The sequence below is a fragment of the Bubalus bubalis genome, chromosome 17, assembly GCF_019923935.1.
Source record: "Bubalus bubalis isolate 160015118507 breed Murrah chromosome 17, NDDB_SH_1, whole genome shotgun sequence".
NCBI classification, from domain to species: Eukaryota; Metazoa; Chordata; class Mammalia; order Artiodactyla; family Bovidae; genus Bubalus; species Bubalus bubalis.
In genome coordinates, this window is record NC_059173.1 from 4,112,755 (window position 1) to 4,247,407 (window position 134,653).

At 51.8% G+C, this 134,653-nt stretch overlaps 3 protein-coding genes, 1 long non-coding RNA gene and 1 other non-coding gene across 18 annotated transcripts; 4 read left to right on the top strand and 1 right to left on the bottom strand.

The window, feature by feature from the left end:
* The first annotated feature begins 359 nt into the window (after nucleotides 1–359).
* On the top strand, nucleotides 360–30,746 carry THOC5 (THO complex 5). 5 transcript variants are annotated; one of them, XM_025267393.3, is made up of 22 exons: nucleotides 360–504; nucleotides 1,165–1,277; nucleotides 2,105–2,236; nucleotides 6,479–6,622; nucleotides 7,538–7,654; nucleotides 7,804–7,901; nucleotides 10,646–10,792; nucleotides 12,190–12,304; nucleotides 13,991–14,123; nucleotides 14,839–14,871; nucleotides 16,376–16,453; nucleotides 17,121–17,161; nucleotides 17,365–17,464; nucleotides 18,901–19,009; nucleotides 21,309–21,410; nucleotides 21,999–22,095; nucleotides 22,651–22,765; nucleotides 24,185–24,288; nucleotides 24,435–24,522; nucleotides 26,874–26,989; nucleotides 27,646–27,836; nucleotides 30,549–30,746. In XM_025267393.3, the coding sequence occupies exons 3-22, from the start codon at nucleotides 2,141–2,143 to the stop codon at nucleotides 30,610–30,612; spliced, it is 2,088 nt and encodes a 695-aa protein (XP_025123178.1). In that variant the 5' UTR covers nucleotides 360–504; nucleotides 1,165–1,277; nucleotides 2,105–2,140; the 3' UTR covers nucleotides 30,613–30,746. The 5 variants fall into 5 exon arrangements, with proteins under 5 accessions (XP_025123178.1, XP_025123180.1, XP_025123179.1 ...); XM_025267394.3 differs by having other exon boundaries at nucleotides 361–504; nucleotides 7,541–7,654; XM_044929982.2 differs by lacking the exon at nucleotides 360–504 and adding an exon at nucleotides 703–723.
* Nucleotides 30,747–39,296: 8,550 nt separating this feature from the next.
* On the bottom strand, nucleotides 39,297–47,151 carry NEFH (neurofilament heavy chain). Of its 3 annotated transcripts, none has more exons than XM_044929985.2 (5): nucleotides 46,169–47,151; nucleotides 44,127–44,326; nucleotides 43,071–43,195; nucleotides 41,009–41,975; nucleotides 39,297–40,942 (listed from the first exon to the last, which is right to left on the bottom strand). In XM_044929985.2, exons 1-5 carry the CDS (start codon nucleotides 47,028–47,030, stop codon nucleotides 39,899–39,901), a joined length of 3,198 nt encoding a protein of 1,065 aa, XP_044785920.1. In that variant the 5' UTR covers nucleotides 47,031–47,151; the 3' UTR covers nucleotides 39,297–39,898. The 3 variants fall into 3 exon arrangements, with proteins under 3 accessions (XP_044785920.1, XP_006069932.3, XP_006069927.3); XM_006069870.4 differs by having other exon boundaries at nucleotides 39,297–40,918; nucleotides 41,285–41,975; nucleotides 46,169–47,149; XM_006069865.4 differs by having other exon boundaries at nucleotides 39,297–41,975; nucleotides 46,169–47,150.
* A 2,028-nt stretch (nucleotides 47,152–49,179) lies between these two features.
* LOC112579899 lies at nucleotides 49,180–70,452 on the top strand. 3 transcript variants are annotated; one of them, XR_006545475.2, is made up of 5 exons: nucleotides 49,180–49,314; nucleotides 51,104–51,240; nucleotides 58,537–58,732; nucleotides 65,411–65,512; nucleotides 68,628–70,452. It is a non-coding gene; the product is annotated as an uncharacterized LOC112579899 (long non-coding RNA). The 3 variants fall into 3 exon arrangements; XR_003104173.3 differs by having other exon boundaries at nucleotides 58,537–58,619; XR_003104174.3 differs by having other exon boundaries at nucleotides 58,537–58,619; nucleotides 65,414–65,512.
* Nucleotides 70,453–85,697: 15,245 nt separating this feature from the next.
* Nucleotides 85,698–134,019, top strand: AP1B1 (adaptor related protein complex 1 subunit beta 1). Of its 6 annotated transcripts, none has more exons than XM_006069877.4 (23): nucleotides 85,698–85,857; nucleotides 103,902–103,964; nucleotides 106,958–107,063; nucleotides 109,588–109,723; nucleotides 110,688–110,933; nucleotides 112,024–112,214; nucleotides 112,968–113,189; nucleotides 115,371–115,491; nucleotides 115,845–115,940; nucleotides 116,594–116,709; nucleotides 116,981–117,146; nucleotides 121,986–122,084; nucleotides 122,436–122,695; nucleotides 123,244–123,445; nucleotides 124,194–124,214; nucleotides 124,670–124,813; nucleotides 128,509–128,654; nucleotides 130,445–130,574; nucleotides 130,853–130,937; nucleotides 131,450–131,536; nucleotides 131,633–131,787; nucleotides 132,295–132,303; nucleotides 132,998–134,019. In XM_006069877.4, exons 2-23 carry the CDS (start codon nucleotides 103,928–103,930, stop codon nucleotides 133,070–133,072), a joined length of 2,850 nt encoding a protein of 949 aa, XP_006069939.1. In that variant the 5' UTR covers nucleotides 85,698–85,857; nucleotides 103,902–103,927; the 3' UTR covers nucleotides 133,073–134,019. The 6 variants fall into 6 exon arrangements, with proteins under 6 accessions (XP_006069939.1, XP_006069943.1, XP_006069944.1 ...); XM_006069879.4 differs by lacking the exon at nucleotides 85,698–85,857 and adding an exon at nucleotides 97,248–97,510; XM_006069878.4 differs by lacking the exon at nucleotides 85,698–85,857 and adding an exon at nucleotides 101,045–101,384.
* Nucleotides 129,052–129,148, top strand: LOC112580017. The gene has a single exon (XR_003104383.1). It is a non-coding gene; the product is annotated as a small nucleolar RNA SNORD125 (small nucleolar RNA).
* Nucleotides 134,020–134,653: the final 634 nt, after the last annotated feature.

Genomic DNA, 134,653 nt, shown 5'->3' on the forward strand with positions numbered 1-134,653 from the left:
GGGGTGCCATTGCCTTCTCCGAAGAATCCAGGTTAGGGAGGCAAATTCACAAATGTTCAGATCATGGCACTACTACATTCTTGTGTTACCTTGGGCACACGACAAATTCATTTGACAAATACTTGGCAGAGCGCCTACTAGTTGCTGGGCATTACTTTAGGCGCTGGGGACAGAATGAACGAGCCCTTATTTGAACTTAAAAAGTTCAAAGTGCAAGTCTCTCCGTAGAGCCTCGGTTTCCTGGTTTCAGTGGATAACGTGAGGCGGGTAGCCGGCTGGGACCCGCCCAGACCACCCAGTTGCCGCCACCACCTTGTCCCTTACAGCCCAGCAGCCGCCTGCACCGCCCGCCGGCTGTGTAGGGCTCCTTCGCGGTCCGCTTCCGGCCTCCGCAGAAGACTTCCGGTCGGCCGCTCCTTCCTTCTGCTTCTCTATGGTGCTCAAGCCCCAGAGTCCCGACGCCGGAAGTGGCGCGCTCTCCGGGACGCGTCCGGGCGCCGTGTGGTGAGGAGGGGGCCGGGGCGGGGTGGTGCCGGGCGCGCTGGAACTGGGGAGTGGGCCGCGCGAGGACGTGCCCGGGCTCGGGTCTAAGCCCGGTTCTCCGCCGTCATTCCCAAGGGACCCGAGCCGCTGGGCGCCGCGGTCTCAGTTTCCTCCTGTGGAGAATGTTGGCCGCAGCATCGTCAGGCCCCACAGTGCAGCCTCTAGAAAACGACCCCGAAGGTGGTGGTGGCACCAACTCACTTGTATTATGCGCGTGCCTGTGCCAGGCACTCTTGACTGTGCGGTCAAAGTCAGGCTTTCCCACACTTGACGCCGTTCGGGCCCCTTCTCTGTGGAAAATTAACTTATTTTTAAATGAGTCATTGTTTAAATTTAAATTTACTTTGAAAGAAAAATTTTAATCTCTACCACAAATAGAACACTTCTTTCACTGTCCTATGCAGGATGTAATGATAAAAAAAGATTAATGTATTGAACATGAAAAAATTAGTGACTGTGACTAGATTTCAGGTATCTAAGGATCTGAGATAGAGTCCTTTCTTTAATAAAGGGACATTGGCATTTGTAGATGTTAAAGGCCAACCAAAGAAATGAGACGTTCTCTGTGAGGCAGTTTAGAAGTTTCTAAAGAGAACTGACAGGAATTAACTTTCTCCATAGGTATTCAACATTATTAACCACTCGGGTACCATCTGATGCCCAGCTCCCAGATCATCTTCATTGCCTTCCCCAGTGCAACGCCTCCTGCTTTAATGTCCACTACCACCCTGGAGGTAGGGACTGTTGTTCTCATTTGATCTATGAGGAAACAGATGCAGAGAAAAAGGAAGTGACTTGTCCCAGAACTCACAGTCATGAGATAGAGGAGTTGAGACTCAACTTGGGGCTTCTGTGACTGGACTCTCGGGAGATCTTGGCTCCCTCATTAAGTGTTGGTGACAGATTTACTGGGATTTGGGGGATAGGGCTTCCCACCTCAGGGGTCTCTGGTGACAGTCAATAGAGGTAGCAGAGTGAGGATGCTTTGTGCTAGAGCCCCATGAAATGTCCGTTCCGTTCTTTTAAATTTTCGGGCCAACCAGGGAGTTGAGGGCATCACCAGATGACACGGTGGCAAGACAACAAGACACAATAATGTAGTTACCCAGAGCACTGCTGTGGCGTGGGGTGGATCCAAGCTTTAGCATACTAGCTGTGTGATCCTGGGCAAGTCATTCACCTTCCTGACCCTCAGTGTTCTCACCTGTAAGTGAGATGCTTGTTCGTGTCTGAGAGAATCCTTGTTTTAAGAACCAAATGAGAACATACCCTTAAAGTGCTTAGCTGAAGGTCCAGAGCACAGTGATCAGTCAGTAGTACTGCGAAGAGGCTTATGTGCCTGGCTGAGGAGTTTGGTCAGTGGGGTGGTGATGAGGAAGACGAGTTCATTTTGAACAGACAGGGATGATTCCCCTTTTTACAGAGCTTTAGAGGGTTGATGACTTTTCTTGATTTACCGAGAGTATAAGCGGCCAGAACTGCTAGACAGACTTCAGTATTCTGACTCCAGGAAAATCTCCAAGTACAACTCCAGAAAAGCTTGAAAGCTTTCTCTTAACAGGTCTCTGCTGTTCCCTCCTGACTTTACCAAACAACCATGTCATCAGAATCAAGCAAAAAACGAAAGCCCAAAGTGATCCGAAGTGATGGAGCTCCAGCTGAAGGGAAGCGTACTCGTTCTGACACTGAGCAGGTGAGATCAGCCAGGGCTGCTGTACTGCTGAGAAATTTGCAGCTTGGGGCCAAGCACCTGGCTGTGGGTTTGCAGCAGCTGAGGGTCATGGGCACAGCCTCCCAGGTGGCCTCTGCTTGATCATGTGCCTGGAATTCCCTTGGCTCTTCAAGACTTAAGTATCCATGTCAGATTTGGCTGCAGTATCCCAAGAACCAACAAGCCTATATAAGACATGATTAGTGGTTGGACAGAGAATGAATATTCTAGTATAGTGTGCGTCTCCAGCTTTCCTGATGGTCAGATGAAGACAGTCCATCCACAGCATGCCCCTAGGGCTTGGGAGATGTGCAGTCCTCGTCTGTTCCTGAGATGGTACCAGAACCATGTCCCCAAAGAACCTTTTATGGCCTGAGTGCTCTTGTGGTCAGCAAGGTTCTTCTTTTGCTGTTTCTCTATCCTTGAATCTGTCAAGCTGATTTATGACTTAACTTTAAGTTTTTCTTTCCCATTATGATTTATTACAGGATGTTAAATATAGTTTCCTGCGCTATACAGTAGCACCTTGTTGTTTTATCCATTCTGTGTATAATAGTTTGTATCTGCTAATCCCAATCCATCTTTCGCCGTGGCAACACAAATCTGTACTTTGTGTCTGTGAATTGTAAGTTCTTTTGTCTCATATTTTAGATTCCATACATAAGTGATATCATATGGTACTTGTCTTTTTCTGACCTACTTCATTGGGCATGACAGTCTCTAGGTCCATCCTGGTTGCTGCCGATCTACATTCTTTCTTAAGCTAGGTACTGTTCCATTGTGTGTAAGTGTATGTATGTGTGTATATGTATGCATGCATGCTCGCGTAGTCATGGCCAACTCTTTGCAACCATAGACTATATCCCGTCAGGCTCCTCTGTCCGTCGGATTCTCCAGGCAAAAATACTGGAGTGAGTAGCCATTCCCTCTCCAAGGGATCTTCCCAGGTCTCCTGAATTGCAGGGAGATTCTTTACTGTCTGAGCCACCAGAGAAGCCAGTGTATATGTGTATGTATGTATATATGTGTGTGTATGTATATTTAGACACACACCACATCTTCTTTATCCATTCATCTGTTGAGGGACTCTTAGGTTGCCTCCATGTCTTGACTATTGTAAATAGTGCTGCTGTGAACATTGAAGTGCATGTATCTTTTCTAGTTAAGAGTTTTGTCCCAATACATGCATGCCCAGAAGTAGAGTTGCTGGATCATGTGACAACCCTATTTTTAGTTTTTGGAGGAACCTCCATACTGTTTTCCATAGTGGCTGCACTAGATTACATTCCACCAACAGTATATTTCTCCACACTCTGGCATCTCTTATTTGTAGACCTTTTAAGGATATCTGTTACGACCCATGTGAGGTCATGCCTCATTGTAGTTTTCATATGCATTTTTCTAATAATTAGCAGTGTTGAGCATCTTTTCACGTGCCTATTGACCATCTGTATGTCTTCTTTGGAGAAATATCTGTGCAAGTCTTCTGCCCATTTTTTGATTGGGTCTTTTGTTGTTGTTACTGAGTTGTATGAGCTAATATATATTTTGGAAACTAAGCCTTTGTTAATTGCAGTGTTTGCAAATATTTTCTCCCAGTCCATAGGTTGTGTGACTTAACTATATTGATTGATTGTGGGCTTTTTTTTAAACTAGAGTAAAACATACCAGCTTCAGTTTAAATAGAAGATGATGCTTTCTTCAGATTTAGGAAATTAAAATTAAGAACTTTTAGAGACACCAAGGGAACATTTCATGCAAAGATGGGCTCAATAAAGGACAGAAATGGTATGGACCTAACAAAAGCAGAAGATATTAAGAAGAGGTGGCGAGAATACACAGAAGAACTGTACAAAAAGTATCTTCACAACCAAGATAATCACAATGATGTGGTCACTCACCTAGAGCCAGACATCCTGGAATGTGAAGTCAAGTGGTCCTTAGGAAGCATCACTACGAACAAAGCTAGTGGAGGTGTTGGAATTCCAGTTGAGCTATTTCAAATCCTGAAAGATGATGCTCTGAAAGTGCTGCACTCAATATGCCAGCAAATTTGGAAGACTCAGCAGTGGCCACAGGACTGGAAAAGGTCAGTTTTCATTCCAGTCCCAAAGAAAGGCAATGCCAAAGAATGCTCAAACTACCGCACAATTGCACTCATCTCACATGCTAGTAAAGTAATGCTCAAAATTCTCCAAGCCAGGCTTCAGCAATACGTGAACCGTGAACTTCCAGATGTTCAAGCTGGTTTTAGAACAGGCAGAGGAACCAGAGATCAAATTGCCAATATCCGTCAGATCATCGAAAAAGCAAAAGAGTTCCAGAAAAACATCTATTTCTGCTTTATTGACTATGCCAAAGCCATTGACTGTGTGGATCACTATGAACTGTGGGAAATTCTGAAAGAGATGGGAATACCAGACCACCTGACCTGCCTTTTGAGAAACTTATATGCAGGTCAGGAAGCAACAGTTAGAACGGGACATGGAACAACAGACTGGTTCCAAATAGGAAAAGGAGTACGTCAAGGCTGTATATTGTCACCCTGCTTATTTAACTCCTATGCAGAGTACATCATGAGAAATGCTGGTCTGGAAGAAGCACAAGCTGGAATCAAGATTGTCGGGAGAAATATCAGTAACCTCAGATATGCAGATGACACCACCCTTATGGCAGAAAGTGAAGAGGAACTCAAAAACCCCTTGATGAAAGTGAAAGAGGAGAGTGAAAAAGTTGGCTTAAAGCTCAACATTCAGAAAACGAAGATCATGGCATCCGGTCCCATCACTTCATGGGAAATAGATGGGGAAACAGTGGAAACAGTGTCAGACTTTATTTTTTGGGGTTCCAATATCACTGCAGATGGTGATTGCAGCCATGAAATTAAAAGATGCTTACTCCTTGGAAGGAAAGTTATGACCAACCTAGATAGCATATTCAAAAGCAGAGACATTACTTTGCCAACAAAGGTCCGTCTAGTCAAGGCTATAGTTTTTCCAGTGGTCGTGTATGGATGTGAAAGTTGGACTGTGAAGAAAGCTGAGCACCAAAGAATTGATGCTTTTGAACTGTGGTGTTGGAGAAGACTCTTGAGAGTCCCTTGGACTGCAAGGAGATCCAACCAGTCCATCCTAAAGGAGATCAGTCCTGGGTGTTCTTTGGAAGGACTGATGCTAAAGCTGAAACTCCAGTACTTTGGCCACCTCATGTGAAGAGTTGACTCATTGGAAAAGACTCTGATGCTGGGAGGGAATGGGGGCAGGAGGAGAAGGGGATGACAGAGGATGAGATGGCTGGATGGCATCACCGACTTGATGGACATGAGTTTGGGTGAACTCCGGGAGTTGGTGATGGACAGGGAGGCCTGGCGTGCTGCAATTCATGGGGTTGCAAAGAGTCGGACACTAGTGAGCGAATGAACCGAACTGAACTGAAGAACTTTATCCTTTGAGAGGCATTGATTCCCATTCACTCTTTTTTTTTTTTTATAATTAAATTGAAGTATAATTGACACAACATATCAATTTCAAGTGTACAACATAATGATATTTGTATATTTTGTGAAATGATCACCAAAATGTCTAGTTAATATCCATCATGTTACATAGTTACAAATTTTTTTTTCTTGTGATGAGAACTTTTAAGATCTACTCTCAGCAACTTTGAAACACACAGATGCAATATTTTTAACTGTTAACTGACTCTCTCTGAAAGAGATGTGTTTGTTTATTCCAAAGGCTAGGAGACCAATTAGGATATTTTAGTTTCTGCCAAAGCTTGTCTCAACCATCTAAACACCCATCAGAAGGAATTTGGTTAAATGAATTCTGGTTCATCTGTGTGTAGCCATTTTACTGGAGATCTTTATTGTGATGAGAAATTGTACTAAATAGTATGAACAGTATGATCCCATTTTATTTTATTTTGATGCATTTATCCACAGTATTAACAATGAGTTATTTCAGGCTGGGAGGTGAGATTATAGGCAATTATTCACTTTCGTTTTGATAGTCTTCACTCTGAATCTCTGAATCTCTTAACACCAAGCATGCATTACTTTACAATCAGAAAGAGGAAGAAAGAAAAGCATTTGATTTGAGGACCAGATTGTTTAGAGACCTGATTTGGGGGGCTTCATAATCACTGATCTCAGCTAAGTGTCCCTTGTTCCACTGGAGAGACTTTTACTTCCCACACCACAAGGCCTGATCCTTGCCTCCACAGGAAGGTAAATACTACAGTGAGGAGGCTGAGGTGGACCTGCGAGACCCTGGCAGAGACTATGAGCTGTACAAGTACACGTGCCAGGAGCTGCAGAGGCTCATGGCCGAGATTCAGGACCTGAAGAGCAGGGGCGGCAAGGACGCGGTAAGGAGCGGGCATGGGCGGACGTGGGTCTGCATGGATGGATCTGTTTTGCACCTGTCACAGCCCTTCCTGATTTTGGTCTTGTGTCCTGCCATCATCAGGGGATTAGACCCTGAGGGCTCTAGAGATCTGCCTATTAGTTTATTGTAACATCACCGCATGGTCACCAACAACAGTCATGAAAGTATAGGATTAATCATTTTTTTTCCATAACTGTAATTTGATAATTCGTTGAAACAATATTTATTAAGTGCTGGGCATTTTCCTAGGTGTGGAGTAAATGAATAATACCATCAGTCACCCTTGCACATATAAGACCAGATGTATACAAGTAAGTCATAGAGACCAAAAACTGTTAATATTAAATTTAAAAAAAAAAACAGGTTTCAGGGCAGAGTAACAAAACAGTGTGACTGAAAACTCAATGGGTAAGAAGTTCAAAACAATCCATATTTTTTCAGGAATCTCACTTATTTGTGCTTATCCTGGCCAATATTGTTAAGATTATTACAGCCTATCTGTTTGACTGTAGTCAAGTTTTACAGCTATAGTTCTACCATTTTTGTTCAAATTAATTCTGTAGCGTTTATAGAGGTCATTTATGGAGTGCAGTGGCGCTATTTGGATCTCTGTGTACATTATGTAGAGACAGCTTTGGTTTGTGTGTTGGCTGCATTTGTTCCATCTTTGATTCCTGTTACTTTGGTCCAAGCAGAAATTTTTTTTTTTTGGCCTGGAAACTGTAAGCATTTCCCTTATACAGTTATTCTTCCATCTCCCCCTGACACTGCTCATGGTTCTGAGCTCCTTCCAGTGTCTGTTCTTAACTCTAGATGAGGTTGGGTCAGCAGTGAGGGGCTGAAGGAAGCTGAGCCAGCTCCATTTGTCAAGGTCTTTATCAGTTTTCTCGGCCAGCAGGCAGTTGAGATAGAAGATCGGAGGATCCAGAGCTGTGTGCATTTCATGACTCTAAAGAAGCTTAATCGATTAGCCCACATCAGGTTGAAGAAAGGAAGAGATCAGACCCATGAGGTAGGAGCTGAGAGATTTAACCCTGCTCCTTCCTCCCTCTCACCCCCTCCCTAATCCCCTTTCCCTTTTTCTGAGTTTGCAGCCTGCTGTGCTTTGCCCTTCCCCACCCCACCTTGTCCCATTCCCCTCTGACCTTGTCCTCCTTGCAGGCCAAGCAGAAAGTGGACGCCTATCACCTGCAGCTCCAGAACCTGTTGTATGAGGTGATGCACCTGCAGAAGGAGATCACCAAGTGTCTGGAGTTTAAGTGAGTTTTGGAGCACAGGGCTTTGGCATGGTGATCTGCTGGTAACTGCCTTTTCCTTCGTAGCTCAGTGTGAGCCAGTTTCTTTAAAAAGGAGTCAGATGCACTTGGAGACTGCAGGATCTGGGGAAAGGATGAATAAATCACTTCTGAATGGGAAAATCGGAAGCAGCAGTTCCAGGCTGCACAAAGAACCTCAGAAGCCTGTCTGACCCTTTGGAGTTTTTAGCTCTGACCGTGGTGAAAAGCAGTTGTCTCTCCCCAGCAGGGAGAGTCTTCGCATTATCAGTTTGATTCCTGAGCACTGTATGTGAGCAGCTCACTTCCAGTTACATCTTTTTAACCTTTTGGCCCAGCTTTTCCCTCTGAAGTTCCAGCAGTTCATTTTTGCAAATGGATTTCATTCTTTGGAACCTGAACCCCTTGTTGCCTGGCTTCCTCTAGGTGAACAAACCACAGTTTGTCAGTGTCCTTCTTAAACTGTGATGCCTCTTGGTAAGTCCAAGGTGAAAGATCAGAAAGAGGAAGGAATAGACAGAATAAGAGAGGGCAGCATGTTCTTGCTTGGTCAGACCTATTTGTGTAAACTGAAAGGAGTCAGGTTTTATTTGTAATAAACTTGAGATGAGGGAGACCACGTTAGACATTGTTGTTGTTGTTCAGTTGCTAAGTTGTGTCTGATCTCTCCAAACCTTTGGACTGCAGCACACCAGGCTTCCCTGTTTGCTCAAACTCATGTCCATTGAGTCAGTGATGTCATCCAGCCATCTCACGTTAGACATTGGGTCTGGTGTGTGCTGATTTTTGAGAGGCGTCTTTCTCTGCTCCACAAATTTATCCCATAATTATGCTGAAATACAGAAGTAAAATCCACATCAGGTAACTGAGTTAACAGTGTTGTAAAGTTGACAGTTTCCTGGTTTTGACTATCATGCTTAGATATTAAGCTAACCTGGGAGAAGGGTACATGGAGGAAATAAACTCTTTAGTTTAAGATTCACAAGAAGTTTTTAAAATATTGCTATTTAAAAATAAGAAAGGTATAAAAACACCAAGGGTATGATGCTCCACCTGTTACTCTTGTTCAGATGAAAGCCAACAAACACAGAATGCAGCCGAATGCAATCTTGTGGCGAAGCAGTGGCCATGTGGAAGGACCAGGGACCCTGGACAGCCTGGGTTCAGCTCCCAGCTCTGCCCCTCCTTAGTTCTGTGGCCTTGGGCAAGCTGCTTACTGATGGTAGCCTCCGTTTCATTTGAAAAATGGAAGTAATGATCCCTGTCTCAGTTATTGTAAGAATTAAGTGAGATAAGAATGGTATTTCCAGTAGTCGTGCATGGATGTGAGAGTTGGACTATAAAGAAACCTGAGCACCGAAGAATTGATGCCTTTGAACTGTAGTGTTGGAGAAAAGTCTTGAGAGTCCCTTGAACTGCAGGGAGATCAAACCAGTACATCTTAAAGGAAATCAGTCCTGAATATTCATTGGAAGGATGCTGAAGCTGAAATTTCAATACTTTGGCCACCTGATGTGAAGAACTGACTCCTTGGGAAAGATACTGATGCTGGGAAAGATTGAAGGCAGGAAGAGAAGGGGATGACAGAGGATAAGATAGTTGGGTGGCATCACCGACTCAATGGACATGAATTTGAACAAGCTCCGGGAGTTGGTGATGGACAGGGAGGCCTGGCGTGCTGCAGTCCATGGGGTCACAAAGAGTCGGACACAACTGAGCAGTTGAACTGAACTGAAGGATGGTATACAGTGGGTACGTAATACATGGCAGCTCCTGTTATCACTGCTATACAACCTGAGCACTACTGTGTTCATGTAGCAAAAGGGATTGGATTTCTTTTATACACATGTGCCACTATACATGTAATAGTTAAAGCCTCTAGATCTTTTCACATCAGTCCTACCATGTTGAATCTTCCTCATGTTAAGCTTAGATAGTTAATAATTTAAACTTAAATGTAGACCTTTATGTTTATTCCCGCTAAATTGCATTTCTTGGTTTGAACCTGACATTCTAGGCCTAGACCATAATGGGTTGTTTTGTTTTTTTTTTTAATTCATTTTCCTTATGACCATGAATACATTGTTTGATAAGCTATTTTCTTTTTATTTATATAATTATGATTGTGCTGGGTCTTTGTTGTTGCACAGGCTTTTCTCTAGTTGCAGCAAGTGGGAGCTACTCTGTAATTGCAGTAGGGGGGTTTTCTCATTGTGGTGGCTTCTGTTGTTGCTGAGCATGGGTTCTGGGGAGCCCAGACTCAGTAATTCTTGCTCCCTGGCTCTAGAGAGCTTGGGCTTAGTTGCCCCACAGCCTGTAGGATCTTCCCAAATCAGGGATTGCACCCATGTCTCCTACATTGCCAGGTGGATTCTTTACCACTGAGCCACCAGGGAAGCCCAACTATGATGTTTTTATTTGATTCTTTAATCTCTTAGCTCTCTTGCAGAGCTTGGAGAGGTCTATACGTTTCATAAGCCTGCTTTCTAGGTCTTTAGTTAAATCATGGGTATAAAGCTTGGGCACCGTGGGTAAGGATCCTGTGGCATGTCACCAACTACCTCTCTTCACACTGAAATACCTACTAATGAGCATTTGCTGAGAAGCCTGGATTCCAGGCTCCTGAGTGGCTGTAGACCAGGCCAGAGTACACATACCTGGGGAACTGGGGGCCCGCTTGAGCCAGTGTTTCTGAGAACAGCAGCTTGACGTTGAGTTTTTGACTACAGGTCAAAGCACGAAGAAATTGATCTGGTCAGCTTAGAGGAGTTTTATAAGGAGGCTCCTCCAGATATCAGCAAGGCAGAAGTCACCATGGGAGACCCTCACCAGCAAACCCTTGCACGTCTGGACTGGGAGCTGGAGCAGCGGAAAAGGTAGCGTTTCCTCCTTCCTGACCTGTTCACCTGTACAGACATGAACCTGTATTCACCAGGGCCAGTGCTTTGTCCTGTCCCAGGGTCAATAGTAAAGCACAGTGGGACCAGCAGAATGGCCTCTAAGACCAAATTGCGTTTTTTTTAAGTCACACTTAGCATTTCACACTTGACCGGCTGTACCGTAAGTGGGGTTCGAATTGCTTAAGGCTGTTACAAGAAAGTTGAGGTAACCTTTCCTTGAAAATTTTAATGCCTAAGACTTAAATACCTTTTGTACTATAAATTCAATTTTTTTTGCCTTTTCCCCCACCCATAAGCATATTCATATGGTATTGCAAAGCTTTGCAAACATTATTTCAGAAGGCTATACAGCATTCCATTGTAAATTGTCACATAATTGTTTCTATAGTGGATTGGACTTTTAAGTTGTTTGCATTTTTTTGCTATTGTAAATAATGCATTGAGGCACCCCTTTACATATGAAACTTTTTGTACTAATAAAGAGCTTTTCTTTATTAAGTGTAAATAGAATGTCTATACTTTGTAATTTAATCAAGAGTTTTCTTAGGATATGGTATGTATATACATTTTTCACCCTAGACGTTTTATGGTTGTATCCCTTCCACCATGGTGACTTTTTCCTGTTTCCATGTGTACAGGAATTCTGGGGCTTTTGTGTGGCACATTTGCTTTGTTTTCTGTCAGAAAAGGTGGTGTTTTTAATCCCTTGCATTCTTCTGTTGTTGAGTGTATTTTGTGCCTTTGGTCTACATTATAAATTTATTAAATACAGAGTCTGGATCTTAGGGAGTTGGTTTCAGCTTTTTAGCACATGGGACTGGCCTGTCACACCCCTGTCCAGTATGTAGCCTGCCCTTGGCTAAGCCATGAGAGTTCCTTTCCTGTGGCTCTGGCCTGGAATCCATCCCCACTCAGGCCAGTCTGTGGGCCTCATTTAGGTTCTGTAACTGCTGGGTCCGTATGTTTGTGAAAGTTTTGGGTCTAGCCTCTGAGGCAAAAAATGAAGCAGGAGGTGACATGGGAGTATTCCCTAGTGGTTAAGAGCATGGCCTCTGGAGCAAACAGGCCTGGATTCAGAGCCCAACTCTGTGCTTGCTCTTAGCTGGACGACTTTGGACAAGTTACCCACCTGCCTGAGCTTTGGTTTCCTTCTTCAGGGATAAGAAAAGTCCCCATCTTCCAGCGATTTTATAAAGGATTAAATGCCATAATGTTTATAAAGGTTCTCCATAGTGCCTGGCACGTAGTAAATGCTAGGTAAACGTTAGCAGTTCATCATGACTGCGGTCATTAGGTAGAGTCTGGTGGTGAACAGGTGTGTTGGGCTGTCCCTGGAGAGCATCCCAGGACAGTGCTCTGTCCTCCCTCAACAGGCTGGCGGAGAAGTACCGAGAGTGCCTGTCCAACAAGGAGAAGATCCTCAAGGAGATTGAGGTGAAGAAGGAGTACCTGAGCAGCCTCCAGCCTCGTCTCAACAGCATCATGCAGGTGAGAGTCTCCCCACAGCCCGCCACCTCCTTGGCTTTTACTTGGCCTTCACCATCCAGTGACCTCAGGCCACCAGCAGACGCATCGCCCTGTGGGTTTTGTCGGGTCTGTGAGCCTAGAGCACAATGCGAGGATGGTCCCGTCTGCAGGCGCACAGCTGGCATAGGAAGGTTGTGTCCTTTGTGGAGGAAATGCAGGCAGGATGGGCTCAGGAACGCATATACACATCTACCTGGGTGTTTTCACCAGCGCCTCTTCCAGGTAAAACACTGTCACAGACTGTAAGCAGAGTTTACCCTCGCATGACCTCCACCAGCCTGTGGTCCGCGAGGACCCACGCTTGTGGATGCTCGGTCCCCTGACTGCACCTCAGGGGCCAGCTGCTTAGTAGAGCTCTCACTCTGAAAAGAACTTCACTAGTACTGAAAGCCATGAGGTACCTCGGGAGGGAAAGTCCCCACTTTTTACCTGTAAAATGCAATGTCTTTCTTTATGGGTGACCTTATTTTTGTTTGTGAAGTCAGATTTGATTTAAATCTTTATAGTTTTATAAAGCAGAGTATATGGCTAATATGGAGGAACTCTGTAAAAGGACCCTAGAGAAATTAAAAATTCAGTTTTGTAGGATTTGGCAAGATCTGTGTTTCCTCTCTTCAACCCTAGGTATAGAATTAACAGATACTCATATAGGACAGAAGTCAGAAACTTAAAGTTTTGGTTGTACTTAAATTTTTCCTGTTAACTGGAAGCACTCCAAATGCTCCTAAGTAGGGTGTAGGGTAAATAAATTCTTGTACGGTTCAGTCTTAACAGTTGTGATGGAAGTGTGGAACAGCCTATTACTGCCTGTAAAATTATGAAACAAATGCAAGTTGGAGAACATGTAGTATAATCTCTTGTACACGCGCCTTCATTTACAGAGTATTGAATGCATGCGTGTGTGTGTTAAGTCATCTGTGTGCTTAGAAAAGTATGTTTTCACACCAGACCATTAATGGTTACCTTTGGTGGCTGGGAACTGGGAACTTTTGCCTTATAAACTTGAATACAACCTTTTAAAAAAGAAATACTCGTATTACTTTAAAAAAATAATTTTACATAAAACCATACAGCTTGTAAATGTACATGCAGGTCAATGAATTTTCACCGTGTGCACATTTTTTAACATATCTGTGTAATCAACACTCAGAATTGAGAAGAACATTACCAGTTTTCCAGAAGTTACTTTATTCCTCTCACAGTCTGGGGAGACAGTGACTGCCACTGTGTACACGTGGCGTATATCTCCATTCATTTAGACCTTTCATTTCTCAGGTGTTTGTGTAGAAGTTTACACACTTGATGTTTAGGTACTTGATATTTTCCTGAAGCTAGTGGAATTGGTATCTTTTTTTTTTTTCCTTTAAAAAAAAATTGGAATGTAATTGTTTTATAATATTGTGTCAGTTTCTGCTGTACAACGTGAATCGGCTATAAGTATACATATATCCCTCCCTCACGAGTCTCCCTCCCACCCATCCCCCCATCCCATGCCTCTCGGTCATCACGGAGCGCTGAGCTGAGCTCCTTGGGTATCTTTGTTTAAAGTGCATTTTCTTATTGTTTGCTGTTGCTGTCACCTTGATAAGGTTCCTGTGTGAACTGCCTACCAAAGAGAAACAAAATCCCTTCTTCCGTTGCTTGTAGGCCTCCCTCCCGGTGCAGGAGTACCTGTTCATGCCCTTCGACCAGGCTCACAAGCAGTACGAGACAGCCAGACACCTGCCGCCTCCCCTCTATGTGCTCTTTGTCCAAGCCACTGCGTACGGGCAGGCCTGTGGTGAGTGTGGGGCGGGCGGGGAAGAGGGGCTGTGGGAGCAGCGGCTGAGGCCAGGGAGGCACTGGAAGCACCGCCTGCCGAGGAAAGCTCCCGGGCCCTGCCCAGAAGCCCTCAGGTGACAGACACTGCCTCCCCTCTGCACCGCCCAGCATGGCTGCTTTGACCAGCTGGCCTGAGGCTGGACTAACCTGATGGGCACTCCAGGATGGATGGCTTTGAATCTCTGATGAGCCTGGCTGGTCGACTGTTGGGTTCAGTGCCCAGGCAGCCTCTCCAGGCTCCCAAGCGCTTCCCCCATCAAGGCACGCTTGGCAGGTGGATCGGTGCCTTCAGCTCGCTTGAGGGAGAAGCTCGGTGAACACAGGTCCCAGCCAGCTCTCCCAGGCTTTCACCGCCGTGCCCTGGGACAGGCCGCATGTTGTCACAGTGAATTACCAGGGGAGAGGAGGTGTCCTTATTAAGCTTGAAGGCAGCCAGTGACTCCAGTAGAATTGGGGACATTTCTGGAGATTCTACCTCTTGCCTTCCTGCAGCTTTCCCCCAGCACCTAAACTTTTCTCCCCTCCCCACCCCACCACCTCAGACCCACGCTGCATCGGTGCATGCCTGTCCTCCCAGCCGCGGCATCCACACATTACTGTCTCTCTTCTTGTGTCTTCCCGGTCCCTTTGATCCTCTCCCTCCCCTCTGTTCTCCCTCCTGTTTTCATCATCAGCTCATAGGAAATCTTCCCAGCCCCCTAGACAGGGTGAGTAATTTTCTTTTCTTTTGTGTTTGAAATCCAACCCATTTTACTGTGGAATTCCAGGAGTAAACCAGTCAAAAGAACAGTCTGGCATTTGCCTGTGTTTGGTGGGGGTGGCCAGTTTCTTTGGAACGAGCTATGATGGTTCGTGCAGGGTTGTCAGTGATAAGCAGTGGTCAGCCACCTGGGAATACGTCAGTGGCCTGCCCCTTGGGGGAAGTCTGTCATCCTTCTTTACACTCTTGGGCAAACTCTTTTCGGCCCCCATGACTATGTGCATCTCTGTACACCGCTTTGAATGGAGCAAGAAGGGCTATAGCCTCTCTGACCTCCCAGCACCAGACGCACAGAGTTCCACAAAGGCAGATCCAGGCATCACTCGGTGAGGTGTCAGGCCTGGTGCAGGGATCAGGCTGCTTAGTTTTGTGGTAGAGGGAAGAAAATCCCATGGACGGAGGAGCCTGGTAGGGTGCAGTCCATGGGGTTGCTGAGTGTCAGACCCGACTGAGCGACTTCACTTTCACTTTTCACTTTCATGCATTGGAGAAGGAATTGGCAACCCACTCCAGTGTTCTTGCCTGGAGAACCCCAGGGATGGGGGAGCCTGGTGAGCTGCCATCTATGGGGTCACACAGAGTCGGACACGACTGAAGCAACTTAGCAGCAGCAGCAGAAGGACCAAGCTCAGGTTGAATAGACTTGATCTTGAATCCTAGTTTGTCTACTTGGCTGTTGTATCTAACATCCCTAGCCTTAATTTTCTCATCTGTAAATGGCTAGAGTAATAGTATTTCTCCTGTAGGGTTGTTGTGAGGATTCAAAGTGAATTTTTTTAAGTAATTTTAAAATTAAAGTTACAGGTATTAGCTCATTCAGTCCTCATCAGCCAGCTGGGCAGCTCCCATCTGTCAAATCCCCATTTCACAGGTGCCGAAACTGAGGCTCTGAGCAGTGACATAACTTCCCAGGTTGTGAGTTTGGGAGTTGGTTGGGTAGAGACTGAGGCCCGAGAGTAGACTGCAGGTTCCATCTTCCTCCCCACTGTCCTTCTTCCAATTAAATGTGACAGGCAGGTGCTGGGTGTTTGGTGTAGCACAGAAGAGAGAATAAGAACTGAGGGGAGAGCTGTCGTTCCTAAGATGTGGACAGTTACAGGGTCCAGATGAGAGCTTTTATGATAGTTGGCAGAATTGTGCCATGTGGCTCTGGGCCATTGGTTTGGATTTCTGTGCCTTGGTGTAAACCTGAAAAGAGAATTCACATCTAGTCTCAGGTGATGCTTGGCCAGGAATCTGCACTTTGAGTCCTTGTTTTCAGTAAATGATGGACAAAAGACTTGGGTTTCCTGCCTTGCTGCTCTGCATCTGGAGAAAGGGCGTTTGGCCTCCCAGCCCCGGTCAGTAAGTAGCTGTGGCAGGTGTGGGCAGTGCGGCCCCAGGGCGGGCCTGCTTGTGTGGTGAGCTCCTTCCCTCAGCAGCTGTCACAGGCGGTTCTTTCTTGCTCCCAGATAAGATGTTGTCTGTGGCGATTGAAGGCAGCGTGGATGAGGCCAAGGCTCTGTTCAAGCCTCCCGAGGACTCCCAGGGTAAGTGGTGCTCAGGGTCCTCCCCCACGTCCTCCTCTGCTGATTCCGGGGGCGCCAGGTCCCCACCCAGGGCCATCTCTCGTCTTGTGGAAATGAGCCGTACTGGTTCTGAGTGGCAGGGAGCTTGGATTCAGTGTCTCAGTGCTTGGGGTAAACAGGGAAAAGCCCTCCCTTTGGATTTCAGCCTTGCTTCTCACTAGCTCACTGTGCTGGGGAAACTCTTCAACATTTGGAGCCTCAGTTCACTCACCTGTCAAAGCAAGGTAGTGATAGCTTGTGTATCTAGGATTGTGATGTGGGTTAAAGGAGGTCGGGCATGTAGATCCCTCAGCGTTACCCTCAGCACATGGCATGTAATCGTCAGATGCATGAGCTGCTGCTGCTGTTTATGTTACTGTTATTGCTTCCATCACCAGCGGAGGACCTTAGGATGTCCCTAGGACAGCATTAAAAAGCACTGAAAGAACTCAGGAGTGATGGGATTATAGGTCATTATCCTTTTCCTTGCATCGCTGTACTGTACCGAGTGAGAAACAGCGATTTATTATTTATTCTAAGGAAATTCATTGACAAAAGCCTGAGCCCTTTTACATGCCATGAGGAGGTGCTCTGGGGAGAATTGGGGGAGTCCCCTCATCCCCCAGCTGCTTTCTTTCTGTCACTGCAGACGATGAGAGCGACTCGGACGCCGAGGAGGAGCAGACCACGGTGAGAGCGTGGGGCCCACTAGCTGCCAGGTGCCATCCTCCCTGGAAGCAGAAGAGAGAGATGTGAAAGAGAGGGCGGCTGGGATCCTGGCAGCCTGAGAGCTGAAGCACAGGTCCCAGTGCTGAAGCCCTGGGTGGCAGGGAGAGGGAAAGGGGGGTTCCTGTGACGTGTGCATAACCTGCTCAACTCCCTCCTTTGTCCAGAAACGCCGGCGACCCACACTGGGAGTTCAGCTAGATGACAAGCGCAAGGAGATGCTGAAGAGGCACCCGCTGTCTGTGCTGCTGGACCTGAAGTGCAAAGGTCTGGCTCCCTGTGGTCTGGGGCATCTCCTAACACCAAGGAGTGCGGCCAGCTGCAGCCACGCAGGGTCTGGCAAACCAACGCCCCCTTGGCTATGGGAAGATTCTGGTTTCATATTTCTGTTTTCCTTTATTGTTCTTCATGGAGTTTGACTTTATTTTCCCTTCCTGAATCATAACCCTAAAAACATAGCAAAACCATTAGACACATCAGGGACACTTGATGAAGCTACCATCTTCCTGAATTTGACAGGTCAGATAAACAGCAAGTCACCAAGAGTATGCAGCTTTTGACATACTCTTGACATACAACATAATCAACTTGCTTAATACATACAAGTAGAACTTTGTATTCTGCAGAGAATGTGGGTTTTGAAACTGGCTTCATATGGATACTGGAGCACGTGATAAAGCATCCTAGCATGATAAGAGTTAATGGTCAGACATAAGCTTCCTTCTCACCCCAGCCTCCCAGACCCTGGACCTAGGTCTGAGTTCCAAGGGCAGCCATTATGATGGTTTTCTGTGTATTTTCAAGAAATAGTCTATGCAATAGTCAGTTCTTGACATCAGATGGCCAAAGTATTGGAGCTTCAGCTTTAGCATCAGTCCTTCCAATGAATATTCAGGGTTGATTTCCTTTAGGATTGACTGGTTTGATCTCCTTGCTGTCCAAGGGACTCTCGAGAGTCTTCTCCAGCACCACAATTTGAAAGCATCAGTTCTTCAGTGCTCAGCCGTCTTTATGGTCCAGCTCTCACATCTGTACATGATTACTTAACTGGAGTGCAGTTTTCAAAATCAGAGTTAGTTTCATTGGTACTATACTGTTAACTATAGAACTTACTCAGATGCCCCTGGTTTTTCCCCTAATGCCCTTTTCCTGTTCCCAGATTCAATCCAGGATCTCACGTGCATTTGGTCATTGTGCCCCTTAATCTCCTCAAGTCTTTGCTTGTTTTTTGTGACCTTGACACTTTGGAAGATGAGGTTTATGTATCATGTAGAAAGACTCTCAGTTTGGCCTTGTCTGATGTTTTCTGATTAGACTGAGGTTGTGGGTTTTGGAGAAAGCACACCACAGATGGGGTGTTCACCGTCCTGTATTACTAGGGATCCATGGAATCACTGCGTCTTGGTACTAGTGATGTTAACCCAGATCACTTGCTGACCTGGTGATCACTTGATCGCTTCTTTTCCTTGTTGTTTTAGTTGGAAGCAGTCTCTATGTCCAATCCACTCTGAAGGGAGGAAAATGAAGCTCCCCCTCTTGGAGGGAGGAGTAGTAAAGAACTTGTAGAGACTTTTTTAAACTCAATATTAAGTTGCCGTTGTTTTTGTGTGAAAGATCTTAAATGTCGTTGATTTTCTCTGATTCTGTTGACTCCCTTCTAATGTCAGCTCATAAAGGATGTCTCTTTTCGTCCTCCCCTCCAGATGACAGTGTGCTGCACCTGACTTTCTACTACCTCATGAACCTCAACATCATGACAGTGAAAGCCAAAGTGACCACCGCCACGGAGCTGATCACCCCCATCAGTGCAGGGTATCGCTGCGGGGCTGCGGTGTGGGCGGGGGTGTGATGGGCACCTGCCTGCTGGGCTGTTCCCGGATCCTCTCTCACCTGACTCGGAGGGGCTTCACCACCTCACTGGCTTCTGCTGTCGCGTCCGTCCACACAGCCCAGAAGTCCTGGCTCACTGAGGGTATATTTAGAAAGCACTCACTGACTGGAATCCGTGCAGCCTTCTTGCTACACAGCCGATGACAGAAACGGCTGCAGCCTGTTGTAAATGGAGTGGGTGGGCTCCAGCTTTTACACCAGTGGAAAGAGTGTGAACGTGAGACTTGGCAGACTTTACCAGGTTGACAGATGTAAGCCTCTCTTTCTCTTGTCTTTTTCTGTCCCAAGGGCCTGGGATTTTACTCTGCAGCTCAGCTCAATCCCAGGTTGTCCTTACCTGGCAGGGGCAGTGGGAAGAAGACTGGTGGGTGGGTTTTGAGAAGGGTGAGCAGAGGCACATAGAGGCAGCCACAGGGGCAGCATCCCCAGAAAGGCCCTGACCGTGGCCGCTGGTCGTGGGAGGAAGGGAAGAGGACCAAGAGGGCCTGGGGGTGAAGGAGGCTCGCCTGGCCTGGCTCGCCTCCCAACCCTGCCCCCACTGAGTCCTCACGTCAGGTGTAGATAGACCGGGAGGCGCAGGGCTGGTGCCTGGTGGGGCAGGGCTCTTCGAGGGGCTGCCCGAGGGTGGCTGCCGTCCACCCTGTGCTTAGCGTCCGTGCCAGCTCCTGGCTGCATTCTTGTCCCTGTGCTTGAGAGATGCTGGGTCATCCCGAGCACTGTGGGTGCTGTCGTCCCGTTCCCACCTCAAGCCAGCAGGGGGAGCCGGGGCTGGCTTCTCCAGACCTCCCAGTCGCGCTGCGCAGCCAGAGGGCCGGGTGGAGCTCCTTGTGGTGAGCATTCTGCCTGCTCCCTTCTCAGATGCCCACCTGCTAAGCCCTGGGGCTGCAGGCTGGCTCCACTGAACCCTGAAGCCCTCTCCTCACCAGCCTCTGCACATGCAGTCACCTGCTCTTTAATGTCCATTGTTTTCACCAAATTCAGTTGTCCTGAGCCACATGTTGTGGGTGGAAATTTGTCAGAATTTGATCATTCCATCAGGTTTTGCCAATTTCAAGTCCTAATCTTGTGCAGTTTTACTGTTTTATTTTGGTTGATTCAGTATATTAGTATCAGTCACTGAATATTGGCTAAAAGAGTGATGGTTACTGATTTTATAGCTAGTTCTCTGTAGCAGTGAAGGGGACAGAGACCCTTGGGGGTGGGGGTGATGCAGGGAGACTCTGGCAGGACAGAGCAGTGCAGAGCCACAAACTGCCACTCTCCTGGGCCGAGTTCCCGGAGGCCTGCCGGGCTCAGAGCAGCAGGATCCGCCGTCTGCCTGAGTCGCTCCTAATGCTGTCCTGGGAAGGTGAAGGGGAGCTCCCACGGATGAAGGGAAAGATTGGGCCCTGTTGGCCTTTGTGATCAAATTACTCCATTCTGCGCCTGTGCTGTCTCTTCTCTGATCGTCACTCTCAATTACATGTTTAACCGTTGTGAGTAGGTGGCATTGGCGTCACTGTCTTTCTGCTTACAGCACTAGGTCACCTTGTCTCCGGTCTGTGTGATGTATCTTTTCTGGGAATGTTCAAGGGGAGCTCTTTCTGTGGCAGCATGAGATGAGGTGAAGTGTGAGATAGACAGAGCATCAGAGCTGCACACTGGATCTCTTTGGGGTAGAAATCTGTTCTGCTCCTATGAAAGTTCTGAGTGTTCCTATTTCTGGTGTCACAGGGTTTTGCTCCCTTGAGGAAAGGCTCTGGTCACTGTATACTTCTTGAAGGGATAGGTTTTTTTAGAAATTGGTGATTAAAGGACTACCTTGGTGGTCCAGTGGTTAAGACTCCATGCTTCCAAGGCAGGGGCCGCAGTTCCTCAACCAGAGATGGGATCTGCACCAAAAACAAACAAACAAAAATGGTGATTAATAGTATTACTGTCTTTGATGGAACAGTGTAAATCCTGGCTCCAGCGCTTACTAGCAGTGTCAGCTTGGGCTTGCTGAATCTTTCACAGCCTCAAGTTTCTCCTCCATAGAATGAAATGCTAATCCTCCCTACTTCATAGGGTTGTGAGGATCTGATGACCGCAGGCATATACAGGGTCTGGACTGCAGGAAGCATTCAGTAAAAGGTGGCGTTTCTCATCAGTGGGAGAGGGCATTACCACCCCCAGATGGCCACATCTGCATTGAGCCAAGGGCTTGGCCGGTGTTCTCATTGCAGTCTTTTCCCTCCTCCAGTGACTTGCTGTCTCCTGACTCAGTCCTGAGCTGCTTGTACCCTGGGGATCATGGAAAGAAGACTCCAAATCCAGCCAATCAGTATCAATTCGATAAAGTTGGGTGAGTCAGCAGCATTTCCTCCTCTTCCAGCCTGTCCACTTCAGAGTTTCTCCGGTGACTCAAACCCAAAGCAGGAGACCTGTTAGGACCAGAGGTCTTCTGGGGGTGGGGGTGGGGGGTGGAGAAATGGTGGAGCAAGAGGGAGTGCTCCATCCAGAGAAGGGGACACCTGTCCTTTCTTGCTCATGAGGCCCTGGAGAAGGATGGGGAAGGGTGGAAGGGTCAAAACTCTGGGAATGTGGTAAGAGGTGTGTTTAACGTTTTAGTTCTCTTGAGGACTAAAATTTAGAAAATACTTTATAAATTGCCAGACTGATGAAAAGGTAAAAGTACACTGCCTTTTCATTGAGATTTGCTAATGAGTTGAAGACTGCCAGGGAAAAGAAGAAAATTGGCTGTGGGAGAGAGAAAATTCACAGCAGGGAACTGATGAACTTCAGAGGCCTTGCTGCCGGCCTGGCCATGAGTGCACTGAGCCTGCAGGACCGTTCTGTTTAAGGGAGGTGAAAGGGTGGGATGAGGCATATGCCTTGGGACCACTGCGGAAGTGACTTCTAAACTCATTCCATTCTTTGTTCTTCTCTGCAGCATCCTGACTTTGAGGGACTACGTACTTGACCTCGGTCACCCCTACTTGTGGGTGCAGAAGCTGGGTGGCCTTCACTTCCCCAAAGAGCAGCCTCAGGTGTGTCCACTGATTGAGTCCCCTTGGCTGAGGAGCCCTGTTCCTCTCCTTCTCTGCAGACTCCAGAAGGGCTTCTGATGGCCTCTGGGACTTGAAACTAGCAGAATGCCAGCCCTCTGGGCTGTGACCTGTCCTCCCTTCACTCTAAAGTGTCCAAGGCCTCCAAGCATTTAGGTATCTTTTGCTTTCACCCTGAGCCTATTACCCACCAGGTCAAAGTAACTTGGATCCTTGCCCTGCATGTCCCATGGCTCCCGGTGCTCCTTCCCCTTGGTCTTATGTACAAAGGTGCCAGAAATGAACCCCAGGGCAACTGGCACCTCAGCAGAAGCCTTCCTTTCCCCCAGCCTCTTAAGATCCCAGCAGCTTGTATCATTCCTGCTGGGACTCGGTTTCTGGCCCCCACTTCAGGGAGACCCTGCTATCCCCAGAAGACATCTACGCCAGGACGTGGGTGGTCCTGGCCGCCACAGGCAGGCAGGCCCTGGGAGAGAGGGGTGGCAGGAGGAAGGCACAGGGAGCACTCACGTGTGTGCTGTGCTCTGTCACCCACAGCACACTGTGATCACAGACCACTCTCTGAGCGCCAGTCACATGGAGACCACCATGAAACTGCTGAAGACCAGGGTGCAGTCCCGCCTGGCCCTCCACAAGCAGTTTGCCTCCCTGGGTAAGCGGTGTTAGTCAGGGTTGTGGCCTGAGACACTCAGCACAAGGACAAAGACCACGGAGCCCCGTGCTCAGACGTCTTGAATCCTGATGACAGAGTCGGCTGGCTCCCTGGCTCTTGCTGAAGAGAGGTGTTAGCTGGGCCACTGGGGAGAACTCTAGGCCGCCAAGCAGAGGTGTGAGCTCCCCGCAGGGCTACAAGGCCGTCTCGGCCCTCCCAGAGCCTTTTGGGAGTCCATCTTATTGGATTGGTCTGGAGCACTGGTCGGGAGCACTCATGCTAGGTCAGCACATGGCAGACTTTGCTGTGCATTTTAACAGGAACCTCATTCATTTGGGGTCGCCAGTATAGTGCTGGGGAAGGAGCCACGAGCACAAGACAGAGCCCTGCTTCTGCAGAGCTTGGGCTCAGCTTACTTGAATACAGCTGTTCCGTGACCCATGCCTCCTCCCTCCACTGACTCCTGAGCTGACATCCTCCAGGCCGGGGCTGACCCCAGGGTTCACCGTAAGCTCCCAAGTGATTCTGATCCTTGACCAAGATGGTGGCCATGTGGGGGCTTCTCATTTATTCATTCTGTAAACACTTGTCACAGCCTGTCAGGTGCAAGGCTCGAGTGAAGGAGGGTTAAGATCTTTCCAATCTGAAAAAAGCCACTCAGGGCTTCCCTGGTGGTCCAGTGGTTAAGACTTTGCCTTCCATCGCAGAGGGTGCAGGTTCTATCTCTGACTGGGGAGCTAAGATCCCGCATGCCTTGCAGCCAAAAATCCAAAACAAAACAGAAGCCATATTATAACAAATTCAATAAGGACCTTAAAAGTGGTCCACGTCAAAAAAAAGAGCCACTGTCAGGAAAGGCTTTGAGTTCCCAGCACCCGTCTGGAGGCCCCACGTGGACTCTGGTTTCTCCAGGCTCCCTGTCAGCATTGTGGAGTTTGTTTTGTCCCAAGGTTGGATGATTGTCATCCTGGATAGCCTGTACCATGTTAGCATATTTGCTTATTGAAACACCAGCAGGAATTCGCCCTGGAGCAGCCCTCCTGCTCTTCTCCTCTAGAGGAACCGGCACAGAAGACTTTAGTCCTTCCTCGTACAAGGTCAGCTGCGAGAACAGCCCTCTCGGCTATTTGATCTAATTAACACTCACTGCCACGGAGGCACCTCGTTGGTTCTGGCTGCAGGGGGTTTTCGTTTGCATTAAGGATGAAGCGCTGTGAGTGCTGGGGCTGGGTCCTGCCGCAAGCACAAGCACTGGGCGAAGGTCAGGTTGACGTGCCTCCGTTCCTGGCCCATGTTAACCTGAGTACCGAGTGTAACTGGACAGCCGGCAGGGCCATCTGAGCCCTTCAGAGGGTGCCGGTTACCCAGCTGTGGCGGCCGATTTCCACCTGTGACGCCCCCTGTCCTGCTCTCTCTTAGAGCATGGCATTGTCCCGGTCACCAGCGACTGCCACTACCTCTTCCCTGCAAAGGTCGTCTCTCGCCTGGTGAAGTGGGTGACAATTGCCCATGAGGACTACACGGTAGGTGTTGGGGGGGCGACAGGCCACCGTTGCTGTCCTGGGGACAGCAGACCCGTGTCTCCTTTCTGCTGCTGCTCCTCCCGAAGGGCGGGGCAGTCTGACAGGAGGCGCCAACAGCTCCCCCCCCTGTCCTTGGTGACTTCCAGGAGCTGCATTTCACCAAAGACATCGTGGAGGCGGGACTGGCCGGGGACACCAACCTCTACTACATGGCACTCGTGGAGAGGGGCACAGGTAACCGCTCTGCTGATGGCAGTGGCTCTAGGTGAGGGGAGCCGCTGAGAAGCAAACCTTCCTGGGAGCTGGCCCACGGAAGCTAAAGACCTGAGCTCCTGCCTCGGGGACTTAGTAGTCTCGGCTACGAGAGGCAGCGTTCGGCCAGGACTTGTTCTGCAACAGTCCCACCTCAGCTAATCGTCACCACGGTCCCGGCGCTGGTGACGTTCCCGCTCTGTAGGTGATGCTGAGTCACACACCCAGTCAAATCTCTGAGCCTGAGTTCTGAGCCCCTTTGCTTCATCACCCTTTAGAATCAGAGACCTGCTCGTCCTCTCTTCAAGGTAGGGCTGTCACTCTCAGGCTGTGAAGCACAGGACTCTACTCCCTCTTTGCAGTCCCTGCACTCACTTGGGGAGGCATTGAGAGCTCTGACTCCTCACCGCTGTCCTGGCATCTGATCGGCCAAAGCTTCCAGCTGGACCCACCCTGATGGTGCCTGTGGGGCTGTCGTCCAGCCCCAGCCTCTGCGGGTCTGGCTCAGCCTGCTGGATCCCACCCCAGAGGCTCGGTGCTGAGGCTGCAGGGCGGAGGGAGTTGTCTGTAGTTTCAAGATAGTGTGAGAAATGAAAGGTTACACTCTTTGATGTTCACGTTTGTCTACCCCTGTTTCTTCACTTTGCATGTTTTTAGAAATATTCTGAGGAAATTAGATAACTTCAGATACAGTGGAGGCTCCTTGATCCCACTTCATTCTCACCCTCATGATGGGTGACTGCTGTTTGGAATTTTGCGTTTCTTTCTGTCTTCTCTCCTTTTAAAAAATACTCAAACCTCATCCCTAAACAACGCAGAGTGCTGTTTTGAAAGGGCACAGAAAACTATGCATCCAAGAAATTTCCAAAGCCCCAAGAGTGGGAAATCATTGGAAGACATCACTTTTGCTTCCTGGATGAGGGGAACAGAGCTTGGAAAAATAACAAATATCCTGTTTTCATACAAAGGATGAGTGTGATCATTTAAATTTTTATTAGATGTGTTGTAATAGAATTTGAAAACTTAAGAGTGAACTTTAAATGAATAAGTGGACAATAATTTCATAGTATGGATTAAAAACAAAAAAATTGGTGGACGAGAGATAAACCCAGAAATACATTCAAAACTATTATGACAGAAACAATAGTAAAATGTCACTTTTCAGTAAATGTTGTGACTGTCAGGGTAGAGTTATCTTAACCTACACTCTCTTGTTCTCTGTTAATTTATTTGAATTACTAGTGAATGAGAGTTCATTCCCTCCGCCCCCATAAATAATGAAAAAGGGTGACTAAGCACTTAGCTCATTGATGGAGAGGTTATCGTATTGAAAAAGACAAAGGCCGTCACCAGAGAAAAAATAAGTACGTTAAAAAATACAAGTATCTCATTTAATGATTATGAACACAGCTTTGGCACCAGGTAGCTCTGGTTAAACTCAGCACTGCTGTTTTGTGGCTGTTTGATGATTTTTAGGAAGTTTCTGTGAGAGCCTCCGTTTCTTTAACTGTGAAATGGGATGAGAATGGTTATCAGAATGAAATAAAATGTGGGCAAAAGGGCTCAGCACTGTGCTCGGAAAACGGTAGGTGCTCGGTAAATGCTGGTTATCAAAAAGCTTCACGTAACAAAATAGATAAAGAACAGAATAGAGAAAATATATTTGACTATAATGTGACGTCTGGTATACAATACTGTTGAAAAGAAAAACAGATAGGGCGCCTTCACTGGGAAAATCCTTAACCTGCTGGCAAATAAATGCCAGTTAAAACAGACTTCTGTCAAAGTAGTAAATAGAACTGGGCAAACCAGACTCAGGATTCCCCACATCTCTGTGTCCTGAGGCCCAGTCACAGGACCTCCCCTTCTGCAGCCTGACAATACCACTTTGGAGTTTCTAGGCGGAAAGTAACGGAGAAGGCAGTGGCACCCCACTCCAGTACTCTTGTCTGGAAAATCCCATGGACAGAGGAGCCTGGTAGGCTGCAGTCCATGGCGTCGCGAAGAGTCAGACACGACTGAGCGACTTCACTTTCATCTTTCACTTTCATGCATTGGAGAAGGAAATGGCAACCCACTCCAGTGTTCTTGCCTGGAGAATCCCAGGGACAGGGGAGCCTGGTGGGCTGCCGTCTACGGGGTCGCACCGAGTCGGACACGACTGAAGCGACTTAGCAGCAGCAGGCGGAAAGTAAAAGTTGGTAGCAGAGTGTGCTCTGAGCACCTGGACTAATGTGAGACACAGAGCTGGCCTCAGGGTTCCAGCAGGGAGGTGGTCATGGCTGGCAAGCCGGCTCTCAACTGCGTTTTCCTCCTCTCCCCACCTTTCCCAGCTAAGCTTCAGGCCGCTGTGGTGCTGAACCCTGGCTACTCCTCCATCCCACCCATTTTCCAGCTCTGTCTGAACTGGAAAGGGGAGAAAACCAACAACAACGATGACAATATTCGGGTAAGGTCCTCAGAGGGTGATGGGAGGAGCAGGGAGAGCCTCCTTGGGCCGGGGTGGGGGCCGGTGGGGCAGAACCAGTAGTAGCTGGGATCTTGGGCACTGGCGCAGTTCCAGGGCAGATGCTGCTGGGATTGTAGAATGTGCTAGAGGCTGCAAGGTGTAGTGAAGTGCTCAGACCCCTGTCAGCCCCTTACTAGCCTGGGATCCACAGGTTCACCCTGCTTATAAAACAGGGCTAATACAAAGACCAGCCTTGAAAGGTCATTTCAGGCTTATGTGGAAATGTAAAATGAACAAGAACGAGACTGTGAAATCGTTGCCCGTGTTAATTACTGTTATGGCCATGGATCTGACTCCATAGCCAAGGAGCACACTTTGAACCCTAACACTTTCCCATTTGGATCTGATCTTGAGATTCTTCCTCTGTCCATCTTGCTCTTTTTGGCTGTGGACATGCAAGGCAGGAAATGTTCCAGGTCAGATCAGGAAGACTCCAATGTCTTGAGGAGCGGGCGCCTCAGGACAAGCCAGCCTGGCTTGATCTGCAGAGGCCCAGGCTCGGTTCTTGTGAAACCATGAGACCCAGCTGGCCTGCAAGTGGTGCTGAGTTTCTGGCTTACCCTCCCTGCCCGCCCCCCCCGCCACCCCCGCCATAGGCCATGGAGAGCGAGGTCAACGTGTGCTACAAGGAGCTGTGCGGCCCGCGGCCCGGCCACCAGCTTCTGACCAACCAGCTGCAGCGCCTGTGCGTGCTGCTGGACGTCTACCTGGAGACAGAGAGCCATGACGACAGTGTGGAGGGGCCCAAGGAATTTCCCCAGGAGAAGATGTGTCTGCGGCTTTTCAGGTGAGGGACAGGGCCCCGGGACCTCCAGCCCTGCCTCTCACAGGGACGTGGGGCAGAGTGAGCCTGGCACAGAGGGCACACGTGTCCTCGGGTGCTCTGATGTCCTTTCACTGTGGAAATTAACATCTTGCTGCCAGATTTCCCGGAGAGAGCTCACTTCCTCCTTCCTAAAACTTGCCTGTGGCCCCTGTCCTATCAGCCCAGCCCAGTCCAGTTAGTTCATCGCGCATATACCCCAGAGGTGGGCCTCATGCTGCATGAGCAAGAGGACTTGACTACACTTCCCTTTCTCTGCTTTCTGTGGGAGCCAGTAGGTTTTTTATGATTCAAATGAACTTTGTAAACTACAGAGAACACAGGGATGTCCTCAATAGATGCAGGCTGTAGCCCTGTATACAGACTAGACATGCCTCCCCCCAGTCCCCAGAGTCTGCTGTACTCCCTGCGGTGCTCCCACATCCAGGAGGATCACAGCTATAGGCAGTGGGGCGTCACAGAGGAGCCAGCTGTGAAATCACACACACACACTGCAGACCTCCGCTGTCCCGCTCACCAGCTGGGTGACTGAAAGAGCCACTTCAGCTCAGCTCTGAGCCTTTCCCAAAGGCTGAAATGGAAGCTTTACCTTCTAACTCATGACGAAGCAGAGGTAGTTCACATAGACCTTCCAGAATGGATCTTGGCACGGACGGAGCCTCCGAAAATGCCCGCAGGCCCTGGTGGCTTGGTATTTAGTGTGTCTGCAGGCCCCGCACTTCTGGCTGCTTTTCCTTCCACTTTGGTATCGGGTCCTTTCCTTCCCTTTCATCCCTTAATTCATGGTCTTGTTCTTCGAGTCCATTTCAGAACCCCGGAGCCCACACTCCTCAGGCATCCCTTCCCTTTGGGGCAGGGGTCTGGGGAGGAATGGTGTCACAAAGGGCTATAGTCTGTATCCAATGAGGATATTGCTGTGTTCTCTGACAGTCTGGAAGGTGCCTTGCCCGCCTTCACCTTCTCACACAGCCGGCCTCTGCCCCTGGAGGCTGTCCCACGTCCTCCCGCCTCCGTCTGGCACCTCCACCTGGCCTGGCTTCTTGTGCTAGCTGATAATAGCCAGCTCCAGCGCCGCCGTGGCTGCGAGGTGGAGCTGACGGCTAGGTGGTGCTGTGTTCTGGGACTTGCTCTCCCTGGTCTGTCTATGTGAGACCTCAGCTCTTCCCCGCGCCCGCCTGCTGTAGCTCGTTTCCAAGGTGGAAATTCTCACACGGCCAGTGTCTGTTCTTTGCTGTCTGGTGGTTCCCATAGGACCCGTTTCCTGAACTGCTTTGTTCTCCAGGCTGTGCTCGTCTGTCAATGTGTTCTGGGAAGGTGCTCCTTTGGCTACCCAGATCCAGTTAATTCCATGACTGATGAGATGTGGGATGTGAGATTCTTGGTTGGAGTCTCCCTGACCCCTGGGATCAGGTCAAGGGCCTGGGCTGCAAAGGGCTGGCCTGGGCCGCAGGACACTCGAGGTCTGGCTCTGCCCGGGGCTGGCTACCTTCAGGCTGTGGGGTCTCCATCAGCTGTATGCCTCAATTTACCTGACTTGACTCTGTACCCTTCTAGTGTTGGGAAGGTTCATGACATCATTTTAAGAAAAGACTTTGGGGCCAGAAAAGCCTGGGTTGATTGCAGCTGCTGCCTGTGTGATCTGGGTCTGAAGCTCTTGAGCTTCAGATTCCTCATCAGTAAAACTGTATCCACTCAGGTGGTGTTGGTAGCATGAAATTAAACCAGGGGAGCCTGTCCAGTGCCAAGCACGGTCCAGGCAGAATAAGCCCTCCTTTAAGTCCATTCTGTGCAGTGTGGCAAAAATGATATACAATCTTCTCCCTCCGGCAAACACCCACACTACCTCTCACCCACCCTCCCTCAGACCAAGATCCAAGGTGTCACCTTCTGGTTGCCACTGAAAGTCAGTCACAGGCAGAAGAATGAAAGAGGCCCTTTAGCGGGACATTGTTCACCGTGGCGTCGTGTGGAAAAGAACCCTGCGTGAAGTTTTTGCCCAGGGGCCCAAGACTTGAGCTGAAGCACCTAAATGTCACAGGGTCCAGGCTTTGGCTGTGATTGTTAGCCTCTTGTGCCAGCAGGCTATAGCATCAGACCTGGTTTTGAATTTGGTCTGTGAGACTCTCTGACTATCTAATATCAGGTGGTTCACATCCCTAAGCCTGCATTCATTTAAAATCTTTGAAATGAAAGAAATAGCATCTCTGAAGTAGCAAGTATAAACACAAGGCCCTTGGCAGGCGCTTAGTACAGATTCTTTTCTCACGTAAACTCCTACCTGCATGGGAATCTCCCTACAAAGGAGGATTTTAAATTTATATTTTTTTAATCATAGACGTGAATAAAACATGCTTATTGTTAAACATAAAAACAGCAACAAACTTGCATAAAAACACTGAACAGTGAGGGTGCCCACGCCCCCTGCCCCCTGAAGTGCCCGTCGTCAGTGGGCACTTCCGGGCTCGTGTGGGCGCTTCATGCCTTCGGGGGCACATGAAGACGTTTTTTCACAACTGCTGTCATATCTTTCATGCTGTTCTGTGGTCTGCTTTCCTTACACCAGTCTTTTATTTTTTTCCTTCACAGCTTCATAGTAGTCCCTTGTGTGGATACATTCGTTATATCAGCCCAAAGGTTATGGTGTTAACTGGCCTCCCTTCTCCTCTATTTCTCTAGGGGTCCCAGCAGGATAAAGCCATTTAAATATAACCACCCTCAAGGATTCTTCAGCCATCGTTGACGTTGCTCTCAGCCTGTTTCGCCGCAGACCCTGAGTGCTGTGCCTCTGCTTCTGGTTCGGGCACACACGTGGCTCTTGATAGTCTCCCAGGACAGGTTTTCTATTTGTAGCCTATTAAAATGTCACCTGACCAAGTGGCCTTTGTCTGCGGCTCCTTGGGGAGAGGGGTGGCTTTGCAGTCCGAGAGGGCAGGTGGGAGCGAGGCACGGCGTGAAAGCGCACGTGTGGATAGCTTTCCCTGGCTGGCTGAGAACAGCAGAGAGAACGGTTCCAGCTCTGTAGCAGACCCTCACTGTCTTCACGTTCGTCATCCAAGTCCCCGCTGTTAGCGGGTGGCAGGGGAAGCCAAACTCAGCCTAGTAGAAAAACCAAAAGCTCTTCTTCCCCCGTCCCCTCACTCTTTGACCCTGTCAGTGTCTCCAGCGGCCAAATTCCCCTGGCTGGTGGATGTTACAAATATCTGACGAACACCTGCAACGAAAACAGACAAATACGTCCCAGAGAACAAGTGTGGATCTTGCAGGTGCCGTGGAGTTGATGCGAGTGACGCCGGAGGATCTCAGGCAGGGCTGCTGTCCAGTGATGCTCTGGCAGCGTGAGAGCAGGTGACTCCAGAGGAGGGCCTTCAGGGTGACGGCACGATAGGAACCTCAGGAAATACTGGCTTGATTCTCAGAGGATTAAGAGAAGCCCTGAGGAAATAGGTAACGCCCTCTAAAATCTCCTTTATAATTCTGCAAAAGTCAGACAGAAACAGAGGATAGCATACAGTGCTCTTAAACAGTTTTGTCAGAAAAATTATGCCCCATCCCCCCACCAAAAAATCAATACTCAACTCCTGGTTTATTTTAAGAAATAAGATACAAAGATGTAAAAAATATTGAAGCATTATTACAGAGTTGCAGGTATAAAGTTCACTAATTAGAAAATGAAATAAAGTTTTATTTTTCCAGCTTTATTGAGATATAATTGACATATAACTGTACGTTTAAGTTGTACAGAGGTATCATGATACATGATACATTGAGAAATGATTATTGCAATAAGGTTAACACATCCATCACCTTACATAGATGGGGCAGGGAGGAGATTGGTGTGGGGCTAAGAACTTTGGAGATCTATTCTCTTAGCAGTTTTCAACATACATAAATCTAACAACAACAAAATTGATATACTTAAATCTTATTTACCATGATATTACCAATCACATGGATTTTTTCCTTCCCATAACACACTTTGAAGTTTGGTGAAGTTTGGTTTCTACTATAAATGGAATTTTTTTAGATTTTTTTTTTTCCCATTATGGACCATTTTTAAAGTCTTTGTTGATTTTATTACAATCTTAACTTCTATTTTATGTTCTGGCTTTTTGGCCACAAGGCAAATGGGATCTTCGCTCCCAAACCAGGGGTTGAACCCGCACCCCCTGCATTGGAAGGTGAAGGCTTAACCACTGGACCGCCAGGAAGGGCCCCTGTAAATGGAATTTTACCGGTTACCCTTGGGTACTGTGGGCCTCTGGTATAAGAGCTGTTTGCTCCTATCTTCTCAGCTGATTTCTGAGTATCCCTGTGACAAGGATTTTCTGAGGCAGAACCTAGGAGGTTCTTGGCCTCCCCAGGGCCCTGCTTTTTACTGACAGAAGCCTGAGCCCAGTGAGGAGAGAAGGCTCCTCCGGGGCTTCTCCCTCCCCTCGGCCTGGATCATTCCTTTAAATTCCAGAGGTAGATGCTCTCCAGCCAACGGGTCCTCAAACTGTATTGTGTGTGAGAATCACCCACCCTGGGAGCGATTAGAAACACGTTCCCACGCCCCACTCTAATATTTGGACTCGGTCGACCTCAGATGGGCCAGGGAAGTGTATTTTTAACGAGCTCCCCAGGTACACTTTGTCCTAGCCTCTTTTTGGAAGTCACTGCACTTTCCGCATTTTTTCTCGTGACTCCTCCAGTAATGCAGTAATGATTCCCTGTAAGAAGCACCCCTCTTGTATCTCTTGCCTGAACCTCCGGGCACTTCTTTCTCTCCTGTACTGAGATTTCTTTGTCTTTTCCCTGACCTACTTGCCTGAGACGATTTCTGCCGGCATCCCCCTTGGTCTGGCCACCTTCAAGCCTTGCATCTCACTGCCTGTGCTGAATAAGATTGAAATGGGGCCTAAAAATAGTTCCTTTGATGGCCCCTGCATTGCAGCCTCCACTCTGTTCTTGACTGGAAGGCGGCCAGACTGACTCAGCACATAAGCTCGGCTCTTGAGAGCTGGGACAAGGTTGCAGAGACAGCCTGTGAAGGCTGGGAGGAGGCTCTGCTTCCTGAGCAGAAGATGTCAGAGCCAGTCACCCTCTAGAAGAGGTTTTCCCCTCTTCAAGGGAGCAAACTGAACAAAAGAATCCTTTGGCCTTAAGAACTAGGGTTCTAAAACTAGCGAGAAGCCCAAGACAATCCAGCTCCTTTGAGCTACTGAACCAAGCCATTTGTATCTCCAGTGGGCAGATTAGGGGGAAGGGGCCTGGCTTGGGAGGACCTCAAAGCTTCCTTCTTGGCCTTGAGCTTCGCTGGACCACATCCCATACAGCAGCCCCTTTCTGTCTTCCTTCTACACCTTGGTCTCAGCCCAGGGTCCTTGCCTTTTTAAAGCTGCTACCCATATTCTTGCTTTCTCAGTATCTCCTAGTCTCTCTTGTCCCTTTTTCCAAGCTTGTTCCCTGCCAATTATTTTCTCAGCAAATACTCCAAAGACCCCTTTTGTTTTAAGAGCATTCCTGCTGATCACAAAGCTAAAAACCTTATCCATAGAATGAAGCAGAGCTGCCTAGGCTTCCAAAGGAACTTTCCTCCCTGTCTGCGTAGCCCCAGCTCTGGCCTTTCCATGGTATTCAGCAGCCTCTCTGTTGAGATCAAAGAGGTGTCAGGCATCTACTTTGTGTCAGGCCCTGTGCTAATTATGATTTTACATTCACTGTCCTGTTTAATTACAACACATGGCCAAGGGTTCACGTTGCCTACATGTTTACAAGTGTTAGGAAACAGGCTCAGAGGGTCAAATGCTTGTCCGTTGCTCACAGGGTTCTTTAACTGCCCACCCAAGGTGCGAGCCCAGCAAGGTTTGCCTGCCTCCAAGGCTTCCCTTTCCACAAGAATAGCTTCAAGCCAGCACTCTTGCTGGGCCATTTATTCATTTCAGCAACTCAAGTACGCCAAGAGTACTGTGGTGGTCAAGAGGTATAGCTTGGTGTCAGACTGACCAGCTGGGTCCATTTTTGCCACAGATACGCTATGTGCATCTTGATTTTTTTTTCCATTTCCTTCATTTTGTTAAGGGGGTGTATTAATTGATTTTCTTATGTAGAACCATCTCACTTGACCATTGTGCATAATTTTTTAAATATGTGATTGGATTTGCCTTTTTGGCATTTGCTGAGGATTTTTATATCTACATTTTGCAAGGGATATTAGTTTGTGATTTTGCTGTGGTTCTTTGACTCTGGCATTAGGGTAACACAGACTTCCAAAGATGAGTTAGAAAGTGTTCCTTCCTCTTTTATTTTTTGGAAGGGCGAGAACGATTGGTGTTAATTCTTCTCTAAATGTTTGGTAAATTCATCAGTGAAGCCATCAGCCTTAACCTTTCCTTGTGGGTAGTTTTCAAAATACTGCTGCTGCTGCTGCTGCTAAGTCGCGTCAGTCGTGTCCAACTCTGTGCAACCCCATAGACGGCAGCCCACCAGGCTCCTTTGTCCCTGGGATTCTCCAGGCAAGAATACTGGAGTGGGTTGCTGTTTCCTTCTCCAATGCATGCATGCATGCTAAGTTGCTTCGGGCGTGTCCAACTCTGTGTGACCCCATGGACGGCAGCCCACCAGGCTCCTCTGTCCACGGAATTCTCCAGGCAAGAATACTGGAGTGGGTTGCCACTTCCCTCTCCCTTTCAAAGTGCTAATTTGTAATTAGTTATTTAATGCCTTACTCTACTTGTAAGGTGTGTCTATTCAGATTTTCTATTTCCTCTTGAGTCAGTTTTCAGTAGTTTATGTCTTTTTTAGGAATTTGCTCATTTACTCTAAATTATCTAATGAGTAGGCGTGCAGTTGCTCACAGCATTCCCTAATAATCCTTGTTGTGAAGTCAGTGTTAATGTTCTGTCTTTCAATACCGCCTTTAATAATTTGAGTCTTTTCTCTTTTTTTCTTCATTAGTCTAGCTACAGGTTTGTCAATATGGTTGATCTTTCAGAGAACAAATTTTTGGCTTCATTGATTTTTTTCCTTATTTTTCAATTCTCTGTTTCATTCGTTTCTACTCAAATTCTGGGTTCGGTTTAGTTTGATCTTCTTTTTCCATTGTCTTAAGGTAGAAAATTAGATTATTGACTTGAGATCTTTCTTCTCTTTAAATGGAGGCATTTACAACTATTAAGTTTCACTCTAAGCATTGCTTTAGCTTTGTCCAATATGTTTTCATATGTTTTATCTTCATTTTCATTCATCTCAGAGCTTTTTCTAATTTCCCTGCCAGTTTCTTCTTTGATCTTTTGGCTTTTTAGGAGTGTTTTATTTAACTTTCACATATTTGTGAGTTTCCCAAATTTCTTTCTCTTATTAATTGCTAATTTTACTCCATTGTGATTGGAAACATACTTTGTCCATTTTCAACCCTTTTAAATTTATTGAGGCTTGTTTATGGCCTGAGATACATGGTCTGTCCTGGAGAATGTTCCATGTGTACTGGAGAAGAAATGTGTATTCTGCTGTTGCATGGAGTGTTCTGTAGATAACCTGTTAGGTCTCATTGACATAAATTACTTGTTACATTTTTTTTTTATTTATATGGGTCTTCGCTGCTGCTTGGTCTTATCTCTAGTTGCACAGAGCAGGGACTACTCTATAGTTGCAGGTTTTTAAAGATGATTTCTCTTGTTGAGGAACACAGGCTCTAGGGCGCACAGGCTTCAGGGTGGTGGCTCCCGGGTTCTAGAGCGCAGCCTCAGTAGTTGTGGTGTGTGGGCTTAGTTACTCCTCAGCTTGTGAGATCTTTCCTGGACCAGGGATCAAAACCCTGTCTCCTGCATTGGCAGGCAGATTCTTTTCCACTGAGCCACCAGGGAAGCCCGATACAAATTACTGTTAAAATTTAAAAGTTATTTTCTTTTTTTCTGCCACACATTTACTAACATAGACGTAATTTATTTAGCCAATCTCCTGTTCTTGTATATTCAAATTATTTTTTCATTTTTCTAAAACATAAAGTGAATATATTTTGTATTTTTAGTATTTCTGTACCTGCTTATTTAGGATACCTTCCTGAAAGTGGCATACTTTCATTATAGTATCTAACCTTTTAAGGTTTTTGATACATCTCATTAGGTTGCCTTCCCATAAAGTTTTTTCAATTTCCTTTCCAACTGTTAGTTCCAGAAAGTTCAGGATTCTGTGCACACCCACAGACAACTGGGTATTGCTGCTTGTTTGGATCTCCTGCTACAAGCGCTCAAGCCACTGTGGACGTTTATCGTTGTTGCTGCCCAACATCCACCCCTTTTCCTTCTGGTGAAGTGAAAAAGTGGAAGGGTCAGTCTGTAGCCCTCCAGGCTCCTCTGTCCATGCGATTTCCCAGGCAAGAAGACTAGAGTGGGTAGCCATTCCCTTCTCCAGAGGATCTTCCCCACCCAGGTTTCTTCTGGTAACACTCCTCTAATTTCCTTTCAGAACACACCTCCCAAACTCTTAAGTTTCAGTTTGAGGGACCCAATAAGAACAAACCCTGGACTTTTCCTGGGATGTTGAAAATGACTTTTCCCCACCTCCAACCCTGACCTCCAGAGTTTACTAAGCAGATGGGATGTAAGCCTGAAGCTTCTAGAGATCACTTGGAGAAGTCCTGCCTGAGAATGAAGCCTCTATAGAGGAAGACAGCTGAGAGATGGAGAACAAGTAACAGCATCGTGGGGACATCACTTGAGAATCACCCTTGGATCTAGCTATATGTGAAACAAGTCAGCCTTGTTGAACTGCTTGGTTATGTAAGCTAACGTTATATGAATCATTATTAAATATCAGTAGCAAGTATTTTGCTTAAACTAGTTTGTTTTCCCCTAAAAGAATTCCCACTGTCCTCCATACTTGGTAGGATGACTCCTCCCACCCACTCTGATGTTGGATAAAAGCACGTGGATTGCTTTAGCCTATGAAATGTTGCCAGATGAGACCTGTATCACTTGTGGGTAGATGCTTGAAGAGTGAGCCCGTGCCTGGTTTGCCACATCCACTCACCCCTGCCTCAGTGAACTTGGAAGCCTGCGTCTAGATGGATCCCCTGTTAGCTGGGTCTGTGAGCGACCTACCATGATCAGAGACCCCTGCCAGCCCACCCAGGGGTGCATAGCATGAGTGAGTAAGATGCTTTCTTTTGTGTTAAGCCAGTGAGATGTAGTTGTTTATCGTTACAGACAGAACCTAACCTCTCCTTTCTGAAACAGTCTCCCTGGGGGAAAATGAAGGATGTTTTTCATCAACCCAGCTGTATCTGCAGAGCTAACAGCTAGCCAGCAGGAAGGGCACATCCTCCCAAAGCAGTCGGCTCCTTCCACATTCCACCCGCGTCCCCCAGGCCTCTAACGTCTGACAAGCAATTCCATGGCAAATTGACTCTATTGGTTTTTTCCTAAGGTTTGTTATCCTCCCAGAGGGAGGGTGATTTTGTTTGGCAGATGGTTAAAGTCGGTCTGGTTGGTGTCTGACCGGTGACTCCTGCCTACAGCACTGGGAGCATGTCCATGTAATTTCTGAGAGTAGATTACAAAAAGATGCTGGCTTCTGTTTCACTTGTTCTCCCTTGCTCTCTCACCTGGTCATTCTGCTGGAAGCCAGCTGCCATGTGGTAAGATGCTCTGAGGATAAGCCTTCAAAAGGCCAGGAGTGGAAAGAGGCCTCTGGCCAACAGCAGAAGAGAGAGGGCATCCTGGTCAGATCCTTCTGCCCTGCCTGTGCCACTTGGGGCTACCATGAGAAGGAGATCATCTAAATACCTCCAGCACCTGGTTTAGGGGTGGCCACGTAACCCGTCCTCACAGAGGATGGCAGCAGGACCGCTGAGTAAGGACAAGCCTGGGTTCTTCAAGACAGGCCAGACAGGCCCGAATTTAAATCCATGCACCACCTCTTCCTGGTTCTGGACTTTGGGCAAGGTCTGCTTCTCTAAGCCTCAGATTCCTCGACTGAGAAATGCAAGTTCAATAGCGCTTGCTCCATTGGGCTGTTTTATTAGGCAGTGGACATAAAATGTGTAGTCCAGAGCCCAGTCCTGGGGATGCCCAGTAAGTGGTGACCGAAACTAATGACCTGGATTCTAGTCTGGACAAGTCCCTTCGTGTCTTCTGTAGACATTGGCTGAGGCAATGATTCATGAGAGCCCTTGTAACTCTAATACGTATCATGTTTCCCTATGATATCAAAGCCATATTATCTATGTAACACATTTTTCCAAAACTTAGTGGCTTAAAACAGCAGACATCTATCATCCAGGTGCAATTTAGCTGGGCACGTCTTCTTTAAGGCCTCTCAGAAAGCTACAATCAGGGTGTCAGCTGGGGCTCAACAGGGGAGGATCTTTGTCCATGTTCGACAGCGTGGTTGTTGGCAGGATTCAGTTTCTTGTTGTTCTGAGGACCCTTGTTCTTCACTGGCTGTTGGCTCTTTCCACTCCTGGCCTTTTGAAGCCTTATCCTCAGAGCAGCTTACCACATGGCAGCTGGCTTCCAGCAGAATGACCAAGTAGGAAAGCAATGGAGAACAAGCAAAACAGAAACCAGAATCTGTTTGTAATCTACTCTCAGAAATGACATCCCATCACTTTGCCATATTCTAGTTACTAGAAGTAAGTCATGAGGTCAAACTTTTACACTAAAGACCCCACATAAATCCACATGAGCGCCGCAGGTTTCAAAAGCATGTCCAGAGAAGCATGTTGGAGTCCAGTTAGGCGACTGTTAACAAATTGTCCCTAACAGTGCTGACTGTAGTCTTCAGTACAGGGGGGTTAGCTACATACAGCCCCTCATTCAGAAAGTACAGGGGGGTTAGCTACATACAGCCCCTCATTCAGAAAGTACAGGGGGGTTAGCTACATACAGCCCCTCATTCAGAAAGTACAGGGGGGTTAGCTACATACAGCCCCTCATTCAGAAAGTACAGGGGGGTTAGCTACATACAGCCCCTCATTCAGAAAGCCCATCCCTCCTTACAAAACAAGGACATACGCAGAGCTCTTAGATAGATGGCCCCCGTCCCTAGGACCTCACCTGTCCCCAGACTTCAGTGTGCGTTAGAACCAAGTGGGAGTCGGTGAAGCCTGCAGCGTCCTAGGCCAACCCCTCAGATTCTAATTCAGAGGTTGGTGGAATGAAGGAGTCTGCGTGTTTATAAGGTGCCCAGATACTTATGTAGGGGCTACATGGACCTTGTGGAGAAACCACACACCAGGCCACCTGTTTATATTTCAAAGCACTGAGCACAGTGCCTGGGTTTTTGCCCAGGAAATAGCCTGAGAACAGCCTCGTAACCAGTGCCGGACGTGCACAAGATTTCCTGTTCCCTCCCAGTCCCGTGTATTCTAAAGTGTAAAATTAAGACCTCCCTTGCCCATCCCCCAGCCCGTCCAGGGGAAAAGAAGAAAAGACAACAGTCACATTTCTATTTTATAAGCACTTGGTTTTATTGCACAGAAGCAATTGAAAGTGGACTCCAGTGGAAAAGTGCGCCCTGGCGTGGTACAGTGGTCAGCGCCTAGCCCCACCTGCTGCAGCTCTTCCGGGACAGAGAGCTTTAGGCAAGGACCCGACCACCCCTTTGGAAAATAGAAGGCATTCAGGAATAGGTTAAGACATCTCAAGCATAATGTGTTTCTAACTGCTCATTCATTATTGCGGTCATCTGTCAGTTGCACATACAGGAAATAAATGCACTTATTTAGAGAGGAGGGGGCAGTCTGTATAGTCAAGTGTTTACGTGTGGCATTCGGCATATATCACATTCGGCTACATAAGCTATCATAACATAATTGCCCATCGCCTAGGGAGGGTTTGGGCCATGGAGCTGGGAGTTGGGAGGACCCTCTCTTGCTAACATATTGCTAATAGAAATTCCTGTTTGGTGAAGGAGGGCCTGTTGTCTAAGCAGAGTTTCTTCTTAAAGAAAAGAGAGAAAAAAGTGAAAATTTGTGATACTGACCCTTGAGCTCCCAGACCCCCCTGAGTTTCTTTGGCTGCTCTGAACGATCCCTTCTCCCTGCCTTACTTCTCTCCCTTGGTGGCCTTATCTTCTGCGGCCTTCTCTGCAGGTCTGCTGTCTTTCTGGTCTGTGCTGGAAGATTTCTCAGCCTTGGCTTTCCCGGGTGTGGAGGCCTCCTTGCCAGTTTCCTTGGCTTGGGCCTCTGTTTTGGGTTTCTCTTCAGGCTTCTTGGCTTCTGCGGCCTTCCCCTCCTTGGCGTCTTTTTTCTCTGGTGCTGCCGGCGTCTCTTCCTTCTTTGGCTTTTCTGCTGCTTTGCTGGGTTCTTTGGCCTTGGCATCATCTGGTTCCTTCTTGGCCACCTCAGTCTTCTCTTTAGGCATAGCCTCTTCCTTCCCCTTGGCAGGAGCCTCCTTCTCTGGGGTGGTTGCTTTTTTCTTATCTTCAGCCTCTTCCTTCTTGGCTTCAGCTTTGGGTTCTTTGGGCTTTTCCACAGCAGGCTCCTTCTTCTCCTCGGGCTTTGGAGCCTCCTTCTTGGGCACCTCATCTTTCTTGCTGTCCTTCTTCTCCTCAGCTTTGGGTATGGCTGGAGCTTTCTCTTCCTCTGCCTTCTTTGGGGGCTCTTTGGCTTTCACCTCCTGGGGTTTTTCTTCCTCCTTCACAGGGGACTTGGCCTCCTCCTTCTTTGGGACCTCCTTCCCAGGAGCCTTGGCCTCATCCTTCACAGGAGACTTGGCCTTCTCTGGGGATTTGGCCTCCTCCTTGACAGGGCTTTTGGGCTTCTCTGGGGACTTGGCCTCCTCCTTCACAGGGCTTTTGGGCTTCTCTGGGGACTTGGCCTCCTCCTTCACAGGACTTTTGGGCTTCTCTGGGGACTTGGCCTCCTCCTTCACAGGGCTTTTGGGCTTCTCTGGGGACTTGGCCTCCACTGGGGACTTGGCCTTCTCTGGGGACTTGGCCTCCTCCTTCACAGGAGACTTGGCCTTCTCTGGGGACTTGGCCTCCTCCTTCGCAGGAGACTTGGCCTTCTCTGGGGACTTGGCCTCCTCCTTCACAGGAGACTTGGCCTTCTCTGGGGACTTGGCCTTCTCTGGGGACTTGGCCTCCTCCTTCGCAGGAGACTTGGCCTTCTCTGGGGACTTGGCCTCCTCCTTCACAGGGGACTTGGCTTCCACTGGGGACTTGGCCTTCTCTGGGGACTTGGCCTCCTCCTTCACAGGGGACTTGGCCTTCTCTGGGGACTTGGCCTCCTCCTTCACAGGGGATTTGGCCTTCTCTGGGGACTTGGCCTCCTCCTTCACAGGGGACTTGGCCTTCTCTGGGGACTTGGCCTCCTCCTTCACAGGGGACTTGGCTTTCTCCGGGGACTTGGCCTCCTCCTTCACAGGGGACTTGGCCTTCTCCGGGGACTTGGCCTCCACTGGGGACTTGGCCTTCTCTGGGGACTTGGCCTCCTCCTTCACAGGGGACTTGGCCTTCTCTGGGGACTTGGCCTCCTCCTTCTCTGGGGACTTGGCCTCCACTGGGGATTTGACCTTCTCTGGGGACTTGGCCTCTTCCTTCATGGGGGACTTGGCCTTTTCTGGAGACTTGGCCTCCACTGGGGACTTGGCCTTCTCTGGGGATTTGGCTTCTTCCTTCACAGGGGACTTGGCCTTCTCTGGGGATTTGGCCTCCACAGGGGACTTGGCCTTCTCTGGGGACTTGGCCTCCACGGGGGACTTGGCCTTCTCAGGGGACTTCACCTCAGCTGGTGACTTGGCCTCTTCCTTCTGTGGGGACTTGGCCTCCTCTTTCACAGGGGACTTGGCCTTCTCTGGGGACTTGGCCTCGGCTGGTGACTTGGCCTCCTCCTTCTCTGGGGATGCGGCCTCTTCTGCTGGGGGAGACTTTACTGCTTCTCCTTCCTCCTCTTTGGCCTCTTTCTCTTCTTCTTCAGTCACTTCTTCAGTCACTTGGACCTCCTCTGTCTGTTCCTCCACAATCACAGTTTCCTTCTCTGACTTTTCTACCATCTTGATCTTCTCTTCACTTTTGACTTTGATATGAGTGGACACGGAGGGGATCTTGGGGAGTCCTTCTGGAAGGAGGAAAGGACTCGGGCCAAAGCCAATTCGACACTCTTCACCCTCCAGGAGTTTTCTGCAGAATGGATAATGAAACATGTTACTATTAACTCAAAGTCGATCACTGAGGTAGGGGGCTTCCTGAGTTACTCCAAAGACCCCCTATGGGTAGTGATACATAGTTTGGTGGAAGAAGGGATGTGAATGGTGGGCACTTAGACTGGAGGAGGTCACTAGCAGATCATCCCAAGGACTACCAGAATCTGTACCCCAATGGCATTGCTCTTGTTTTAATTCAGCTAAGGCTACCACTTATAAAACTTTTTTTCCTCTGAAAAATGGCCCTCAAGAGAGAATGCCTATATTAACAAAATTTACATGTATTGTCCCTCAAAATGTTGTTTAAGAGAAAGGGGGGAGTATGAGCAAGAAATTCCACATTTATAAACCTGGGCTTTAAAGGTATTAGAATGTCCCCATTTGAATTTCAAGGGTCTGTTGTTATATTCTCATCCTTTGAATTTTAGGAATAGAGTAGGGGCAGAGCCATTCAAACTCTTCAAGCCTCAGTCTCCTCATTGGTAAAAACAGGGTCATTAAGAGTTTCTACCTCAGAGGGTGGTTTCAATGAAATAATGAATGAAAAGAATCTCTTTAAGAGGTAGAGTTGTAAAGGTCCTTGACAACTCAAGTCCCTCCTTTCTCTCCCAAGACAGGCCTCTGGCTGGCTGAGTCTGAGAAGAGGGTGGGGAGCTTTAACCCTCTACATCACTGTCAGAGCCTCTAAGTCATGCTCAACATATTTGCTTCTCAGAAGACAGAACAATGGTGGCCAGCACTCGGGGGAAGGAGGGGAAGGGATCAGGGAGTTATTGTTTCATGAGCACTGAATTTCAGTGTGGGAAGACGAAAAGTGTTCTGGAGGTAGATGATAGTAATGACTGGACAGCAATGTAAATAGTTTTAATGCCACTGAACTGTATGCTTTAAAATGGCTAAATGGTAAATTTTATGCCTATACATTTCACAATAGTAAGAAAGAAAAAAAAATTTTTTTTTTTATTTGGTCTCTAAGACAGCAGGCTACCTCACTGCGGAGCTTAAAATCCAAGGCATCTCCTTCTGAGAACACCAGGGCTCCCACCACCCAAAGGCCCCCCGGCCCCCTCACCTGTAAGCAGCGATCTCAATGTCCAGAGCCATCTTGACATTGAGTAGATCCTGGTACTCTCGGAGCTGGGCTGCCATCTCCCACTTGGTGTTCCTCAGCTCTGCATCCAGCTGCTGGATGGCCTCCTGGGGAGGAGTAGTCACACATACATCGCCATCAGTCACCATGGAGACCTCGGCACCAGCGAGGCTGGAGTGGGTTCTGCAAACCCAAAGAGGCCCAGGCCAGCCCCCACCTTGTGAAAGCTTCGGGACCTCATTCATGGACCCGGAACAAACATCCCGCTGTGTGTATAACCTCAGCCTGTGGAGTGTTCTGGAATGGAACACGCCAGACACCGACCATGGCTACCACAGGTCATTGGGATGACAGGTGAATTTTTACAGATCTTAAGCTTAGAAAGGGCTCAGTGGGAACTTGTCTGCTTTGGCTCCCTATTGTCTGCCCAGTGCTCCAAAGCACCTACACAGTAAAGGCTCGGGAGGCAGCTGCTGTTGATGACTGAGACCATGCACAGAAGCACGCTAAACAGAGCTGAAGCCTCTCCCTGACCCAAGCCCCCTGAGCCACTGCTTAAAGGAAACCACCATGGCTGATCAAAAGGCAGCCTCTTTTTCTACAACAACCACATACTGCTTGTATAGTAAGTTCTCTAAAAGAATTTTTAGACACTTTCTTTCAATCATTGTCTTTAGTGGGAGGTATCTGCTGAGGCCTTCCCAGGCTGTCCTCACTCAGACACTGGTTACTGTTTACTGAACACCCACCACGACCAAGACTCTGCTGTCTCTCACTCATCTCATAAGAAGTTCATCTCTCTCTTTAATCTTCATAGCTCTGCAAAGGAGGCTTTTTTTTTTTAATTGCATTGAGAGAATTCAGTCACAGAGAGAGGCAGATAACTTTCTTAGAGTCACACAGCTAGAAAGACATACAGGTACCCCTGGCATGTCTGACTCTTAAGGCCTGTGCTCTCCATTCAAAGAGGGACAGTGACTTGTCCAGGGTCACTCAGCAAGGTTAGGTGGTCTGGCTTTCTGCCCCACCCCTGCCCACCTGGTAGGATGCGATGTCAGCCTGGTGACGGTCCTCCAGCTCAGAGCGCTGCCTCTCCAGCGAGTCCTTGGTGCTTTTGAGCGTCTCCAGCTCTGTGGTCCTGGCCTGCAGCTGGCGCCGGTACTCAGATATCTCCTCCTGTGCTGAGCGCATGGCATCTGTGTTCACCTTGGCTGCCTCGGACAGTCGGTCCAGCCTCACTGGGGGAGAGAGAGGCAGGGCACAGGGTTAGACAAACTGGATTTGGAAGGGGCCACACACAGGTTAAGGACCTCCTGAGTGCCAGGGGCTATTTTGGATGCTTCACTCATCCTGTCCTTTGTGACAGGCAGATGACACTGCCCAAGGCCAGCAGGCCAGTTTGAGCAGCAGGACTTGGGTTCAAATCTAGTGTGTATCTGGCTCCAAAGATCACACCCTGACTCCCCAAACGCAGGCCTCAGGTCCTGCACAGCAATAGAAGCCCCTATTTCTTCTGGCCCTTCTGGTTCACCTCCCCAACAAAGGCTGGCAGTGCTGGGGGTTATGAAACCTGGCCCATGGAGCTTAACCTCAAGCTTGGGGTTGAACAAATCAATGAGCCTATGACCTTTAGAGGCATTAGGGCTCTGGGAGCCAAGGAGCCATAGCAGAGCCCAGATCCCTGTGGAGTCTGAGGCCCGTGTGCCAGCTCCTCTGCCCCTTCCTCCCCCTGGCTGCGCGTTCTCTAGCACAGGAGCCCCTGTGCCCATGGCAGCCACACCCTGGCTCCTGTGAGCAACAGGCTGCAGGTTCCCAGAAGGCTTCAGGGGCCAGAGAGGGTCTGGAGATCTAGTGTGAACCTCCTGACTGTGAGCATCCTGAATCCTGAGATAATGATACCCAGGACCTGAGTCTTAGGAGTTGAGGAGGAAGAAGAGTGATCCAGAAGTCCTGGGATGGTCTGCCAGGGTGAAGGGCAAAGTCCAAGAGGGCAGCTTGCTCTGGGAGGAGCCTTGCTGCTGCAGAGATGGGGGAGGGGTGGTTCTGCTACCGCAGAGGAGAGGCAGGAACCAGAAAAGCCATGCACCCAAACCCCAGCTTTTCTGGTTTTCTCTCCTAGTGCTTCCAGAGACTTAGAGACCATCCAAATGGGTGAGGATTCTTACCCACTGTGTATTACAGGCTTCTCTGAAAATCACTGAAGCCTCTGTGCCCTCTCCCAAGAACAATGCAGAAGTTTTAAGGAGCGTGGAACGCCCGAGGGTAAGAAGCCCAGTTGGTCCATTCCCCTTCTAATCCCAAAAGGAATGAAAACCAGAGAGGGCAGAGTGTGGGTCAAAGTCACCCTGCGGGTGTTGGACACAGCTTCAGAGCTGCAGCAGCTGCACCCTAGCTGACTCAGGGTGGCGTGGAGGTGGGGGAGGGAGATAGATTTGGGAGGCTCCCAGCTTTCAGGAAGGGGAGAGAGGACATTCAAGGGCCCCCTGGCCCCTTCAGCCTCACACACCAATTGGTTGTAATGATGGCCTTCCTGGGGAGAGAGAATGTGAGAATGACTCACCCTCTCTGACTGTAGCAGGGAGGGGCCTGATAGGTGTCAGGAGAATGGGGTCCCCTGCAGTGTGCAGAAGAGGGGGATGGGCAGCATTGGACGGGGAAGGGATGTTACTTTGAAGGGCAATGAGGGACCTCCCCGGTCCCAACGACTAGAAGCCGGCACCGCTTTGGAGCGGTAGAGGGAACCTGTTGGAAGTGGGGCTGACTCACAGTCGGGGGGTTACCCTGACTTGGGAGAAGGAGCAGAGAGGACTGAGAATTGAAGGACAGATACAAGGACCCTGGAGAAGGCCAAAGGAGAACCTAGAGTGGGGAGGAAGAGGCGGGGAGTGCCGCACAAAAGACCCAGAGTAAAACTGATTTTTAGCTAAGGGGCGTGCCCTTTGCTGGGGGAACCTGAGCAACCGCACCATCCAACCAGCCCTCTAGGCCGACTCCACCGACGCCCTAGGTCACACCGCCCTGCCTCTCGATGTCCGACCACCAGGGGGCGCCCCTCCTCCCTGCCCCCCGCGCCTGCAAACCTCGGAACCACTCCTCGGACTGAAGCGTGCTCTGCACCGTGTGGCCTTCAAGCTGCGCGCGGATCTCGCGCAGGGCCGACGTCACGTCGCACTTGAGGGCATCGCGCGCCTCGGCCTGCGTCTGCACGGCGCTGCTGCTCTGGATCTGCCCGAGCAGCTCGCCCACCTCCTCCTGGTGGTGACGCCGCAGGTAGCCGCACTCTTCCTGCAGGGCTTGTGCCTTCTTCTGCAGCTCGACACGCGCCGCCTCGGCCTCCTGCGCAAAGCGGGCCAGTGCGCGCGTCGCTGCCTCGGCCTCCTCGCGCTGCCGGGCCTCGTCGTCCAGGCGCTGGCGCACGTGCGCGATGTCCTCCAGCAGGTGCTCCTGCTCCAGGCGCAGCTGGCCGCGAGCCGCACCCAAGCGCAGCACTGCGCCGCGCATCTCGCGCACCTCGCGTTCGTACAGCTCGCCCATGGCGGCGCGGCCCGCCTGCTGCTGCCGCAGCGCCGCCGCCTCGCCCTCCAGGCTGCGGTTATGCGCCTCGAGCTGCCGCACCTTGTCGATGTAGCCTGCGAAGCGGTCGTTCAGCGCCTGCAGCTGCTCCTTCTCGCTGCGCGCCACCACCATACAGCCCTCCGGTCCGTTGCTCAGGGTGTCTAGCGAGTCGGTGCTGGAGGTAGTCCCGGCGCCTCGGAAGCGGCTCGGGGAGGCCGACACGGAGCTCACGGAGGTCCGCGCCCATGAGTGGAATCCGCTGGAGGAGCCGGCTGCAGAGCGCGCTCCGCCTGCGCCGCCTTTGCGAGCCAGTGCGTAGTGCAAGCTGCCGCCTCCGTGAAGCGGCGCGAAGGCGCCCAGCAGCGCGTCGGCGCCGCTGAAGCTCATCGTGGCCGGAGCGGGTGCGGCCACCGGCGGAGAAGGAGCCCTGAGGCTAGGAGGAGGCGGGCGACACTGCGGCACCTCCGGACCGGCCGGCCCTTTTATAGCAGCCCGGCGGGGTCCAGCCCCTCAGCAGTTCGGGCGGGGGGGGTGCGGGGAGCGGCGGAGGAGGGCCCCGCCCTCTCCGCCTCCTCCCCCAGCGTCCTGGGCCGGCCGGCTCCGCCGCAGTGAGAGGGGCGGGGCAGGGGAACCTGGGAGTGAAGGGAATCGACAAAGCAGCGTCAGAGGAGACCCGCGCCCCCACCCCGCCGAGGGCGTCAGACGGTAGAGGACTCCCGGAGTCGACGGCCGGGGACCCCCCGGGTGCGGGTGGCGAGACCCTACTACTATGTTCGGAAAGAGAGAAGGCGTCCGAAATGGGGGAGCGAGGGCAAGGAGACCAGATGGGAATGGGACAGGACGCCCTCGGGATGGGGTGGTGGAAGGCGCAGTAGGATGAGGACCCCAAGTGATAGGGGGCACAGGATTTCCCTGATAGTTAGACCGTCAGGAGAGGGAGCTCAGAGTGTCTGCAGCCGGCCCGGAATAGGGGAGGAGAAAAGTACTCCTGAATGGAGGCATGGTGGGCGCTACAGAGAGTAGAGACAGAAGACCCTAACTGCTAGAGAGGCCACCAAGAGAGGGCTCAAGAACTCGGCAACCGGCCCGAAAAAGGGGAGGGGGCCTGGAGTTGGGGAGGGGCGGCAAGGCTGCCCTGAATTGGGGGTGTGGGAGACACTGCAGAGGCTAGAGAAGGGAAGCCCGGATTGGGGGTGGGCGCAGTGTTCTCCTCAGGATAGGAGGCAGGAGACCCCGAAACCGGCCCCAGCAAGAAGGACTCTCAGTGAAGTGGGCAGAGGGTTCCCTGTAAAGGCGGAGTGTGCAAGGGTCAAAGAACCAAGAGTGGGGGTACTGCAGGGAACAGGGCATGGCGTTGGAGAGCTGGTGTGAGTTGGGTGTGGGGTTGGGGGAGGTGGCAGGGGTGCCAGGAGTCCCTCGGGCCAGGGTCTGCACACCGAGGACAGCCCCACAGTTGCTGGCAAATGACCTTGAACACGTTGCCCCCACCCCCACTCGGTTCGCCCATCGGTACAAAGAAGAGACCTTGCTCCAGGTCAGGCTGCAACTTGAGACCCCCAGAGACTTGGGAAGTCTCCAGCATCAGTAGAGGAGAGGAATCCTACTGCCCATGGACATAGCAGCCACTTCCCCACAACTCGGAAGTCCTTTCTTCCTCTCCCCTCTGCATCTCCTCGGCTTCAACTTGTCGTTTCTCCCCACACCCACAAGAGACAAGTGGGTGTCATGGCTGGGCTCCCTTCTCACACCCGGAGAAGCGGTGAGAAGCTTTCAGGGTATCAGAGCTGCTCACCCCCACAAGCCTTAATTCAGGTAGAAAAGAGGGCCTTTGTATTTGGGGGACCTGCACTGCTGTTGATAGTTAGCTTTGACTTGGGTTTGACTCCAGTCAAGAACCCTGGGAGTGGGGGTGGTGCTGCGGCTGATGCTTCAGCACCAAGGACAGGGCCTACTCTTTGTTGGGGAGAAAGGGGTTAATTAACCTCTGCCTTCCCCTTGAGGGATGGGAAGGAGGAATTCTATCTCCCTGATGTCTGATCCCTGTGCTATGCAGATGGGGGACTGAGGAGGGGTGGATGGGTAATCCAGTGGGGTCACCCTGGCAGCTAGAGACCCAGCCCCTTAACCTTCTATTGGGGGTCCAGTTCCTCCATTCTGTGACTGTCTCCCACATACACACCTGTCTTGTCCTTCCATTGGAACTGAAGGGGCCTAGATGTCAGGTGTGGTGAGACGGGGAGCCTTGAGACCCCCTAGGGAGTCACTGAAGGCTTCCATCCCAGACCTGAGCCTCCCTCAGGCAGTTAATTCAACCTGCACTACATTTCCAGTCTGCACGGTTTTCCTTCTGTAGGCTCCCCAGGGTGGGGACAGACAAATACCCTAGGGAAGACCTCTATCTATCCTTTTCTCTCTGCACTCCACCTCACTCCCAGACCCCTGGTTCTAAGCAGGCCCTCAGAGATGGGGATGTGATTGTACTGTCCCTTTAACCAGGTTTTACTGGGAGGAGAGTGCACTGGGGAGGAGGAGGGAGGGGGAAGGGAGTTTCTGGTTTTGCATGGAGAAGCAGAACATGATGAAGCATTTTTCCCCTGTTTAAAGATCCAGCCATGCTCCACTTTGCAGGGGGCAGAAGGGCAGGTGTGCAGTTGGTGCTGGGAGGATGGAGGTGAGTGTCTGGCCTGAGGCTTCTAAGAATGGCATTTGGGGGGCTTGCAGAGGGCTCCCCATTGACTTGTCATTCTGCTTGGAATCTTGCCATTAGCTCTGTTCCTTTGGGTCTTTTCAGTCATCTGCATAATGCAGATGCATCCTCTGGGTGTGGGGAGGCTGACAGGCAGCTGACAGCAAAGCGGAGTGGCAGCAAGGGCTGGGTAAAAGAGAGGAGGGGGCCAAGATGGATTCTGTCAAGGCTGGGAGCCCACAACCATGGGATTCTAAGCAAGAAGTCCCTAATGTGATTCATGTGGCTGGAAAATGACATGAGAGTGGGAATCCTGAGGTCAGTCCTCTCAAAGGGCCCTTCAGGCTCACCTCCTGGAAGTCATTCCCTTTTACCCTAACATGTAGTCAGTTATCCCCTCCATGGTCCCCAGTGCTAATCCACCACATCACACTTACCACTCTGAGTTGTCATTGGGTGAATGAATGGATGGATGAATAAATTCCAGCCGTTCCTTACCCAAACTTGTGGTCTAAAGGGGACTAAAAATGATTCTGCCCTGAGTCCTTGAGTCTCAAATCCCTTTGATCTTGCTCCCCTCAGTTTTTACCATTTGAAACTGAGTAGAACAACAGTGTCATGTATCCATTCATTCATCCATTCTTCACATGTTTACTGAGTGCCTGCTATGTGATAGGCGTACAAAAAACACTGAGGTTCGGAACCCCAGAAACTTCTAAAATTGTCTCCCTGGGACAAGGATTCTCAAGTCCTTCCCAAATCCCAGTGCAGCATTTCTCAGGGCAACTTCTTGAGGATTATGATAAGCATTCCTCCAAAAAGGAGGCGAAACAGGAGTTTGACAGCCGAAGGAAGTTATCAGGACTCTTGATGCAACTCTTAGAGCCTGGACATGGTGATGAGCATTAGGAATCTCCCAGAGGTGCCAAGTTCCCCAAAACTTATTTGACCACAGTGGCTTCTGACCCCCCAAGTGTCACCCAAAGTGGCCCAGAATGCAGGACCCACTCAGGCATGGGCGTCAGGCCCTGTTCCCTCTGGGCTCTCCTTCATGGTTAGTGCTAGTCAGGAACAGGGCTGCAGAGGGTGAGGGTGGAACACAGTTTTCAGTGAACACTGGCCAAGCATTGCTGCCACTCCATTCATTCAGTGTCTACAGGGTTAGACCCTGTGGTAAGCCCTGGGGACTCTGAAGTATGATACCCCAGTGAGGGGAATACCCCAGTGAGGGGAATACCCCATGTTTACAGCAGACAGAACTCAGCCACCACTTTCTCCTTGGTACCTCCTCAAACATGGCAAGAATCACTAGTCAAGGATCACTGTCCCTTTTATAGATGAGTAAACAAAGGCCAGAGTAAGGAAGTGACTTGCCCAAGTTGGCCCAGTGACAGGGTCTCAAATCATCCAACCTTAAGCTAGTGCTGTATACAGAAGGTGAAAACCCATTTCTCTGGCACTGAGGGGCCCAGATGGTCTGAGGTTGGAGGAATGAGAGGCCCCCAGAGAGGGAACAAGCAGCTGGCTGGAACTGGAGTCTGGCCCCTGACAGGTCATCCAACTGAGAGTCCCTGTGACCTGTGACCCAGTGTCAGTACGTCCTTTACGTGGGGGCTCACTCCCAGCCCTGGCATCCCACAGCACTGTGTCACCTCGCTGTGACCTCTGTTTGGGGATGTATTTGCTAAGCTCATTCTCTTCCTACTTTATGTCTCTCCATAGAACTTGACCTTTTCTAATATGGACAGTTGTACTATCTTATCTCCTCCCATAGAATGTAAGCTTCATAAAATCAAGGACTTTTGCCTGTCTTATTCAGTGGTGCTTTCCTCAGCCCTTGGAACAGTGGTTGGCATACAGCAGAGCTTAACAAATAGTCGAATGGCTGAGCAAGTCCTCTTTGAGAAGCTGGTGAGTACCCGGGCGTTTCAGCACCAGGCATCTGGACAGCTCTCGGCTGGCTGAGCCCTTGGAGGGCGGCCACTGCCGGCTAAGAGCCTTCCAGCCAGCCTGAGCTGTGCGAGGTCACCTTCGCTAGGGCTCAGACCCTGCCTACTACATTGCTTGCAAACTCTCCTCAGTAATACCTTTTTTTTAATTCAGCAGTTATTTTTGTGTGTCTGTGAAGCGCAGAGCATTTCTCATTCTCCTTATCTCTCTTTGGCGTTCATCATGCCTCATATACTCTCCTTTCTTCCTCTCTCTGTTCCTTCTCCTTCTATCACACCCTTCCATCTCTCCTCCACCCCCAGTTTCTCTGTCCTCCTTTCCTTCCTCCCCTCTTCCTCCCCCCGCTCCTTAGAGGTGTCCTATTTTTGCAGGCCTTGACTTATAGTAAAGGGGAGGCGGCCTCCCTCCCCCTACTCCCTTTATGAAGCAGACAGCAAAAAACTGAACTACGTACAGTTTTGCATAAGCCTCCCCCTCCTAGTATCCTCTCGTGGTTGTAACCACAGGGGACTGGCCCAAAACTGATGAAAGCCTGCAGTAGGCCTGCCTGCCCTCCCACCCGTCTGCCACCCTGGGAGGACAGTGGGTGGGAGGCTGAATTCTGTCCAAAAGGTCAGGAGCTGGTGGGTGGATTTACAGATCCGCCCCATCTCCCCCACTCTTACAGTTCTCTTTGCGAGCAATTACAGATGAATGATTCTCCGGCTGTGGTTCCTGAGCCTGAGAGTGAGATGGTTCATTGGTCTTTCCTAAGGGACCAGTTCTAGCAATTGGGTGAGGCTGGTGGACTCACACATGCTCTAGGACTGTTATATTCTTGTTACCCAGTGCAAGAGGCTAAGCAACAAGAGGACTCAAGGCTCTGCTAAGAAGAGAAAGAGGTACCTTTGTTTTCACACCTCGCCTCTCTCATTCTAGCAACTGTATGAGATTAAATACTCTGACTATTCCCATTTCGTGGTTTGGGAAATGGAGGCTCAGAGGAGGCTGGGTAACTTGCCCCAGGTCACAGGTAGTAAATGGCGGAGCTGGGATTCAAATCCAGGTCTGCTGGTCTCTATAGCAGGTACGCTCAACTGTAAGACTGTGCTACCACCTTTCATGTTCATGGGAAGGCCCAGCTAGGTCCCCATAGGACCACTGCTTTAGAACTGGACCCAGCACTTTCCTGGTCCTGTCACACTGTCTGGAGCTTTGCTCCGGGAGTCCCCTCCAGCATCTGGTGGAAGCTAGGGAGGTGGAGAACCAGCATTGTCTTGGGGAAGGTGGCATCCTAGGCCACCTTACAGTCAGGAAGTTGAAATGACAGCTGATGGCTCTCCGGATGGCCTAGCCTGAGGCAACAGATAAATAGATGGTAGCCATGGAACCATGCTTGATGTTCACAGTGTAGATCTTGGGTCATCAAGAAAACGATTCTGGCAACCTCTGTGTGGTGCTCACTGTGCAGGCCACCTAAGTATGTGGTGTCCGCGGCAGTCGCCCTAGGTCTGCAGGGTCCTCTCCCAATACGGGCTAGGCTGTCTAGGTCAGAGAGAAAAAGTGACCTGCCAAGGTCGCAGAGCTCACAGCAGGGCCTCCTGCACTTCTCAAGATGCGCAGTCACTTTCAGAAAAATATATTTAAGCGGTGCTTCCTCTCTTTATCCTGGCTGTCCATAGTACATTTGAGAAAGATTCTATACCAATGAGTTTAAAGTGGGGTATTGAGGCTTGGGGGAAGAACTATCAGTTGGATAAAAGTTCATTTCTGTTGGCAGGTAAATGCAGCATTACTGGGCATTAAAAGAGGCCCCGGCAAACGGGCTCAGAGGATGTGAAGTTTGCTTCTCTGAGGGTCAGCCTCATCCTAGCCCCTGTCCCTCTAAGGTCAGGCGGCATGAGGACTCATAGGGCCTGGAAGCAGCCTGGCGCCAACCAGAAACAAATGCAAGCAGAGGGGAGACGTGCCAGGAAAGTTTCTGAAACCTCTTCCCTGGCCCTGAGCCAGGCGCCTGCCCTGGACAGAAGACTGTGGGAGCCCAGAGCAGACCTGGGTTGGGGACTTAGTCACACATGCAGGAAAAAACTCTGCTGGGCACCTGAACTGCCTTCTGGCTTCTGGGGAGGTTAGCAGTGAAGGAAGGAAGAGACAGAGCTGACCTTGAGGTCTTTACGGTCTTGGAGGGAGTTAGTGGAGAAAATGTGCTTTTCATTAAAATTTTAAAAAATCGTGCTTCAATGCTGGTCACCAAAGTGAATCTCTGTGCCCTCCCAGATCCTCTGAGTCAGAATCTCTCGTGGAGGGGCCTGGGGATGACATCTGAGCCAGTGTCCCTACAGCAGAACAGCCTGTATTGATCTGGCCTTGACCAACCTTCTAAGTCCGCTGATTAAGCCCCTGCTGTTAAGTCTTTTGCATACATTTTCTCAGTTAGGCATCACGTCCACTCCAAAAAGCTTTGGTGAGGAAATTGAGGCCCGGAAAGGTTAAATCACTTGCCAAGCACAAAACTTGGCTCTAGAACACAGCCACCCAGCCCCACCCCTGTGTTTGTTCAGGACATCCCTCTCTCCCAGAATCTCTTCTGCTTCCGACCCACCTCTGAGAAATTCTTGATTCTGCAATATTTTCTTGTACCCGTACCCAGAGCTTCTTGTCTGAAATCCTTTTCCCCTGCCCCCATTTTCACATAACTTCTCTTTACCCTTCACCTTCAAGGAGCCTTCCCTAATCCCCAAGGTGTGGGCTCTTAGGACCCCCTGCCTTGCCCTCATTCTAGCCTAACCCTGTATTCTAAAGGGCTGTTTGTCACCTAAACCAACTTTGGGCAAGGGCAAGAGGCATCTCTTACTTAATGTTGCTCCCTAAGACCTGGTACCAGAATGTTAGCTCAGTGTAGTTTGTGGAAAGAGTAAATGTCCGTGGTGACTCCCTATAGGCTCTTGTCCACCTTATCCATCTGTAAGTAGAAGCTGTCTTGGACTGCATTTCACAACTCAGAGTTCAAGGAAGCAGGGCTAAAGGGCCTTAGGGGCCATCAGTTACACAGATGAGAGAACTGAAGCCCACATGGTCAGTGGCAGGTCTGACCCTCAGCCAGTGGTTTCAGTACATCTGGCAGCTGCCTTGTCTCTGGCTTTGCAGCTGAAGGGGAAGCAGGAACTGACATGCGGACTTTATTTCCTGTCTTGGGGGGAGCCCTTCGCCCATTATCACAATCATTACCTTTTACTGGGTGCTTACAAGGTGCCAGGCTCTTTATTTTTTTGATTTAATCTTATTTATTTGGCTGAGCTAGGTCTTAGTTGCAGCATATGGGATCTAGTTCCCTGACCAGGGATTGAACCCTGGTCCCTTGCATTGGAACTCGGAGTCTCAGCCACTGGACCACCAAGGAGGTCCCCCAGGCCCTTCCTTATGTGTCTTACCCACAGTTTTCAATTCTCACAATTTACCCAGGGATGGAAAGTACAATGACCCCTAATTACAGATGAACAAACTGAGGCAAGTAGCATGCATATCTATCAATGTGTCTTCCAGTTCCTCTCACAAACTTATTCGGGTCCCACTGGCCTCTCACAAGACTTGTCATCAAGCCCATTTTCCAGAGGACGAAGCCGAGGCTCCAAGGTTGCAGAATCTGTTTCTGCGCCTCCTAATACGTTGGCCGACTCTCCGGCTTGACGGGCTCGCACTGGCAACAGCGCCTTCTACAGGCGGAGGCGGAGACGCCGGCATTACGGTCAGCCCCGCCCCTCGGCACCGGAAATGCCCGAGCTTTCCCTCCGGCTTCCGAAGATTGTCGAGCGCTCATCCGAGCGCTCGGGCTCGGAAACGCGGACAGCGAGCGCTACCTGCAGCTGGAACCCAGCTTTCCGGCAGCCCTGGCCGCCACAGCTCCGGGTCAGAGGCATCCCTGGAGACTGCAGAAAGGTGGCAGCGACCTCGGTTGCCATCGCTTCCTTCGTCGTAACGGCAGGGCAGACGCCGAGATGCCACCGGGAGGACTGAGCACACAGCCTTGAACCGAGGAGGCGGAACTCTGGGATGGGCGCTCTTCCTCGGGGACGGGGGCTCCTGGGAAAGGGGACCGTCCCTGGGCTACCGTGCCACAAGCGAGGGCACCTGTGCACCAAACCCTGAACCTGAGACCGGGCGTCTGTGAGTCTGTGGACAGCAACCTTCCTTTCCCAGACCTCAGTTTCTGCACCTGAAAGGGGGGCTCCTCCAGGACACTTCCACTTGCAAAAACCGGAATTTTGTCCAGCATTTTCAGAATCCCCGCCTCCAGGCAGGCGCTGAGAAAGCAGAGCCGCGTCCTTGTGCCTCCAGACAATCAACGATAACTAATGGTTCAGAATCCACCCCGAAGTCAGACCAACCCAAGAACGAATGCCTACACTCCCTCTGGGGCATCTCGGACAAGTGACCTCTGCTTTCTGGGGCTCAGTTTCCACATCTGTAGAATGGTGTGGAACAGGACCAGCTTCTTTTGAGGTTTGGTGGGAAAACAAAAGCAAAAGCCTAATACTATTTCTGGCTTAGAAAACCCTTAATAAACACAACTGTGACCGGTTGTCACAGTTCTGGGCCCTGGGAGGGTTCCTGAGCCTTGGACCCTGCCCATCTTCTGCCCTCTGTGACCAAGATGGTGTTAGGGGCAGGGGAAGAGTGGCAGAGTCTTGCTGAGTCATCTGGGGATGCAGATATGGGGTGCACGCAGTCCCTGCCCCAGAGGCAGGAGGCACAGGGCTCTGAGATCGCCTTGCCTTGCTGCGTTGGCACTCCTAACACTGGGCCAGGCGCCCTGCAGCCTGGGATGGGACAGACATGCAACATGGCCATGAAAGTGGTGAGAGTGGTGCTCAAATCCACTGAGCACTTCATTTAGGCCTGGCTTTGCATGAAGCCTATCACATGTATTATATGCATCCCCCCAAAGTCCTGTCTAGTAGGTCCGTTCCTGCCATCCCATTTTCTGATGAGACATTTGAAGCCCAGAGTCACAAACTAGTAACCAGTCTGAGGTCACCCAGCTACCAAGTGACTGAAGCAGCAGTCCACAGTCTTACCCACTGTTCTGTACCCAGAAACATTTGGCCTGGAAGGCAGGTGGCAGAGGGGAAATGACAAGGGCCTACCAGTGTTAATAATATACACTACAGATGGAGCCCTTAGTGAGTGTTGGGTGCTGGCCTAAGGGCCAGCATCATTTATATTCCTGAGAGTGAGCCTATACTATAGGTTCTGTTATTGCCACTTTTGGAGAAGGCAATGGCACCCCACTCCAGTACTCTTGCCTGGAAAAATCCCATGGACGGAGGAGCCTGCTAGGCTGCAGTCCATGGGATCACTAGGAGTCAGACACAACTGAGTGACTTCCCTTTCACTTTTCACTTTCATGCGTTGGAGAAGGAAATGGCAACCCACTCCAGTGTTCTTGCCTGGAGAATCCCAGGGATAGGGGAGCCTGGTGGGCTGCCGTCTATGGGGTCGCACCGAGTCGGACACGACTGAAGCAACTTAGCAGCAGCAGCAGCATTGCCACTTTATCAATGAAAGGTTATCTCATCCGTCCGGTCACACTGCTAGTACAAAACTCGGTCTTTGGGGACCATCAGTGGTACACTTTGCCTTAGGAAGACCCCGCTGTTCTCTGATTCTCAGTTTCCTCTTTTGTAAAATGAGAGGCTTGCACCGGAAGGCCCTGAGTGTTACTTCCTGAGCTTTCACTGTTTGATCTTAGGGAGCATTGACATGATGTCCAGAGTCCCAGATTTCTTCCTAATTATCTGTGACTTGGGGACGCCTGGGCTGAGACCATTGCACCTCTGGGCCTCAGTTTCCGCTTTCATAAAATGTGGAGACTAGACAATCCCACTGACCAGGGCACCTTCCAGCTTTAATATTTTATGAGTGCAAATGAAGAGACAAGCTGAAGTTCAGCAAACTCTGCATTCTCTGAGAAATTCTAATAAATGTGAATCTGCCACGTCACTCAGAACATTCGTTCCTAGGGCTGGGCTTCCACGGACAGACACCTGCACAGCTGAAGGCAAACCGCCACCTCCAGACAATCACCAGTAACTAATGGTTCAGGATCCACCACCCCTGAAGTCAGACCAACCCAAGAATGAATGCCTACACTCCCTCTGGGGCATCTCAGACAAGTGACCTCTGCTTTCTGGGGCTGTTTCCACATCTGTAGAACGGTGTGTAACAGGACCAGCTTCATTTGAGGTTTGGTGGAAAAACATGAGCAAAAAGCCTAACACTATTAGAAAACCCTTAATAAACACAACTGTGACCAGGTGTGTGCAGCGCCGTTCTGGGCCCTGGGAGGGTTCCTGAGCCCTGGACCCTGCCCATCCCCGGCCCTCTGTGACCAAGATGGTGTTAGGGGTGGGGGAAGAGAGGGAGGGTCCCACTGAGTCAACCGGGGACCCGGATGTGGGGTGCAGGCAGTCTCTGCCCTGGAGGCTGCGGGCGCAGGCTGCCAGGCCTGATGGCGGCTGAAGAAGCATTAACGAGCATTCCAGCACGTCCCTGGCCAGCAGCAGCCCCTGGGGAGGGGCAGAGGGCCGTGCAAGGACAGAGGAGGCGGAGGATCAGTGTCAGAACTGCCGTGTCATGTGCCAGGGTCTGCAGCTCGGTACAGGATCGTGGTTGAGAAAGCTGAAGTGCATGCGGGGCTTCAGGCTCTGGTGAAGTGCATTCACGTCTGTCGTGTCCTCAGGACAGGGCTGTGTGACTTGTACGGGGTTCTCAACCTGCAGTACAGAGACTCGACTCCTGGGGAGCCTGCAGGTGAGCTGCAGGGGGCCAGGAGTCCTCAAAACTGGGTGCAGGATTGTGTGGGTGACTCCCCAAGAGGTGTAAGACCCCCTAAAGGTCAAAAGAATTCTAGATTTAGGAGTCAGAAGAGTTGGTGTAAGACCCCGTAATTCTGGCAAATGGCATCCTGTGATTCTGAGCAGGTGGTTCAACTGCCCTTACCACCCCCACCCACCCATTCCTCCCTTTTCTTGTTTCATCATTCATTCTACAAATGTTTCCTGAGACCTGGGCTTCCTTGTTGGCTCAGACAGTAAAGAATCTTTCCCCAGTGCAGGAGACCAGGTTTGATTCCTGGGTTGAGAAGATACCCTGGAGAAGGGAATGGCAACCCACTCTAGTATTCTTGCCTGGAGAATCCCATGGACAGAGGCACACTACAGTCCATGGGGTCACAGAGTCAGACATGACTGAGCGACTAACACTTTCTGTTTTCCTTAGACCTGTTCCCGGCTGGGGTCTACACCGGGGATACACACAGCCACGAAGAAGACAGGGATCCCAGCTCCCCTGGTCACCAACAAGTAAGGAGCCCATTTCATGAAGGTGGATAGAGGGGTAAATTGAGGAGCCATGGGAGCCACAAACTGGGGCTTCTGACCCAGCGCATCAGGTTGGGGAGCCTGGGAATCAGCAGGTGAGTCTTGGCTCAGCACCTGTGGCCTTGGGCAGATCACTGGCTTTGCTGAGCCTCGGTTTCCCCCTCTTTCTTGAGGGCCTGAAGACAATGTCAGGATGGGATGGGAGTGGAGGAGATGAGGGCTTCCTGTCTAGAAATGGCCAGGAGGAGGAGCATTGGTCTGGGAGTTGGGGACCCGACCCAGGTCCCCATTCTGCCTGGTCTCACTGGGTGACCCCAGACACCTCCCCACGGCCTCAGTTTCCCAACCCCAGAGAGGGAGCCAGGCTGCCCCATATTCCACGGGCAGTGGAAGTGTCGAGAAAGGGGAGCAGTCAGGAGGAGCTTTCCAGGGGGGCGGCAGAGCTGAGGCCTGAAGCACTGAGAGCAGGGGTCATGAGAGAATCGGGTGTGGTCCCAGGGCCTGGGGCTTCCCTGGCAGAAGCCCTGGGTGTGATGGAGGAATTGGGGGCTGAAGTCCTGGGTCCAGGTAGAAGGGAGCGGAGGAGTGGGTGGCTCAGTGAGCCCCAGGCTTCCTCACTGGGGGCGTGGATGCCACAGAGCAGGCCTCTGGGAGCAGGTGGCCTGGGCCCCGACCCTGTTCATTCCTGCTTCACTGAGGGCCCTTGGTAAAGTTTCCACCTGTCCAAGCCTCAGTCACTTTCATCTGGGAAATGGGAGCAACATTAACACCCCATTCAAAAAGTTGTTGAATATTATATGATTCCATCTACATGAAATATCCACAATAGGTGTATCCATAGGAAGGAAGTAGACTGGTGGTTGCCTGGAGCTGAAGGGATGAGGGGATTGAGGGATGATACAAGGGATTAAGGGATGATGTTAAAAGAATACAGGGTTGCTTTTTGGGGTAATGAAAATTGTCTAAAATGGATTTTAGTGTGGTGATGGTTGCATAGCTCTGAATACTCTAAAAACCATTGACTCGTACAGTTTTAATGGGTGAATTGTATGGTATGTGAATTCTATCTTAATAAACTGTCACCAAAACCCCAAAATGTTTTTGAGAGAATTAGATGAGATGCTAGATACCAGGCCCATTCTAAGCTGGCATCATTTACCCCTGGCAGCAAGTCCACCCTCCCTCAGAGAGAGCTGACAGGCGCCAGGAGAAGGGAGAGGGGCTTGCCCACCGCTGCCGGCTCGGCCAGGGACCTGAGCCAGGCACACAGCCTCCCTGAGGCTCTCGTCAGTGAGTTGGAGGGGGTTTTCCAGGCCTTGGCCACCTCTTGAGAGGCTCAGCTCAGACAGTGGGTTTTGCCAAACATAGATGCAGGGTTGGACATATGTCCACTTACATGGAGAAGGTGGGGAGAGGGTGTGCCCCCTGCCCCTCACGGATCTGCGTCCACTCGTCTTGTGTCCTGAGTGCAGAGTGGGTTGAAGGGTCAGCAGGGGCCACACAGCCAGCCTCAGCCGCCTGCAGCTCAGAGGCCAGAAGGAGGGGCCCACGAGAGTCTGTGGAGCCAGGATGGAGTGAGCCAGCTGTGAAGGCATCCTGCTGGCATTCTGGGCCTCAGTTACCTCATCTGTAAAAGGGGGGAAAGTACTGTCTCCCTCACAGGGCTGTGCTCAGCCTCACGGTGACTGGTCCAGCATCTGCATTTAATATTCAGGAAGCATTGTTGCTTCCCTGGTGGCTCAGACGGTAAAGAATCTGCCTGCAGTGCCAGAGACCTGGGTTCGATCCCTGGGTCGGGAAGATGCCCTGGAGGAGGGCATGGCAACCCACTCCAGTGTGCTTGCCTGGAGAATCCCCAGGGACAGAGGAGCCTGGCGGGCTACAGTCCATGGGGTCGCAAAGAGTCGGACACGACTGAGCGACTAAGCACAGCACAGCACATTGCTAAGATTAATGTCACTATCACCCACCAACTGCTTTTTTTCATCCCACCTCGGCTATCTCATCACACGGTGAACTGTCTCAGCGTTCCATCTCCCCTGTCCCTGCCCCAGACCATCACTCAACTCCCCAGGGCAGGGCCTGGCTGTCCCCAACCCTGGCCCTGCTCTTTTAGGACCCAGCCCACTCTGGGGCCTGGAGGGGCTTCTCTGCAGTCTCGGGCCCCCTTCCTGCCACCTCTCTTCAGAACCAGCCGCTAAAGGCAGGACCCCCTGGGCCTGTAGGCCTGACCAGGCAGGGAAAGGAAGCCCCTCTCCTGGCCAGACTTCTGCACAGCTGCAGGGTAGGGTCTCCAGGCCACCCCCCAGAGGGGCTTTCGGGATATTCTGCTTTCATTGCTTCTGGAGCTGGAGCAGAGAGCCCGCTCTGCGTCTCCTCCCACATCCCTCCCTCTGCAGAGCTGCAGGCCAGGCAGGGACTGAGCCAGGACTGCAGCAGCCCCGTTGCGGTGGTGGCAGAAGGCGCAGGCTCTTGAGGGGGGCGGTGCTTGCTCTGCTGGGCACTAGTCCCGCTCTGGACCCGCAGCTGCAGCTCCAGTCTTAGGGCTCCCCCAAGCCTCTGCAACAAAACTGCCTGCAAAGCACTACCTCTCTCCCCTTCTTTTCTGGTTCCCATTTGCAGACAGTCAGGTCGTTTCAGGCCACTGTCTGCCGGGCTCCCTGTTCCAGCCCTGTGTGGATGGGCTGCTCAGCCGGATGTGGCTTGTGGCCTTTCTCTGGGCCTCAGTCTCCCCTTTTGTACAGTGTGAGTGATCCTGAAGTTGCCCTCACTGGCCTCCTGTTTCTTACTTTCCCTCACCTCCCCCGACACTGAATCTCTCCTCTTGGAACTAAGTCTCCTCTGTGTCTGAGCGGGGACCTCGGCAACCAGGCCGAGCAGACCGGAGAGAGAAAGGACGGGATGAGTGACCGGGTGGCGGGGAAGCCCAGCTTTGGGCAGGGCTCACCCTCCCTCCAGGTGAGAGCTCGTCACCCCCACCCCCACCCCCGGAGCCTCAGTGTTCCTCATACACAGCACTAGGAGAGTCAGATCTGGAGGTGGATCCCTGTGCCAGACAAGGGCCTCCTTCCCCTTTAAGGCCCAGCCCAGCCCCCTCAGCCTGGGCTGGTCAAGTCCAGGCCCCTGTAAAGGGTGGAGATGGGGGATGGGCTGGCAGTGGGCAAGTTCTTGCCAAGGTGGTTTCTGGGGGGACGAAGGGGCATCACTGAGCCTCCAGGTGATCTGTGATCCTGCTCAGTGGTCAGGAAGTGGGGTGTTGGGGACTGTCCAACAGTTTGGCAGCCTGTGTGCTCATTTGTTCGTCCACTCGGCAAATATTTAGGGACCATCCTATCCTTGAGGCCGCTGCGCGACTGGGCCTGCAGAAGACGCGGCAGAACGGGGCTGTGTGCCAGCCCCCGTCCTAAGCACCTTACACAAATCAACTCACTTTCATCCTGGCAACAACAGTGAGGGGTAAACACCGTTCCCCTAATTTGGCACAGAGAAGTTGAGGAACTTGCCCAAGGTCACACAGCTGACAGTGGTAGAGCTGGGCTCTGAAACCAGGTAGCCCTTGAAGTTCAGTGACAAAAGCCTTTCCTCTGCTGCCCCCTGCCCTCAGCACCAAGCCTTCTTCTTGCCTGTTCGGGAACAAGCCACTGGGTCATCTACCCCCAGCCCTGTTCTTTTTGCTTCTCCTGCCTGTGGTGCCTTTTCTGACCCCCTTTCTCCTTGAACTGACTGGCCAACCCTGGTCATCCTTCAGTGCTCAGCAGTGACAATCCCTCCTGCAGGAAGGCTTCCTTGTCCTTGTTCCTCCCTGGCTCCAGGCTGGGTTTGGCCCCCTGGCAGGCCTCCCTTAGTTCTGTTTCCCTCATCCACCACTTCTCTCTCTCGTGAGCATCTGTTAATGTATCCGCCTTCCTCCCCCACCAGGCTGTGAGCCCCTCCCCCTCGCCTTCACCCTGGCGCCCTGTGCCAGGCACCATGTGACGCAGCGGCCGCTGGGAAATGAGAAATTGATGGCTAGCAGTCTTGCGGAGTGTGGGCGAGTTCTAGTGTCTCTGCTTCACAGAGGAGGGAACCAGAGTACAGGGAGGCGAGATGATCTACTCAAGTCACAGAGCTCGAGGTAACAGAGCTGGTGTTGGCTGGACTGGCCTCCATACTGAGGATGAGATCCTGGAAGGTGACAGAGGACTGGAGCAGGAAGCCCTTTCCTGGGGTCTCTCGGGCAAATAGCTAATAATAATAATATTAGCAATCACATTCTAGGAGCTCTTATTTTGTGTTAGGTGTCATGTCAAACACTGCATACTTTTATTTATGCTTTACCCTTACTTTATGGTGGCTTCCCTGGTGGCTTAGACAGTAAAGAATCTGCTTGCAATGCAGGAGACTCAGGTTCAATCCCTGGGTCAGGAATATACTCTGGAGAAGGGAATGGCCACCCACTCCAGTATTCCTGCCTGGAGGGTCTCATGGACTGAGGAGCCTGGCGGTCTACAGTCCATAGGGTCTCAAAGAGTCAGACATGACTGAGTGACTAACAATTTCTCTTACCCTATGGAGTAAGCTGTATGGATGGATGAGTGGCATGCACGCTCAGACTTGTCATTTCCTACTCCAGGAGATCTTCCCGACCTGGGGATTGAACCTGAGTCTGCTGTGTCTCGTGCATTGATAAGTGGCTTCCACATGCTGCAATGATGAGTTCTCATGCTGTTACTAAGGATGCTGTGTGCTGCAAACTAAGACTGAGTACAGCCAAATAAATAAATAAAAAATTTAAAAATAAAATAAATAACTTAAATCCTGGATTGGTAAGTCACTGTGTGACCCTGAGTAAGTCACCTGACCTCTCTGAGCCTCTATTTCCCCAACTGTACAATAGCATTAATTAACAGAGTAAGTGCCTTAGTTAACACTATTTTACAGTTGGGGAAATAGAGGCTCAGCGAGGTTAGGTGGCTTACTCAGGGTCACACAGCGATTTGCCAACCCAGGATTGAAATTATTTACTCACTTGGTGGCACCGGGTCTTAGTTACAGCACACGGGATCTTCAGCTGTGCCACGTGAAACTCTCAGTTGCAGCTCGTGGGATCTAGTCCCCATTCAACCAGGGACTGAACCTGAGCCACCTGCATTGGGAGCATGGAGTCAACCACTGGATCGCCAGGGAAGTCGCTATAATTTTAAAAGTATTTACCAATGGTTCGAAAGTCCAAGGGCCCAAAGGGTGGACAGTGGAAAGTCTGCCCCCCGTGCCCCTGCCCGCCGTCTCCCAGGTCCTCCCCTGGAGGCCGTGAGGGTGATTCTCAGGGGTCCTTCAGGGCAGGAGTGTGTGTTCACAGACAAACCTGAAGTGTGTTATTCAGAGCCAGGTTTAGACCCAGGCTGGTGAGTGACTCGGCGCTTGACACAGAATGCCCACCACGCCCTGGTGGAGATGTGGGGCCCCTGGAGGCCTCTGTCCCCCGACCTGGCCCTTCTCGCCACGGTCACTGTGCCTGCCCTTCCCCGCCCCCCAGCAGTTGGCAGAGCCTCCTGCCTGGCTCTGCTCCTCTGGCTGCAGCAGCAGCTACCCGGCTGGCCACTGGGAAGGCCGCAGCAGGCCTGGGGAGACCCCTTCACCCCAGTGGGACCCCTCATGGAGGTGGCCCAGTGTTGGGGAGCCACCGGTGCAAAGAAGGGGAGGCCAAGTGAGCACAGGGAGCGTGTCAGGACAGCCTCTTATGGGTCTTTGGGGACCAAACTGACTTGGGTGTGGGTCCCGGCTGCACCCCTTCCTGCTGTGGAACCGGGTGGGCCTGCCTCCCTAGGGAACCTCTGGGTTCTCAATCCTGAGGATTAAGAGACAAAGGACCTCAGACCCTGGGAAATATAGTAGGCTCTTGATGAGAAGTAGTCGGTTTTTATGTGTTTTTTTTAAATTTTTAAATTATGAAAATATAGTAAAAAAGAGGAAAACATTTAAAATGTATTTTTAATTGGAGGATAATTGGGTAGTTTTAACTACAAAAGCTTCTGCTCTGGGCTTTTCCACCACCCCTTGCTTCTGTCTGACCCCTGAGAAACACAGATGCGAGACCCTCAGAACTTTTACTTCCTATCCACTTGCAGAAGGAATTGAGTGTGAATAAATATTCGGTGGTATTATTGTTGTTATTATTACTTTTATTTGGTGTCCGGTTTTGCAGTGTCCTTGGGTATGCAGACCCCGAGGGCCCCCATGTCCACCCAACTCTGGGATGAGACTTCAAGGGGGAAGCTCAGTGGCAGGAATTTACATCTGGTGGGCAGGGGCGGAGGTGGGGGGGTGACGGGGAAGGGGGAGCAGGGTGTGTGCACACAGGTTTGGAGAGTGGGGGGCGGGGCGCTAACAGGAAGCGGGGGTAGGGGTGGGGTGGGTACAGGACAGAGCACAGGGCTTGGAATCTGGGGTCTTGGTCAGGAGCCTTGACCTGCCTGAGCCCAGTTATTTCGTCTGTGAAATGGGGGTCGTCTACCCTCTCCAGTTAACCGCAGGGACTTTGGGATGCTTAGGTGGGAGAATTCACCAGAGGGTATTTGCCATCTGCAAAGTGAAGGTCATACCGCCTGATGTAGGCTGCAAACCAGCTTGGTTCAGCCCTCAGGGTATTAAAAAACTTTAATTTGGAAATGGATAATCAGCATGGTTGTCCAACTTTGTGAATGTAATTAAGGCCACTGAACTGTATGCTTAAAAATGATTAAAATGGTAAATTTTATGTCATGTATTTTTTTTTTACCACATTTTTGTTAAAGTAGGGGAAGAAAAGAGGATTTGAATTACCATATCAGTCTGGAAAATACAGCCCAGTTTGGAGGTTCCATAGGACCAATTTGAAAAGTTAATCAGGACATGGGGTGAGTATGGCCTGGAATCATGGAGAATGGGTTGCCAGTGGGGGTGGTGGGGGTGGGTCAGGGGAGCTTCCGAGGAGACCCCACAACTGCAGAGAGAGGGGAAACGGCCTGGCCTCGGCCCACCCCACCAGTCCCCCTTCAGTGTATCCCACTGGCTGAACCCAATGAGGGCCAGTTGGCAGAGGGACTTGGAAAACGTAGTTCACAAGGGTTTGCCCCCGAGATGCCAAGCAGAGCTGGGGAAGGGCAGGTTTGAGATCACATAGCAAAGGACCAGTCCTGTTGTCTACATTTAACAACCGGGTGATTTAGCATAAAAATCTGAATTCATAGCTTCTGAGACACCCTTGCTTGGGCCCACTTTCCCAGTAATCACCCCAAAGAAAGTGGGTGAGGAAAGGAAGATGGGCTGGGGAGTGGTGAGGCCCACGTCTGCCTAGTCGGGCTGAGGCACTGGCCTTGGGGGGTCCTGCTGAGGAGTCCCGAGAAGCCTGTGTTCTGATTTGCACCCGATGAGCCCTGAGGAGATCCCAGGTCCTCTAGAGTGGAGTAGAAGCGGGGAGAGCCTGAGGACCCTGACCCAGGGGACTAAGCGGACGGCTGGGGGCAGGGGTGGGGGCGGTGGGGCAGAATTGGCCCTAGGAAGGGCGCATCAGGTATCTTTCTTGGAGACTCTCTGGGCCATGAGGATTCTCTTTTTCAATCTGGTTGCTATTTATCTTTCTGAGGCTGTGAGGCTGTGTTCAGATCAAATCTTCCAGCAAAGCCCGACACGTAAATTCATGGCAGAGCTAATCTGGAGGAAGAGGTTGGGTGGCCTGGGGTTTTCCTCTGAAAATCCGGAGGATTTGGGGGGTGGTTACAGAAGCACCCAGAAAGGGTCTCAGACCTGCCCAAGCTTGCACAGGGTTTGAAGAGAGGTACGCGTAGCCCGGGGCTTCCCAGGTAACGCTAGTGGCAAAGAAGCCACCTGCCAATGCAGGAGACATAAGAGATGCGGGTTCAGTCCCTGGGTCGGGAAGATGCCCTGGAGGAGGGCATGGCAACCCACTCCAGTATTCTTGCCTGGAGAATCCCACGGACAGAGGAACCTGGTGGGCTACGGTCCATGGGGTTGCAAAAGAGTCAGACTCAACTGAACTGACTTAGCATGCACGCATGTGTCCTTAGGCCACGGGCCTCGTGGCTCCCAGGAAGAAGAGCCCACTGCCTTGGGAGTCAGTCAGACTCAGGGCAAACCCAGGGTGTAGCTCAGTGACTTCAGACAAGCCCCTTCACCTCTTATTTATAGTAGAGGCTCCCAGTTCCCCTTTCACATGGTGTGGGGAGGGGTAGAGGGGCTTATGCTTGTCTGGTGCCCACACGATACCCAGGGGAAGGGTTGTCATGGTTACCAAGGGGCAGTCCCAGAGCGGCCCCCTGACACCACCCCCACCCCCAGTTGGGGAGATCCCTTCCTCTGTTCTTCCTGCTCCCTCCCGGGCTGCGCAGCTGGCAGGAATTTATCCTCTGCGGGGATGTACAGGGAGAAAGTCTCCTTTTTTGATGAAACAGCGATGAGGTGATGTCTGGGTTTTTTATATCCCCATTCTGAATGGGTGCCAGACAAGAGTCCAGGCCAGTCCAGCCACATTTGTCCTCTGGGCTCCTGGGACCTTCTGGGGGTCTAGCCTGAGACCAAACACCTGGGAAGGAGTTGGGGGGGACAATGAAAGTGGTACCAAGAACTAGTACCTCCCCTGGGGACCCAGGCAAAGTCTAACAACAGCCTCGATCAAGAATCTTTTATTTAAAATATATTATTTTTAAATTATATATATATATAATGTTATATATATTAATCATGTCTGACCCTTTGTGACCATGGGCTGTGGCCCACCAGGCTCCTCTGTCCATGGGATTCTCCAGGTAAGAATACTGGAGTGGGTAGCCATTCCCTTCTCCAGGGGATCTTCTCTATCCAGGGATCAAACCCAGGTCTCCTGCATTGCAGGTGAATTCCTTACCATCTGAACCACCAGGGAAACCCATATATAATTTTTTAAATGTATATATTACTTTTCCTCCTTAGCAAAGTGAGAAACCCTTTGAGACATAAGCTGAGGGTAAACCCTGTTTTGGAGGGTAAACTGGGGCCTGGATAGGTTAATTACCTTGCCCATTGATTCTTAGTAGGAACCCAGTGTTAGGAGTCTAGTCATGGTCCTAATCCTATTGATCCCTTGCCCATCACACTTGAGAAGCCTCATTACCATCTGGATCTCTGGCTGATGCAATGAGCTCAACAAAAGAATCGATGGCCTGGTGAACTTGAGGTTGTGGGTAATACCATTGTATTATAGGATCATATTTTAGATATGCATAAAAGAAATCTCTACAAATGGCACACACTCGTTACAAAAATATTCAGTGCCAAAAATGTCTGAGGTACACAGTAAAAGCCCCTGAATCCCCACCCACTAGAGACAAGCTCTGGAACCAATCATTTCTTTTTTTTAAAAAACTATTTTTTATATATATTCCTCTGGATTTTCCAGTGCATTTACAAGCAAATGTTAATAATTGTGTTTTTATAATTTTAGTTATTCGTTTATTCTTATATTTTTGGCTGTGCTGGCCTTTGTTGCCGCACACGGGTTTTCTCTGGTTGTGGTGCGTGGGGTCTACTCTGTACTTGTCCTTCGTGGGCTTCTCCTTGCAGTTACTTCTCTTGTAGATCATGGGCTCTAGAGTGTGGGCTTCAGTGGTTGCGATGCACGGGTTTAGCGACCTCGAGACATGAGTGATCTTGGATCAGGGATCGAACCCGTGTCTCCGGCATTGGCAGGCAGATTCTTTACCACTGAGCCACCCAGGGAAACCCAGTATTTGTGCTTTTAAAAGATGACACGATACATTCTATTTTGCAGCTTGCTTGTTGGAAGTAACAGTAGCTCTGGAGACACAGAGGTTCCTAAGCAGGCAGAGTCATGTCCGATCTGGTGGGGGAGGCGGCTGCAAAGTTTGATGCGAAATTGCATGTCATGTGCATGAGCAGTTTTTAGAGATAGTGATTAGGGCTCTCACCGGGATCTTGAAAGAAAAAAGATTCAGACCCGAGCCTCTTGTTTTTCAGATGGAGAACGCGAGGCCCGAGGGGGCCTGATGAGGTGAGTGGGGAGCCCAGCCACCGCCCCCCTCCCCTGCCCTGGGGATGCCTGGAAGGATGCAGGCAAGAGAGCCGCAGTCGCCTGGCTCTGGGCATCATGCCCGGGCCCTGCAGAGCGGGGAGGAGTGGGGCGAGGAGTCAGTCCTGCCCCAGTGCCAGGCGGGAGGCGCCTCTGCAGTCCCTGCAGGGAGAAGATTTACAGCCTCCAGGAGCTGGGAGGTTACAGAGAAAAAGTGGTGCCGCACTTCCAAAGGATACTGCCTGCAGCACCCGAGGTGGGCTGGCTTCTGGGTGGGCCCGGCTCCTCCAGGCTAAAAAAAGCCCTCCAAGGGGCAGCTGTGGGGGCGGGTGAGGGGCAGGGGTCAGAGGGAGCTGTTGAGATCAGAAACACCCCCTCTTCTCCCAACACAGGCACAGAGCCGGTTCTGGGACCCAGGCCCTGGGGAGGGCTTGTTACTGCACTGTGTTATCCATGAGCTTGGGCTGCTCAGGGCTTGCCTAGCAGCCCCCCCGGGGGGTCTGATGTCACCAGTAAAGATGGCCATGATCCACTGAGCATGTCTCCTTTGCAGGCCCGTGTACTGCAGCCTTCAGCACCCCCAGTGACCCCCTCCCAGGGCAGAGTCCTGTTATTCCCCCTTACTTCACAGTAGCTCAGGGAGGCCATGGGGTCAGTGGTGGCAGATTTGAGCCTTATATGCCTAAATGAGTGCCCGAGTCCCTGCCTTCCACCAGAGCCACTTTCTCCCTGTGCGACTTGGGTTGGTTACTCAGCCTCTCTGAGCTACCATTTCTCGGCCATCAGCATTGTCTGGGGCCACTTGCCTTGTTTCAACTCCTTCCCTTGCTGTGTTTCAATCTTAGCCTCCCCACTGGATGTCAGCACCACCGCTATGATGAGCACAGCACCGGGGCCCAGCCCCAGGCCTGTGATGAGCACAGCACCAGGGCCCGCCCCAGGCCTGTGGGGGCCTGTAGGCCACCCCTACCGCCCATGTGTCTGCTGGGCCCAGGTTGGACCCAGACTGCCCTGGCCTCTGGTTCCCACCCTCACCCTACCAAGATCAGCAGCAGCAAGAGGTTTGCTAGGCAGACCCCCAAGGAGTGTTTCCAGGGAGGCCTCCTCACGTTCTCTCACTCAGTAGGCAAGCCTGGGTTCTCTAGAAGGATCTGCAAGGTGCCAGGGGGACTGGAGAACCAAATGGACATGGCGCTTGTACCCAGACGAGTGCCCGTCCCGAGGGTAAGATGGACGTCCACACACAGGGAGCAATGCTGAGAACGAGGTCCCCTAAGCGTGTCCAACAACGGAGCCCTGCTCAGACTCGAGGCTCAGAGTGGAGGCCCTGGGGACCCCCGGAGGACAGGCCTGGAGCACAGGAACACGCTCGAGCCAACCCATCACCCGGGGCCTCTTGTCACCCTGTGAGCAGGTCCCTCCTCTTTACTGCTGTGTGACCCTGTTAGTCCCCTGCCCTCTCTGAGCCTCAGTTTCCCCTCTCTAAAATGGGGGAAAATCATGGCACCCACTCTGTAGGGTTGTTGAGGGCATCAGAAGAGGCAATGTTTGCAAAGAGCTGAGCTTGGTGCCGGGCACACGTGGAGCCTCAGTGGCTGGTAGACATTAAAGGCGCAGAGCGGCAGGGGAGCCCAGTGGAGCAGCGGGGGAGCAACGTTCCTGGAAGAGACACAAATGAGCTGAGTATAGGGACTTAGGAGGTGTTATCAAGGAGCAGGACGGGCCGAGGACCGAGGGACCAGCTCAGGTGGAAGGGCACGAGGGGTTCCACAGGTGGGCTCAGGGCAGGAGGGGGTGGGGCAGAGCCACAGAGGTCACAGGGGCAGGTGCCAGGTGGTGAGCTGGGCCGGGGAAGGTTCTGAGAGGGGCTCAGGCAGGGGCAGTATTTGAAGGCTCCTTCTGACCGGAGGCTGGATCAGGGGGAGCTGGGCATGGGAGGGTGGGGAGAGGCACTGCTGGTGGCTATGTGCTGCCCCTGATGGGATGCAGACAGGACGGGGCCACAGGACGGGCCGAGGGGCTCACCCCTTTGTCCCCCGCCACGGGTCCTGAAGCCTCATCAATGAAGCCTCTTTGCCGAGGCTTCACGTCTGTACCCTGGAGAGCAGTTCAGCAACCCCCCTTCACCTGGTGGTGGTGCCCAGTTGGCCCCGGAAGGCGGGCGTTGGCCGGGTGGGTAATCACGATGGTCCCAGGCTCTGCCCGCTTCTCTCTAGTGGCCCCAGGAGGTCGGGACTGTTACTTCACCCCCCCCTCGCCCCCATTTACAGAAAGCAAACTGAAGCTCGCAGAGGTCGCGAACCTTGGTGGAGGTCCCACAGCCACCAAATGGGGGCAGGCACAGCTGGAACCCAAACCCAGGGTCCCCGTTCCACTGGGTGCCCCTCAGTCTCCCAACCCCAAAGGCCAAAGGCAGCCCTGCCTCACTGCTTGGGCCTTCATTCACTCACCCTAGCTGAGAGAGGCTGCAGGGAGGAACACGGGCAGTGCACTCCCAGGGGTTACCCTGACTCCTTGTGCAAAGGACGGCAGCTCCGGCAGCAGCCAGGTGGTGGTGCCGGGGCCGGGGTGGGGGGGCGGAGACAGCACCAGCCCCGCCCCTCGGAGGCATCCACCGCTCGCTCCTGCCAAGGGAGCCGCCAAGGACGCCCGCAGGGTCCTCTTTGCGAGCAGTGTCTGCTTGGTTACCCAGGCAGGTAGGCCAGGTCGGGACGAGAGTGGTACTTGGTGAGGAGTCAGGCAGGAGGCCAGGTCTGCGGGACACTAAAGCAGTGTCTTCCGAAGGGACGCTCCTGAGACGTTATGAGGGGCTTCCATTATCTGTGGGTTTGGGAAACTGGAAACCGAGGCTCCAGCAGACAAATGCCTTCTCACCTTAGACCCGCAACAAAGAAGTGGTGCCGTGGGCATAACCTTGCTGGCCCGAGTGCAGGGCACTCGGCCACCCTGGCGAGGCCTGGGGGGCACTCTCCTGCCCTGCCGTGCAGGCCTCTGGAGCATCCGAGGCGAGTCCCCCGTGCTGCAGGTCCACGTGCCCGCCCCCCAGCAGACCCCTTCGGGCTGGGGCTCTGCCAACAGAACCGGTGCCTGGGGGCGGAGCCCAGGGAGGCTGAGACCGGGCAGGTGCAGGAGCAGGGGCGCGTGGGGCAGGGGCTGGGCTTGGCAAACAGGACCCACCAGCACGACTTTGCCCCTTCAGAGCTACTGTCAGTGTAGACGTCTATGCAGCACGCAGCTGCCCCACACCTGGGTTTTTGTCCACATCTTCTGCAGCAGGTGGGGCGGGCCCTGTGACCATCTCCACTGTGCAGCTGAGTCAACAGAGACTCAGAGAAGGCAAGGGACTTGCCCCAAATCACACAGGCGGGCCAAGTCGTCTGGCCTCTGACATCCTGCTGCGCAGCGAGTGGCCCAGGAAAGCGCCCTCTTTCTGGCCAGCCCGCCGTGGCTTGGCAGGGGGTCGTCAACCTGGCGCTCCGCCAGCGCCACAGCGGCCGCGTCCGTTCCTGGGAGCCCGCCGAGCGAGGCGCTGTGCTGAGGCGCCACATTTGTTACAAGGCAAATCCTCTCAGCGGCTTCCAAGGGGACAGTTTGCCCTCATTTTATAGGGGGCGGAAAGGAGGCGCCCACCAGCAGTGAGACATTCACCCAAGGCCACGCGGCTGGAGCCAACACTGCAGCCCGGGTCCTATTTCTCTTCTTAGAAAATTGAGATATAGTTCGCATACCGTAACAGTTACCATTTTTTTTTTAAGTATGAAAGAAGCAATTTTATTAAATGAACTCATTTACCTGGCACGTTGAATTGGGCAAAGAAAAATATATGCACTGCATAAAAAGAATCACATCCTCCGACTTCCCTGGTGGCTCGGTGGTAAAGAATCTGCCTGCCAATGCAAGGGACGCGGGTTTGATCCCCGGGGCCGGGAAGATCGCACATGCCCCAGGGCAGCTGAGCCCGAGAGCCCTAGAGCCCGGTGCTCCTCAACGAGAGGAACCACTGCACAGCTTCAGGTCCCAACCTGACGATCCAGCACTAAACATCCTCCGTATGTCCCCCAGACTTCTTCCAGGTCCTTTTCACTCTCTAAAAACCGCAGAAGAGTGACGGGTGCCACTGCCAACCCGCGCTGGCAACCCAGGAGCAGCAGCTCTGGGTGGTGGGTCTGCTCACAGGGCTCTCCCAGGACCTGGTGGAGATGTCCGTGTGAGCTGGGTCTGGCAGGGGGACTGAGAGAGTCAGGTGAGCTCCTGGGGGCGGAGGCTGGCTAGGAGCCTGTCAGGAAGCAGTGGCCCAGGCTGCTGCCCAGGTAAGGCAATGAACTTCAACCCAAGCACGGATGACGGGGCATTCCATCTGGAACGAGGGTCGATGTCCGCCGTGTGCTCCCTGGACGCCAGGCGTTGAGCGTGGCCTCCCTTGGTCCTCCTGGCTGCCCTGTAGAGAGGGTGTCAGAAGAGACAGGCACAGAGAGGGCTTGGGACTTGCTCAGGGTCACACAGGCAGAAACGGCAGAACCTGCGTCCAAGCCCAGGCCCGTGCGATTCTGGGCTATGACAGCAATTGATTGATTGGCTATGTGATACTTGTGAAATGAACACGGTTTTTCTTAGGAAACAAACATATGGTCACCAAAGGGGAACGGTGGGTAAAGGGGATAAATTACAAGGATGGGATTAATTTGTAACTACAAATACAGGAAAAATAAACAATCAGTAAGGACCTACTTTAGCAAGGGTGGTGTACTAAATACTCTGTAATAACTGATATGTGAAAAAAAAAGAAAAAAAACCCCAAAGATGAATAGATATATGTATGGGGATAACTGAATAAGATTCTGTACACCAAACATAACAAACACAACATTGTAAGTCAACTTTACTCCTAAAAAGATAAACACTGGAGTTTCCCTGATGGCTCAGGGGTAAAGAATCTGCCTGCCAGTGCAGGAGACAGGGGTTCAGTCCCTGGTCCTGGAAGATCCCACATGCTGTGGAGCAGTTAAGCCCTGCACCACAGCTACTGAGCCTGTGCTTTAGAGCCCGGGAGCTGCAACTACTGAGCCCACGAGCCGCAACTGCTGAAGTCCAAGTGCCCTAGAGCCCGTGCTCCGCAACAGGAGAACTGCAAAATGAGAAACCCAAGACCCATCACTAGAGAGCAGCTCCTACTTACGGGAACTAGAGAAAAGCCCGGGCAGCAACGAAGACTCAGCAGAAACGAATAAATGCATTTTAAAGAATAATTCAAAAAAAGAAAAACCAAGAAGGAACGGGACACTTTCCAAATTTCCGCTCTTAATTTACAACCAGGAACTAGGAGGATTAAGCCTAAGGGTCCAGTTACCAGTTAGCCATGAGGATATCCTGCCATCTTGTGGCCATTTCCCACAATGGCACCCTTAAAAATATTCAATGAGCACCTCACATTCACAAGGACTGCTGGGGTGTAAATGATAACCTGCCCTTAGAAAATTTACGTGAGTAACTAATCATAAATAATTAGAAACTGGACAAACTATCAGGAACAAAATTTCAACAGTAAATTCTACTCACACTGTTTACAAAAAAAGGGCATGAAAAAATCACGAATTATAGATAAGCATATCAGAACCACAGTGAGGGGTCAACTCTGAATCAGTGCAAAAGGCATCATCAAAAACCAACAAGCAATAAGTGGTGGAAAAGGCATAAAGAAAAGGGAACCCTTTTATGATGCTAGTTGCCGGGAGCCGGCATATTGCATATTGAGTGCAGCACTTTCCACAGCATCATCTTTCAGGATCTGGAATAGCTCAACTGGAATTCTATCACTGCCGGGAGCCAGCGTGAGGAACTCCGCCCGTGGCAAAGGTCATGAGGGAGGAGGCTCGGCATATGCAAAGGCGGGATCGAGCCTCAGGAGTCCCCCTGGAAATTGTCGAGCATCTAACCCCAAAACCAGAGTCTGCCTACTTTCTGCTTCGTGCTTTCACCTACACCTCTGACTTTACGGGGGGCTGTCCCCCACTACCTCTCTCTGAAAAGAGTTAGCTTACAGCTCCAGTTAATAATTCCTGGGTGTGACAGTGTTTCAACCTACAAACTCCTTTGGAAGTCCTCTAGCCTGCCTGAAGAGGTTTTTCCAGCCACATGTGATTGTTCAGAGCCTCCCAACTGTGAAAGGCAAGAGATGTTTTAAACTGTCTAAACACAGATTCCTTTGAGTAGTTAAAAGATTGATTAGAAATTGTATTGGTGAAGGGATTTTCACCTGTTGGGCCAATGTTTGCTGCTAAGTCTCCATATCCCTTACCTGCTGTGTCCCTGGCAGTGTATTGATTAATATAATTGGTGTAAGTAGTAGCTTTAATGTTTGTGACCTGGGACCCTTGAGTTAATTCTTTTTCTTGTTGTAGCCCACCACACCTTTGCCCTATAGGAATGCAACTTTAATGCTTTTGGAGGGTGGCGCCTGACTAGTCACCTTTAGAGAAAAATAAGTTTTCTGAAGAAAGGGTCTTAAAATGTTAACAGGCCTCCGGGCCAGAAGATGATGCAAATCACCTAAACTTTTGCATATGATAAGTTTGCAGGAAGAAAGCCTGGCTTACTGCATGACTCTACCCCTTCCCCCATTATCCTCTATGCATAACTTAAGGTATAAAAACTACTTTGAAAAATAAAGTGCGGGCCTTGTTCACTGAAACTTGGTCTCCCCATGTCGTTCTTTCTTTCTCTTTCTGGCTGAATTTTTCCTCTGAGGTGGGGAAACTCATCAAGTCTATTAATTTTGCCTGGGCTTCTAAGATCTGACCGGGGAGGCCTTAGTGTCTCCTCTCCTTTGGGAGAACGGGAGGACGCCTGCGGCCTTCGTAGGTGACGTAAATTCCCTGCTTTGGAATTTTATTCAGCCTCTTTTCTTCACTGAATTTCTTCGCTGAGGTATCCTTATTTCACTACTCTTTATATCCTTAATTAACGTTTAATTAAGCAGTTGTTTCCTGATCCTCGCCCACGCCGTCCCCGCTTCGAATTCCCTGGATCCACTGGGGCTAGACCCCGGCAGCTAGTGGCATGTGTATGTAAAATCAGTATAGAGAGGAGTATGGAACTGTCTTTAAGAGACAAAAAGAGAGCTACTCTGAGATCCTGCAGGCCCACTCTGAAGAGTATTTGAGGAGAAAAATAGACTTTGAAAAGGCACATGAAGCCAAGCGTTCACTGGACTAGAATTTACAATAGCCAACAAATAGAAGCCAACAAAATGTTTACAGACAGATGAATGGATAAAGAAGAGACATGTGTACACAGTGCAGTGTGACTCAGGTAGGAAAAACAGGTTTAAAAATGTGATTTTCAGGAATACAGATAAAACTATCAATAATCAAACTAAGTGAAGAAAGTCAGAATCAAAAAAAGATGAATATCATATCACTTATAAGTAAAATCTAAAAATACACACCAGTGAATTAATTGAGAAAATGTAAGCAGACTCAGAGACTTCAAAAACAAACTTCTGGTTACTAAAGGAGAATGGAGGGGGCAAGGATAAATTCAAAAGTTTAGATTTAACATATATCATTCCATATAAAAGAGATAGTCAACAAGAACCTAGGTATACCAAGGGAGTTCAACACTCCTGTAATAACCTATATGGGGAAAACATTCGAATCTGAATAGATATATGTAAACGTAAAATTGAAAACATATTCTACAACCACAACCACCACCATCTTGTATATCCATGTTACTACAATGAGGAATAAAAGTTAATTTAGTTAAAAAAAGAGGGATGCACACACAAGCTTTTGGGTATTTATTGTGGCACTGCTGCGGCTAAGTCGCTTCAGTCGTGTCCGACTCTGTGCGACCCCTGAGACGGCAGCCCACCAGGCTCCCCATCCCTGCGATTCTCCAGGCAAGAACACTGGAGCGGGGTGCCATTTCCTTCTCCAATGCATGAAAGTGAAAAGCGAAAGTGAAGTCACTCAGTCGTGTGCGACTTCTAGCGACCCCATGGACTGCAGCCTACCAGGCTCCTCCATCATGGGATTTTCCAGGCAAGAGTACTGGAGTGGGGTGCCATTGCCTTCTCCGTATTGTGGCACATGCCACTCCAATTTTACAATCCCAAATCAGGACTTTAACTAAGGCTCGCGATGCTGAAATAACCGTGGTTGGGCACGGGGAAATTCTGCCACCTTGTGGCCATTCGTTGAAACAGCAACCTGAAAATTAATGCTTATGGGCACTTAGTAATCACACTGTGTGGTGTTGGAGGAGACGCGTGAGAGTCCCTAGGACTGCAAGGAGATCCAACCAGTCCATCCTAAAGGAAATCAGTCCTGAATATTCACTGGAAGGACTGATCCTGAAGTTGAAACTCCAATACTTTGGCCACCTGATGCGAAGAACTGACTCATTTGAAAAGACCCTGAGGCTGGGAAAGATTGAAGGCAGGAGGAGAAGGGGGCCACAGAGGATGAGAAGGTTGGATGCCATCACGGACTCAATAGGAGTTTGAGCAAGCTCAAGGTGTTGGTGATGGACAGGGAAGCCTGGTGTGCTGCAGTCCATGGGATCTCAAAGAGTCAGACACGACTGAGTGACTGAATTGAACTGAATATTCACAAAAACTGCTGGGCTCCAAATTATACCTGCCTTCAAACAATTTCTAGGGTTAAGCAATAAAAAATAAAATACTGAAAATCAGCACAAACTGTCAAGAATAAGATATCCATAGGTAAATACAATTCGTAACGTTTTTTAAAAGCACATACAAAGTTGCTCAATATAGACAATTATTAGAGATGTGAAAATCAAAAGTATAATGAGATATCACTTTCAAGAAGTCAAAAATGCCATTATCAAAATATCTATACGCAAGAAAAGCTAGCATGGGCTTAAGAAAAGGAACCCTTTCATGGTGCTGGTGGGATGTAATTGGTAACAGGTATAAGAGGGGCAAGAGACTCAGGTTCGATTGCTAGGTGGGGAAGTTCTCCTGGAGATGGAAATGGAAACCCACTCCAGTATTCTTGCTGGGAAATCCCATGGACAGAGAAGCCTGGCAGGCTGCAGTTCATGGGGTTGCAAAGAGTCAGACACGACTGAGCATGCACGCATTATCAGGACCAGTGAATTAATTCAGAAAACATAATCAGAGACTTAAAAAACAAGCTTCTGGTTACCAGTGAAGAAAGAAGGGGACAAAAGAGAAATAAGGAGGTCGGAATAAGCAAATGCAAACTGCTGCTGCTGCGGCTGCTAAGGCGCTTCAGTCGTGTCCGACTCTGCGACCCCATAGACGGCAGCCCACCAGGCTTCCCTGTCCCTGGGATTCTCCAGGCAAGAACACTGGACTGGGTTGCCATTTCCTTCTCCAAACTATTCCATGTTAAACAGACAAGGAACAGAGACCTACATATACCAAGGAAGGTCTATCAACACCCTGCGATATCATACCTGGGACAAAAATCTGAAGAAGAATACATGCTTGTATATGTATAACTGAAAAAAGATTCTGTACACCTACAACACACAACATTTTGTATTCTTGTTGCTACAATAAAAATTTAATATTAATTCAATAAAAGAAAGGAATAAGACAGAAGATTTTGGGTGTTGGTCCTGGCACATTCCACTCTACAACTCCAAAACAGGATTTCCAATCAGACTCCAGTTGCCAGAGTAGGGCTTCCCTTGTGGTGAAAAATCTGCCTGCAATGCAGGAGACCTGGGCTCAGTCTCTGGGTTGGGAAGAACCCCTGGAGAAGGGAACAGCTACCCACGCCAGTATTCTGCTCTGGAGAATTCCATGGACTGTATAGTCCCTGGGGTCGCAAAGAGTCGGACACAACTGAGCGACCTGGCTCCTTTACTTTTCACTTTGCCCGAGTAGCCACAGTTGGTCACAAGGAAATCCTGCCACCTTGTGGCCATCCCCCTCAATAGCAACCTGAAAACTATTGCTTATGGGCACTTAATATTGACAAAAACTGCTAAGTTCTAAATTGTACTTGCTCTCAAAAAATTTCCATGGGCAACTAGTATAGCTCCAATGCTTTGGCCACCTGATGCAAACAGCCAACTCATTGGAAAAGACCCTGATGCTGGGAAAGCAGAAGGAGAAGAGGGCGACAGAGGATGAGATGGTTGGGTGGCATCACTGACTCAATGTACATGAGTTTGAGCAAGCTCCGGGAGATGGTGAAGGACTTTAGGGAAGCCTGGTGTCCTGCAGTCCATGGGGTCGCAAAGAGTCGGACACGATTTGGTGATTGAACAACAACAACAACTAATCAAAAAAAATACTGAAGAAACAGTGTGAACTACAAAGAATAAGATATCAACAGCTAAACACAATTCATAACGTATTTTAAAAAGCACATGAAAAGTCACTCAAGATGGACATTTATCAGAGATGTGAAAATCACAAGTATAACAAGATATTACCTTCGAGAAGTCAAAAAGGCCATTATCAAAATACCTACACACAAGAAAAGCTACAGTGAGCTTAAGAAAAAAGGAACCCTTTTCTGGTGCTGGTGGATGCTATGATCAGGTCTCCCAGTTAGCCTCCCATTGTTGCCTTGTGAAGTTGGGGAAGTTTCCCTCAGCCTCTCAGGGTCTCAGCGGGCTCATCTGTAAAGTGGGGGTTATCGTAGTGACCACCTGTTGAGAGCGTGCATGCGTGCGTGCTAAGTCACTTCAGCCATATCGGACTCTTTGCGATCCTATGGACTGTAGCCCACCAGGCTCCTCTGTCCATAGGATTTCCCAGGCAAGAATACTGGAGTGGGTTGCCATTTCCTTCTGCAGGAGATCTTCCCAACCCAGGGACTGAACTCCTGCCTCCTGCACTGGCAGGTGGATTCTTTATCACTGAGCCACCAGGAGAGCCCCGCCTCCTCTTATCAGTAGCATATTCTTAGCTCTCCTGCCAGGCTTAGCTGCAGGAGAGAAGGCCTAGGGCTCCAGGAAAGTGGGGAGAAGTCCACTCTGTCCAGCGGTCTAGGTTTTCTCATCTTTCCTCGGGAACAGTCTTGGGATTGAACTGTTAGGAGAGTTCAGTGGGTTAATATGTGAAAACGCCTAGCACAGTGACTGGTCCCTGGTAACTGTTAGCAGCAGGACTATCATCCTTCACAGTTCAGGCTGGACATCACCTCCTCCAGGAAGCCATCCTGGTGTTATAATCGTCTCTGTTTATGTCTCTCCCATGCTCCACCACAGCCCCAGGAAGGGATCGTGCTGCCTCTTGCTCACTGTTGTAGCCCCAGTGTGGCTGGCTTCATGTCAAATTTATTTTAGGTGAAAGAGTGGGACTGGTGAGAACACCTGTCCTGGGGCTTTGAGGCCGGTCCCTCAGCGCTCCCACTCACACACTGGCTTGAACTCTTGGAGCTGCAACAATCCACCTCCCTGAGAAAGCGGGGCTGCTGTAAGGAGGACATGAGACCCTCTGCACGCCACCTGGCCCAGCACAGGTGCTCCATAAGCATCCACTGCTGCTCTGCACTTTCCGCTCCAGCTACCCACAGCCCCAGCACAGCACCTGTCACGCTTGTGTCTGCTGCTCTGTCACCCTCGTCCGACAAAACTGTAGAGTTATCGAGCGCACAGCCTTTGCCTCAGCCCTGTGGCGGCCCCACACCCAGCCCAGGGCGTGCCTCAGAGCAGAGGCTTGGGCAAGGCTTCCCGAGGACTCAGACGTCTGGCAGCTTTGCCATCCTGCTTCTCCGTTGGCTCTGAATTACCTTTTCCTTCTGTCTCGGCCTGTGCAACTGTGTTCTTATTGGGCAAAACCTAGCATAAATGTCACCTTCCGCAGGGATGTCTTTCCTGAGCAAACTGGCCCTGTGACTTCTGTCTCCTTGGAAATCTTCAAGCTCTGACTGCTTCCACTGAGAACCTGTCACTTTCACATAAGCTGTCCGTCTTGGTACCATTAGGTTTCTCGGTTTGTGTCGTTGGCTAATTCTTCTCTTTCGATGGCACATACCCAATGAAATTTCATTTTCCAAAGAGACTGATAGCATTTGCTAACATTTATCATCTGGGGAAGGTCTGATGGTTTCTCCAGACAGTCGTGCATAGTACACAGAATATGGCACATACATGTATGATTCTAGTTGTTTCCTGTCTTCTCCAGAAAATTATTTAAAAATGGAATAAGCTCTGTAATGTAGTTAATGGTATTATTTCAATGCCAATTTCCTGGGTTTTAGAAAATATTTATTTATTTGGCTTGGGATCTTTCACTGTGGCACGTATAGTTACTCCAGGACATGTTGGTTCTTAGTTTTCTGACCGAGGATGGAACCTGCATCCCCTGCATAGGAAGGCAAAATCTTAACCACTGGACCATTAGGGAAGCCCCCAGTTTCCTGGTTTTGATATCGTACCACCAATGCGTAAAATGTCACTATGGAGGGAAGCTGGGTGAAGGGGACATGATACACTTCATGTACTATTTTTGCAATTACCTGAAAGTCTATAATTACTTTAAAAATATCATTTTATAAAAATATGTGAGGCTGATTAAACATATAAAACTATGTTAAATATTAAAATAATAATATCTGGATTAGATGGGACACAAAGACTTGGCTGTGTATGATTATTTATTATACATTTTATAATATTTATTATACTTATACATACTGTATACTATATATACTATATTATATATAATGGAGAAGGCAATGGCACCCCACTCCAGTACTCTTGCCTGGAAAATCCCATGGACGGAGGAGCCTGGTAGGCTGCAGTCCATGCTAAGGGTCGGACACGACGGAGCGACTTCACTTTCACTTTTCACTTTCATGCATTGGAGAAGGAAATGGCAACACACTCCAGTGTTCTTGCCTGGAGAATCCCAGGGACGGGGGAGCCTGGTGGGCTGCCATCTATGGGGTCGCACAGAGTCGGACAAGACTGAAGTGACTTAGCATAGCATAGCACATATTACAATTGCACTCGTCTCACACGCTAGTAAAGTAATGCTCAAAATTCTCCAAGCCAGGCTTCAGCAATACGTGACCCGTGAACTTCCAGATGTTCAAGCTGGATTTAGAAAAGGCAGAGGAACAAAGGCAGAGATCAAATTGCCAACATCCGCTGGATCATCGAAAAAGCAAGAGAGTTCCAGAAACACACCTATTTCTGCTTTATTGTCTATGCCAAAGCCTTTGACTGTGTGGATCACAATAAACTGTGGAAAATTCTGAAAGAGATGGGAATACCAGACCCCCTGACCTGCCTCTTGAGAAATTTGTATGCAGGTCAGGAAGCAACAGTTAGAACTGGACATGGAACAACAGACTGGTTCCAAATAGGAAAAGGAGTACGTCAAGGCTGTATATTGTCACCCTGCTTATTTAACTTCTATGCAGAGTACATCATGAGAAACGCTGGGCTGGAAGAAGCACAAGCTGGAATCAAGATTGCCAGGAGAAATATCAATAACCTGAGAAATGCAGACGACATCATCCTTATGGCAGAAAGTGAAGAGGAACTAAAAGCCTCTTTATGAAAGTGAAAGAGGAGAGTGAAAAAGTTGGCTTAAAACTCAACATTCAGAAAATTAAGATCATGGCATCTGGTCCCATCACTTGATGGGAAATAGATGGGGAAACAGTGGAACCAGTGGCAGACTTTATTTTTTGGGCTCCAGAATCACTGCAGATGGTGATTGCAGCCATGAAATTAAAAGACGCTTACTCCTTGGAAGGAAAGTTATAACCAACCTGCTGCTGCTGCTGCTAAGTTGCTTCAGTCGTGTCCGACTCTGTTCGACCCCATAGACGGCAGCCCACCAGGCCCCGCCATCCCTGGGATTCTCCAGGCAAGAACACTGGAGTGGGTTGCCATTTCCCCCTCCAATGTGTGAAAGTGAAGTCGCTCAGTCGTGTCCGACTCTTAGCGACCCCATGGACTGCAGCCTACCAGGCTCCTCTGTCCGTGGGATTTTCCAGGCAAGAGTACTGGAGTGGGTTGCCACTGCCTTCTCGGATGACCAACCTAGATAACATATTAAAAAGCAGAGATATTACTTTGCCAACAAAGGTCTGTCTAGTAAAGGCTATGGTTTTTCCAGTGGTCATGTATAGATGTAAGAGTTGGACTGTGAAGAAAGCTGAGTGCTGAAGAATTGATGCTTTTGCACTGTGGTGCTGGAGAAGACTCTTGCGAGTCCCTTGGACTGCAAGGAAGTCCAACCAGTCCATCCTAAAGGAGACCAGTCCATCCTAAAGGAGACCAGTCCTGGGTGTTCATTGGAAGGACTGATGCTGAGGCTGAAACTCCAATACTTTGGCCACCACACACAAAGAGTTGACTTATTGGAAAAGACCCTGATGCTGGGAGGGATTGGGGGCAGGAGAAGAAGGGGACGACAGAGGATGACATGGCTAGATGGCATCACCAACTCGATGCACATGAGTTTGGTTGAACTCTGGGAGTTGGTGATGGACAGGAAGGCCTGGCATGCTGCGATTCATGGGGTTGCAAAGAGTCCAACACGACTGAGCGACTGAACTGAACTGAACTGATACTTATACCCAATGTAAAATATATATACTATGTAAATATATATAATACATATAATATAATACATATTATATATAATATATTTTTATAAATATTTCATATATTATATATTATAATATATATTATATATAATATATAGTATATACATATTATATAATAATTAAATATTCTATATTGTGCATATATTATATATATCATATTATATAATATATATTACACATCACATTTTATATATATAATATAATATATAATTTATACATGTGTAATATATAATATATATTATATGTAATATGATGTGTATTATATATTATATAATTTTTAAAAAATATAAATTAATATTCTATATATACATATATAGATATATACACATATATAGATATATACATACAAATATACACACATATAAAAATACATATATTATATTATATATAATGTTATATATTTTATATATTATATATAATAACTATATTTTAATATATGATTATAATATATATATAAACATATACATACATATACATACATACATATGCATCAGCTCAGTTCAGTTCAGTCGCTCAGTCATGTCCGACTCTTTGTGACCCCATGAATCGCAGCATGCCAGGCCTCCCTGTCCATCACCAACTCCCGGAGTTCACTCAAACTCACGTCCATCGAGTCTGTGATGCCATCCAGCCATCTCATCCTCTGTTGTCCCCTTCTTCTCCTGCCCCCAATCCCTCCCAGCATCAGTCTTCTCCAATGAGTCAACTCTTCGCATGAGGTGGCCAAAGTACTAGAGTTTCAGCTTTAGCATCATTCTATACATAGAATATACATATTATATATTAAAAATATTATATTATATATTATATATCACATATTATGTATAAATATATAATATTTAAATATATAAGTATTTATGTATTTATATATTATATTATGTTTATTTATATTATATAAATATATAATATATGTTTATTTATATATTATATATAATTATAAAATATATAATATATATTTATTTATAAATAAATAAGCCATTTAGCAGCAGCATATTATATTATTTAATTATAAATAATACATAATATAATATATTATATAATTTATATATATTATATTATATTGTACATGTTGCTGCTAAGTCGCTTCAGTCGTCTCCGACTCGGTGCGACCCCATAGATGGCAGCCCACCAGGCTCCCCCGTCCCTGGGATTCTCCAGGCAAGAACACTGGAGTGGGTTGCCATTTCCTTCTCCAACGCATGAAAGTGAAAAGTGAAAGTGAAGTCGATCAGTCATGTCCGACTCTTAGCGACCCCATGGACTGCAGCCTACCAGGCTCCTCCGTCCATGGGATTTTCCGGGCAAGAGTATTGGAGTGGGGTGCCATTGCCTTCTCCATATTGTACATAATGTATAATATTATATTATAAATAAATATATTATATATTTTATAATTATATATAAACAAATATAACATTTACATATACATATATATAATGTATAATATAATATTATACATTTTATAATATTAAAAGACTAGTGATAAAGTGCACAACTGTAGGGAACTGTTTCGAACCCTGGTGCCATCCATACTGGGGAATTCCATGCAAATACTGAAAAACACCAAGTAGAAATGTATTTATTGTTTTGGGAAACTTTTACCAATATATTGGTGAATTAAAAATACTGAATGGATATATTGAGTCTGGAAGGATATTTACCAAAATGTTAAAACATTATTGTCTCAGGGTGGCAGGATTGTAGGATTTTTTAAATTTCCTTTTGCTTACTTGTATATTTCCATAATGCAAATATTATTTTAAATGTTTGTAAGAGGATGATCAGAAATTATCTAGGAGGAGGAGAAAGTTAATAGTACCAGAGTTGGGAGTGAGACACCTATAGCAATCCTGGCCTGGCCGACCCAGCAAAACGGGAAATGGAACATTATGAAGTTCTCCTTGGAGGTGTGAGGTTTTCCCGATGACGCGGAATTCCCCGAAGGGCTGCTTCAAGCGGTAGGTTAGACTTACAGCTCTAGTTTAACTCTTCTTTTCACAGGTAAGTGATCTTGAGCAACACCGGCGCCTCTCAGAGACTGAGTTTTCCTGTTTGTAACACAGAAGGGAAGCCGACCTCAAAACAAAGAAGAAAAATAGACCTCAAAGTCTCTATGATCTTCTCCATCTCCATCATGTTATATAGGCTCAGTTCAGCTCAGTTCAGTCGCTCAGTCGTGTCCGACTCTTTGCGACCCCATGGACTGCAGCACGCCAGGCCTCCCTGTCCATCACCAACTCCCGGAGCTTGCTCAAACTCACGTCCATTGAGTCGGTGATGCTATCTAACCATCTCGTGGTCTTTTTTGCTCGGCGGAGCAGCAACGTGTCGAGGGCGGAGTTAACTCAGACGCCCCGCCCCCTTGGCCCCGCCTCACTGCCCCCGCCCCCGCCCGGGTTGTACCCTTGACCCCGCCCCCAGCCTGTGCGTCCACCGGAAGTGCCCGCACGCGGGCAGCTCACTTCCGCCTGGCAGGTGACAGCCGCGGGGCTCCGAGCGTCCGGCGGTGCGGGCGCACCGGGAGAGCGGGAGGACAAGGCCGCGGACATTTTCCTGCCGCGTCGAGCCGCACCGTGGCGTCAGGAGCCGTTCGGACCTGCGGGTGAGGAAGCGGGGAGCCTGGCGAAGCCAGAGAAGAAGTGGGGCGGGGAGTCGGGAGTCTGAGGTGAGGGGTTTTGGGGGTCAAAGGTCACGGAGAGAACGAGGCGCTGGAGGGTCTAGGGTGGCTTCCCGGGCCGGGAGGAGGCAGAAGGGCTGCGGGTTCATTCATTCGCGCCCCCTTGGCCGCCGGCGTGCACCCCAGCCGTCCCAGGTCCGCAGTCCCTGCCGGGGCGCCCTCCCGTAGAGACTCCTAGACTTAGGCCCAGGGGAGCTTGCTCCTGGCCTGACAGGAAACTTCTCTTCGGGTCTTGGTTCCCCCTGCACACTCACCGCCGTGGCTGTCCTGAGGCCTCCTCGTCGTCGTTAAGGGCCTTATCTCTTTGCCAAGGTTCAAAAAAAGAAAAAAAATTTATGAAACGGCCTGGCGTCACCGCCTCTAGGGTGGGGTTGGACAGAGGATCGGTCTGTCCGTAGGCGCCTCACAGACGAGGTAAGTGGGGACCCCTGTAATAACGCCAGAACTACTGATGGGAATGCTAGCTGCTGGTTATTGAGCTGTGTGCAGGCACCGTGCATAGAATGCCGCATTTAAACTTCCCAGCCATCTTTGTGAGGCACCTAGTATTATTATCCCCATTTTATCCATGAGGAAACTGAGGCTCAGAAAAGTTCAGTCACACCTGTAAGGTCGGTCAGGTAGTATGGATGAGTGCCAGGGTTCCTACCTGGGCTCGCAGGGCCCTGCAGCCTGCTGAGACTGAAGCAAGGTTGGCGTTGAGGGGCTGATTAATATCTTTAGCCTCCATTAAATTTATTTGCGTCTATAGAAAGATGTATTTCCCTGGAGAAGGAAATGGCAACCCACTGCAGTATTTTTGCCTGGAGAATCCCATGGACAGCGGAGCCTGGTGGGCTACAGTCCACGGGGTCGCAGAGTCGGACATGACTGAGCGACTGAACGACAGCATCTACAGATGTAGCTTTCTTGCGTCACCTCTACCTTCCTAAGGAGCATTGATTCACTTTCTTTAGGATGAAATGGTCTTGCAGGCCATTGCTGTAACTGATTATGGTTCAGGCTGAGAAGGGACGTTTTTCCCAACTGTTGAGAACTGCAAGACATAAAACAGTCTAGCCACGCAATGGATTTAAGAATATGCTGAACCTCTCTTGAGAGTGGTCTAGCTGCATTCTTTTTCAAGTAAGGGGAGGAACCACATGACCCCTAGGGTATCTTTTGGCCCTAGGTTCTTGAAGAGCATTCCCAAGGCAAGGGCCTGAGTCTCTGAGAAAAGTGCAGGTCCGTGGCTTCTTGACTGGAGAACACACATCTTGCCTGGGAGACAGTGAGGTGGCTTCATGGCCAGAGGACTAGGTCTTGTGTGTCTGAGCTTTACTCGGTTGCAGACATTCACTTGCTGCTGTTCTACTTCAGTCTCCCTGACAGCAGCACAGACCTGCTGACTTCCTACCCACTCCTGGGTTTTACAAGCCTTAATGAACCTGTGAGGGTTTCCACACATGTATAAAGAAAGCTGGGGTATAAACATTACTGTGCAGTACCTGTTTTTAAACTCCACTGTCTGTTTTCCTAGTTCCATTGAATTCACAGAAACTTAATATTGTCACCTGATCCCCATCCCTCCAAGGGAGGATTTGAGCTGAAGTGACTCGTCACAGACGGTAGGAACAGGAGCAGCACTGAGTGTCTGGCTCCCTGTCCTGAGTTGAGCCCACCAGGCTCCTTTGATCCCTCAGGGCAGCTTCATGAAGAGTGGCTTCACGAGTGTTCAAAGACTCAGATCCCTCAGACTTTGTATAAAGTTTAACAGTTGAGTGTGGTTTGAGTAGAGGCTTCACCTGAGCGACTTGAAGAGCTCAGTGGTGTGGTGGAAAGAGCCTTTCTCGTCCCCCCATCTGTCAGCCGTGGATTCTCCTCCCAGTTCGGCAGCTTCTTGGTAGTGTAACCCAGAGCCACCTTTACCTCAGCTCTACAGTAATCCGACCACCTTCCCCTCTGCCTCAGCACTGACGCGTGTGGAAGCTGGACAGAGACGTTTGTGCTATCTGCTGTGGTGAGGGCCTTGACCCCAGGCAGTTGATGTTTCCTGAGGGCCTGGTTTCGGGGGGTGTTACTTCTCTCTGCAGAGACCTTTGTGTACACAGGACTTCTCCCACCCTTCTCGTTTCACTTCCTTAAAGTGTTTAAGAACAAGTTCAGTCTGTTGGTCCTGCTAGCTCTGGGCTTGGACTTTCATCTTTTTCTAGTTATCCTCGAAGCTGCATGACTTGCTTGCTTACTTCCCGAAAACCCCCATTCTTGGCACCAAAGTGTGATGTGCTAATGGTGAGCCAGTATGGCTTGGTTATGAGTTTTGAGCTCCAGTGTGTTTCCAAAAGCCAAAGGGGCTTCTGTTACTTGCAGGTATTTCTTTTTCTGAATAGGTCTTTTTGCCTAAGATAGATCACTGATAAGTTTTCACAGCCCAGGAATGATTTTTGTGTTCTTTTTCTCTTCACACAGAGAGGAATGAACAGCTCGAGAGAGAAAATATTAATTAGGCAAGTGGGAAATCTTTTTAAAATAATTCTACTTGAGGGGACTTCCTGGTGGCCTAGTGGTTAAGAATTTGCCTTGCAATGCAGGGGACTCTGGTTTGATCCCTGGTCAGGGAACTAAGATCCCACATGCCACAGAGCAACTAAGCCCACACTCCACAACTAGAGAGTCCGTGGGTCGCAACAAAAGATCCCACGTGCTGCAGCTAAGACCCAGTACCATTGGATAAATACATATTTTTTAAACAGTTCTACTTGAATGTCCATCCGTGGACCCTCCTTGCTCTCGGCTGAGGCTCAACATTTCTTGGCCTGGTCTGCTCGGCCTTTTGAGCTCTAGCCCCGCTGGGCTCTCCTGCCTCGTCTCTCCAGCTGCCCACTCCAGCCTCTCCCTGAGTGCAGGCAGATGCAGCTGCTCTGGGCTCCCACCAGCCCAGCTGCTGGCCTGTGTGTCTCTGCTTTGTGCTGGCCCCGCCTCCTGGGCACAGGCTGCTGCCGCACACGCCCCTTTTTCCAGACCGCTGCTTGGTGCTCCCCCTCTGATCTGCTCCCCTACCCCAACCACCTGCAAGCCTGAGCTGGATGTCTTGAGGCACTGGTCACAGTGTGTTGTCATTCTCTGTGTACTTGGCCATCTTCTAAGTAAGCAGCTCTTAATCCTTGGAGAGGACTTGTGTGAACTGTCTGTGTCTCCAGCACCTAGTGAAATATCTGGTGCATAGTAGGTGCTCAGTAAATGAATGAGTAAGTGGATATTGATTGCACTGAACTTTTAGGATCCCTGGGGAACTCAAAGCACTTCCCAGATGGTCTCCCATCCTTCCTTATATCACCCCAGGAGAGTCGGGAGAAATCCGCCCTGTGGTGGGATTAACTGGTCTCCCAACTGCTGCTGCTACCAGAGTGCTCCAGGGCCTCCAGACACCTGGGGGCTGGGGAGCAGCAGGGAGGAACCAGTGGTGACGGCTCTCCCTGTGTAGGAATAAAAGTGGCTCATGTTCATCAAGCTCCTGGTGGGCTGGACACCGTTGAGGGCTTTGTACGTATTCACTTGCCTTAGCCTCACTTACCCCTTAAGCACGTGACGTAGTAATTCTCGTGAGCTGTGGTATGGTTGTGCCTGTTAGGCTATGCAGACCCCTCGAGTGCCTGGGTTGTACCTGCTGGGGCCGCCTTTCCTTTCCCAACCCCTTGTTCTTGAATTGTCTCCTGCTTTTAATAGAGCTGAGGGAGGGCTTGGCTGTGGTTCTTCTCCCAAGCCTCATGCTTTTTGGGTTCTTTAGCGTTGGGCTTGACCTCTGACCTCTACTAAGAGAGTCTCCCTGAAGTTGGGAGGCCTCCTCCAGTTAGAGTAACAGTATGGCTGGTTGACTACAGAGTGCCCAGAGTTCATCAGCCAGGATGTCTTAGTCACTGATCCTCTGTCTCCTCTGTGGACTTGAGCCACAAGCTGGTAGATTTGGAATTCAGGTCTCTAAAGCTTTAAAACCAAGCCTTCAGTACTGGTTTTCAGCATTGAAGACCTTTCTTACAGCTGAGCTCTGTAGAGTACTCGATTTGGGTGGCACATACTTTTTATCACGCCCTAATAGCTTTTAGGGTCCTAAGCTTATTCAGAGTAGAAAGACAAAATTTCGTTATAGCCAGGTATAAGAGGAGTCTGTCTCTGCGGTCCTCACTCTGATCTCTCAGGACTGGGTGGCTGGGTGTTGAGACACTGAGGTCAGAGCCTTTTTATGTCTTCACATTCACTCATTCATTCAGTATTTATTGAGCCCTGCTGTGTGCTTGGCACTGGGCTGAATGTGGTGGCAGGTAAACAAGCCACACAGTTTCTGCCCTTGGGTTGCTTACCACATTGCAATGGGGGAGAGACCAAGAAGAAATAGAGAACAGACCTAATAATTAGAAAAACGGGCAAGTCACGAGGGAAACGAGGCACAGCTGCTTCCTCTGGTTAGCGCATAAGCCAGATCTCAGGACTCTTGTTTAAAACTCTCCAGGGACTCAGCTCCTTCAGAGTAAAAGCTGGAGTCCTGACCTTGACCTGTAAGGCCCCATCCATCCTCCCCTGACCTCATGACCCACTGCTACCTCATAGCTCACTCTGTTCAGGCCATACCGCCTCCCTGCTATTCCTCAAACAGGCCGGGCACACTCCCACCTTTGCATTATTTTCTGTGCCTGGAAGGCTCTTCCCCAGGCAGTACCACCTGTCACCTTCTCAGGAGGCCTTTTGTGGCCACCCTGGTTAAATCCCAACCTCGCACTCCCCCTCCCCCACACCGCCTGTCCCTGTTTTCCTTTTCTCCACAGCATTTTTCACTGTCTGAGATCCTGTATGTATATTAGTCATTTATCTTGCTTATCGTTCCAGTCTGCCGTTAGGATGTAACCTCTATGAGGGGAAGGGTTTTTGTCTGTTTAATTCACTGCTTCATCCCCAGCATACAGACCTGTGTATGACTCGGTGAATGTGTGACTAGGAGCACTGGGCTACGAGGACAGAAAAATACCTACTTAGTGCGTGCAGGGGTGGTGTCTTTGAAGTGACGTCACCTAAGCTGAGATTTGAAGGATGAGTCTAATCCAGGCAGAAGGATCAGCAAGTAGAAGGCAGTGAAGAGCTTGGCAACTAAAGGAACCAGGAAGAAGGCCCCTAGCCTCCGTGGGCCAGGAGGGTTACAGGCAGAGGGGAGGCCCTCCCTGAGCTCACATCATAGCCGGTGTCAGGGCCCCCTCCACCCACCTTCCCCAGCGTTTGTACCCCAACTTCCTGCAGCTCTGGTCGCACTCTGAGCTGGTGCCCAGGGCAGGGGATGGTGATCTTAGAGAAGTGGCCTGAAGATTTCTCCCGTTGGAGATGCTGCGACCTGATCTTCTACCCTTTGCCCTGTTTTCTGTCTCTTATCGCGTATTTATTTACCTTCCATTGGAGAAGGCAATGGCACCCCACTCCAGTACTCTTGCCCAGAAAATCCCATGGATGGAGGAGCCTGGTAGGCTGCAGTCCATGGGGTCGCGAAGAGTCGGACACAACTGCGCAACTTCACTTTCACTTTTCACTTTCATGCATTGGAGAAGGAAATGGCAACCCACTCCAGTGTTCTTGCCTGGAGAATCCCAGGGACGGGGGAGCCTGGTGGGTTGCTGTCCATGGGGTCGCAGAGTCGGACACGACTGAAGCGACTTAGCAGCAGCAGCAGCAGTGGCTGAAAATGAACCAGGGTGTTTGGCAGTCTCAATTTCAATTTTGTCAAAATAGCTTGACAACCAGAACAGATGGAGCTCCGACCCTGGCACACCCCATGAAACGAACATTGGGAGGCTGCCCTTTAGCTGAGGTTGGCTTACATGAAATTTCCCCAAGAGAAGTGAGCCCTAGTCTTTTGCATATTGACTGAGCACCTCCTGCTTGCCCCGCACCGGTCCAGGAGCTAGGGACATAGCAGGGGATGGAATGGACAAATCCTCGTCCATGGAATTTCATTATGGAAGGAGAAACAGGTAATATAAATGTGTTTCTATAACAAAGGCTAGACTGTGGGGTAGGAGGGAGAGCAGAGAGCATGGCTTCCTCGAACCCTGAGAAGAGAGAGTTTCACGGGGGAGGGAATGGTCAGTGGCGCCCAGTGCCTGTTAGCATGAGACTTGGCGTCTGATGAGATGACCACATCTGCTGGCAGGCCCAGCTCAGCCTGGCATCCAGGGCTATCTTTGAATCTCATCCTTTCCTGCCCAGGCTCATCTGCTCCTTTCCCTGCCAAGACCCTGCCTTCAGACTCCTAAGCATGTGCACTTGTTTTGGCCCTGGATGTGTCACTCCTCTGTCAGCATCTCTAATCCTCATGTTTAAATGGGTTACTGGAGAATCAAATGACAGGGGCCATAGATTAGCACAGAGCCCATGTCCCAGCCTGTGTTTGTGTTGGTTTCAAGTCGCTCAGTCGTGTCTGACTCTTTGCGACCCCATGAATCGCAGCACGCCAGGCCTCCCTGTCCATCACCAACTCCCGGAGTTCACTCAAACTCATGTCCATCGAGTCGGTGATGCCATCCAGCCATCTCATCCTCTGTTGCCCCCTTCTTCTCCTGCCCCTAGTCCCTCCCAGCATCGGAGTCTTTTCCAATGAGTCAACTCTTTGCATGATGTGGCCAAAGTATTGGAGTTTCAGCATTAGCATCAGTCCTTCCAGTGAACAACCAGGACTGATCTCCCGGCAGTCTTGATTCCAGCTTGTGCTTCTTCCAGCCCAGCGTTTCTCATGATGTACTCTGCATAGAAGTTAAATAAGCAGTTAATATAATAATAATAAGAAGTTAAATAAGAAGTTAAATAATATACAGCCTTGACGTACTCCTTTTCCTATTTGGAACCAGTCTGTTGTTCCATGTCCAGTTCTAACTGTTGCTTCCTGACCTGCATACAGGCTTCTCAAGAGGCAGGTCAGATGGTCTGGTATTCTCATCTCTTTCAGGATTTTCCACAGTTTATTGTGATCCACACAGTCAAAGGCTTTGGCATAGTCAATAAAGCAGAAATAGATGATTTTCTGGAACTCTCTTGCTTTTTCCGTGATCCAGCGGATGTTGGCAATTTGATCTCTTGTTCCTCTGCCTTTTCTAAACCCAGCTTGAACATCTGGAAGTTCATGGTTCACGTATTGCTGAAGCCTGGCTTGGAGAATTTTGAGCATTACTTTACTAGCATGTGAGATGAATGCAATTGTGAGGTAGTTTGAGCATTCTTTGGCATTGCTTTTCTTTGGGATTGGAATGAATACTGACCTTTTCCAGTCCTGTGGCCACTGCTGAGTTTTCCAAATTTGCTGGCATATTGAGTGCAGCACTTTTACAGCATCATCTTTTAGGATTTGAAATAGCTCAACTGGAATTCCATCACCTCCACTAGCTTTGTTCCTAGTGATGCTTTCTAAGGCCCACTTGACTTCACATTCCAGGATGTCTGGCTGTAGGTGAGTGATCACACCATTGTGATTATCTGGGTTGTGAAGATCTTTTTTGTACAGTTCTCCTGTGTATTCTTGCCATCTCTTCTTAATATCTTCTGCTTCTGTTAGGTCCAATGCATTTCTGTCCTTTATCGAGCCCATCTTTTCATGAAATCTTCCCTTGGTATCTCTCATTTTCTTGAAGAGATCTATAGTCTTTCCCATTCTGTTGTTTTCCTCTATCTCTTTGCATTGATCGCTGAGGAAGGCTTTCTTATCTCTCCTTGCTATTCTTTGGAACTCTGCATTCACATGCTTATATCTTTCCTTTTCTCCTTTGCTTTTCGCTTCTCTTCTTTTCACAGCTCTTTGTAAGGCCTCCCCAGACAGCCATTTTGCTTTTTTGCATTTCTTTTCCATGGGGATGGTCTTGATCCCTGTCTCCTGTACAATGTCACGAACCTCCGAACCTCCATCCATAGTTCATCAGGCACTCTTATCTATCAGATCTAGTCCTTTAAATTTCTATTTAAAGGACTATTTAAATTTCTCACTTCCACTGTATAATCCTATTTCTTACTTCCACTGTATAATCATAAGGGATTTGATTTAGGTCATACCTGAATGGTCTAGTGGTTTTCCCTACTTTCTTCAATTTCAGCCTGAATTTGGCAATAAGGAGTTAATGATCTAAGCCACAGTCAACTCCTGGTCTTGTTTTTGTTGACTGTATAGAGCTTCTCCATCTTTGGCTGCAAATAATATAATCAATCTGATTTCGGTGTTGACCATCTGGTAATGTGCATGTGTAGAGTCTTCTCTTGTGTTGTTGGAAGAGGGTGTTTGCTATGACCAGTCGTTCTCTTGGCAAAACTCTATTAGGCTTTGCCCTGCTTCATTCCGTATTCCAAGGCCAAATTTGCCTTTGGCATTCCAGTCCCCTATAATGAAAAGGACATCTTTTTTGGGTGTTCTGAAAGGTCTTGTAGGTCTTCATGGAACCTTTCAGCTTCTTCAGCGTTACTGGTTGGGGCATAGGCTTGGATTACTGTGATATTGAATGGTTTGCCTTGGAAATGAACAGAGATCATTCTGTCATTTTTGAGATCACATCCAAGTACTGCATTTCTGACTCTTTTGTTGACCATGATGGCTACTCCATTTCTTCTAAGGAATTCCTGCCCGCAGTAGTAGATATAATGGTCATCTGAGTTAAATTCACCCATTCCGATCCATTCCTAGAATGTCAACGTTCACTCTTGCCATCTCCTGTTTGACCACTTCCAATTAGCCTTGATTCATGGACCTAACATTCCAGGTTCCTATGCAATATTGCTCTTTACAGCATTGGACCTTGCTTCTATCACCAGTCACATCCACAACTGGGTATTGTTTTTGTTTTGGCTCCATCCCTTCATTCTTTCTGGAATTATTTCTCCACTGATCTCCAGTAGCATATTGGTCACCTACTGACCTGGGGAGTTTCTCTTTCAGTATCCTATCAGTTTGCCTTTTCATACTGTTCATGGGGTTCTCAAGGCAAGAATACTGAAGTGGTTTGCCATTCCCTTCTCCAGTGGACCACATTCTGTCAGACCTCTCCACCATGACCTGCCCATCTTGGGTAGCCCCACAGGGCATGGCTTAGTTTCATTGAGTTAGACCAGGCTGTGGTCTGTGTGATCAGATTGGCTAGTTTCTGTGAGTATGGTTTCAGTGTGTCTGCCCTTTGATGCCCTCTTGCAACACCTACTGTCTTACTTGGGTTTCTCTTACCTTGGACGTGGGGTCTCTCTTCACGGCTGCTCCAGCAAAGTGCAGCCGCTGCTCCTTACCTTGGACGAGGGGTATCTCCTCATGGCCGCCCCTCCTGACCTTGAACGTGGAGTAGCTCCTCTCAGCCCTCCTGCGCCCATGCAGCCACCGCTCCTTGGATGTAGTGTAGCTCCTCTCGGCCGCTCCTGTGGCATCGTGTTGGTTTAGTGATTCTCAATTCACTCTTTGTATTGCTGGCATCTTGTGGGTCTTCTCCATATCACCTTCACCCCTCCCTTTCCAAATCTGATATATCTTTTCACATCCCACCAAGCCCCTGTGAATCCAGGAGGGCTTCCTTTGAGGCCCCACCCATTTCAAAGTCTGAGCTTTGGTGGGTGTTATCTGGAGGGCATGATTTCTTGGCTGTTCCCCTGACGTCTGTCCCCTGCCCTTGGAACCTGAAAGAGCCAGCAGGGAAACACTACTTTGTCTGCTGTGTGTGTATGCGCTCCTGTGTGGGGCAGAGCCCCAGGCTATATCCAAAATGAGACAGATTTTCAGAAAGTGTTCCCAATGTATAGGCGGGAAAACCAAGGTCTTGGGAGCCTGGTTCTGTAGTCTCTGATCCTGTCTTCTCATGTTCATTAATTTAAAGACTGTTTAGAAGAAACCCCTATTATTTTGTGTTTAAGGAACTTTACTTAGCAGCAGATCTTGCCATGCATTGCTGTTTGCTTGGAGGTTAGTTGAGAACCAGTGCTTGTTGCTGGAATTCAGTCCTGGAGACTCAGTTGATAGCACCGCTGCGCGTGCCGTTTGCCTGCTTGCGGTTCCTTTTCATTTTGAGACTTCGGTTGTTAGTGGGTCTCAGAAGATTGACTTGGACTAATCAGTTTTCATCCAGATCCCAGGAGCCCCGTAAGTCAGTGAGCTCACCCAGACGGGCTTTTGCTGGGCACGTTACCAAACTTGACGTTTAGGGCCAGCTGGATGGGCTGGCCCTAAAACAACCTGTAATTCAGCCTTCGAGGGACTCGGCAGGGATGTGTGGCAACATACTTCACGTACCATTTAGCCTGGAGTGTGTGTGTTTCTGCCAGGGCTTCATCAGAGAGGAGGAGGCGCCTCTCTGGACACGGTGGGACACGTGTGGCTTCATGTGGGGCTCGGGTGGAGAGTGTAAGAGCTACCATTTTCCAGCTGTGTGACTCCAGACAGATGCCTTGACCCCTCTGGGCTGTAGTTTCCCCATCTGTAAACTTGGGATATTATCAGTACCTTCTCCACAGATCACTGTGAGGATCACACGTAAAACTATGTCGTTTCTGGCCCACGGCGCGTGACAGATGGCTGTCATCGCCACAGCCTCTGCCACCTGCGTTTCAAATCTTGTTCCAAACCCAAAGAAGAGTACGGCTTACTTTCTCGTAGCAATTGAGCTGGCTCGAAAGAGCCGATCTGAGTTTGGTGACTACATCGTCTCAGAGAGAAAGTCTGAAATCTGGTTTCTCTACCGCTGACTCACCTTTTAATCTTCAAGGTGGCCTTACCTGCCTCCCTGTCAGTAATGTGACCTTTAGTACTCACCCGTGAGGATCTTTTCCTTCTGCAAAGGGGACTGTCACACAGGCGAGGAGCGATGAGTAGAATTACTGGGGGCAGTAGAATCGTTGTCTCTGGTAAACACCGTCTGTGTTAAATGGGGTAATGGACACAAACCTTTGTTGTTTGTGTCCAAACTTGACGTGGCATGGCAGGAGTGGGGGGATATCATGAAATGAATCAACTTCTGCCCTTGAGACAGAACTGAAACAGCAAAACGTGGTTTGGTTAAAGTTTGGCTTTTGTGTTCCAAGAGATGGTGGCACTCCCCTCGCCCCTTCTGCCCGCTCCCCTAGCTGAGTCTTGACTGTCCTTGAGCAACACTGGCCTCAGAGCAGGCTTCCGAAAGCCACCCCTCAGGCAAGGTTGACAGTGACAGTTTCAGCACTGAAGCTGGAAGCCAGCAGCCCGGACTTCTGGGGATTGGTTTTCCCTGCCCGGATATCCTTGAACTCAGAGGTGGGTCTTGGAGCCGGCTCAGACCTCGTCAGATGCTCTTTCCCCGTCTCCTTTCCTGAACTGCTCTGGCTGCGCCCACTGACAGGCTCTGACTGTCTCCTGGCTCCGTCCCTGGGTGCTGACGGCGTGCCGCGCAGGCACTGCCAGCTTCACGCTTCTCGGCCGACTGCAGAGCGGGAGTTGCTCAGGCATGAATCATTGCCCAAAACCAGGACAGCCCTCTCCCTGGCCGTCGGCCGGCCGTCTGGGGAGCTGCTTGGCCTGTTGGCACTCTCCCTCCTACTGAAGACGTAACGGGGCCTGCTGGCCCTGCTGCCTTCTGAGGTGGTTTTCTTTTTTGTCCCCTTGGAAACGTTTTCTGTCGTGTTCTGTGAATGATCGTGCTCCGTTTCTCTTGTTTGATGCCCAGGAAGACTGGTGAGGAAGTGGGTTTCTCCTCTAGCAGGGGATCCTAGAACGTGAGATGCCAGAGGGACTTGGTCATTTAAACTTTGTTTTCAAACTTTTCTGTGGAACGGTGGGGTATCCGAAGGGCCCCTGGTGAGGAGGGAGAGAAGTGGGCATAGTGGAACGAGCCAGCCTCTGGGCCCTCACCCTCCCTTCAGCCAGAGCAGGTCCACTTTTATTTTAAACAATTTCAAAATGGGATGGTGGGGGGGCGGGATGCAGCTTGAAAGGCCAAGGATCTGGTTGAATTCTCCCTTGACAACTGGAGAAGGGAAGGCCTAGAGGTGGGGGAATCTGCCCAGGGTCACTCAGCTGCTGGTAGCAAGGTTAGAGTTCCTGGCCAGCCGTCTCAGCTTTGGATCAGTCTTGCCATGTTTGCAGAACGTTAACTGCAAAGCCTTATGTTCCCGGTTCGCCCAGTCATCACTGTCTGGCACTCATCAAGGAGTCCTGTTGTTTTAATCTGTTATGAGCCCTTGGTTTTGTAGCTGCTCTGGGAACCTGTCTTTCATTTTGCCTGCAAACATTTGGTGAACTCCTGGAATGTGCCAGACATCGTGCTGGTCACTGGGTTGACAGCATCAGACAGGACAGATCCTGAATAGAGCCGTGAGGAGGGCTGTGGAGCAGTGCGCAGGGTGATTGAGCGAGCTGCCGAGCAGGCTGCTGCCTGTCTGGCTCTGGAGGGGCTCGTCTGGGGTAGCCTGAAGGGGGAGCCTGGGGTGGGGGGCAGGGAGTGCTTTGGATTAGACGCGGCATAGTTTTCTAAACTGCATTATATTGAAAAGAGACGATCCGTGCACAGGACATGAAGCTCCCAGGGTAGACAAGGTAAGCAGTGAGAGGCCAGTCTCTTGCTCGTCCAGCTTTCTTTCTCGAGGAAACCTCTGTCAACTTCTGGTTTTTATTTTTAATTGATGGTCGTAGGCACTTAACCATTGTATTTGCTTATTATTCTGGCCGTCCTGGGCCCTTGTTGATGTGCAGGCTTTGCTCTAGGCACGGTGAGCAGGCGCTGCTCTCTAGTTGCGATGCATGAGCCTCTCATCGTGGTGTCTTCTCCTGTTGTGGAGCGTGGATTCTGGAGCGCTCAGGCTTCAGCAGTTGAGACGCTGGGGCTCAGTGGTTGCAGCCCGTGGGCCCTGGAGCGCAGGCTCAGTAGTTGTGGCTCATGGACTTACCTGCTTCTCAGCATATGGGTCTTCCTGCAGCAGGGATTGAACCTGTGTCCCCGGCATTTGCAGGTGGATTCTTCACCACCAAGCCACCAGGGAAGCCCTCAACTTTCCTTATTTATCCTCAGGGATTGTCCATGCATTTGTAAACACTTGCGTGTTTCTGTTTTATTAATATTTTAATTGTTAATAGAAATCCTAGTACACTACATATAGTTTTTCATCTTGCTCTTTTTCACCTAATAGCTTAGAGAGTAAATACACAGGTATGTGCAGCACTGCCTCATTCTTTTTCATGATTGCACAGTATTCCCCAATTCTGTACCCAGTATTGTAATTTTTTAAACTAGCCACTTTCAACTAAAGTTAACCTCAGCTCAGTTAATTCTAGTGTGAAGTCACTCAGTCATGTCCAACTGTTTGTGACCCCGTGGACTGTAGCCCACCAGGCTCCTCTTGTCCATGGGATTTTTTAGGCAAGAGTACTAGAGTGGGTTGCCATTCCTTCTTCAGGGGATCTTTCCGACCCAGAGATTGAACCTGGGTCTCCCACATTGCAGGCAGACGCTTTACCATCTGAGCCACCATGGAAACCCCAGTTAACAGCTCAGTGAATTACTCTTAGTAAATTTGAGACCTTGGAGAAAAGTTGAAATACATTCACCATTTTCTTAAAAAATTTTTTTTGACCATAGTAGTGGGATCTCAGAGAAGGCAATGGGACCCCACTCCAGTACTTCTGCGTGGAAAATCCCATGGACAGAGAAGCCTGGTAGGCTGCAGTCCATGGGGTCGCTAAGAGTCGGACACGACTGAGTGACTTCACTTTCACTTTTCACTTTCATGCATTGGAGGAGGAAAACCCACTCCAGTGTTCTTGCCTGGAGAATCCCAGGGATGGGGAAGGCTGGTGGGCTGCTGTCGATGGGGTTGCACAGAGTCGGACACGACTGAAGCGACTTAGCAGCAGCAGCAACAGTGGGATCTTAGTTCCCCGACTAGGAATCGAATCCATGCCCACTGCATTGGGAACTTGAAGTCTTAACCGCTGGACCACCAGGGAATTCCCATAATGTGGTCCAGGGAAGTCCCGTGATGTATTAGCTTAAAACACAGAAAGATATTTTTAATCTCCTGTTCATAAAATTACATTTAGATTTGTGATGATGATTCAAAAATTTGAAAGGTGTTGAGGACTTTTTTTCTTAAACCCAGCCCTAACTCCAGTGGCTGAAATTCAGTCTTTAGCTAGTCTTTCCTTTTTCCACTCTTAAATTACATTACGTCTTTGTTCCTGGCCAGCGTGTCAGTGAGTCTCACCAAGAGCTTCTTTATAGTTTATGAAACGTAAGAGGAAACCACCGCGTTTGCGGCTTTCTCACTCCGCTCCTTTCGTTAAGAGCAGTGGCGGGAGAAGCAGCCCTGTCAATACAATTCTAAAAGAAGAAGTGAAATGGGCAGGGCCCAGCCCCGGGATTGTGGCGTCAAAGTCAGCCTCTGAGGGCTGTGGGCGGGAGGACGGGGGGAGGGGGGGTGTGGGGGGGTGAGCCGGTCCTCCCAGGCACGCCCTGCTTTGAGTTTGGACCGCGCCGTCCCCTCGAGGCGTCCTGCAGCCTGTAAACGCTGAGATTGAGGGGTATCCCGGCCTAGAACGCCGCATCCTTAGCAGAAGTGACTCATCACACTGGCCGTAGCAGGCTCTGAAACAGAAAGTCCTTCCAGTTGCTGCTTGTTCTAATGCGCCTTGCCACTTGCAAAGATGGAATCCAGACCCTCAGCATTTTCTTGCCTAAATTGGCTGCTTGCGTTGAGTCGTGGCTCACGTGCGCAGTCAGAGCCTTGGCCCCCATGGCCTGCATTCGTTAGGGACGCGGTGCCTGGCGACGGCTGAGCGGGGCCAAGAAAAGCACCAGCCTTCCCTGAGCTCAGAGTCTGACTGAACCGTGGGGTTTTTTTCCACTCCTGCAGAGAGGATGAAAAATCTCTGTTGCGCCGACATCCTAGAGGCAGCTGCGGTGAGAGGACACAAGCAGGTCGCCACCCTCAGTACAGCCACCTGGAGGGTGCAGGGGGTCTTACCCGGTGAGGGGAGGGTTTTTAATCGGAGCTCTGTCACGGCTTTGCAACAGCATTTTCATTTCTCCCTGTCTTCCCCTTCCTCCTCCGCTTTAATTTCCTGTATGCGGAATGACTTCAGAGGGATACGGTTTCTGCATCCCCAGTCCCACCGGGCCCTTTGCAGAGGGATAGGCGAAGTAGATGCTGCGGAGGGAAGAGGCCGCCAGCGCCAGCAGGCATGCGGCGTGGCAGTTAAGTTTGTGAGGAGTTGCTTAGCACCTATGAGAGGACTTGTATCTCCGAGAGCTTCACTGGCCGACCCCGCAGCCTTCTTTAATTCCCCCGAAGAGAAGCTCTCCCTCCCTGCCCTCCACCTGGGTGCTTGCGTCCACCGCAGACCTGTCAGGGATTCCACGGCCCTGGATGCTGTGTGGTGCCTGCGGATGAGGGGCAATCCCCGACAGCCCCCTCTGCCCGAGAAGCACACTTCTGGGCTGCGCCGAAGTGAGACGTCTCAGGTAGCTTTCGCTGTGCTCACTCTGACTTCCTTCTAGGTTTGATACTGGAGGCGATTGTGCCTTGGTTTCTGTGATTCTCCTGGCCTGTGATTTTTAACCCCTCTTGCCTTCATTGTTCCCTCTTCTTGGACTGACTTGAACCTTGGGAAACAAGGTGGGCTCCTGTTCGGGATGCTTCTGCTGACGCTCTCATCACCTGTGACTTCTGAAGCCAGGCAGCTTTTCTCCTGTTCAGGATGCTTCTGCTGACGCTCTCATCACCTGTGACTTCTGAAGCCAGGCAGCTTTTCTTGTGTGACAGAGACTCCATTGTCTCCTTTACCTGCACATTGTTAGAGCTCCAGAAAGAGCCTCTAGACTGGGGAGGTTTCTCTGAGAAAATGGCTCTCTGTATGCTCAGAAGGGAATTATTTTTAACGTATGTCAACTCCTGTAGGAAACGGATGCTTAAACAGTTACCTAATAGCTCTTGGAGGGTAGGCCAAGGCTCCCTGGGCTAATTGAACAACCACTTTTCATTTCGTTCAACAACAATCGACTGAGCACTGGCCACGCTTGTTCAGAGGACGGATGCGGCCGCGTTCCTGCCAACTAGGGTCCTGCTCGCGTGGGTCTGTCTGCAGCCCCAGCTCCTGCTGCCAGGACCGCAGGCACCAGCTGTGTCGTCTGCTCTTTCCCGCAGCTCCCTCAGAAAAGTGCTGTCATCCCTTTAAAGCTGACAAAGCAAAAGGAATGTGGGATTCAGTCTTTTTCTTTATACTTTTGTCAGCAAAGCCTTTATTCCTTTATCCTAACAGGATCCACAAAGGCTCTAAGGCAGCCCCGAGACACAGCATGTATTGGTTCCCCGTCGGTTACTGAAACAAAACCTTTGGGCATTTCAGTTGGGGAACAGCCCCGTGGCCGTCCTTCCACAAGTAGAAGCTTAAACTGGAAAAGTACAGTTGGGCTGGAGGGGAGCTATTGTTGGCTTTGCTTCCAGGGACTTTTGAAATGATCCTTGACTCTCACAGCCATCCCAACAGTAACCTTCATTTCACCCACATGGAGTAATGAATTGAAAGAAGGTGTTAACGGTTTACATGTTTGAGCAATAGAAGGGACACAGTGAGTGAGTTTTCCCCATTCACATGTCTGTTTTTTGGGTTGTGTGGTTTTCTGTACCATGTGAAACTGTAGGTTGGACTGGAGGTTGAAAGTCTCATGGATTTTTGGACCGAGTCTCTAAGCCACTGTCCGGGTTTGTCCTTGCTCTCACCTGGGGGAAGGAGAATTCTGCATCCATAGAGCACAGGAGCTGAGCTCAAAGGAAGCTGAAATGGCCTCCCAGTCCAGCCACTTACAAGCCACATAACCTTGAGCAAGTTACCTGACATCCCTGAGCCTTGGCTTCCTCATCTATAAAAGGGGGTAAAAGCAGTTACCTTATTGGTAGGATTAAATGAGATAATGGGTATAAAGCCCTTGGCTTTAATAGGAGTTCAGTAAATGATAGCTTTTTATTTTTTGTCACATAACACGTCTTATGGGATGTTAGTCCCCCAACCAGAGATCAGACTCATAGCCCCTGCTTGGATGTGCAGAGCCTTAACCACTGGACCACCAGGGAGGTTCCCAGTGATAGCGTGTTAATAAATGTTAGAGCAACCCCAGAAGCCTCTGCCATGTACCCGCGGTACTTGGCTCCTTTGTGGCTCATCTCTCGTATGTTGACCAAGAAGAACTATCGAGGCTCCGTGGTAGGTGCTCAGTAAACGTTGAATGAACGAGAGGGCCTTGGTGCTCTCTTTGCCTTGTCGCCGCAGACCAGCACTTCACACCATGAGTTTTATGTTAGGAGGTGTCCTGAGAGATGCTTTGAGAAAACTAGCCAGTTAGGTTGGGAGAGTGCTGTGGAGCTTGCAGCGTGTCGATTCCCACCCTCTCTAGAGAAGTTTAATGCCTGTCACTGTTAGAGAAGCCTGGAAACAGCTGGGGAGAGAAGTCCCCCCTAGCTTTTTTTTTTTTTTCCCCCTAGCTTTTTAAACTCGGCGTTTTCCAAGCGCATTTGACTCTGTAGGCAATGATAGTACCTTCCTGAGGCTGTGATGAACTCACGTGTGCAGAGCATTTAACACAGTGCTAGACAGAGTGAGCACCGCGTAGGAGTTGCTGTAACCATGATCGTTAAGTGCTTTTTCATCCTTGGACTCTTACAAAGTATGGAGCCATTCCCTTATCCATGGGCATTTATTTCCGGTGGCAAGTTGTTACGGACAGTACTGTGCAGGTATTTCCATGGGAGAGATTCCTAGGAGTCAAACTGCTGGGCCAAAGGGTATGCACATTTGAAATTGTGATAGATCCTTCAGAGTTACCTTCCAGAACCCAGTCAGCTATTATCCAACAGTTCATTTGCCCAGTAAAGAGATGAGAAGCTCTCTTCCCTTGCCAGGCCTGCACTGGATCATCCTCCCCTCTTGTGAAATCAAAATGGAGTGGAACACAGGGCAAGTCACCTTTTCTTCTGTCTTGCAGAGTCTGGCCACAGATAAGGGACCAAAATGACGGACTCCAAGTACTTCACCACGACTAAGAAAGGTACTGTGTGTTTCATCGTGGGCTCGTCTCCTTGTTCTCTGCCCTTCATTTCTGCTTGCTCCCTGTAGCAGTTGGGGGTGAGGGTGGGTGGAGGCCTGGAAATGAGTGGCAAGAATCACACAGAGCATTTTTAACCTTGTGGATCCGGAAATTTGAACTGCTGATGGTGTAAGAAGTTGACCACTTCCTTCAGAATTCCAAAAGGAAAAGGCATTAGCTCCAAGTATAGAAAAAAAAAAAGTCCTCTTTTGTTCCCCATGGCTTTGAGTTATCTACAATGAGGGACTTTTTTCCACACCCTGGAAGACAGAAAGCACGCAGCCCTGTCAGCAGTTCCTCAGTGAGAGCTGTGCTTATCTGGTCCTCACTTAGCCTTGGGCACGTGTTTTACGTGCTTGAAGTCAGAGTTTATATCCTGTTTTTCGTCTGACATTATCGTAATCATTTCCCCACAGTTCTGAAGACTCAGTCTTTTGAGTTGCTGCATTGAAATTTGCTAAGCTAGACTTGGGTTGTTGGGTGTTGGAGTTGTTTCTGCTTTTCAGGAAGTGGAGTTTGCTGTAGTGGCTGACAAGTGTGCTTTAACCCTGTAAGCATCTTTCTGTCTGGCCCTTCCTTCCTTCTTCCTTCTGTCCGAGTGAGACTAGCACTCGCCTGCTGAACAGATGGGGAGGGTCTGTCCTTGGGTCAGCGGAGCCAGGGCCTGCACATCAGGCACTCGTTTCTCTGGCCACTTTCCCCGAGTGTCTGCCGTGTGCAGTGGAGGAGACACATGGAGTCTCTGGCCTGGCTTTGCTTGCTGTTGGGCAGAGAGGACAGTTTATTAAGTAGTGATCACTCTAAATGGCTGTGGGTGCTGTGATATTGGTGGGGGGGTGGCCTGTATGGGGCTAGCCAGGTAAAGAGGGGGAGGGGAGGGGGGTGGGCGGGTGCTGGGCCCAGGGTCCATCTAGGGAAAGGGAAGCCTGGCCCAAGTGACTGAAGAGTGTGATGGAAGGAGAGGTGGAGAGGTATACAGGGCCTGGTGAACCAGGCCAGAGCGGGAGAACAGTGCTGAGCGTATTGGGGTGTCAGTGTGGGGGTTTTGTGAGTTTCTTTTGAGGAAAAAGTCTAGGGAAATGTCTGGGACCAAACTTGACGTCAGTGATGGTTTTAGGCAAAAAGAGGTCTGGGTCAGATTCTAATCAAGGATCAAAGTAGGTGAGGCTTGGGGAGGCAGAACCACAGCTCGCATGGGAGATGGTGTTTCCTGAGCTGGGGAGGAAGGCTGGGGTGCTGCTGGGGGTGGAGCAGGTGCCTGGTGTGTGACTGAGGAGGTGGGCTCGGTGCCTGACTGGATTCGGGCCCATGACAGGAAGGAGACATTTCAGAAGCAGGCCAATTCCGGGTTCACTGCGCTGGCCTTCTTGGGGCTGAGGAGACCTGGGCCTCAGCCCATCAGTTGACTCCCAGTTGTACTGAAGCTGGTCAGTCATCTGAAACAAAGCAGGGGCAGCAGGGCTCAGGGTGGGTCCTGGGGTCTATTGGATCCCACATCAGGGACATACAGTCCCCAGTCTCCTGGAGGAGAAGGGCATATGTCCCCTTAGCGCTCCAGAGCCTTGGGTTTGAACTGCAAGCTCTGCAGATTCCTCCTGGCTCTGTTGAGCAATTTCCTCAGTGTGGCCTTGCCCAGGCTGCGCTGCCTGATCGTTCTCGATTAACCTGTTTACTGCCTCTCCTCACAGGTACTTTGCTGAACGCCATGTTGTTCAGTCATTTAAAAAAAAAAAAAAGAACAATGGAAAAAATACCTGTTCTTTTTTTTTCCATGTAAATCTATCCAGAACTTCCTCTAGCACTTCCCCCTCTCCTGATAGTTTCTGCTTCACCCCCACCCCAGGCAACTTAAGAGAGTAGTCGGGGACGCTCCTACAAAAAAGGGAGCCCAGACAAAGAGGGTCACGTGGCAAGTTAGTAATAATCACGGCCACCTTTCACGCTGGCCACTGAGCACCAGGCACTGAGCTGAGTGTTTTGCCACTGTTACAGGAGAAACTTCAAGGCCCAGGCGAGGCTGAGAGTGCAGACGAGGAAGTGAGTTCAGAGAAGCAGGGCGAATGTCCTGGGTCGGCCAGAGCACGCAGGCTTTGGAGCTGGCAAGCCTGGTTTTGAATCTTGGCCTTCCTTCTCACAGTTGTGTCCTTGTCTAGTTCCCGAACCTCTTCTGTTCTCCATTTGCTCATCTGCAAAGGAGGGGAAGTATGGCGCTATTGTGAGGGTGAAATGAGAAAAGGCATGGGAAGAAGTTAGGGAGGCTCCTGGCTTAGAAGAAGGCTCGGGAAGGCAGGCTGCAGCTGTCTTGAGGGCAGGAGGCCTGTCTCACTCCGCCGGCTGCCCCTTACCCTGTCCCTGGGGCTGTCAGGGGCCTGCCTCCCTGCCCACAACAGGACCCTGAACCGGCCTGCTTCCTCATCTGCTTTTTTCCAGTCCTCAAGTTCTTAAGAACAGTTTATCAAGCCCCGGAGCGCTTGTGGGCCAGCTGAATTCCCCTTTTCAGGTCTGAGCCGCCACTTGTGGCTCAGGAAGTGAAACCCTGAGTGAGCTCTTTTAACTCGAGGCTCTAGGAAAACAGGAAAAGCCATGTGTGGGAATTGAGCAGATCCTGCCCTCCCCCCTCAAACCTCACGTCCCCAGGTTCCATCCCGCGCTGGGTGCGGTGGCTGAGGAGAACCCTGCCTCCCTCTGTGTGTTTTTTAGCTGTCTAGCTGAACAGGACCTGTCCGCACTGTTCTTGTCTCCATAGCTTCCACGGTTCCTCTCCCCTCAGTTGAGCGTGACCTCCAGGCTTCCGTCCTCTGCTGCCTGCCCCACCGAGCCCAGGACCCAGAACTGCCCTCAGCGGGCAGCACAGAGTGTCTTCCCTGCCTTCTTTCTGTTCTTTTGGCGGTTGGGGACTGGGCATCCTCGCTTGGCAGGTGGAAATGGATCACTCACACTGCCTCCTTTTTTAGGAGAGATCTTTGAGCTGAAGGCAGAACTGAACAGTGACAAGAAGGAGAAGAAGAAGGAGGCAGTGAAGAAAGTGATCGCGTCCATGACCGTGGGCAAAGATGTCAGGTGTGCGGGGCGGGCCAGCTGCGGCCGGGGGCGCCGGGAGAGGGAGGCTGTTGAGCCTGGGCCTGGTTCAGATCCCCGCTTTTAGGCATCCCTAGGGACCCGTGTCTGCCCTCGTGTCGTTCCCTTCACAAACCTCCTTTCCAGACAGAAGGTTTTGTTTGCAGAGGGGTCACGTGCTCAGATGTTGATGGAGTTAGGCAGTCATGGAGCAAGTGAAGTGGGCTGGGTTGAGAAGGTAGCGGACAGCGAAGTGAATGTGGTGCGCCCCCGTCAGGAGCTCCGGAGGACACTGCTGCTGGGGAGAGGACCCCAGTGGGGCCAGGTCTTCTAAAAGAATGGGGACTCTGGATTTTTCATTTTACCTCCCCCTGTTTTAGATTGCCAGATGAGGAAGTTCCCTGGCAGCCCCGTGGTTAAGACTCAGGGCTTTCACTGCCATGGGTCCAGGTTCCACCCGTGGCCGGGGACCTCAGATCCTGCACCAACAAGATAAACCGGTGCAAGGAAAGCCCACCACAGGGCCGGCTTGTTCAGGTCTGCCTTGCCGTGTGCGTCTGCTGTCAGAGCAGGTCACATGTAGACTTGTGGCTGCGCCTCTGTTCACGGTCTTCCCAGCCTGGAATGTCTCTTCCTGTTTTCCGTTTACCTTGCCACCGCCCTCATGACGTCAGCCCACTGCCCTGAATACGCAGTGTTCCTGTCACTAATTCTAAATTCTAGACGTTCTTCTTTTTATTACTGGTTTTTTGGCCTCACTGCCTGGTTTCCGGGATCTTGGTTCCCTCACCAGGGATTGAACCCAGGCCTCTGGCAGTGAGAGCACGAGTCCTGACTCCTGGGCCTTGGTGGAGTTCCCTAGACGACCCTCACCTTACGTGCGTGTGCATCCCTTCCCGCCACGCTGGCAGGCCCCCAGGGGCGGGTGAGGCTTCATGACACTTAGCACTGGAGAGTGTCTGAGGGTCGGAGAGCATGCTCAGGTGTCTTCCTGGCAGTCCCTTGTATTCTGTACGTAAGGAGGTTTTCCTGCCAAAGAAACCAGAAACAGTGAGTGCCCAGTGGTCACATGGGCAGCCTGGGTAATGGTGGAAGCAGACTCACATCCAGCCCTTCTAAAATCCAGACCCAGGGCGCTTTCCTCCACTTCCTCTCTGCTGTGCACTTGTGGTCTCCAGCCCATGCCTGGTAGGCCTGGGTGCCAACAAGGAGCGGCTCCCCATTAAGATCCCTCAGCAGGACCCCACTTTGCTCCAGGCTTCTCCGGGGATTGCCCTGTCCCATCGCTACGCTCAGCAAGGGACCTCCCGACAGTGTCTCAGGAGAGACAGTTCTGCACAGAAACCTGTGGAGGACAGAGTGGCAGAGGGGTCTGTGTCTGCTGGGAAGCCGGACCTCCTTCCAGGGCACATTCCTCCCAGGACCATGTCGCTCCTTCAGTTAGAGCCCCTGCCTGCCACAGAGGAGGCACCTTTGTCCTCTGTCTCCGATGAGCCTCTGTTGGTGTGACAGCCCAGGAGAGCGAGGCAGGCTCTCAGCTCCCCTCTTCCTGGCCTGGCATCTTCCAGGGTGACGCATCAGTCCAGGCTCAGGAAACTCACTTTCCCCTCTTAAGCCTCTGTTCCCATGTCTTTGCCCATTAAGTCACAGAAATTGAGAAGAGGAGGTGATAATTTCAGAGACAGAAAACCGACTACTAACTATGTTTCACATCTCAAGGAGCCTGTGACCCTGAGACTGTGGGTGCCATGTTGGGAAGGGTTCTGCCCAGTATATCAGCACTCATGAGCACAGGCTTTGGACTCAGACCTGGCACCTTAAGCAGTTCTTTGTCATTTGTGAGCCTCAGCTTTGTCTTCTATAAAATGGGGATAATCTACAGGCTTCTCAGGGCCCTTAAAGGAGATCATATGAAAAGCCCTGAGCACCAAGCCTGGCTTGCGGTGTGAGCCCTGTGCGTGAGTGCCCTGTAGTGTCCATGGTCCAGCCCCGCCCTGCTCCCCTAAGCCCTCTGCAGCCAGCAGCCTGATACAAGTGGCCACGTCAAGTATCAGAGAATGAAAAACGACTGTTTCCATTTCTGTAGCGCCTCCTTAGTGCCGAGGAATAGACGCCCTTAAGTAAGTTGTCTCTTTCAGTTATAACAGGGCCCTGCGAAATGGGGTTTGTTATTTCTCTTTCTCACAAATGAGAAAATTGAAACGGGGGATACAGAAAATTTCCCAGCTTGATACAGCCAGCAAGAGGCAGAGCTGGCTTTGAGCCAAGTCTGATGGACTCCAGAGCTCATCTCTGAGCCTTGTGAAAAGAACAAGGACTTCTTGGCTTTTAAAATCGCCCTTTGTAATTCCGTTTCTACCAACAGATGCTCAGGGTGACGGAGCCGGTGCCCGGCCTTTACTGGGAAGTCCTGTTAACATTTCCTGCCCGCTTTGCACGCCCCCTCCTCCCCAGCCCCCGTCAGCTTCCCGAAGAGTCCTCTTCTTTTCTCTGGGCTTCCCCACACTGACGCGGCTTGACCTTCCAGTGCCCTCTTCCCCGACGTGGTGAACTGTATGCAGACGGACAACCTGGAGCTGAAGAAGCTGGTGTACCTGTACCTGATGAACTACGCCAAGAGCCAGCCCGACATGGCCATCATGGCCGTCAACACCTTCGTGAAGGTGCGGAGGGGCTGGGTGGGGCTGGGAGGGCTGCTCCCCGCTCAGGTCCCCGGGGGCGGCGCCGCTGCCCCGGGTGGAATCACGGAGGCTCCTTTCCACCCATCTGACTCCCCGCCTGGGGGCTCTTCCTCCAGCGGAGGGCTCCCACTGTCTCCAGAAAATCAGATGCCATAGAGCCTGTTAACCCATTCCCCGTGAGGTCGCCCCGGGCCTGCGGGTCCCCCTGGCCCTGTGTCATTTGCAGGCTCAGAAGGCAGCATGTGTCTGAGGGTGTCTTGCTGCGCTTCTAGACTTCACGCTTTCCTGCATGTCCTGTCCTCCAAGTGGAGGATAAGCAGGGACTCACATTGTTAGCTCTGTGCACCTTTAAAACCTCAGCTCCCAGCCCTGTTGACACCCACACGTGGGTGAATGGGTTCTATGTCCCAGTAGGAAAACAGGGTTGTGGTGCTGGGTAGATGCAGCTCAGATTATGGCTCTGCTCTGTGACCGGCTGAGCTCCTGACCCTCCTGAGAGCCTCAGTTCCCTCACCTGTGAAATGGGAACAGTATCGCCTGTCTGCTCTGAGTATCAGAGGGAACCCTGCAAAGCCTGGTATCTGGCAAATGCAAGGTGCCTCTGTGTGGGGGTGTGTTAGTCGCTCAGTTGTGGTCAACTCTTTGTGACCCCATAGACTGTGGCCCGCCAGCCTCCTCTGTCCATGGGGTTTCCCAGGCAAGAATACTCGAGTGGGTTGCCACTTCCTTCTCCAGGGGATTTTCCTGACCTAGGGATTGAACTGGTATTTCTTGTGTCTCCTGCATTGTCAGGTGGATTCTTTACCTAAGCCACCGGGGAAGCCCAGATGCCCACACATACCCTTTGTTTCGGTGCTGTTGGCCACAGTCAGGGGGAGACCCCACAGCAGCCATTTGGTGTTGCTCAACCCGCCCCTGCCCCTGGCCAATGGCCGGTTCCCCTCAGGACTGTGAGGACCCCAACCCCCTGATCCGGGCCCTGGCGGTACGGACCATGGGCTGCATCCGCGTTGACAAGATCACAGAGTACCTGTGCGAGCCACTCCGGAAGTGCCTGAAGGACGAGGACCCCTATGTGCGCAAGACGGCGGCCGTGTGTGTGGCCAAGCTCCACGACATCAATGCCCAGCTGGTAGAGGACCAGGGCTTCCTGGACACCCTCAAAGACCTCATCTCTGACTCTAACCCCATGGTGAGTCTCTGCCACCTGCTGTGCCACCTCTGCCACCCTCAGGATTGCTTGGGAAACCCTGGGCTTTGTGCCTCCACCAGGCAGCCCCGGGTCTGGGCAGGCAGAGCCATGCACGTGGGCTAGCTGCTCTCCTACCCGCAGTGGTTTGGGCGCCATCTTTGGAGTGAGCTTCTCTGCGCAGCCTCTCTAAGGAGCTGTGTGGCCGCGGGCAAGCCTCCTGACCTTCCCGAGCCCTTTTCTTTCTCAGTAAGCCGGATCTAACTCTGCGCGGCTGCCGGGAGTGTGGACGGCGGTGTGCCTGTGTCGTCATCACTGTCCTCTCACCAAGACATCAGAGCGCTCTGACCGGGAGGGGCGCCCGCTTCACCACTTCTCGCAGGGCTGTAGAGGCTCACCCTGGAAGTAGCGTAGCCTGGCGCACTGGGCATTGGGCACGTCTGGGAGGGGCGCTGGCTCCTCACGGCGGCGACGGCAGCAGTTTGGAGAACAGTGGGGCCGTGTCTAAAATGGAATGTACGACCTGCCCCCCCAGACATCTCGTTCTGTGTCCCTCTGAGACGCCCATCACAGGTGGGCGCCCGGGGCCAGTACAGGGATGCCGTGGAGCACTGTGTGGTCAGGGGAGAGTTGAAAACCACGCAGCCCCGCTGTGGGAACAGCTGCCCTCGTGGAGGAAAGGGTTACGGGCCTGGAGCTTCACCTGGACCCTGCTGTGCCCCAGGCCCCAGCTGTGCCCACCACCCCAAGGGGCTCCACAGGAAGCTTCTGGCTCTGAGAGACATGGTTGTCAAGCCCCCAGCGAGCTGCTGTGGCTGGTAGAGGGTGACTGTGTGTTAGGTAGCTTTCTCTCGCCAGGAACTCGGAGCCGCGCTCTCTTGTGGTTTTGTTTAATGGTGGGTACGCTTAGTTTCAGCTCACAGAGGACTCAGTGGAGCGGGTGCCTGCAGTGGGTCTTGGTGCTCCTGACCCTGCCCTTCGGGTCATACCCCTTTCAGGATGTTTGCACTCTGACTGGCCACCGTCATGAGCTGCCTGCTGCCCTGGCCTGTGGGTAGCGCCCTAGCCTCTGCCTCCTCCACCCTCCCAACAGGTGGTGGCGAACGCGGTGGCCGCCCTCTCAGAGATCGCTGAGTCTCACCCCAGCAGCAACCTGCTTGACCTGAACCCACAGTCCATCAACAAGCTGCTCACAGCCCTGAATGAGTGCACCGAGTGGGGCCAGATCTTCATCCTGGACTGCCTGGCCAACTACACGCCCAAAGACGACCGGGAGGCCCAGAGGTGAGGGGTCCTGGGGCTGGGAGGCCTCGCCAGGCCGGGTCCCTAGGGCGGGGGCTCCCAGAAGCCGGGCCACAGGCCTCCGGTGGGCCTCTCTCCAGGGCCTCGCCCCCCAGACCGTCCTCAGACACAGAGCCAGGCTGGAAGTGGTGTTGCTTCAGGCAGTCAGTGCACTGCCCACTGAGGGCGCAGAGCAGAGCCCAGGGCCTGCTTAGGCTGCGGACGAGACTTTGGTCACTGCAGGCTGAGGCGGGAGGTGGGTAGCGTGAGAGCCACCGTTCACTGACTCCCACTGGGACCCTGGGGTTCTGCTGGGTGCTTCCCCCGCGCGTGATCATCTTTAAAGCAGCTTCATCATTGTCTCTGGTTCACAGGGAGGTGGAGGAGGTCACAGGCCTCCCAGCCAGACCTCCCCCAACTCTTGGTGCTAACCAGCATGGTCCCCTTCCCGCTTTGAGAGCCCTCACAACAGAAGGCAGGGAGTTAACATTTCTCCGGTATTTACTGACTGCCAGGCACTGTGCTCAGTGCTGGACACGCATGTCTCAGTTAAGCTCCCAGCAACCATGTGCAGCTGGCATCACCCTCTCCCGTGTTTTAGATGAGGAAACTGAGGCTCCAAGTGGTTTTGACCTGCAGGAAAGAGGACCGGCATCTAGATCTCCCTCCTACAGAAGACATGTTATCTTGATAACTAAAAATAGGGTGCTTCCCCCATTTGTCTCTCCTGTTTGCCCCCCTTGGAACGGACCACAGCATCTGTGAGCGGGTCACCCCCAGGCTGTCCCACGCCAACTCTGCCGTGGTGCTGTCGGCCGTGAAGGTGCTGATGAAGTTCATGGAGATGCTGTCCAAGGACCTAGACTACTATGGCACCCTGCTCAAGAAGCTGGCGCCGCCCCTGGTCACGCTGCTGTCGGCCGAACCCGAGCTGCAGTACGTGGCCCTGCGAAACATCAACCTCATCGTGCAGAAAAGGTAGCGGTGCTGCTGCGCGCAGGCACTGCATGCGCCAGGGCTGGGAGGGGCGGCCTCTGCTGAGAACGGGGCTCCGAAGGGAAACCGACCTGCCGCCGGATAGGGCCTCGCAACAGCTTAAGCCAGGGATTCTTAGCCACTGGTATCTTTGTCCCACAGGGGACATTTGGCAGCGTCTGGAGACATTCTTGGTTGTCATCGTGGGGGCTACTGCTGCTGGCATCTAGGGGTGGAAGCAGGGAGGCTGCTTCACAGCCTTTGGTGCACAGGAGTGCACCCCCACCCCCGCCCCCCGTCCCCCCAGAACGCCAGCAGTGAGAGGCTGAGAAGCCTTGGCTTAGCCTGGGCAGGTAGAGGCTAGCACACTTCTTAACCATGGACAGTGGCTGGTCCGAGTCCCCACAGCCCTCCTGAAGCCCTCCTGAAGCTGGCCCGAGTCCCCACAGCCCTCCTGAAGCAGGGTGTAAGGTGGTGTGTGTGCGAGCATTTTTCCCGGGGAAGGAGTCCAAGCTCTGGAGGCTGGAGGGCGACATGGACTCTGCATCAGCCTCAGGGCCGCTCAGAGTGCAGAGCACCCGTTTCTCTCCACCCCGCAGGGATGACCACAGCAGTGAGCTGCTGCTCCTAAGGGAAGGTGCCGGGGTGGCTGGGGCGAGCAAGCCATGAACCATCCTGGGAGGGGCCTGGTGCTCCATGCTGGGGGTGGGGCAGGGCAGACTCTGCAGTTCAGCTTCCAGCCTCTCTGGGCAAACAGCTCCATCAGCAGCTAATTTGCGGGCAGAACAAGCACCTCTCGTACATGTTCTCTCTCGGAAGACTGCACAGGCTCCCTGTCCTTGTAGCCTCAGTCTGGTTCTGAGCACGCGCCTCAGGTCCCAGAAGCGTCAGGGGAGTTGGGACATTTGTAGAGGTTTGGGAGGTAAATTCGGGAAAGCTGTCTGAGTGTCTAAGGAGAGAATGGGACGAGAGTCGTAGTTGCAGTGTGGGGCGGGTGAGGTGTCATGGCCTGTGCAGCCCGATCAGCTGGAGGAGCTCCCTGTGCGGGTTTTATTTAACAAGCCAAGCTCCCAAGGGGCTGAGCCTGATGCTGAGGCACCGCCAGACCCAGGCCCCACGTGCGCTGGGCAGCTAGCGCCGAGTCCTGGTGGTGGAAACCACCTCTCTAGCTGTCCAGTGCAGGACCCCACTGCCCCCCACCCCCCAGCACGACCAAGGCCCCTGCTTCGCCAGGAGCCCTCCCCCCCATCGCAGCCTGCCCAGCTCTCCCGCTGTGTCTTCTCCCCTCTTCACCGTTCTGTTCCTTCTCTCTGTTGTGGAAAGGACGTGGGAGTGGGAGCCAGGGAGGGGTGGTGACTCTCATCTCGCTCGCTCCCCGATTAGCACTCGGTGTGTGGCCCAGGGCAGGCCGCTCCCCTTCAGGTTCCCACAGCTGGGAAAAGGAGGCGGGGGGGCGCCGGTTGAGGGAGGGGCATAGACAGTTCTGACAGCGAGTGCCTTCTCTGAGGCAGGCGTGCATCATGCCAGGCGCTTGGCATCTACCTGTCTTGTAGGTATCCAGGTCGGGGTCCCCAGGACCCCCACACGTGCATTCAGAGATTCACTAGAAGGACTCACAGGAGGTGGCGTATCGGCCCCATAGCTGTGGTTTATCGGCCTGGTGGGGCTCTACAGCTGGACCGTGGGGAGAAGGCCAGGAGGCGTCTGGAGGAGTTCTCGCGCCGGCCTCCTGAGCTCCCTCCCCTGTCAGTCAAGGCAGTCACCCCCCTGTGTCCTACTCGGGAACGGTGGGGGCACTCTCGAGAGCCAGGTTCCCAGACACCAGGCCTCTCTAGGACTAGCAGCGCAGGCCTGCGACGGTAACGTTTCTGACAGAATGCACCTCATCTCATGAGTGAGAAGGCGGGCCTGAGGTCACCAGCTAGAACTGAAACTGAGGCCTGACTTCCAAGCCCGTCGCCTGGTGCCTGTGACCTCCTGAATGTGAAGTGTTTCTTGCTTCCCTTCCTGGGATGTGGTTGGACACGCAGGAGCTGGTCAGGTCTCCTGCACAGGAGCGTGTGGCCACAGGAGTCACTGGCTTCATGGATGTCAGGCTCCACGTCCGACCCCAGAAATGCCCCAGCAGATGTGAGAGGCCCCTGACCCACTGTTTGCTCTTTGGGCGCCCTCGCCCACCCCCAGGCCTGAGGTCCTGAAGCACGAGATGAAGGTGTTCTTCGTGAAGTACAACGACCCCATCTATGTGAAGCTGGAGAAGCTGGACATCATGATCCGCCTGGCCTCCCAGGCTAACATCGCCCAGGTTGGCAGGGGGTGGTGTCCGGGCCCTGGGCTTCATAAGAAAGCTCTCCATGAATGTTATTGGGTACTTTTGTGATTAAGGAGCCTGTTCTTTCTGTTGTCACTTATCATCTGCCTGTCAAAGCGGATGCGTTAGCTAGATCACCCGAAACAAGGCTTGTCCAGCCCTGACAGGTCGTCCTTCCTGGTTTCCTCTCGGGGCACCCGAGAGCTCCCTCCCTCCCTCAGGACTCGCACCTTGAACGGGAGGCAGGAGCCCATCGGGCTTGTCTGTGCACACCCCCAGCCCAGGGGTGTTCCAGGACAGCGCCCTGCCAGATCCCCCCAACTCCATCTCCTCTGTCTGGGCCCTAGGTGTTGGCGGAGCTGAAAGAGTACGCAACCGAGGTGGACGTGGACTTTGTACGGAAGGCTGTGCGAGCCATCGGCCGTTGTGCCATCAAGGTGGAGGTGAGCCTCTGAGACCGTCCTGGGTGGGAAGAAGAAGGAAGGGCAAGGAGTCCGAAACTGGGAGACGAGTCTGATTCAAACAGAATCTGTCAGCTGCTCACGACCCGGCAGGGCCTGAGGGTCACAGCTGGAGCCCTGCAGGCCCCCGTGGTACAGATTTGGCTCCTCCTCATCTGTAATCTTCCTTGGGCCTCTGAGTTGCTGCAGGTGAAATCAGCCCATCATCATCATGGGGTCTCCTGCAGCGTTAGCGCAGAGAGTGGGGCAGCCCAAGCTGATGGTGGCCCCAGCAGACTTAGCTTTCACTTCATGGACCTTGGGGCAGGGGGCTCTGCCTGCTGAATGTTTTGGCCAGTTTCACAATTCAACTGTCTGTGTGCCCTTTTTTCCATATTTTCAAGGGTCACTGAGACCGCTGTGTCCTGGCCCTTCATCCCTCATGTTCTCTGCCTCTGGAGATGTTCTTGGGCTGCTGACCTGACTGTCCTTAAACGGGTCCCTGGAGGCCAAGGGGTCCCTTGAGCCCAGCCTCTCGAGACATTTCCCCTTTGATGCCTCTGATGGCAGTGAGGAGTCACTCCCGCAGTCTAACACAGTGTGTTGGCGTTGAGGGTGTGGGGAGGCCTGGCCCATGCTCTCCTCTCCCTACACAGCAATCCGCCGAGCGCTGCGTGAGCACGCTGCTCGACCTCATCCAGACCAAGGTCAACTACGTGGTTCAGGAGGCCATCGTGGTCATCAAGGACATCTTCCGCAAGTACCCCAACAAGTGCGTGGCCACTGCTCCTGCCGGTCAGGGCTCTGCAGTTCTGGGGCCGAGGGGGAGGGGGGAGGAGCACGGGGAGCACTCCGTCTTCCTCACTTCCCTGCTGCTCTGCGCCCCAGGCCTAAACAGGAACCAAGGTGGAAAGGACAAAGCTCGTATCCTCTTCCTCACCAGCCTCTCGGGCTCTTCGTAGAGTAGCTGCCCGTGTCTCTTGTCCCTCACGGGCGGCCCGGGCACCCTCGGTGCTCACATGCCACTGTGCCCTGATCTCCAGGTACGAGAGCGTGATTGCCACGCTATGCGAGAACCTAGATTCCCTGGATGAGCCCGAGGCGCGAGCTGCCATGATCTGGATCGTGGGCGAGTACGCTGAGCGGATAGACAACGCGGATGAGCTGCTGGAGAGCTTCCTGGAGGGCTTCCACGACGAGAGCACCCAGGTGAGGCACGCCTGCGGGCCTCAGGGCCCTGCCCTCCCGACACCACCTTCACTGTGTGGACATTCATGTGAGAGGTGAACGGGAGACAGGCGTGGTCCCTTTCGACCCTCACTGTGGTGCCTAAGGGGTGCTCCTGAGGACAATCTGTGGCGGAGGACTCTGAAGGCTGCAGCCATTTCTGGTTTTGTTGTTGTTTTTAATTAATTTATTTTTGGCTCTGCTGGATCTTCATGGCTGCATGCGGGTTTCTCTAGTGCAGTAGTCTGGGGCTACTTTCCAGCTGCGGTGTGCGGGCTCCTCGTTGCGCTGGCTTCTCTTGTTGTGAGGTGTGAGGTTGGTTGCCCCGGGGCCTTGGGATCTTCCTGGAGCAGGGATCAAACCTTTGTCTCCTGCGTCGGCAGGTGGATTCTTATCCACTGTACCACCACGGAAGTCCTGACTTTGTTTTACTTTTGTATTTATGGTTGGATAGGTGCTACATTGACTCAGGTCAAAACCTAAAAAACACGAAAGGATATGTGGTGAAAATCCTGTTTCCTGCCACTCTCCTGGCCTTGAGTTCTCCTCCCGGAAAGCACCATGTTACTCAATTGGTTTCTGGGGGAAGGGTGGGTGGGTTTGCTTCCAGAGAGAACGAGTTTAGGAACACACCAGCCAGTTCCTCTACAGAGACAAAAAATAGTCAATTTTTATCACTTGTGATACTTAACATTCCATAAAGTCAAATTCTGATTTAGTAAGCTAAACCCTGGCTCCCAGAAGAAATAGAATTGTGTTTCTACACGCCTTCAGTCACTGCACGTGTATCTACTCATCAAGATAAACATCGTTTTACGTGTGTTTCTGTTTAAAGACACCTTGCTTAATACATTCCATTGATTCATTAGCATTGAACTCATGGCCAGCAGCTGTAACTCACATCTGAACAAAGCTCATCTGACACATGTATTTTCTCCAAAGGCATATCTCAGCCTTCCTGCCCTTAGGAGCCCCAGACAGCTCTCCAGCTCTATATTGGGGTGGGGTGGGCCCCTTGTAAACAGCAAAATCACCAACCAAAGGCCCCAAGCTGTGGACAACGTGGCACATTTACAATGAGAACCAAGCACCACCTCACTTGACCTCATCCAGGAGCTTGTACGTCAGGCAGCGCACACATTCGCTGCTCTGCACGTCTGTGAATGACTGTGAAGGTGCCATAAGCATGGGTTTCTGGGTCATGAATAAATGTTAGCAAGCAGACAGATTTGCAGGTGTGTCCTGTGTGAATCACGAGGACCGACTGTTTATATATTTCCTTCCCACTTACTTTTAAATATTACTTCCAGCAAACCATGCAGATTCAAACTGATCAGCAGGTTGTATTTTTTCCTTAAAAATACGTCTGAAAGCCATGACATTGTGAGAGCTTTTTACAGCTTCCTAGCTTCATGCAGAAGGACCCTGTTTAAGCAGGGTCCCTGACTGGTATTTAGGTGTCCAGCCTTCTGCTCTTTTAAACAGCTCTGCTGGGAGCGAGCTGTGGGAAACTCATCTGCAGGTACAGCTGGAGGACGGGTTCTTAGGAGCATGGTGCTGGTAGGAGGGCCTGTGCATTGCCGGTCCGGACTGCCCTACTGTGTCCAGACTGCCCTGGCACAGAGGCGGTTCTGGTTTACACTGCCATCGTAGGGGGCGGGGGGGCCCCTCTCCTTGTCTCCTGGCCAGCCTAGGGCGTCCTCAGACTCGGTGTGTGTAAACTGCCTGCTTCCTTTGCCTCATGGGAGGCAAGTTCAGAGCTTTTATAAACTACTTAGTGCTTTGAGATTTGGGAACTTACTTTAGATTGTTTTTTTGAGCCCCCTCGTCCTGGCTCCTAAGCCTCTCCAGCTGTGGGCAGGGGAGGGGCTGAGATCAAACTGCCAACATCTGTTGGATCATGGAGAAAACAAGGGACTTCCAGAAAAACATCTAATTCTGCTTCATTGACTATACTAAAGCCTTTGTGTGGATCACAACTAACTGTGGAAAATTCTTAAAGAGACGGAAATACCAGACCACCTTAGCTGTCTCCTGAGAAACCTGTATGTGAGTCAAGAAGTAACAGTTAGACCTAGATGTGGAACAACTGACTGGTTCAAAATTGGGAAAGGAGTATGACAAGGCTGTGTACTGTCACCCTGCTTATTTAACTTATATGCAGAGTACATCATGCGAAATGCTGGTCTAGATGAATCACAAGCTGGAATCAAGACTGCCAGGAGAAATAATCAACAACCTCAGATATGCAGATGACACCACTCTAATGGCAGAAAGTGAAGAGGAGCTAAAGGGCCTCTTGGTGAGGGTGAAAAAGGAGAGTAAAAAAGCTGGCTTGAAACTCAACATTCAAAAAACTAAGATCATGGCATCTAGTTTCATCACTTCATGGCAAATAGAAGGGGAAAAAGTGGAAACAGTGACAGATTTTATTTTCTTGGGCTCCAGAATCACTGTAGATGGTGACTGTAGCCATGAAATTCAAAGACACTAGCTCCTTGGAAGAAAAGCTATGACAAACCTAGACAGCATATTAAAAAGCAGAGATATGACTTTGCCAATAAAGGTCCGTATAGTCAAAGCTATGGTTTTTCCAGTAGTCACATACTGATGTGAGAGTTGGACCATCAAGAAGACTAAACTCCAAGGAATTGATGCTTTTGAACTGTGGTGTTGGAGAAGACTCTTGAGAGTCCCTTGGACAGCAAGGAGATCAAACTAGTCAATCCTAAAGGAAATCAGCCCTGAATATTCATTGGAAAGACTGATGCTGAAAATCCAGTACTTTGACTGCTGCTGCTGCTGCTGCTAAGTCGCTTCAGTCGTGTCCGACTCTGTGCGACCCCATAGACGGCAGCCCACCAGGCTTCCCCGTCCCTGGGATTCTCCAGGCAAGAACACTGGAGTGGGTTGCCATTTCCTTCTCCAATGCATGAAAGCGAAAAGTGAAAATGAAGTCTCTCAGTCGGGTCCGACTCTAGTGACCCCATGGACTGCAGCCTACCAGTCTCCTCTGTCCATGGGATTTTCTAGGCAAAAGTACTGGAGTGGGGTGCCATTGCCTTCTCCATACTTTGGCTACGTGATGCAAAGAGTCGACTCATTGGAAAAGACCCTGATGCTAGGAAAGATTGAGGGCAAAAGAAGGGGATGACAGAGGATGAAATGGTTAGATAGCATCACTAACTCAATGGATTGTAATTTGAGCAAACTCTGGGAGATAGTAAAGGACGGAGGAGCCTGGTATGCTGCAGTCCATGGGGTCGCAGAGAGTCAGACACGACTTAGCAGCTGAACAACAGCCCTGAGCTGCAGGCTGACTTGGGCCTCAGTGTGTTGGCGGGGGAGGGGAGCTAGGCAGGGAGCTGACTCAGCCTTGGTCCAGGGAGCACAGCAGACGGACAGGGTGAATGAGTGCCAGCAGCCAGCAGCCCGGGCTGGGGAGAACCTGGTGAAGCGTCCCTGTGTGGCGGTTGTGGTGCTGACAACAGCCACGACCGCTGCTGTGCCTTGGGCGGAGGACACAGTTCTTTCTGTTTGTTGTCTCATTGACTTCCCGTCAACCCTGTGAGGCACTGCATCCATTTTATAGAGGAGGAAGCAGCCTCAGCAGTTAAGTGACTTGTCCAGGGTCACCGGCTGGGAAGTGATGAAGTCAGCATTCAGAGGAAGTGCTGTCTTGGTCTGGCTCCAAGTTGGCCGCCACGGCTTGTGTGTTCCGGGCCCCCAGAACCCCTGAAGTGGGCCGAACTCTCCCTCACCAGCTGAGGGCGAGTGGCCTTCTGCCGGCTGCCTCTGGCCTTGGAGACAGCCAGCCTGCTCCTCCGCCATTGGCCGCTGTGTCCCCAGATCGTAGGGACTCTGGAGGGACTCCTCCCAGCATCCGCCCACCCTGCGCAGCAGCAGCTCTGCCGCTTGTTTCCATAAGTGCCAGCCTTTGGACGGGCCCAGACGCTGCTGCCAGCCCCACCATCACCCTTCTGCCGCAGGCCTGTCCCTGGCACCATCTGGGGAGCCTCTGGTTGTCTTCCTGTGCCAGGGCTGACAAAATGGGATGGGGCTAAGGAAGGGCTGCGTGCGGAGAACTGTTCTTTCAGAGGTGTGCTTTTAGTCAGCAAATTTTGTTTTTTTTTCTGGCAAATTTCTCTTAAGTGCCTATATTTTGCCAGACTCTGGAGTGAACGATAGCCAGGGATGCAACAGGGACAGACTCGAACTCCGCCCTCAGGGGCACTCCACAGAGCGGCCAGGTGGCTGCAAAGTGTTGCCAGCACGGCACCGGTGAGGGGGGCTGGAGCTGTGGAAGCGGGGAGGGGGTGCGGGAGGCGTGCTAAGGTGCAGACAGGGCGGGCAGGAGGTGGGGCTGCTGGGGGCCGGGCAGAGTTCCACCTTGGGAGGAAGGCTCCACGGGCCCATTTGCCCCCGTCCGCTCAGCTTTCCTGGCACTTGTTGCACTCGTTGGCAGGTGGTCTCTGGTAAGCACACCAGGCACACGTGTTGCCTCATGAGCCAAGTTCCTGAAGGTCGTGGACCCAGAGCCCTGACGGGTTTCTGGGGCCCTAGCGCTGGGCAGCAGTCCCCAGCCGGCCTGGGGCTCTGCAAAGCTCCACGGCCAGCTCTTCCTGACCATTCGGGCCAAGGTCCAGGCTACTCAGCACAGCCACACCACTGCGCCTGGCCTGTTTGTGTGGCTAGCCCAGACCCAGGAGAGCTGCTCTCGGCCTTTCAACACCCCTTCGGTCTCTGAGGTCCTCCTCTGGTTCCCTGTGGTCCCCACCCGGAGCTCACCCTCCCCCCTCGCCTCCTCTCCGTCCTCCTCAGGTGCAGCTGCAGCTGCTGACGGCTATCGTGAAGCTCTTTCTGAAGAAGCCGACAGAGACCCAGGAACTGGTGCAGCAGGTCCTCAGCTTGGCCACGCAGGTGGGTGCGGCCTCCCTGCAGTGCCCATCGCAGCCCTTAGTCCACCCAGGGAGCCAGACCGGGAGTCCTGCCCCTAATCCCCAGCTCAGGGAGCTCAGTCAGACAGATAGGGCAGGCGGGGATGGGGGCGATGTTGAGCCAGCCTCCCACAGGGGGCAGGGAGCGGAGGCAGGGGCAGCCTGGCCTGAGGGGAAACCAGGGGGCTGGGCTGTGTCTGCTCTGTGCCTAAAGGGGCAGGCTCCCACCAGCACTCAGGCAGTCAAGTTAGTGACCCTGTGACCCCCTGTTGTGGGCTCCCCCTCCCCATCACCCACGTGCGCAGCATTTCACGCCCTTCTTGTCACCTCCCAGGACTCAGACAACCCGGACCTGCGGGACCGTGGCTACATCTACTGGCGCCTGCTCTCCACGGACCCCGTGGCTGCCAAGGAGGTGGTGCTGGCTGAGAAGCCGCTCATCTCCGAGGAGACAGACCTCATTGAGCCCACGCTGCTGGACGAGCTCATCTGCTACATCGGCACACTGGCCTCTGTCTACCACAAGCCGCCCAGTGCCTTCGTGGAGGGGGGCCGGGGCGTCGTGCACAAGAGCCTGCCGCCCCGCACCGCCTCGTGAGTCTGGGGGCCAGTCACTGGCCCACTTCCCTGGTCCAGTAGCACAGCGCTCTCACCTGAGTCTGAGCAGAATTACGATTCTAGCGACCCTAGCGAATGCTCACTGCATACCAGGTGTGGCCTAGGTGACGACAGCTCTGAGGGACGTCCTCCCTGAAGAGACAGGGACCAGAGGCGGAGAGCGCTCAAGAGCCTGGTGAAGAGCGCAGGCAGCAGAGCTGGGCTCAACCCAATTCTGCCCGCCTCCAGAGCCCCGTTCCGCTCAGGTGCTCCCCCGCAGCTCCCACGGCTTTCTGGTCTGGGTTGTCCTGTCCTCCGGGACTTTAAAGTGGACTGAGTTGGGGAATACAGACAGCCCTCCCTCCCCTTAGCCCGGAACAAGATGGATCAGGGGTGGGAAGGGGAGGAAGTGGGGTGTAGACAGGCTCCCAGGACAGTGAGGAGGCCTGATGCCTCTCCTGGGGGCAGATCCCGGAGACGGGGCCTGGCCTCCCCAAGACAGCACCGCTCCCGGCCCTGCTGAGCCTCTCCCCACGTCCCGGCAGGAGTGAGAGCACGGAGAGCCCAGAGACGGCCCCCGCTGGAGCGCCCCCCGGAGAGCAGCTGGATGCCATCCCCACGCAGGGCGACCTGCTGGGCGACCTTCTCAACCTGGACCTCGGGCCTCCGGTCACCGGCCCGCCCCTGGCCACCTCCGCGGTGCAGATGGGCGCCGTGGACCTGCTTGGCGGCGGCCTTGACAGCCTGGTACGTCCTGGGCCCCCGGACAAGGTTGATGGTGGTCTTCAGGGAGGGATCAGGAACGCCTTCTCTGCCAGACGCCATCCAAGAATCATGTAGCTCCCGTATCAGTGAGAAGCTGAGGCGTAAAGCAGTCAGGTGGCCGTCCTGCCTAGCACACACAGCTGCTAAGTGGCAGACACGGGATTTAGCCCCTTGCCAGGCTGCTGAACCCCAAGAGTCCTCCTGGGGGCTGTTCTCCCTTACCCTCTGAGTCACCTTGGCCCTGTAAGGCTGGGGGAGCCACCCCTACACCCACTCCCCCACACGTGGCACCGATTGGGGTAGCCGCCCAGCAGGCCTGAGAGAGGCCCACGAGAGGGTGGGACAGCCCCTGCCTTGTGAAGGCGGTGGTAAGAAGGCCTGCTGTTTCCTTGGGATTCTTCAGGCAGCCGGAGAGCCAGGTGGAGGTGGCACCTGGGCCCTTGTCACTTGGCCATGCCCGGCTCAGGTCCCCAAGGCCACAGCACAGGGAAGGGTCAGAAGGACGAGGGTGGTCGAGTGGGGCTGGGGGTGTGGGGGTGCTGCCCATCATAGAGACCTGGGGCACTCCTAGGCCGCTGCAGCCTCGCACAGGCCCCATAGGGTCGGGTGGAACAGCCGTGACTAACCTTCTGCCTCTCTCCTCCCTGTCTTGTCTCTCTGTGTCTTCTTCCTGGCTTTCCCTCTGCATGTGGCTGCCTGTTCTCTTCACCCTGCCTGCTTCTGCTGGGAGATGGGGGATGAGCCTGAAGGGGTACGGTTCAACCCTGTGCCACCAAGCCTTCGTCCTGCTGCTCCTTGATCACCCGCCCAGCGTCCCGGGGCGGGGGGTGTCAGGGCCGTTGGCCCACCCTCACTGCCCTCCGATGAAGTTACCTTGTCATCCGGAGGCCCCCACAAGCCCTCCCTGACACCCCGGGGTGTGCTCCGGTCTCTGAGCACGGCCCCCTCATAGCACTGTGTTGAGTACCCCTTTTCTCCGTGGGCTGTCGGTTTGTGAGCGTGCCCAGCTCTTCTCCTCGGGGCTTGTAGGGCACGGGAGGGCTCGGCCTCTCCTCTCCACCCGCCTCTGTCTTGTTTCTGCAACTTAGAGTTGACCTGAAGGCAGCCCTGCAGGATGCCCTCTTGCCCGATCCCCATCTTCTAAAGGGCCAGGCGGCCATACTTCCCCTGGCGTGCCTGCCTCTGACCCCTTTCCCCTTCCTCTAGATCGGGGCCCCCAGCTTCGTGGCACCCCCAGCAGCAGCAGTACCAGCCAACCTAGGAGCGCCCATGGGCAGTGGCCTGAGTGACCTCTTTGACCTGACCACTGGCGTGGGCACCTTGTCGGGATCCTATGTGGCTCCCAAAGCAGTAAGTGCCGTGGCCCCATGGGAGGCGGGAGGCAGACATGTGGGCTCCTTCAGTGGCCAGCTGGGTTGCCCGGAGCAGCGGGAGCACAGGGAAGGGGCGCTGGGTCTGGTGTGGAGGCCTGGGGAAGGCTTCCCAGAGCGGGTGTCGCTGGAGCTCAGTCCTCCAGATCAAGTCAGAATCAGCAAGGTGAAAATGGGGAGCCGAGGGGGCGTGCTCACCTTCCAGAGAATGGCAGAAGCCCCGTCTAGTGACTGGTCAGTGGTTCTCAGTGCCGCTCAATCCAGTGCCCCAGATTGATGACAGGCGCTTCATACGGCCCCCTCCTTTTCTAATGAATGAGATCTACCTACTCATAAAATTTCTGAAACGGTAAGATGCTGTCATCACATAAGGAGACTTAAAAGGAGGAGAACAGAACGCTTCATTTTAGTGTGGTAAAGGCTTGGGCACGCCCGCCCCGGCAGATCTCATGGCGTTGCCAGGGGTTGGCAGCAGAGTCACTGTGGCACCACAGTGCGGGTGCCATGAGTGATGGGCTGGAGGCACCTTTCGTTTCTGATACAGCGACTGACTCCCAGTAAAGTTTCAGACGAAACAAAGAACAGGCTTCTGTTGATTTCACCATCATTAAGTTCTTGGGAATTTCAAGGCGCACTGAAATCCTGCAGAAAATACTCAAGGTCTGCAGGACAGTGGCTCCTAGTGAAGCCTGCCACCCCCACGGCTACCTCCCTGACCCCAATCAGCCTGGAGGCACCCCAGACGCCCCCTGTGCCACCCAGGTCGTCCCACCCCACTCCATACTCCTGGCTGGACTCACGCTGAGGAGGCAGGGAGCTGGCGAGGTCATGGCCCTGGCTCTGAGGCTTTGCTCTCCATCCTGGCACAGTGGTTTTTAAGCAGAAACGAAGCTTAAAGAGCCATCGCTGTGGCCACTGTGTGGAGGCCAAACTTAAGGGCTAGAGCAGAAGCCAGGAGCCCATGAGGAGCTGTCGACTGATGGCGGCTGGACAGGAGGGCTTTGCAGGAGTGGAGATGAGCTGGGCCGGAAGGAGGCCTGGCAGGACGTGGGGGCGGTGGGGAGAAGGGTTCCGGCTGGCAGTGGCGAGGGCAGGCAAGGGAAGGAGAGCTGAGGACAGCGTGGTGTGGGCTGGGCCCTTGGCCTCAAGGAAACTGCCAGAGGGGACGGATGTGGCCTGAGCCTCACAACTATCAGCCAGCGCCCCTCTCTCTTCCAAGGTGCCCTCCCCAAACCAGGACCCAGCAGAGCTTCGGGGGCCCAGGGACATGTCCCTTATGATGAGGGGAGCTGCCAGCCAGCACCTGCCCTGCCCCAGCCTCCCTGTCTATGCCTGCCAAACTGCAGTGGCCAGAGCCCCCAGCCACGCCTTTTTGCAGGATCTGGGCCTGAGGGGCCCCCAGGAGGCAGCAAGTCTAGCGCCAGCGGCCTCCCACTGCCATGGAGGGCTGCGCGAACGTGGCACAGCCCCAGCCCAGAGCCCTCCCAGCAGCTGCACGGCACTGGCGCTCCCGTTTTCTGGCTGAGGAATCTGAGTGCTTTAAGGTCCTATAGCTGATGAGTGACAAGAGTCTGGAGGTGAATATGGGGCTGTGGCACCAAAGCCCCCGCCCACGACCCTTAGGTGATCCTAAAGTGTTTGAGAACCTCCGTGTACCTACTTCGGTGCCATGGTTGTCAGAATCAGCTTGCTTTCTGCATGTGTATCCGTTTTAACATGTATTAGCGCTGCTTTGTCTTAGTGGAGGACCTGGTGACTGTATCAGCTGGAAGGAGAGGCGAAGGGATCACCGGATAGGAGTAATCAGGGCAGGCTGCCTGCAGGAGGAGTCCTTTTCCACACGGGCAGGACTTTCCCCTGCCACCTGAGTCACAGGGATGTGGGTGTGCTCTCCGTCCAGAAGTAGTGACTATGTAGCCTACCTTTTTCTCACAGCACTGTGACCACCTCAAATCGTTTGTCCTGCCTGCAGTCCCAGCCCTTCCTGGTCAAGGAGGGTGAGGCTGTCATATGTACAAGAACTTGAAGTTCCTCAAATATTGTAGCCAGCAGGGGCTGACAGTTCTGGACTCCATGAGCCTACAGTGACCAGGAGCCACGATATCCCACCCCTAACAGTCAGGACGGTGATAGTGCCAGCCCTGAAGAACCTGGGAAGGAAGCCTGGGGGTGGAGGTGGGGCAGGGCAGTCACCCTGGGGCCCTGAGTGCTCTCTGTGCTCCCAGTCACAGCTCACGACTAAATCCCCGAGATTCTGTCCACAGATTTGTCTGGTGGAGCAAAGGATGAGCAGGTTAGCAAGTAGGATGGGATGGGGGTGGGGAGTGCTGTCCAAGCAGAGGAGACTGTGTGTGTGTGTGTGAGGCCCGAGGAGCCATGCGCACTGACCCAGGGAGGGTACCCCGATGGGGAGGCCGTGGGCAGTGGAGGCATCGCACCACTGAGGGTCCCGGGCTGCCATGACGAGATCTGCCTTCCTAAAGATGGCTCTGGCTGCTCTGGAAACTGCGAATAGAAGACTTGGGCAAACGTGTACACCTATGGCTGATTCATGTTGATGTTTGACAGAAAACAAAATTCTGTAAAGTAGTTAATTCTTCAATTTAAAAAATAAATTAATTAAAAAAAGAAAAAAGACTTGGGCAGCTACCCGGGTGGCTGCCATCTTACCTGGGGGCTCTGATGGTGACTTACCCCTGGGTGGTGCCTGTGGATAGGGGAGAGTGGAGGACGTGGTGTCGGGGGAGGAGGTGACCTTGACGGGACCTGGGCTGGGTGACCATAGCCATGTTCATTGACAGGGCCCCTGGGGATGCTGGCCTCAGGGGGCTGAGCCGTCCTGGTAAGAATGGCAGCCAGAGAGGCGTCTGCACATCCACAGGATAGCATCCGTGGGTGTCCCTCCTGGGCAGGGCTTTGATCCATGCCATTCACTCAGCAAATGTTCCCCAAATACAAGTCTCACACCAAGCTCCGAGCCAAGGATGCAAGACAGAAAAGCAGAGCCCTCCCCCTCGAAGCGCTGTCCGAGCACAGAGGAGATGGTTTATCTGCAAGACCGTCATTGCTGCAGAGCCCGGACGAGGACACTGGGGAAGGGTTTCCCGGAGGAGGTGGCTCTGGAGCTGAGCGTCCGAGGACAAGGGCAGCCAAGCAGGCAGGGAAGGCCTGCCAGGCGAGAGGTCCTCCCGGGTCCTGTCGCTGCTCAGGCCTGTTGGTGCAGTTAAAGGCCAGCCCTGCCGCTTGCGAGGAGGACAGGCCGTGACCGCCCGGGGTCCTCTGGCTCTGGCCAGGCCCCGGGCACCTGTGGTCTCTCAGTCTCCTGGGCTCATCTGGAGGCTGGTGGGGCCTGCTTGTCTCTCCACCTTCCTCAGCCCTCCTCTGAGTATTCTTGGTTTGACCTCTGGAGACTCAGGTCAGGTTTTGGGCACACCGAGGCCTCCCTGTCCCATGCTGCTCCAGCAGGCGGCCACCCCGAGGCGGGGACCCTGGGCAGGCAGGGCAGGGTCCTTCCTCTCATCCTGAGGCTCACATGGTCATCCCCTGGCAGTCCAGGCAGGTGTGGTCCATCTGAGAGGGCCCTTCAGGTGTGACAGAAGGGAGCAGGGGAAGGACCCTCAGGGGGGCTGTGGCGTGGGGGCTGTGGCAGCCCCCTCCCCATTGTTTTCCCTTCAGGTCTGGCTGCCAGCCATGAAGGCCAAAGGGCTGGAGATCTCTGGCACCTTCGCCCGCCAGGCGGGCTCCATCTCCATGGACCTGCAGCTGACCAACAAGGCCCTGCAGGTCATGACTGACTTCGCAATCCAGTTCAACCGCAACAGGTGAGCCCCCGAGGCCTGCCTGCCGAGGGCCCGCGCTGGGGCCTGTGGGCCGGCCCCGCTTTCTGCTGGAGGAGGTCTTCCTCACAACTGCAGCTCCGGCCAGCTCTCTCTGAGGCAGTAATTTTCCTCACCGTGACCTCTCTTTGTGGGCACCAAAGTCAAGGCACCTCCCTTTAGTGTTACCTTTTCCCAGCACCCAGGGGGGTGTTTCCCTGACAAAATCGCCAGACCTCAGTGGCTCCCCTCTCAGGGCGTCTCAAAGAAGGCGGACATGGAGTGGGTAGCGCCTCTGGGAGTGATGTCCGCTCCCAGCGCCTTGCCCTCAGGGTCCCCTGCACTGGGGGTCAGTGGGGAAGGCCTCCTTGGACCCAGCCAGCTAGGCCAGGGCTCTCTGGGGAACACAGGCAGCCTCTGCTGATGACCCTTCTTCCTGAGTGGCTCTGGTGATGAGCAAACTGAGCCTCTAAGAAGTTGACTGAAGGGGCTGCTTCCTCAAGGAGAGCCTGTGCGCCAGTTTTTCCCGGCCATCTGTCAGACTGGGGAAGTGGGCACTCTGCTCCTTTCCCTCAGGGAGCCCTGCAGGCCCCCAGGAGTGCTCCTAATCATCACTCACAGTGAACTTACGGTGTGTGGCCAGCTCCCTGGGTACCAGGCCTTGTGTCGAGAACTTTAGGAGTTTGTCTCTCTTGAGCCCCTTCACAGCCCAGTGAGGTTGATGCCATTAAGCCCCGTTTGGTAGAAAAGGAAATGGTAACCCACTCCAGTATTCTTGCCTAGAGAATCCCATGGACAGAGGAGCCTAGCAGGCTATAGTCTATGAGGTCGCAAGAGTCAGACAGGACTTAGTGACTGAACCACCAAAGTAGGTAATGATACCTGAGCTCAGAGAGGGTGAATGCCTCACCCACGGTCACAGTTGACAGAGGTCGGGCTCCCAGGAGAGCCAGGAGTGCTGAGGCACTGTGATGGCATTCGCGTCCCCACGGTATCCCCTGCTGCGTCCCGGGTGGGTCTGAGACCACAGTGGGCAGAGCACAGGCTGAGGTCAGGCAGCTCAGGCTCTGGGTCTCAGCAGCGCCGCTCACCCAGGTCTGGGCACGCCCCTCCCTGAGTCTCTGTGTTCTGGAAGACAGGAGGTTGTGTACCTGTCGCTGTGTTTACAAGGACAGGACTTCAGGTGCCCCGCCTGGGCACAGGGAGTGCTCAGTCCATGGTCCCAGTCGGTACCGTGGTGACTTACCTTCCAGTGGCCGGGCATCTCTCACGTTCTTGGTGCCCTCTGATTTGCCCACATGCCACTTTACCAAGAGGCAGGGCTTTCCTGAAGCTCTGTGGCCGTCGTGTGATCCAGCCAGTTCTGGCCCAGACAGTAAACCCAGTGTCTCCCCTGGGATGGTCGCGCCCCTCCTGGGAGGTTGGGGTTGGTTACTGAGACGTGAGCAGTCAGTTTTCAGGTTAGAAGCAGCTTTTAGGCCCCTGGTATGACATGGGGCTCATGGAGGGTGGGGCAGGACGCACCGACCTGGGCCTGCCTGGTCCCTCACCCAGAGGAGAAGGGGGAGCAGAGATGGGTTTTGGCTAGCCCAGGTTCTCTTCTGTCTGCGGGGCCATTCAAGCCTGGGAGTGGGGTCAGGAGCTTGTCCCTCCGGCCTGGGTCTGGCCTGGGGTGAGGCTGGCTCGCTGGAGAGCCTTCTCCCCAGCTGCTGCCTGGCCCCGGGACCCCAGGAGCCCACCTGCCCTGTGTCAGCGCCTGCTCCCCACCATCCCCACGGGGGCTTCTCTCTCCCCAGCTTTGGCCTGGCCCCCGCCGCCCCACTCCAGGTCCACGCGCCGCTCAGCCCCACCCAGACCGTGGAGATCTCCCTGCCTCTCAGCACGGCGGGCTCGGTCATGAAGACAGAGCCGCTGAACAGCCTGCAGGTGCGTCCCAGGGAGGACCAGGCACCCTGGTCCTTGCCCACATGCCCCGGGGAGGACCAGGGAAGCCCTTGGGGCCTGGCTGGCTCTGTCACAGTGCTGTGTCTGTGGAGTCTTGTTCTTGGGCACAGACGGGTGGGGATGGGAAGGCCGGGGGCCGGTTAGGGGATGGACATGGCTCCTGGGGAACCTGCTCAGCTGCGCTCACGGGAGCAGAGGCTTCCTGGGGCCTCAGTGGGCATCAGGCATAGGGGACGACCTGGGGCCTCTCTTGTTCCCAGGTGGCCGTAAAGAACAACATAGACGTCTTCTACTTCAGCACCTTGTACCCGCTCCACATCCTCTTTGTGGAGGACGGGAAGATGGGTGAGTCCTGAGGGCACCCCTGGGGTCCCTAGAACGGATGGATGGAGTCCATGAGTCACTGGCTCCCCTGCAGAGCTGGAGGGAGGGTCACACCTTCCCGAGGGTCTTGCCTGGCCAGCTCTGTTCTCAGCCTGACCTGCAGCCTCTAGACAGTCATCCCCGGGCCCCCTGAGGCAGGGGCCCTAGGCCACGCGTCACACCTGATGCCCACCCCTGGGCCCCAGCGAGAACCTTCGGGAAGGTGCGTCCCATGCCCAGAGGGCTTAGGCCCCCTTCAGCCGTCACCACAGGAGCCCATGACATCACTGGGACCAATGAACGGGCTGCTTGGTGCCAGGGCCGGAGGCTGGACGTGGGCAGGAGCAGGGAGGGACCCCGCAGAACACTAGCTCAGAGTTTGCCGAGGGAAGCAGGAGGGGCTATGACGGAGCCACCCTGGTCTTGGGTACAGGGCCTAACCGCCCCGCTTCCCGATGAGGGTGCTGAGCAGGGTCCCACCTGTTTCCCTGCAGACCGGCAGATGTTCCTGGCCACGTGGAAGGACATTCCCAATGAGAACGAGGCCCAGTTCCAGATCAGAGACTGCCCCCTCAACGCGGGTAGGGCTCCCGAGCCCTGTGCCTGTCCATGCTGCCCTATGCCCTGACCCCAGCCCTGAGCGCCAGACCCCCCATCTCTGACCTTGTGACCCCCAGAGGCTGTGAGCAGCCGGCTGCAGAGCAGCAACATCTTCACTGTGGCCAGGAGGAACGTGGAGGGCCAGGACATGCTCTACCAGTCTCTCAAGCTGACCAACGGCATCTGGGTGCTGGCCGAGCTGCGCATCCAGCCAGGCAACCCCAGCTTCACGGTGAGGCGCCTGCTCCCACCTAAAGCCCCGGGGCCTCTGCCTTCCTGCCCGCATGCCTGCCCGGGCTGGGGTCGGCCCTGATGGGGTGGGGTGGGCTGGGGCATCCACCCTGGTGTGAAGAAGCACCAGGATTCTGACCTTAGAAAGCTTCAGCTCAGTCCCATCAAGTGTCTCAGATAAGGCACCGAATCCGGTCTCTGAACAGTGAAGTGGACTAGAATCGGGCCCTGTGAGGCCCACCTGGTACTGGGAAGGAGCTCCCCTGGGCTCAGGGAGCCCTGGCCCCTGGGCTCCCCACTCCCCGAGAAAGGACGAGGCTGCGCCGCTGCCGCGGCCCCTGAGAGCCCAGGCTTGGCTTCTCCCCTCACCCGAGCGGGCAGGCATGACCCCCCGACGTTGCTCCCCGGCCCCCCAGTGGCGTGGGCGCCGCGGCTGGTGGTGGTAATTTCCGTCTCCCTGTGTCCGGTCGCTGCATGTCCACCTTCCCTGCCGGTGCCGGTGGTGCAGGACCTGGAGGTTAGCGGACTGCTTTTCTCTTCCTCTTCCCCCATCCTCTCAGGCACTCCTGGCACACCCCACCTCCTGGCCTGGCCTCGCCCCCCCTGCTCCCCAAAGCCGGGCAGATGCATGCAGGCTGCAGGCCGGGGGACAGACCACCCCGCTGCCATGCCCTGCGCTCTCCAGCCTGGCGCACACTCCCCACAGGCCGTTTGCGCAGAGCCCTCAGAGGAGACCGGGGCCCCTCAGAGCAACAGCCTTGGCAGGAGGGGCGGCGAGCCTGTCTCTGCTACTGGGCTTGCCAGCCCTCCTCGCGGTTAGAGCCGAGCCAGATCTGACACAACCGCTTCCTGTGCAGGAAACCAGAAAGATCCCCCCACCCCCCCAGCGCCCCCACAGCCTCCCTCCTGGCCCCCAAACGTCCTCAGGGACCCCCACCCTCCACGGATGGGCTGGCCACCTCGGGCTCTGACTCACGCTGCAGCGGCTGCGGGGGCCGGGACAGCAGGTCTGTGGGCTGCAGTCTGTTTGGTCCCCGCCTGGCTGGCTGCAGGGCCGCCCCCTCGGCGGCACCGCACAGCTGCTCCAGCCGCTGCTGCCTCCCCGCAGGGCCCCACGTGCACCCCACCCTCTGCCATCTGCTCCCCTCCCCGGCCTGGAGAGGAGCCCCAGGAATAAGGGGTCCCTGCCTCCCACCCTTGTCCCCCTACAGCTGTCCCTGAAGTGCCGAGCTCCGGAGGTGTCCCAGCACGTGTACCAGGCTTATGAGACCATCCTGAAGAACTGAGGCTGTCCAGCACCCACCCCAGCTTCCTCGGAGCCCCCTGCGAGGTGCCAGCGAGGCTCCTGGCACCCCCCGGCTTCTCAGGCCTGACTGCAGGGCCCGCTCAGGGCCTCGGGGTGCTCCTGTGCCCAGGACTCTCCTATTTCCATCGTGCTGACGTTTGGGGTCAGGTGAGGAGGGCACCAGAGGAGCCAGAGTGGCAGCAGGAGCTGCACAGGGCGACGAGGGCTCCTCTCCGGCTCTTCCTGACCTGAGGGCGAGCCCGCAGTGCCTCCTCAGGCTCCCAGCCCGAGATCCCTCTGCCTTGTCTCCCTCCGCTGGTGGCGAGGCCCTGCCAACTGCCCCCTCCTGGGACAGGCCCTGGAAGGCATCCTGGTGTGCGTGGAGAGTCCCCTGGGTGCCAGGAGAGCTGCTCTGTCAGGGCCGGGGCTCCCAAGGCCTGCCCGGCCCCCCAGGCGCTGAGCCGCTCAGGGAAGACCAGGCAGAAGCTCCCGAGCCCTTCATGGCTCTGGCCCCCGGCAGACCCCTGGCAGATGTGCATCCCGCCCCCCTGCCCGCGAGGACAGTCACTGCCTGTGATACATTCCTGGTGTGCCCGGGGCTTCTGGAGTGAATGGGGCTGAGGGGTGGGGTGCCTGGGCAAGCGGGGTGCTTCCTCTCCTGGGTTCTTAGGGGTCCCCTCCTGGCCTCCCAGGGTCAGTTGTGTCTCACGGAGCATTAGGTTTTCCTGTTACTGCTGTTTAATAATAAAGAAAGATTCTGCTTTTGGCAATCATGGACACTTCTTTCCCCTCCACCAAGTGTCAGAATTAAAAACTGCCTCCAAGTGGTCAAGGTTGGTTTTCTTGAGCCCTGCAGTAAGGATGCCTAGTATATATAAATAGAAATTATATATTGTATGTTTACTCTTATTTTCAGAAACAGAAAGTGAATAAAAATGATGATATCAAGCGTGTCCCCGGCCAGTGTTTGAGGTCCCGAGGCTGCTCTGGGCAGGGTCCAGGGCTCAAGCTGTCAGCCCCCGCCAGGCCCTGTGGACAGCACCTTTCCCTGTCCCTCTCCTGTCCTTGGACACTGCCTGCTGGTCTCCCAGCACCTCTGCCACCCTTGACCCCAGCTCCACCCCAGCCCACACCGTCATGCCTTTAGATGATCAAGGGCTGAGTCCATTCTGGTTTTCCTTGGCTCCCAGGGTTGGCAGGAAGGCCCAGCACCAGGCCTGTCCAGGCTGGCTGCAGCGGCTGCCCCAGCCACCACCAGGGATACCCCTCATGTCCCTCATGCTGGCAGTGGCCTGGTTACCGAGGGTGTTGGGGGGGACCCGGGGTAGGATTCCATGGGCAGAGCTCCCAATGGGTTCTCAGTGCCGTGTGGCTGCTGGGCCTTCGGCCCTCAGCAGCTTCCTGCTCCAGCCACTCCCTGCCCGCACCAGACACACTGCTGTCCCAGCTGCCGGGGCATCAGCAGGGGTGCCTGGCCCTCCACTGCCCCACCTCTGACCCCTAGGGTGTCACCACCATGCCCAGGGACCCCAGAGTCAAGAACCAGCCAAGACCCTTGACTGGACAACCCCAGTTCTCACCC

Excerpts from the sequence above, each read along its gene's own strand:
- AP1B1 (XM_006069877.4), top strand. The coding sequence starts at position 103,928 with ATGACGGACTCCAAGTACTTCACCACGACTAAGAAAG. Across the intron at positions 130,575-130,852 it reads AGCCGCTGAACAGCCTGCAG|GTGGCCGTAAAGAACAACAT; the intron begins GTGCGTCCCAGG and ends TCTTGTTCCCAG. Across the intron at positions 131,537-131,632 it reads AGACTGCCCCCTCAACGCGG|AGGCTGTGAGCAGCCGGCTG; the intron begins GTAGGGCTCCCG and ends TGTGACCCCCAG.
- THOC5 (XM_025267393.3), top strand. The coding sequence starts at position 2,141 with ATGTCATCAGAATCAAGCAAAAAACGAAAGCCCAAAGTGATCCGAAGT. Across the intron at positions 14,124-14,838 it reads TGCGTACGGGCAGGCCTGTG|CTCATAGGAAATCTTCCCAG; the intron begins GTGAGTGTGGGG and ends TTTCATCATCAG. Across the intron at positions 19,010-21,308 it reads ATCACCCCCATCAGTGCAGG|TGACTTGCTGTCTCCTGACT; the intron begins GTATCGCTGCGG and ends TCCCTCCTCCAG.
- NEFH (XM_006069865.4), bottom strand. The coding sequence starts at position 47,030 with ATGAGCTTCAGCGGCGCCGACGCGCTGCTGGGCGCCTTCGCGCCGCTT. Across the intron at positions 44,327-46,168 it reads GTCCGAGGAGTGGTTCCGAG|TGAGGCTGGACCGACTGTCC; the intron begins GTTTGCAGGCGC and ends TCTCTCCCCCAG. Across the intron at positions 41,976-43,070 it reads ATTGAGATCGCTGCTTACAG|AAAACTCCTGGAGGGTGAAG; the intron begins GTGAGGGGGCCG and ends TCCATTCTGCAG.